Genomic DNA, 129,424 nt, shown 5'->3' with positions numbered 1-129,424 from the left:
CTCAGTTGGGGGAATTAACTGCAATGGGATACTGTATCTGCAAATGGTAAGTAGTATGATAACCTAGTTGACTGGTAAGGAATCCAGTCTCAGCCTATACCTTTAGATCAGTGTTTACATTATTATAAGTTTATAAATTCACTTATCAATAAATTTTGCACAATTATTTATGATTTTTTTGCTTAGAAGATTGTGTGCCCTATGAGTATACATAGATTTATTTTTTCCTTTCCATTTTGAATCACATTCACTATTTTTTTCTGATTGATCTGCCACTACTTCCATTACAATGTTGACATCATTGGTCTTTTCCTTGTTCCTAATGTTAAGGTAAATGATTTTAGTTTTCCACTTGTGAGCATGATGATAGCTTGGTAAAATTCAGCCATGGAGAATTGTGCTTACCTGCAATTCCAGCACTTAAGTAGCAGAGGATCTTGAATCCCAAGCCAGCCTGGGCTACCTAGAGAGGGCCTGTCTCAAAATAAGATCTGAAATTTTCAACAGTGAAACCAGTTGGGTCCCAGTTTGTCTTTGCTGCAGGGTCTCTGACTACTGATTCAGTCTCCTTATATCTAGATGTATATAGATATGTGTATCTAGATGCTGGGTTTCTTCTGCTGCTGCTGCATTTCCAGAAACTTACTCATTTAAATGAGTAATATTAATAAAGGTTATCTAAAATTGAGGGTACAGGCTACAGTGAATTGTAGTACTGACTCTCCTTTAACCGATGTTATTTCTGTAATATCAGTAATAATATCTTGAATTTTAATTTTGGTACTTTTTTCTCAATATTCTCAGTCTTTAGAGAAATACATTTGGCATTTACTATTTCTGATGTTTTACTATTATCCATCTTATCTAACAGTACTCTAATGTTTATTATTTTCTTCTTCTTGCTAGCCTTCGTTTTAGTTTGATTTTATATTCAGAATTTCTTGAAGTTCATTGTTAGGCTGTTTTGAAAATCTTCCTGCTTTTAAATAATGGCATATACTGCTATAATCTTTCCACTAATATTTCCCCACTGCATCTTAGAATTTTAGTATGTTGTATTTTCAATTTCATCCATCTCTAATTGTCTAAGTTAATTTCCATTGCTGTGATAACACACCATGAGCAAAGCAACTTAGAGAAGAGTTTATTTGGGGCTCAGAGTTTCAGAGGGTTAGAGTCCAAGACCATCATAGTGGGGAACAAGAAAGCATACAGGCAAGCATGATTCTGGAGCAGTGACTGAGAGTTCATCTTAATCCACAAGCAGGATGCAGGGGATGCTAACTGGGAACTGCAGGAGCTTTTGAAAACTTCAAAGCCCGCCCCAGGAATTCACCTCCTCCAACAAGGTCCTATCTTCTAATCCTTCCCAAACAATTTCACCAGCTGAGGACCAAGTATAAAAATAGATGAACCTATAGGAGTCATTCTCATTCAAACCACCACATAAATAATTTCTCATTTTTATTGTGATTTCCATTTTTGACCTCTTGTCTATTTAAGAGTTTAAATTCTATGTATTGGCAAAAATTTCAGTTTCCTTCTCATTATTGATATCCAGCTTCATTCTACTATACTTAGAAAAGATACCACATACAGTTCTAATATTTGTAAACTTACTAAGGCTTATTTAATGACCTAGAGGTGATCCCAGAAAATGTTTCATATATCTAAAGTGTAATTTGATTTTTAATTCTGTTAAAGTCGCCAGGCGGTGGTGGCGCACGCCTTTAATCCAGCACTCGGGAGGCAGAGGCAGGCAGATCTCTGTGAGTTCGAGGCCGGGCTGGACCGACAGCCTCCAAAACAATACAGAGAAACCCTGTCTCGCAAAACCAAAAAAAAATTCTGTTCAAGTCTTCTGTTTGTGTGTATATCTACTATTGAAAACAGAGTACTTAAATCATAAGCACTTATTGCATCACTGTCTATTTCTTTCATGTATTCTGTCAGTTACTTTTCAGGGACTTTTTGATTGGTGAATATAGGTTTCTGATAGTTTTATCTCCTTGATGAATTAATCACTTTATTATCACATGAAATTCTTGTTTCCTGTAAATTACTTTAGCTTAAATATTTTCTCTGATATTAGCATGGTGATTCAACTCTTTTTCTTTGTGTCTTTTTTTAAAGTTTGTTTTTCATTTTTTATTGTATCTGTGTATGTCTGTGTGTATGTGCATGGAGATCATTGGATCCAGGGGGGCTGGAGTTATATACAGATAGTAATGATTGTATGGATACTGGAAACTGAACTCCAGTGCTCTGAAAGGATAGTAAATGCTCTTAATTGCTGAGCTATCTCTCCTGCCCAAAGTGGCTTCTTTAATTTTTTAAAAATTATCCTTTATTTAGCGTGGGGGGCATATATGTGCCATGGCATGACTGTGGAAGCCGGAGAACAATTTTCATGGTTTGGTTCCCTCCTTTGATGTGGTTCTATCGATTAGAATCTGGTTAACGGGCTTGATATCTGGACCCTTCACGTTATAAGTCACCTTGATGGCCCCTGTGTGTCATATACACTTTTGTTCATAATTTCTGCTATAAATGCTTTCTTTAGGGTTTGTGTTTTATGTGTGTGCTACTTTGAGCCCCTTTTCATTTCCTTTGTGTATATTATTCAGTTACTTCCTTTGTGGTTCTCAGAATAACTCCAACTTGGCTTAAATAACACATAACCTCCCTTCTTATATAGTGTAATTTGTAGCCTCATTAACTATTACTCATATGTGTCTGATTATGTATGATTTGCCTTTCTATGTATGGTGTACTTGACATAATAGTCTCCAATTTCATCCATGTTCTCACAAATTATGGAATGCCATCTTTTTATGCTGGAAACTATTCTTTTGTGTATATGTACTACATTTCATTGTCCATTCATTATTCCTTATCAGTTGATAGGCACTTAGGCTTTTGGCTATAGTAACTAAAGCTGCAATAAACATAGGAGTGTAGATGTGCATTTTACTTTATTTTTCATTAAATTTCTTCTTATATGACTTTATACATGTACACCGTGCATACAGACTGACTATTCTCATTCCCTACTTCCCCATCATACCTGTCAACCATCCTCCACAAATCACTCTCACACATTCAAGAATATATATATTTGTTGGGTTTTTGTTCCACTGAACTTAATCAGGGCTGTCTTTGTTACCATGGGTTTGGAGCTATCCACTGCAGCCTGATGAGCAGTGGGGACAAATAAATTGTCAGTAACTTTTATTTTTATGTGATAAAACACCACGACAAAAAGTGATCTATAGGAGAAAGAGTTTATTTTTATTTGTGGTTCTGGGGGAATAAGAATCCATGAGGGTATGGCAGCAGAATCAGGAAACTGAGAAATCACATCTAAAACAAAAGCATGAGGCAAAGAGAACGAATTGGAGGTGTGGCAAGGCTTTAAATTCTCAATGGCCATCCCCAGTGACATACTTCTTCCAACAAGGCCACACCTCCTAAACCTCTACAAATAGAGCCACCAATGTGCAGCAAGGTTAGCCAGACTCAAAATCTATACATTTCCGTGAACTTTTATATGGCTGGAATTATAATTCTGAAGTTGTTGAATTTTGCTATCAATTACACTTCCAATATTAGTAGCATTTTATGGACTTATCCAGCCACCATAAAAAAAAGCCGTGACAGAGTTAAAACTGTATACAATTAACTTTCTATCCTGTTTCACAACTCTTATGTCCTTTACCTGCATGCTGTCCTTCCTCATCACATAATAGTTATCCTTTCTTGTTCTCCTTTCTACATTCATATACACTGTACCCACATGTACATTTGTTTACAAACATACATATATATGTAATATATAATATGTTATATATCATATATGTAATATATATATAAGACATATATGCTATAAGCTATGATTTGCGTATAAGGAAGAATATACAGGTTTTTTTGAAGATTTTGTGACCTTAATATTATACATTTAAAATACATTCATTTCCCTGAAAATTTTACATTTAATTTATTTATAGCTGAATACTATTCCATTTTATATATGTGCCAGATTTTCATTGTTTATTGTCTGCTGATGGACAACTAAGTTGGTTTCATTTCTTTGTTATAGTGAAACAATCAGCAATAAACATAAAGGTGAAAATATCATGACCAGGAGTGCAATATTTGGGTCATATGGTAATTCTATTTTAAGTTTTTGGGAGGAGCCTCCAAACTCATTCTATAATGACTTTTTCAATTTGATCTACCATTAGCAGTGAATAATGGGTTTATCTTTCCCTACAGTCTCTCCAGCATTTTTGTCAGATTTCTCTTTTAAATTATTATGTCTAATTTTATTTACACTTTTCTATTTTTTATTTCTCTTAAAATTCTTTATTATCCTTACTTGTATATATAATATAAACTGCCAATCAGCAAATGAGGCAATGAGTTGAATACACAGTTAAAAAAAACACAAATGGCCAATATTTTAAAGTGTTCAGTATCCCTAGCCATCAGGGAAATGTAAATTAAAACTACTTTCCAATAATACTTCACCCCATTCAGAATGGCTGTCATTAAGAAATCTAGTTAAGGTCCCAAGGGGTAGGGGGAAGAAGAAGTCCTAGAGAGCATTAGATAAATACAACCTTGGGGCTAGGCCCTCCCCCAAATGATGTGACAGACTTTGATGATCCCCCATGAAAGGCCTCACTATCCTTGTGGAGCAGGTTGGAGGTGGGTAGGGGGGGTTGGTAAGGGGCACGGGAGAATGGGAGAGAGAGGGAAGGGGGGATTGATAAGTAAAATGAGATTGTTTCTAAATAAAAAAATACAACCTTGAGCTACAGAAATTGCTTAGCGGGTAAGAAGAGCACAGGCTATTCATCTAGAGGACCCACGTTCAATTCTCAACACTCGCATCACTGCTTACAACCATTTGTTGTAACATGTCTTTCTCTGTCCCACCAGCCAGTTCCTAAATAATGCACAGAGACTTCTTATTGATTAAGAAAGCTTGGTTTTTAGCTTAGGCTTGTTTTTAACTAGTTCTTGTAACATAAATTAACCCATATTTTCCTTAATCTGCATTTTGTCACATGGCATTACCTTTCTTCAGTCTTGTACCTCCTGTTTACTCTCTGTGTCTCCTGGCATCTCCACTGTGCCTAGATTCCCCTCCTCTTCCTCTCCCTGGAAATCTTGCCTATATCTCCTGCCTAGCTATTGACTGTTCAGCTTTTTATTACACCCATCACAGCAATATATCTTCACATATCATACAGATATCCCACAACAATCAGTAGCTCCAGTTCCAGAGGATCCAATATCATCTCCTGACCTCCACGGGCATCAGACATATCCATGGTGCACAGACATACATTGAGTCAAAACACTCACAACACATAAAATAAAATTAAGAAATGAAAATTTATAAATACAGTCATTTAGTCCATTTAGTGCTGCTTGTATTTATATATTTTTAAGGCTGGCCATTTGGTGTTGGATAACTGGTTAGAGGCTCATCCCTGGGGAAGACTGATTCTTTCTTTTTCAGCAGTGTTGTGTATAGCTCTTCATCTAGGGATGGGGCCTTGTAAGATTTTCCTTCCATACTGGCATGTCAACTGATGATTTCACTGCCTGGGTCTTATATGAACAGACATAAAATAACACAATTCTTATGTTTTATTCAAACATCCTTAGTGTTTTTTATCCCCATCTCCACCTTTGTCAGAGTCTCTTATGAAGACAAAATGCTGACTGTCTGCTTCTGCTTCATGTGTTGATGTGTGCATTTCCAGAGATAAGAGTGAGCCAGGAAATGGGGAGGTCTGAGGGGGGGCTTGTACCACCTTCATCTCTCCCTAGCATAAGAGGTGGCAATTTCCATGCAGACCCCATTTAATCAGGCCTCCAGCTGCCAAGTGCAAACTCTTGTCAATGCTTATAGCAAAGAGGGCATGAGCATCTGGTGCCTGTCAGGGACATCACTGCCCCCTGCCTTTTAGTTGTCAGGGAGAAAGAAACAGCAATAAGCACTCGGTGCAATGATTGAAAGGACTGTTTGCTCTAGGGCCTTCTTTCCGCTCCTGTGACTTTCCAAGTCCCTGATGAGGCTACAAAAGTCCCATCCATAGGAAAAACCCCCAATAATGTAAATAAATGGAAAGTCGAGCTTCCAAACACACTCTGCTGAGGTGGGTGATAAGAATGAAGCTACCCACAGGATATATTTGAATCACCTTTTCACGTGCTTTGTCATTTGACTTAATAGGAACTTAACTCTGCATAGCTTGGTAAATGTACTGTATGCATAAACCCAAACTGTTAAATATGTACTTAGTTCGTGCCATGGAAATGAGTTAATAAAAAGGGGAAAAATAAACATGGAGACTCAAACCCACACACCCTGATAGGGCTGTCTTCTCCCTGTGGGTTCAGCTTCCTCAGACTCTCACTTCCCCTGAATCCACAAAATGGCCTCGTGTATATTCTTATCATTCAATTTTGATTTGCCAAGTGGTTTTGGATGTACCTATTTATATATTTTATTGATATTATAATATCCACATAGCATAGCTTATCCTAAGATTCTGGCACCATTTTTATCATTTTATCAATGCTTATCAATCGTAAACACCCTTTGCATTGCTGTATTCTCCTTGACCATCTCAATATTTCCTCTACACACATCTGGAAAACATCAGCTAGCATTGTAAGTTTTGTTTCAACTATTAAACACAACAGAGATAATTCAAGAAGAGGAGTCTGTTGGTTTATTCATGTTTCTGTTGATTGTGCTCATAGTTTCTTTCCTTCCTTTTTAAAGAGTGTTGTTTTGTTCCTTGTTTTATCACTTCTTTTGTGTGTGACAAACTTCTTTCTACCATGCCTTTAAATTTTTTAACGCGCGCGCGCGCGCGTGTGTGTGTGTGCTTGTTCCATATATGTGGAGGTCAGACAAAATTTCCCGGAGTCAATTATCCCTTTCAACTACGTGCCTGAACTCAGGTCTTCAGGCTTAGTGGCAAATGCTTCTACTCATTGAGGCACATTGCAGACCATTGGCCATTTTTTTAGCGTGTAGGTGTCAGTGAATAATTTTCTTAGTTTTCTTTCATCTAATACTTCCCTTTCTGAAAAAATTTGTGTTAGATCTGAGATATGGGTTTATGAATTTGCAATGTGTTTCTCTTGAGCTTTGAAAATGGTCCAGCATTTCTTTATTACTTCTGTGTCTTTAGTGGAAAACAGCTGCTCTCCTTGAACCAGCTTTTCCATATAGGTCACATTTTATTTCCTTCTCAGTGATCTCAACATATTTTTGTCTAGTTTTCAGATATTTGACTAGGATATGTCTTGACTATAATCCTTTGGGTTTATTTTCATATGGAATTATTATCGAATACAGGGGCTTATGACCTCTCTCAAACTTGAGGAATGACAGGAATTGCTTTTTTCAAATACATTCAAGCTCCATTCTCTTTCTATTTTATGGTCCTCCAGTTTTCCAAAGATTTATTTTCATGTTCAGTCATTTTAACCTCTTTTGTTCAGACTAATTTCTATTAATTTACCCCAATTTAAAGAAATCTTTCTCCTCTCTCCATCCTCCTTTTATAATGCTTTATTCTACTTCTAACTTCAGCTTATTATATTTTACACCTTTCCTTTGCTGGAGAGAATGGATCCATTGTTTTTCAGCGATGTTTGTCTTAAGAAAAGCAATTGCTATCTAAAAGTATTATGTTAGCCCTTCCTTTTCCAGGTTCTTTGGATAAATGTTCTACAAGCTCTAAGGCGCCCTCACAGGTGCAAGTCCAGACTATTATACCGAGCAATACTATCAATCACATTAGGAGAAAGAAAAACATTTCATGATTTAAAAAATGTAAGTCTTCTGCTGAGTTCTCCCAAACAAGCACCATCTTAATTTGAGTATCAAACATTCATCACAGTAGGGTACTGAGATGCCCAAAGAGCCAGGCCCTGAGAGGGAGAGGAGAGGGAGAGTGCCTACTTTGGGCCTGGGGTCCTCTTCCTCTAGGTTATTCATCCCCTGGATACCTTCTCCCCACCTCTTGCAACCAGAGATAGAAGAGAGAGGTCCACTGCCCTGGGAGATAAGTCACACTGTCCACATTCTTCTTTAGGTCTGGTAGCCCATCTAGGTCAAATGAAAAGAAATAGCATGGTTTGCAAGAGAACTACTATCAGAAAATCACTTGGTGGGAGTATATACAGACAATTCAAGTTTGGTTTGAAATTTCATAAGCTTGATATGTTTTAAGATGTTTAACTTCTCAGGTTTGTCTCTTGGGGAAAAACCATATAGGATATGATGTTTTATAGTCTGAAATGGTTTACATGAGGCATGTGATACATAAAATATCGCTACTTTAAAATGTTTCCTTAAGGAAGATTGTATTGGCTATGAACTTTAAGTTCACACAGACTGAACTAAACCTCTAAGTCTCGCCCAGCCTAAAGTGTGAGGTGCTGAAACCAGAGCATCAGTCACTGAACAGAGATTTGCTTTCTTTCCTAACTGGGATGTAGTGTGCTGCTGTGGGTGACTAAGCGCTCTTTAAAAGCTGCTGTTAACGCAAGCCAACAAAGTTGAACCACTGACTAGAGCCAAGTGTTGTTGAAAAATCCAACTAGTGTTCACTCTGGGCAAAGGGTGCCTAGCTATAAACTATGCAGAACCCAACAAACGGAATGACTTTTAACCATTGTTTTGGTCGTAAGTTCCTCATATGATTACTATATATGAGTACATAGCTGCTTGGCATAGTCTTTCTTTGGAAATTTGAGATTTTAAAAGACAATTGTCTTTCCAATTCGCAGGTTCTTGTGGAGTTGAGTTTGTGAGTTAGTATGCAAGTGTTCCCTCTCCCTCCATGCTGTCATTTGTAAATTTTGGATGAATCCTTGGGATTAAAGTCCTGCTTACAAATTATTTAACTTGAAAGTTTTTTTCATTGAAAATTCATACATGACAGCTTGGTACTAAGACCATACTCTTATTGGAAGCCATACTTATACTTTCTTACAGACTGTTTTTTAATTAATGAAATATTAACATATTTGTATAATAGTCAAAAGGGATATAAATTACACCCATGAAAAGGCATGGAAAAAAAGAGAAATGAAGACAGCACAAGTAAAAAAATATTCAGACTAAAGCTATAAGGTATCAGTAATTGCAATTAAATTAAATAGAAGTGGAAAATATACTACAAATAAGACAAGTGTTATTTGAGAATAGATAGCAATTAATGATACAAAAATTATTATCTGCAGAATGGATGGCAATACATGTCACCAAAATGTGCTATTTTAAAAAACAGCCATTAAATTAAAGGACATAGGGGCTGATGAGATAGTTCAGTGGATGAAGCCACTTGCCACCTAACAACATGAATGAAATCCTTAAGACCCCCTGTGATGACAGTAAGAGAAGCAAACCCTGTAAGCTGTCCTTTTAACTTCACACACACACTTCAGCACTGAAGGCTGAGAGCGCTGGCAGCAAACACGACTCTTCAGTTTCACATGGCCACTGACAGAGAAGGACTGTGCTCCCAAAGGTATGCTTCAGAGAATATACCTAGACCTCTAACCATATCTCACGTTCATGACTTAGATGACACAATTTGGCACATTAGAGCTAAATGGATTTTGAACATTAAGTTGATAATGTCATGGGAAAAAAGAATCTGAGGACTTTAAAAGAAGATGCCTTGTAATTTCCATTTTCTGTGGATGTGAATTTATGAGGCTAAGAAGAAGCTGCCCTACGAGGTTTCCATTCTCTGATTACTCAATAAGACACTAATATAAGTATTCCTGGGCAGACTTGTACAGATGCAATTTAATACCTGAGTCAGTTGACCTTAAGATTACTCAGAAATGTGTGACCAAACCAGGAGAGCCATTTCTAAGTAGTTTCATTGTCTTAGCAGCAGAAAAGTAGGTGAAAGAAATGCAACACATGAGAATTGATTCAAAGCATTCTGGTTTGAAGATGGAGAGACCCAAGCACAGAAAATACAAAGAAGTCACTCAGAATTAGAGACCTCGGGCCACCAGATAGAGGAGAAAATTCCCAGTCCTACTATATAATGGGCAATATTCCAACTGAGTTACAGTTTGCTCTGTGGTTAGTGGGCTAGTATGATCATTAATTCTCTTTGTCAACTATTTTGGGTTTAAAAAAATGCTAAGACATTAGTGAGGCATACATTTGGATGTGTCTGTGAGGGAGTTTCTAGGGAGAATTAACTAAAGCAAAACAGCACAACTTGAATGTGTGATTCACCATCTCATGGGACAGGGCTGGGGAGCTGGACTGAATTAAAAGGAAGGCAGGAGGAAGCCAAGTAAGGATTAGCACCCCCGCTTTCTCTGTGCCCTTCCTTTTTCCAGAAGTGATGAATCCATGAGGAGATGTGGAGTCCCAACAGCATACCTTCCTAGCAGTGACCAAAATCAGCCCTTCCTCCTACAAAACCCTTTTTGTCAGATAGATTTTCCCAGCAATGAGGAAAGTAACATAGCTTTTTGATCTACCAAATGTGGATCCTGTCTACTATAAAAGTGGGTTGAATGTCTTGTAATAATAATACCTTGGACCTCTTGATTCAAAAGCATAACTTACTCAACTCAAAGGGAATAAGTTTATGCTAGAGCCAAATATGAATCTGGGAACATAGATTCATATTATTCCAAATGCCATAATCCAATGTGGTAATATTTTCATCAAGTTTTTTCTTATGGTAACATAATGAAGTTGTGCCTCAAGACAGTTGAAGCTCATTGGCACATCAGATAGACAGTTTTGAGCTCACTGTAGGTCTCAGATGGTATCTGGTAACATTCTTAGCTTTTGTATAGTTGGAAGCTAGTGGTTTGCTCAGAATATATCTTGAAGTTTTGATAATCACAAAGGTGCTAGGTCAGACATGGAGTGGGCAATAAACAGCTTTCAAAGAAGCTAAAAGTAGCTCAAAATAATTTGGTTCTGCTCTGCAATATTTTCACTGTCCATCATCATATTGTCATGAAATTCAGTCATTTAACGTTGTGAATCTCTAACACGGGTGCAGCTCTTATGGGTTTTGTTTTTTCTGGGAATTTCAGTTCAGTTCCCAGTGCTGGCACACACACAAAGGTCACCAGGCCTCTTATCACATGCACAGATTGGTGTGCTTTCTCCCACGTACCTGACAGTGTTACACTGAATAACTGCATGGGCTTGGGGACATGCAGCAATATCCAATCCTGTGACTGACAGGGGCTGAAACTGAGTAGCAGAGCTATTTCCATGTCTATAACTGAGACAAAGTCTTCTAGTTTGTCTTCAGGACCACAGACAGATGTGTCTCCTGGTAGGCTCCTGCATGAGAAGTTCCACTTTCAGACCACAGTCAAGATATTTGATTCCTATGTCAAAGTTTATGGAGGCACTAAGGTCAGAAGGTCAGCCTGTGGAGTTTACTGATTAGTGTGGCCATCTCTGGGTTCCTATGTGGGCAAGTATGTCAAACAACAATTTTAATACTGATAATGTCTGCCCCATGGACCAAGACATTTCTCCTAGCCTGAACTTTAAATAGGCAGAATGTTCTGAGACCATGCTTGAGAAGGATTTGGGGTGATGAGAATATTTCATATCTGTTGTGGTATTGAGGTTACCAAGTATATTAGTCACTTGTCAGTTGCTGTGATGAAATACCATGACCAAGGCAAGTTATAGAATAAAGAAGTTATTTGGGCTTATGGTTCCAGAGGCCTAGAGTCTATGCTACAGAGCTGAGACAGCAGGCTACAGGCATGGTAGCCAGAGCAGAAGCTACGACCTTGCAACTGAAACCATAAGCAGGAAGCAGAGACAGAGCACTGGGAATGTGTGGTGCTTTAAACCAGCAGTTCTCAAGCTGTGGATCCCATCCCTTTTGAGGTTGCATATCAGATATCTACATTACTATTCATAATAGTATCAAAATGACAGTTTGAAGCAGCAATGAAGTAATTTTATTGTTGGGGGTCACCACAACATGAGCAACTGTATTAAAGTGTCACAGCATTAGGAAGGTTGAGAAGCACTGCTTTAAACTCTCAAATCCCATGTCTGGTGACATACTTCCTCCCACAAGTTCATACTTCCTAAACATTCCAAAGAGTCATGGAGTAGGGACCAAGTATTTAAATGTCCAAGACTATGGTGATCTCACTCAAACCACCAGTTTTAGTTACTTTTCTATTGCTGTGACAAAATACTATGATAAAGCCTACTTATAAAAGAAGCCTATTTGGTTTACAGTTTCAGAGGGTTAGAGTCTGTGATTGTGGGGTAAAGGCATGATGGCAGAAACTGCTAAGAGTTCACATCTTGACCTGCGAATAGGAGGCAGTGGGGAGGTCACCTTCGAAAACTGGGGAACAGCATGAGTCTTTTGAAACCTTAAGGCCCATCCCAGTGACACACCTCCCCCAACAATGACATGTCTAAACAGCTCCACCAACTTGTTGCAAAATAGTCAAATATATTAGCCTATGGAGGCTATTCTCAGTCAAGCAACACTACCACCGCAAGCATATTCCAGGGACAGGTAGTTGAAACTACCAGAAGCCTCCTGCACATGCAGGATTGCTCTTAGTGTACAAGTCAGAGGAACTGGAGCCCAGATTTGGGCCATTTTGGAGCTTCTGTGGCACTTAGGTTGTCAGACCTTTCCTGGTAATGCATGTATATCCCCTTTTGGTACTTTGTGCAAACAAAACTGATCTTAAATTACAGACCAGCAAGCTAGATATGAGTTAAAAGGCAATTCCAAAATATATGGCCAACACTAACTACATTGGGGCTGCCTCCTGAAGCGTTAATGTATGAGACTTCTCCAAGGTTTCTTAGCAGTCAGTGTGGGGAGTCGAAGCAAAATCAGTGAGAATTATAGGTCACTCCTCAGGCAAAAAGGACATGTGTGTGCTTAGATCTGGTAACACATTCCATAAGTCTGCCACTTAATAAGTCAAGGTAACATCTCTGAAAGATTCTTTTTGCTCTTGCCAGTCATTATTTTAAACTACCTATTCATAAGAACACTCACAACATACATTTACAAAGAACATATTATAAGCCATAAATCAGTCTCAATACTTTTAAAAAGAATTTCAACCATAAGCCATGCTATCTGGTGATAATGAAATCAAACTAAGAGTAAAAAATGGGAAAAGGACAAAAAAGGCTGGAGATACAAGTTGAATTCATTGAAAGTTTGCCATATATGCATGAGAATTGAGGTTAAATTCTCAGTGCTCCCAAAGGAAAAGAAAAAAATGACAGGAAAATATTTAGCAACTTAGACATTAAACAATACCTTTCCAAGTAACCCACTGATAAAAATGAAGTATTGCTGGGCAGTGGTGGCTCATGCCTTTAATCCTAGCACTGGGAGGCAGAGGCAGGCAGATATCTGTGAGTCCGAGACCAGCCTGGTCTACAAGAGCTAGTTCCAGAACAGCCTCCTAAGTCACAGGGAAACCCTGTCTCAAAAAACGAAAACAAAAAAAAAATGAAGTATCAAAGAAAAAAATATTATAGTGTTTAAAATGTAGACCCTCAGTCGATAACAGAAAGGAAAAACTTGATAAAGAATGGATCAGAAACTGCTAAGATTAAAAATAAAATATCAAAGAATAACAAAAGAGTAAGAGACCAGTTTTTAGAAAGATCATGAAATGGATAAACATCTAACAAAACTCAGGAGAGATTAAAGGGGGAGGAATGGAAGGAGAGAAAATATGGTATCAAGTATGAAACAAGGCATTCTATTATAGACCTATTTCTACCACTGTGATAAAATACCTTTACAACAGGCAATTTAGAGAAGGGGTTTAGCTCACTCCAGGTTGAGGTCCATTACTGAGGGAAGTCATGGCAGCAGAAATATGAGAGAACTAGTCATATCACATTCATAGTCAAGAGCAGAGAGAAATGAATGCACGCATACTCATATGCTCGCCTGACTCAGATCAGTTTCTTCACGTTTACACAATTCAGCACCCCTGCCTAGGGAACAATGCTGTCTAAAGTAGTATGGGTCTTGATACATCTGTTACATTAACTAAGACAGTCTTCTAGAATAATGAAACAGGAAGGGTTAAATTGGAGTGGGGGAGAGGAGAGCAAGTTAGAGGAAGAAATATGGGGAGGAATATGTAACACAAAGACCTTTCAAAAAAGTCATATGAAAACCAGCCGGGCAGTGGTGATGCATGCCTTTAATCCCAGCACTTAGAAGGCAAAGGCAGGTGTACCTCAGTGAGTTCAAGGCCAGTCTGACCTACAGTGAGTTCTAGGACAGCCAGGGCTACATAGAAAAACCCTGTCTTGAAAAAACAAAAATAAGAAAGCCTACTACTGTAGAATCTTTCTTTTAAAAAAGAGAAGAGCGCACCAAGTAACATTATAGACTGAGCAAGTTGTATTTGTGAATATAATATACATATATGCATACAATAACAATAGACTAGAATTTGAGGGAGAGAAGGATGAGGTATATGGGAAGGTTTAGAGGGAGGAAAGGAAAGGGGAAAATTATATAATCATACTGTAATCTTTTAACAATTAATGAATTAATTAAAATCAAAGAATTGGGCAAACATTTCTAATGCTAGCCCTAGAGCTATTGGCAAGTAATGGCTGCTAGAAGAGGGAAAGTTAGTTTTCTCTAATAGTGTAACCCTGATAAGTGTCCCACACTCCAATGGAAAGCTACACATTCAAGAATATTTGGGCAGCACAAATATGGGAAAAGAAAACAGTTGGGTGGGTGTGGATGGTGGGGTGGATCCTGAAAGAGTTTGGGGAGAATGAATATGACCAAAACACGTTGTATGAAACTCTCACAGAACTAACAGACAACCTTTTGCTTATAGAGTTGCCCACAGGCCAAGCCAATTTAAACAATCCATCACTAAGACTCTCTTTGCAGGTGTCATTTTGACAATAAAAAGGTAAAGATTACAAAACCCCACTAATATGGAAAAAACAAGGCAACACTGTAAAGCAACATTATCCTCAGACATTTGACAATACAGCATCACCCAGTAAGTCCATTGATGTGTTAGTTTGACAGGAGAGTTGCAGTATTGTATTGCTTAAGAAGAAAAACACAGCAGTTTTCTGATCATCCACCTAATTGTTGCTCATGTGTCAGATGAGTGTGAATGATTACTATGTGGTATTCCTAGTAGTAGGCCCTCATACTTTCAAGTCCTTTTGCAAGAACTGCCTACAGAACACAAAGACTAGATTCACCTTACCCCACATTGTCAGCATAAACCAAGGACTCCAATAGCCAAGTTTCAAATTTGATCTAGCAGCTATGGGAGAACCCTCTCCTCTTGTACTAATCCTTCCCAAAATGGATCAAAGGAAACTGGGTTCCTATTAGGGTGGTTACTCATATCCTTGTCCAGAGTTCCTTTCAAGATGTAACAGTTTTGTTAGGTGCTACGTGCAAGTTTCAGTCCTCATAAAACTTAGGCTCCAAAAAGAAATGTATCTGGATGCACTGACTATAACAACTATGCTCCAAAGCTATTTGAACTAATAAAGGCATTGACATAGTAGAAGCCATATCAATGTAAATTGAAATAATATGTGTAAACCAGGCATGATGGTGTACACTGTGATCCCAGTGTTCAGGAGGCTGAGGCAGGAATATTTCCAGTTTGAGATCAACTTGGGCTACATAGGAAGATTTTTTACTAAACAAAACATACAACAACCATGAAAAGCTAAAATTCAAACAGCAACTGAAAAAGCCCTTTACTTAATGTACTAATTGAACCCACATTATCTTAGCTCATCACAAATATAAATTAACAAGCACCTTCATAACGTAACTACTGTGTATGTTACCACAGGGACAATCCCAGGCTAATTAACATTGTCTACCACTCTGTTTTCTACCAAATACCACTGTTTCAAGCAGGGTATGTACCATACACTAGTCCTTACATGTCTGAACCTACCCTGCCTGCTGACTGAATCTAATCAAAACAGCTTGGAGGATCTCAGGGAAAGATAAGATTTAGTTTGTGCTACATTGTGTGCACATTATTGTTTGGTTATTCTGTTTTAATGTATCTCATCCATCTATGGCTAGGCCTTTCATTCCACTGCTTTGAGCAATATGAAATACAGGGCATGGTGTTAACGGTGGCACACATCTTTAACCCAGCAAAGATAGGAGGCTCTCTATGAGTTCAAGACTACTCTGGTTTGCATAACAAATTCCAGGTCAACCATGACTACAGAAAGAGATTGTGTCCTACCCACACACACACACACACAGAGAGAGAGAGAGAGAGAGAGAGAGAGAGAGAGAGAGAGAGAGAGAGAGAGAGAGAGAGAGAGAAGAGTAAATGAGGAAAGAAATGACAGACAGCCATGTAGGAAGTGTGTGTCTAGGAACCAATAGTTATTTGCACTGAGCTGAGGTCTGAATGCTAAGGCTCCAGAAGTATCAAGAAGGCAGCACAGACCATTTCTACACTATGTAAAACAAGCAAGGCAGAGGAGCACAGGAATCTTTACTTTTTCTAATGACAATGGCTCTTTGGTGATTTGGGTCACATATTCAGTTTCATGAAGAGAAATAGTACACATAACATGTTTAGTTAATAGTTCAACTTAACACTTATGTAGTTAAACTTAACACTTTTCATGGATACACACTGGTCCTGGCACTCAGGACTCCCCATACCTGATGCGTGGTCATGGAAAGAAACTGACAGCTATAAAAACTTGCCTCCCACTAATGGGCATCCCAGGGTTTATTGTCTTTTTGTTCAAATGAATTTGAGGCATCACAACATGTCCCTAAACAAGGACTGCAGGGAATGTTAGAGTTGACTCTCTTTAGTTTTGTTGGTGGTGGTGGTGTTTGTTTTTCTGTGTAGTCCTGGCTGTCCTGGAACCCACTCTTGTAGACCAGGGTGACCCTGAACTCACAAAGTTCCACCTGCCTCTGCCTCACGAGTTCTGGGATTAAAGGCGTGTGCCTCCACCCCTGGCTTCTTTAAGATATCCTTGTAAGGCATAGACATTCATTCATTTAGAGACTAACAAGGGAGAGGTATAGATTCAGAATTTTGATCTCAACGACCATATTAGGCCATTTTTCTTTTAATTTCTCATGTTCTCTTAACATTTGCTCAAACTGTCATTTATTATTCCAAATTCTTGGATCTGCTTAACCAAATGAGATTGTTTCATTTCTTCCTGCCTCTCTCTATCATGCATATGTGTGTATTTTAGCACAGGAATAGTGTTTTCTTAATATCTGTATATCTAATTTCAATGAGCTTATAACTTGGCAGATCTCACTATTTCTCAAAACCTTTCCCCACTGAAACACTCCTCAAACACCATAAATGATCTCAAATAGGAATGCTCACATGATATGACATTTAACTCTTCTATTTTCATATACAATTACAGTGCCATTAGACTACTGGGTAGTAAGGAGGGCCAAAAATTAGTTCTGCATAGCCTGACTAAGCACAAGTCTGTATAAGGAAGAAAAGACTATTCCACAGAGTGGATGATTTTCAGAAACCCACAGTGGAAACGTTAAGGTATCCAGTGAATGCAGAGAAAAGAATAGACAACCCAGTAAGGTAAACAGAATGCAGGTTCAGCTGGGCTACTCACCAAATGGGAGAAAGGAAGCATATGCTCTGAGAGGTGAAGCAGGTGACGCTGATGCGAATCCATTAGTAGGACCATGCTTGAAGCAAGTTCACAGAACTCAGGAGTCGTGTTGAGAGTTTGGGTGACACAGCGTTTCCTCCAGCAGATGAGTTAGCAATGGAGAGAGATCTCATTTTGCCAATCTGTATGACAGTGCTGAGATACCATCTTAAGAAAGAATCTGTCATTTAAGAGTGAGCTTCTTACCTCCCCCTTGGGGGGAGGGAGACTGTGAACATGGAGCAACCACAAGCCAGGGAACTCCATGACATGATACAACCCTGAGAGGTAGTTGTGGGAAGTGGGAGACAGGGCCCAGTATTACCAAATAGACGTGCTTGCTGCAGATGGTTCAGATTAGGCAGTGAAGTGTGTAACCTAGCCCCCAGTGGCCTGGAGCAAATCTCATAAACTGAAGAAAACAGTGACATTTGGTAGCCCTGAGTCTGAGGTCAGCAAGTGCATCATCTTCTTGAGTCATCTTTCTACTTTTCACTGATACAGAGCCTGACAACTCTGAAGAGCCTACTGCCGCAAGGTATTTGCACTTAGGAGATACTGAATTATAAAGACATGTCCCCAGCCCAAATGCATCTCAGTGCTGTGGTTGCTTTTTCATATTCTCAACACTCCTGGGAGACAGTTCCCAGATGGAACATTAGCCACACCAGAAGATAGGATCTAGGGAGCTTTGAGACGGTCAGAGAACCTGCCTGGCCCACACACTGCAGAGCTAAATATGGTCCCTGGTATGTAAAGAAGGGAAGCTATATAAGATGTAGATAGCTCTAGCGGACATCCTACACATGTTCAATACAGTCTCAACCCCAGCAAAATTCACAGCAAAGACCAAAGCTGACACGTTCAACTGACCCTCCTACCTTGGCCATAAAATTGACAGTAGACAAGTTTTGAGGTTTGAGAAAGAAGTTTCTCCAACACTTTTTGTTTGCTTTTTTTCCTATTTTACCCATGTATTTCTCCAATTGTTGGTTTTTAATAGTTCATAGTGCATTTTCTTTTTTCATATTTTTATTTAACTTTTTATACATGTCACTCTCAGTTCCCTCTCCCTCCCCTCCTCCCCCACCCCCCAATCCTGCCAACCTCTCACCCCCACTCTATCCCCCCTCTGCTCCCCAGGGAGGGCAAGGGCTTCCATGAGGGATTTTCAGAGTCTGTCACTTCATCCCAGGAAGGGCCCAGGTTCTTCCCCATATATGGGTTTTTTTTTTCCCGATTTTTCGAGACAGAGTTTCTCTGTGGCTTCGGAGGCTGTCCTGGAAATAGCTCTTGTAGACCATGCTGGCCTCGAACTCACAGAGATTCGCCTGCCTCTGCCTCCTAAGTGTTGGGTTTAAAGGCATGCACCACCACTGCCCAGCCACACAGGGTATATTTTAAGCCAAATGATATTATTGATGTGTAGTGTGTATTATGTGTTGCTATTCTTCATTCATTATACATAAAATACAGTTAAGTAGAATCAGAAGATATACTCTACTTAAGGTGTACATCTTGAAAAATGATTATGTTAGTGATAGAACTGCTGAAACAGTGTTATTCGGTATCCATAATTAATGACTTAGTTCTCAATGCATGTTATTTCAGGGCTGACTGGTTAAAGGACTCATCCCTGGGGAAGACTGATTCTCCCTGTCTTAGCAGTCGTTAGTTGTTTGTAGTTTTTTGTCTAGGGGTGAAGGCCTGTGAGATTTACACTTTAGCATGTCTACTGGTATTGTCCTTGTTCAGGTCTTGGTTAGGCTCCTATATTGTTAAGGTAGCAGGAGTAGAAAGGAAAGGTGGGAAATGATGTAATTGTATTTTAATTTTATAAATTAAAAATTATCAATAAAAAAATAGCCAGTTAGAACTGCTTTGGGAAATCATCTCATCCCAGTCAGAAGGCCTCGAGAAAACAAAGGACAACAAATGTTAATGTGGATGTGGAAAAAAGAGGAAGTAAAGAAGAAAAGAGGAGTGTAAAGGTTTTTTAATAGTTAGGAATTAGAAGCTGGAGACATGGCTCAGCAATTAAGAGCGCTAGCTGCTCTTTCAGAGGACCCACTTTCAATCCCAAGCCTCCACATGGCAGCTCTCAACTGTCTGTAACTCCAGTTCCAGGAGATCTGATATCCTCTTCTGGTCTCTAATATACTTACAAGCAAAACACCCATACTCATAAAATAAAAAATATTCTTCAGGAACCTAGCAATAAAACTATTGGCTATACTACACCTGTGCATATATCGAAGAATATTTTCATATCCATTTTTGTCACTCGATAATAGTTAAAAAAATTAACCATTCTTGGTGTCTAGCCATTGTTCTATGATTAAAGAAAATGTAGTATATGAATCTAGTAGAAAATGTTTCAGCTGTAAAGAAAAATTGAATCATGGCATTTTCGGGAATAAGGGCAAAATTAGAAATCATTATATTGAGTGAAATATGCCAGTCTCAAAAAGAAAGATACTACATATTTATCTCATATTACACCACCAAGGTTGCAAGTTTTGCATGGGGACATGGAGGTAAAAATGGACCATATAAGGGTAAGGGAAATTAAATGCATATAACATGAAAGGAGAAGGGAAGGGAGTACTATTTGGGGGAAAGAAGAGGACCACTGACCATGGAGAACGAAAATGGAAGAAGACAGTGAGGAAACAGAGTGAATAAGAACAAAGTATAATAACATCTTGTGAAAATGCCATACAAAGCCTGTGCAAAGTTTATAACTGAAAAGTTTAGGAAAGTACAAGGTGGTGGTGGTGGTGGTGGTACAAGTGAATCTCCATGAGGTTGAGGCCAGCTTGGTCTACAAAGTGAGATTCAGGACATCCAGGGCTACGCAGAGAAACTCTGTCTCCAAAAACCAAAGATAAAACAAAACAAAAAATTAAGCAAAGTATACTAATTTATTTTTTTAAACCTGTCTTTTCTGAAGGGAAGCAAGAGCAGTGGATCTTGGGAAAGAAGGGAGGTTTGGGAGACAGCAACTGGGAGGAATAAATAGAGAAGAGACTGTGGTCAAGATGTATTGCATGAGAGAAGAATAAATAAAAAGAAAACATATATATGAAATAATAAAATGGCATTAAATCTTTAGTTGAATGTTCCCCTTATAGTATATCATAGTTTATTCAATTACTCATAAATATTATTCCACTTTTTATATGCAACATTTTACATTGTATGTTTACTTGCAACTGAGTAGATGTCAGGTATTTTGTCTGTACTTGCCTGTCGTATTACTAGCTGACTTTGAAACTCATTATGCATGAACTGGATATCTTTTGCTTTTTTTATTTTTTATGTTTTTCGAGACAGGGTTTCTCTGTGGCTTTGGAGGCTGTCCTGGAAATAGCTCTTGTAGACCATGCTGGCCTCGAACTCACAGAGATTCGCCTGCCTCTGCCTCCCGAGTGCTGGGATTAACGGCATGTGCCACCAACGCCCAGCCCATCTTTTGCTTTTTTAAAAATAGAAATTGATTGAAAAGAATTCACTGTAGTCCCTACCTTCATGAGACATATATGCGTACTTTATTGCACATACTCACATATGAATTTTCATTGTTTGTATATCTCAGTTTTCAATAACTAAAAATTATCAAGAGATATTATGCAATTCTTTTTATATAAAGCAACCAAAAGACAGTAGCCAACAGATGCAAAATTAGAGATTTCAGAAAATGCATTTAATAGTATATTTTTGTAGGTTTATGACATTTTATGGTAGCTTTTAGCCAGCAATTTTTATTTATACATTTATGCATACATATTACATATATATGTAATGAAAATAAAGAAAAGAGTCCATCACTTTGAGAGGGGGTGAGGAAAAGGACATGGAAGTGACTAGAGGGAAGGGATGTGGGAAGGGTTAAAGGGAGAAAGGGGGAGAGGGAAGTGATGTAATTATATTTTAATCAATATTTTTTGAGACAGGGTCTCACTATGTAGCTCTGGCTGTCCTGGAACTCCCTATGTAGACCAGGGTGGCCTCAAACACAGGGATCCTCCTGCCTTCTGCCTCCCAGTGCTGGGATTAAAGGTGTGTGTCACCATGTCCAGCTCAATTTTTTTAATGAAAAAGTAAAGTGTTATAATAAGTTTCATTGTGAATAAAAATTAACTGATGCATATAATTTTGTATTTAAACTTTCATACTTCTTTCTTAAAGCAGTATCTCCAAGTTGTATAAGCTTCAGGCTTACTTTCTCAGAGTCTGCTGAGGTGTGGTGTTTGAATGGTATGTATAGAGGTAGTATACAACTTTCTCTTCTATGCTTTTAATTTGCAAAGACTTTGTGAGAATCTATTTTGCATATATATTCATGTGTAAATGTGTGTATGTGCATGTGATTATGTGTATTTTCTGTGTATACGAATGCAGGGGTATAACCTAAAGTATTGAGAGGAATGAAGTCTCCAGGTATAAGACAAAATCAATAGATTTTGCTGTATTTCAGACAATACTAATTACTAGGAAATAAAACACATAGTTTAGAATGAACTTATTTGATTAATATATTCAATGCACAGACAATAAATAATCCTTGTAGTTAGTTTCCTAGTCATTGGCAGGACATCTTTATCTGAGAACAGCATTCCAAATTTTAGTAAGACTTAAGGTTTCCATTATTTCAGATTCTTGAAAGAATTTATGTATTTTTCCTATTTGGTTTGGACTAATTTTAGTTCAATATGTATATTCTGCTCATCTTCTAACTTATCTTCTCATGTATCCTAGGCTGACTTTGAAACTGCTATATAGCTGAAGATGACCTTGAACTTCTGATCCTCCTGCCTCTACTCTTAGTGATGATATTACAGGCATGGCCACCACAACCATTTTTTCATTATTGTTGTCATTTTTGTTGTGTAATATGTTGCTGGGGATCAAACCTAGAGCTTTGTGCACGTTATTCTACAACTTGGGTATATCCCAGACTCATTTTTAATATTTTAGCAAATTTAATGTTTTATTGGTGCGTATTCATTGTATGCAGCATTGAGTTTCATGAAATGATTTTCTTTTTGTATGACTGAGTGCATTTCTGTGGTGTCTACACATGAGGGTAAGGGTGAGTACCCATAAATGCAAGATGGGAAGCCAGAGAAAGACCTTGATATCTTCCTCATATTTTAAGACAGGGTCTCTCACTGAACCAGAAGCATTCAATTTCATCTAAGGTGGTTCACTAGCAAGCTCTTGGAACCCACCTGTTTCTTCTCAATGCTGGGGTTACAGGTGCAACAGCCATGCCTGGATTTTTACATGATATTAGAACTCAGGTACTCATGATTTCAGAAAAAGTGTTCTTACACACTCCACATTCACTCAGCTCCATAAGGACATTTTCATATAAGTATACAATGCACTTGTTTAAACTATTTTTATTAATTCTTTGAGAATTTCATGCCATGTATTTGTATCCCATCCCTTCCCACTTAATTTTGAGTCTCCTCCTCCTCCTCATTGTCTCCTTCTTCTTCTTCTTCTTCTTCTTCTTCTTCTTCTTCTTCTTCTTCTTCTTCTTCTTCTTCTTCTTCTTCTTCCTCTTCCTCTTCTTCTTCTCCTCCTCCTTCTTCTTCTTCTTCCTCTTCTTCTCCTTCTCCTTCTCCATCTTCTTCTTCTTCTTCTCCTTCTTCTTCTTCTTCCTCTTCTTCTCCTTCTCCTTCTCCTTCTCCATCTTCTCCTTCTTCTTCTTCTTCTTCTCCTTCTTCTTCTTCTTCTTCTTCTTCTTCTTCTTCTTCTTCTTCTTCTTCTTCTTCTTCTTCTTCTTCTTCTTCTTCTGTCGTCGTCGTCGTCGTCTTCTTCTTCTTCTTCATCTTCTTCGTCTTCTTCCTCCTTCTCCTCCTCCTCCTCTGAATTCAGTTTGTGTTGCCCAGCTAGTCTCAGGAGTGGGGTCTGAACTGGTGTGTAGCCCACCACGAGTCACATCATTAAAGAAAACTGACTCTCTCTCCACTTAGCTAGTGGTGGAATTTTGTGCCCACCTTCCCATCTTTGTCCTGGATTTTATCTGACTGGAGCTTGTGCAGGTTGCCACAATTGCTGGAGTCCTTATGTACAATTTCTCTGTTGCATCTGGAAAAGTTTCTTGATGTTATCGACCATCTCTGCCTCTTACACTGACTCCTTCACTGCTTCCACAAAGATCCCTGATCCGTGTGTGTGTGTGTGTGTGTGTGTGTGTGTGTGTGTGTGTGTGATATGTATGCCCCATTTAGTGCTTAGCACCACAAGGTCTCTTATTCTCTGCACGTTGACCAGCTGGGAGACTGTGTGTTAACTGACATCTACTGTGAGGAGAAGCTTCTCTAATGAGGGTTGAGAGAAGCTCTGGTCTATTGGGCATAGCTTAAAAAGTCACTAGGAATTGTTTTAATAGTGTGTCCATTTAGCAGAATAATAGTATGGTATTCTCCCCTAGGACCTATGACCTTTCTAGCCACAGGCTTTAGACCCCTTTGATAGTGTCAGGTATGGATTCCATCTCACGTAGCAGGCCCCAGATCCCATCAGAAAGTGGCTAGTTACTGTCATAACATGTGTGCCACCATCCCACCAGAGGGCATATCTGGTTATACCAGTCCTAGTAGGTTGCAGTATTCACAGATGGGTGGTACTGTGGGTTATTTTTCTCTTCTGGCAGTATGCATAGTACCTTCCAGTGCCATAAAAGCCAGCCAATAGGGACAAATGTTCCAGGTGAGTACCACCTTGATTTCTCCATGTTTTGTGATTCAAATATGCAATGTCTGTAACAATCCAGTCTTAATCATCAAGTTCTGGAGGGTAGTCAAGAATACTGCCAATGGTCAGTTATTCTTAAGGGGGTGGTCTATGTGACCCCCATTGGCCAATAACTCAAAAGGTGAAACCTATTCCTGGTGGTAGTGGTTTTGTTTGTTAACATGAGATGTCTATTTGGGGTATTGTACCTTAGTTGCAGGATAATTCCAACAAAACTTTATATATGCATATGTATATATGTTATGATGCTTCTGTCATAATAAGTTTCCATGTGGCTTTTTCACAAGGCATTTAATGTTATTTATTCCTCCTCATATTCTATTCTTTACCCTCCCCTGCCATGTTCCATTCCATTCTTTCATTGACAACATAGTAATACCCTTTTGTCCTGGAAGTTCTTACATTAAGTACTGATATAGAATTTTTTTCAATCAATACACTTCTAGTACAGATCTTATCTTTCACTTCACTAGAGAGCTCTGGAAAGTAGGCCAATCAATAGTGTTATTTCTTTGATCATTCTCAATAATTCTACCTCATGTTAGTCATATTCTATAAATTTCTCTCCGTTTTGAAAAATGCTTGACCTAGTGACTTGATCTAATGTCAAAACATAATAAGGTGCCATTTCCAAGATTAGTGTATTACTGTGACTTCTGCCATGATCAGACTTCTGACCCCCCCCCATTTGCTCATTCCAATGAAGTACTTTGTCATACTGTGTCCTATAGAGAGGTCCACATCTTCATGAAGAAATGTAAGTATCTTCTAGACAAAAATTGGCAAATAACAAAAGTTCTAGCAGGTTACAACAAATTGAATCTTTCTAAAAACTTTATGCTTTACTATCTTATCATTAATTTACTAGTATCTGATAAAGTTTTGATGAAGAGGAACCCACTAAAGCTTGCCTGAATGCCTGATTCAAATTAAATGAGGTAATAAATATGCATTGCTTTAAGTTGCTAAGCTTGTTACATAGCTACAAATAATTAATATAAAGATATACTCCTTCACAGGAATTAGGTATCCCCATGCCACTTTAATCACATTCTTTTTTTGCAAATCCACAATTAAAAATGACATTTATAGCCGGGCGTTGGTGGCGCACGCCTTTAATCCCAGCACTTGGGAGGCAGAGGCAGGCGGATCTCTGTGAGTTCGAGGCCAGCCTGGTCTACAAGAGCTAGTTCCAGGACAGCCTCCAAAGCCACAGAGAAACCCTGTCTTGAAAAACCAAAAAAAATGACATTTATGAGTACAGCACTATGCTTTGAAACATGCATTGTTTCACACATGTATAATAAAATGACTAGCTCTAAGTAATTATTTGTTACCTCCTATGTTTAGTGCTTCTGTAGTAGGAACACTTGGCATCCACTGTCTTGGTATTTTCAAGAACATAATGTGTTGTTAACTATTGTCACTGTATAGCACAATTGATCTGGTGAACTTATTCACCCTAGTTAAATACTGAAACTTTGAATCCATTGACTAACCTCGCCCAACCATTCAACAATGTAATCTCTTCATAACCACTCTCCTACTCCCAACTTCTATATGATCAACTATTTTAGGTTGTACATATGTATGATATTGTATGACATTTATCTTGTGCCTGGCCTTTTTTAGTTGTTGTTTTTCTAGACAGGGTTTCTCTGTGTAGCCCTGGCTGTCGTGAAACTCACTCTGTAGACCAGGCTGGCCTTGAACTCACAGAAATCCACCTGTCTCTGCCTCCCCAATGCTGAGATTAAATGCATGCACCACCACTACCCAGCTTTGACTTATTTTCTTTATCCACTCATCCACTGAATATTTAAATATTTCACATCTTGTTTATTATGAATAAGTCATCTACTTTCCCTACTGTGTCCTTCCCTATCATGTAAATTATAGATTAATTCATACAGAAGTTATACATCACAGAAAATTGTCTTCAGCTCATTTATATTTAATCTTCTTCGAGGCCATCCCCTTTCAACGAGATAATTAACTGATCCTAAGCTACTTGCCTTATTGCTTAATCATTCATCAGTATCTAAGGCTATGGAAATAGCTCTTATATACTAGCACTTTTCACAATGCTGTGACACAGTCCCCATGCAGACTCTCTCGTAGTTTTCACATGGTACAGTTATGAGCTCAAGTCTTGCTGCTTCAGCTGAACATTCTCACCAATATTTCATGCTCTAAGAATCATTGTTTCTGAGTGGATAGGATCAATATACAATGTTTAAGTGTATAAGCTTTTTCTAGAATAGAAACCATTTATTGTTATGCAGACAAACAAGCATGCTTCAACCAAGTCAGTTTTCAAATTCTATTATTTTTTCACCGATGAAAACCCAGGAAGAAGACAAAATACCACTCCAGGTAATCTTAAATGATTTCTTTTTTTAAAAACAGATAAATTTCTACCTTTTATACCTTGCTAATCCCAGAGACACTTTCGAGGAATATTTCCTATGTGATTACAAAACACTTGCTTTCTTTTATTATGAAGAACTAACCTCAAACTGTGTCTCCAAGAATCTAATTTATGTTTTCTCCAAAATTTTCCTAGCATGTGACCTGTTATTTTAATGTACAGCAACCTGTATTCTAAATTTCCAAGCTGATGTATTTTTACCTTCCCTTTTTAATGGCATTAATGACTGCAACTGTATCCTCTATGATGTTAGTGTTGATTGTCAGCTTGACAGTATCTGGAACCAACTAAGAGACAAGGCTCTGAGCAGGCCTGTGAGGGAATGCTGTGATTAGTTAATGGAGGTGAGAAGAACCACCCACATCATGATGGCACCATTCCCTGACCTTGTGTCCTGAATCGAGCAAGAAGGGAAGAGGCAGCTGCACACCAGAGCCCACCAGTCTCTGCTTCATGATTGCATGTGTCATGTGGGGACAAGGCCCTGCCCCCAGCTTTCCTGCCACGGGGGGGGGGGGACTGTCCCCTCAGTGTTTGCCAAAATAAACACGTTGTCCCTGGAGTTGCTTTTGTCAGGGTGTTTTATCAGAGCAACAAGAAAAGGAACTAAGACATCCTCCTAGGCTGATGCTTTCTTTGTGCTTATTTTCTCAATAAACTGCATGTCTTCATACCATTCTTCCCTGAATCGTCTTTGCCCTTGACCCTGTCAATCCTCCTAGAAGCAGACAGTAATACCCACCCTGCTGCCGCTGTTTTGCAGCTTTCTCCAACAGATAAATTAGTCTGTCAATTTCAAGTTCAGTTTCCCACAAAATTTCTGAAATGGGATGAGATGAGATGCCTCAATAGAACATGAGTGGCCTGCAGAACAATTTCTGTCAGATTGCTCATCTTTGTCTGAAATCTCATCAGCCTGACTGTTATCGGTCAGCATTCTGATCCATTGAGCCATCACCAGAATCACTCCCTGAAAACACTTGCAATATTCTAGGCTTTCTTGAGTTTGCTTGGTCAAAGTTTTCCAAACTCTTCCTGCAAAACGATTACCAATGCTTTTCCACAATGTTTCAGGGCCAGCAACAGCTGTCTTCTTTCTTACTTTTTTTCCCACGAATAAAATATACTTTCTATTTCCAAATATTTCATCAACTTTGTTCTTTAATAATTGTACAAATGTCCATAATACATACTGGCCACCCTTGGTATCTACCCTCTTCTCTTCTTACGATTCCACCATGTCCAATTTTAATTCACTCATTCCATTAAAATCTCCCATCATCATGTAAGGCAAAGAATGATGGTCTTTTTTCTTCATGTAAATTTTTTGTTTATTTTTGAGATAATACTTTAATTACAACACTTTTCCCTTCCCTTTCCTCCCTCCAAACTCTCTCATGTGTCCCTCCCCAATGTCCTTCAAATTCACCAAGTTTTGTCAAATTCACAAAGGTTTGGTACGTTGCATTTACAACCATAAGTCTTGCTGCTTCAGCTGAACATTCTCACCAATTTTTCATGCTCCTAGAATCATCATTTTTTTAGTTTAATCTGTTCTTTTAGAAGCTTTTAACTACCTCCTCAGACATTCTTCATTTCCTACTTGAAAGAGCGAAAAGCCTTTCCCAGTGTGTATAAGATGCACAGATAAAGATGTATCAATGACGGGCGTTGGTGGCGCATGCCTTTAATCCTAGCACTCGGGAGGCAGAGGCAGGTGGATCTCTGTGAGTTCAAGGTCAGCGAGTTCCAGGACAGCCTCCAAAACAATACAGAGAAACCCTGTCTTGAAAAACAAAACAAAACAAAAAACCAACCAAACAAAAAAAGATGTATCCATATTTTGGAATATAAAATGAAACATATCAGTTCACATCAGAGTCAAATTGAATGTAAATATAATGCATATGACAAATTGAATATGAAAATAACTACTATAATTCTGTTTAAACTATTTTCCTTGAATGGTTTCTACATTCTGATTCTAGAGAGTTATTAGATTTATTAGAGAACTGCATAAGACTACTAACTTGGCCAAATAATAATTTAGTAAACAAAATTGAGACAAGGTCTCATCTACCTCAGGCTAACCTTAAACTTGCTATGTAGATGAGGGTGACTTTGAACTTGTGATCCCCTGCCTCTCCACCTTCTGACTTAAGATAATATCATGCCCAGTTTACATGGTATTAAAAATTGGGAGTCAGTGGGTACTCACCAAGATGGACACTGGAGGAGGATGTAGAAAGTCTGGGTGTGGAGCAGGGTAGTGGAGGCAGCATATAGAGTCCTGTGTGGGAACCTAGATGTTGGCTACAGCATGGAGGAAGGGATGGGACTAACACAGGACTCTGGGTTTGGGACCCCGTGGAAGCCTAGATGTCACTACTGCAAAGCACAGGTGGCTAGACTCGGTGAAATAACCAACATGTCAGAGAAGAAATGAGGAAGAAAAGTAGAAAATACTGAGATGAATAAAAATACACTACACTAACTTGCTACAGAAAGAGTGGAAAGGGGAAATTTATACCATAAACTCTTGCCTTAACAAAAGAGAAAACAAGACAATACACTTTACTAAAACTAAAAGCACACTAAAGAAAAGAATCAGCTTTCTGGGAAAATAATTATTATGAGAATGAAAACAAAGATTAACGTAGAGATAGTTGAAAAGAAAAGTAGGAACAGCAAAGGAAAAACTGAAAACAAAGGTTAGTTGAAAAGATTGAGAGCTGGAGACATGGCCCAATGGTTAAGAGCACTGACTACTCTTTTAGAGGACCTGGGTTCAATTCCCAGCACCCACATGGCGGCTCACAACTGTCTGTACCTCCAGTTCCAGAGGACCTGACACCCATGGCTAAAGTACCAATGCACATAAAATAAAAATTAATAAATTTTAAAAAAGAAATTCCTTTTTAAAAAAAAGAAAATATCAACAAAATGATTAAACAAGGTTTTCTAAGAATTAAAGAAATTTCCATTTTAGCATAAGCAGAGAGTAGACACTGAATTACAGTCAACACAACTCCAAGTAAACTAAGCAGATACTTTGAAGAAGAAGGTGTTAATGGCCAGTAACTGCATGAAAAATTACTACTGTAGCTAGTCAACAGGGAGATGCAATGGAAGCTACATTAAGATTGTATCTCACCCCAGTCAGAAATCAAATACCAAAACATTCTGGTGAGTGGGTGGTGGTGGCTCAGTGATTAAGAACACTGGCTTCTCTTGATGAGGACCTGGGTTTGCTTCCCAGCACCCACATCATGCAGATGGTAGAACAGTTCTGAGTTCCCCTCATCAAATTACAGTACTGAGTCTAGAAGACCTTGCTTGAAGCATGCCATGTTGCCCAAGAATTTCCTGAAGGACTGATCATTATTTCAGCTAATCTTATCTTAGATGGAGAGATGCAATAGACGATGCATGGAACAGCAACAGAGAAATAGTCATTTGTAGACAAAGGTAAAACTATAACTAAAGTGTAGGATAAAATTCTGCAAGAGTTAACACAAATTTAAAAGAACATGCAGGCCCGCACACGCGCACGCGCGCACACACACACACACACAAACACTGAGCACTGAAAGAAATTTTTTAAAAAACATAAAATAAGAATTCTGAAATCACTGAAAATGGCCCTTTTATAATAAGCGAGAAATCAATATTTTCGGATAAACAAAAGCTAGGGAAGTTAATTGTTGCAAGGGCTCCCCTGAAGAAAGGTTAAAGGAGACGTTAACAATGAAATGAAAGGCTGTTTCGTTGTAATCCAAATCTACTTGAAGGTTAAGAATGCTTTTGATAAATGTAAATATGGAAGCAAACATATAAATTGGTCATATGTAATGCTGGTTTTTAACTTGACTTCTTATTTCCCATTGCACTGAAAACACATAAAAGTAATTATAAATCTTTGTTACTGGATAATATACAGCTTGCCAAGAAATGGGTCACAGATTGTGAGTGGAAACATACAGCCTATATCAATAATGGGAAATACATGGTACATCCATAAAGAAGCTGAGATATAATACAAATGAAATTGAGATGGAATTATTTAAAATTTGGCTATGATAACTTTAGGATATTAAATGCAATTCCTGTGCTAACAACAAAGGAAATATCTATGGAACTGAAGAGATAGCTCAGTTGTTAAAGTGCTTGTCATGGAAACATGAGGACCTGAGACTTTGGATTCACAGAAACCCATACACTAATGTGCCTCTAACCCCAGCCCTTGGGGAGAGGGGAAGGAGGGAGACAAACAGATTTCTAAAGTCAGTGTAATATAATGCATCTAGCTGAGGCAGAGTTCTTAGGGTGATAATAACCAAAAGGAAATATCTTTGTTTTTTTCTTTTTATTATATTAATTTTAAATAGCTTATTTTACATGTCAATCCCAGTTCCCTCTCTCCCCTCCTCCTGCACCCCCCCACCATCCCCCCCCCCAGCCTCCCACCCTATCACGACTTACTTCCACATAGGGGATATCTAGAGTCTGTCATTTCACTCAGAGCAGGGTCCAGGCACTCCCCCTAAGAGTCCAGGCTGAGAGAGCATCCCTCTTTGTGTTATGGACACATGATGACTGTTTGTATTCCAGGGATAGACACTGATCCACAGCTCAGGGCCCCATAGGTTGCCCAGGCCTTCTCGCTGACACTCACATTTGGGGGGTCCAGATCAGTCCCATGCTGGCCTCCCCACTGTCAGTCTGGGGTCCAAGAGCTCTCCCCTGTTCAGATCAGCTGTCTCTACTGGTTTTGCCAGCCCATTCTTTGCCAATTTGCTCATCGCTCCTCTCTCTCTGTCACTGGGTTCCTTGGGTTCAGTTCAGTGCTTAATTGCGTGTGTTTGCCTCTGCTTCCATCAGTCACTGGATGAAGGCTCCCGGATGGTTATAGACATCAAGTTCATTATCAGGAATGGGCATTCAAGTTGGTCTCTCCACTATTGCTAAGCTAAAAGGAAATATCTAAGAGAGAGAATGGAGGAGAAGTTCGGAGGGAAGGCAAGAAAGATATATTATAAGGAATTAAATCACATAATCATAGAGAAAGATCAGTAATGAGTAAGCTGAAAACTCTAGAAAATGGGTGATTGCATAGATCCAGTTCAACTTTGAAGGCCTCCCTGGAAAGACCAATGTTCTAGCCTGAAGGAAGTAAGCCCAGAAGACAGATTCTCACTTGGCCTGCCACTGGTTTTATTCAGTGTAGTGTGTGAAGCCCACCCATACTGAGCAGTGCAATATGCTTTATTTATTCATTAATTCAAATATCAGTCTCACCCAGAAAGATGCTCAAAACTACATCCAGAATGAGGTTAACCAAATATATGGTCACCCTTTGGTCAGTCAAAATAATACACAAAATTAGTAATTATACCATCATATCAATAGAATGAAGAATCAAAGCCTTAATGTAGAAAACATTTTATAAAATTCAACACATTTTCACAACTAAATGCCAGTGAGAAGCTATTATTACACTTACATAGTAAAAGTCATATATGAAAAACCACAGATAATGAATGCAATACTCAGTGGCTAAAGGTGACAAGCTTTCCTTTGAAACATCAGAAACAAAGCAGGGATGTCTAGTCTCACCACTTGTGCTTAACATAATACTGGGAATCTGAACTGATTAGAAAACAGATAAATGAAAGAGAATTCCAATTGAAAAACAAAGTAAATGATATCTTTATAGATGACATGACTTTATATGTATAAAACTCTGAAGATTCCACAAAATACATGTTAGAATTAACACTGGAAAACAGCTAAGTAACAGGCAAAATATCAGCCTGCAAAAGCCACTTGCAGTTCTTTATCCATTGCTAACCCTGAAAGGACAAATCTCCATTTGCTAGCTGAGTATGGTAGTGCATGCCTACAATCACAGTACCAGGAGACTGGGGCATAAAAAATTATGAAATGAGATCAGCCAGAGTTACACAGTGACGTCTAGGCCAGCATGAGCTATACAGTGAGAGTGCCTCTAAGACAAACAAACAAAACCAATTTACAATATCATCAAAAACAATAAGATAACCTAAGAAGTCTTCTAAAGGAGATCAAAGAAATGTGCACAGTAGTAAGCAAACCAACTGTGTCTAAAAAATAATTAAGAACAAAAGTAAATGGAAAAGTTTCATCGTATTTTCATGGATTGGAAGACGCTTTATTACCCAAAGCAAATTACATATTCGTGGAATTATCACCAAGATCCTAAAAACATTTTAAAATATTCATCCTAAAATTTATATGGAACCACAAGTAATCTTGAAATATTAAATGAGACAAAATGGGAAGAAACACATTTCCTGGTTTAAATATACAGTCTAAAACTATAATAATCACAAGAGCAGATGAAGTAAGAGCATTATCAGCAAAATTGTCAGATTCTAGCCCTGATTCCCTCATCAAAACATCAATATAATTGATATCCATGAACAAAAATACCTATATGAGGACTCTAGACGCTAGATGAGATCTTACAGAGTTGCGAAGGACCAGAAAACTGAGTAAACACATTGAAAATGTATAAAATACAGGGTGGGAGAACGGCTCCACAGTTAAGAATACTGGTTATTCTTCCAGATGCACATTTGATGCCCAGCCCACATAGTAGCTCACACTTGTATGTGACTCCAGTCCCATAGAATCTGACATCCTTTTCTGGTCTCTGTGTCATCAGGCAGGCATATATGGTGTGCAGAAATAGATGTAGGTAAAACTATCATTCACACAAAATAAAATAACAACAAAAAAACTTGAAAAGAAAAAAGGGTAACTCTCATGCCTAATACTGGAAGTTTTGTTAGCTAGACTATGACTCTTGCGAGAGTATTATCAGTCCAAGTGACATAACTTCATTAAAAATATGTATTAATACATATATGTACATAACACATATATATATATTATTTGTAATTTTAGGTGAATAAAAGTAGGTAAATAAAAATAATGTGATTCCTTATGGCTTTTTCAAACACCCTTAATGGTATTTTTCTCTCCTCCCTCCTTCTTCTGTATTGATGTCCCCTTCCTGTCCCCAGTTACCTGCTCCCATTTTTTCATTTCCACTCAGAATGGCTGTTACCAACAAAAGAGATAACAACAAATGTTGTGAAGGATATGAGAAAAGAAGAACCCTTATCCACCAAAGTGTAAGCTAAAAAACTACTATGGAAATCAACCTGGAGATTTCTCAAAAGATTCAAAACAAAGCTTTTATTTGACCCAGCTATTCCACTCTGGATCATTTACCAGAAGGACCCTGCATCATTCTATAAAACATACCTACACAGTAATGCTTATTTTTGCTATATTCATGATAACAATGAAATGGTACCAGCTTAGATGCCCATAAACAGATGAGTGAACATATATGTGTGTATGTGTAACAGCTATATATATATTTATTTAGCTGTAAATAAAAAATGAAATAATAAATCTTTGCATAAAATGGATAGATCTCAAAAGTATTATATTAAACTAGACAACCAAGACTTAGAAAGGTGAAAATCCTATGTTGTCTGTCATACATGGATCCTAGAATATATTATCTCTATGGCTAGCAAAAGTGGGGTTGAGTGTGGATGTAGGCTATGAAACTAGTAAGGAGACTACAAGAGTAGGAAAGAGAGGATAATAATGGAGGTCAATAGGATGCATGTGCCATAAAAGCAGAAAGGAAGCTATGTGTTGGATGGGGTGGAAGTAAACTAAGGGAAAAAACTAATCAGTGGTCCTAACCAGCTGTTATGTCAAAAACAACAAAGGCAAGATATTCCCAGTTGTACAATAGTGGCACTTACATCTTGGTGGTAAGCAGTATCTATCTAATTGGATTAAGGTCCACTCAACAAGAAAAAAAAATGAAACCTGGTACTAAAAACCTAGCCAACTATCCAAGATTGGTTAGTTCATGGACTCTAAAGGAGAACCTACCATTGTCACTTTCCTAAACCAGTATAATTTCTAATGCATCCTAAATATTTTTTGAGGCAGGGATTCTCTGTGTAGCTTTGTAGATCAGGCTTGCCGGGAACTCCCAGAGTTCTACCTGCCTTTGCCTTCTGAGTGCTGGGATTAAAGGTATGTGCCACCATCACCCGGCTACCTAAATACTTCTTGTTATACACACAGATAAGTATAGTTCTCACCCCCCCATCAAAGAAGCTTCTATTTTGTTTTATCAAATGCAGACTACTACAGAGATCCACAGAGGGTCAGAACACAGAGAACACCTGACAGTAACATGCGCAATACCAATTGATGCTTTTCTAACACAGCACCTATAACTAACAATGTCACAGGAGACAGGTTAGATAGATTGTAAGAGCCAGAGGACCAGGGCATCTGTTGTGAGACAGTGTCTTCTAGACATGACATAGAAGCTACACACATGGAATCTCAACAATGTGATTTCGTACACAAGACCTGAGTATTGACACCACTGGATGAAATAACAACAGTGGGAGAAATCTTGCAAAGCACCAAGGCTGGACAAAGAACTACAAGCAATTAATGGCTAGGAAGAGAGGAATAATCAGTTTTCTCCAGGTACAAACCCCCTGATAAGTTTCCAAATTCCAAGTGGTCAGTCCAAAACACATAGGCATGATGAGCAACACTAAATGGACTCAGGAAGTTGTATTTACACACACATAGCAATCATAATAAAGAAGAGGTTGCAAATTTGAGAGTGAGTGTGGGAGACACAGAAGGAATTAGAGCCTGGAGAGGGGTGGAAATGATATAAATACAGTACTCGTGTATAAAATTTTCAAACGAAATAAAAATTGCAATTAAAAAATTAAGAATAAAAGGGCATACATTATAATAAATACTACAGAAATAAGGAAGGGCATAATGTACTATAATACACCGAAACATTGACATAAAAGACACAGATAACTAAAAACAATTTTGCATTACCAAACTTGAACAAACAAGAAACAGAAAACCTAACTACATTTAAAAAATGATGAGATTGAATCACTAATCAAAAAACTCCTCAGAACCCAGGATCAGATGACTTCATAGATTGATAACACAGTTGCCTAAACAAGTCTGAACAATGACGCCACCAGTTGACATGTCAAAAATAATGGGGAAAATCAGAAGACCTCATCCCTAGATGAACAGCTACTGGCAACTAATTGATGCTAAGAGGAGGATAATTTTTTTTTCTAGTGATAAGCTTCCTATAAGGTTATTAAATCCCAAATGGTCAGTCTGAAACTCATACATATAAAAGCAACATTATAGTGGGTGTATGTGTTTGTGTGCGTAACAACCACAAGAAGAAGAGATCATGAATTTAAAAGTGAGTGTGAGAACACAGGAGGATTTGTAAGTGGGAGAGACAGAGGTAGAAATATTGTAAATACAGTATTCATGTTGAAACTGTCAAATGAAATAAAAATAAGAATTTAAACTATTAGGAATAAGAGTAAAAAGTGCGGAGGAGGAGGGGAGTGAATGGGAGCTGGGATTGACATGTGAAGCAAGCTTATTTTTAATTTAAATAAAAAACAGAGTAAAAAGTGAACACAGAGAGAGGAGCAAGTAGGGTAAAAATAATTTGAAGGGTGAAATGGGGGTTGGGAGTAACCAGGAGAGCGGACGGAATCAACACAGAAGGAAAGTGAGGGAAATGGGTGAAATAATGGTAAGGATGTCTGAAGAAGATGTAAGGAATCATATTACCTATTTACCTAAAATTACATATAATACATATAAGTCTATGTATATACATATACTCATATCTCCATAGTTTAAATAAAAATTTTCTCCTAGACTGGCAATACTACCATAAAGAGCCATAGAACGTCTTAAAAGGGCGTATGAGACGCCCCCTTATGAGTTCCAAGGGACTCCCCAAACATTATAAGCTATTGTTACTGCCCTCGATTGCCTCCCCCAAGTGGAAGGTAAGTCCCTCTTGCTGAATACACCATGCACTTTGTTACCAAGCCCAGAGGCTCCTGAGCTGGAACTAACCTGTAAGCCTCTTCCCTGAGGACTACCTTTCATGAAACCAGATGATCCCATGTAAGATTCCAAGGGAGTCCTACCCCAATATAACACTCCTGAGTTAGTATTACTATGGTTGTGATGGAACACCATCACTAAAAACAACTTGGGAAGAAATGAGTTTGTTTGTGTTACATATTCTGAGTCACAGTCCATTGAGGGAAACTAAGATGGGAATTGAAACCGGGAGATGGTAGGTAGTTAGGTAGGTAGGTAGGTTGGATGGACAGATGGGGAGGCAGAGGGAGGGAGAAGTAGAGAGGAGGAAGAGAAGGGAAGAGGCAAGGGAGAGAGGACTGGAAGAGGGAAAGAGAGAAAAAGAGAGACTCACTCTCACAAAATAATGAGACTCAACAAAGTTACAGGCTAAAAAATCAATATGCAAATTTAGTCACATATATGTATTCATTAATGATGAACTAAAATTCATTATGATATTCAAAAATAAAAATACTTATTAATAAATCTAAGAAAGGGTATAAGAACCTGTGTACAGTGTATGCTTGCCTATAGCAGGATCCTTTGTAAGGAGCAGTTTTTCTTTTCACCTCGGTATGCACCTGTGTTTCCCATATACCACAGGCCAACTCAACTCAAGGGTCTTCTATTAAGAGGTCTTTTCTACTCTCCTCTCCTCCCCTCTTTTTCTTTATCTTTTCTTTTTTTCTTTTCTTTTTCTTTTTTTCTTTTTTTTTTGGTCTTTGGAGACATAGTTTCTGTCATGGAACCTGCTCTGTAAACCAGTCTGGCCTCGAACTCACAGAGATCCACATGCTTCTGCCTCGAGTTCTGGGATTAAAGTTAAAGGTGTGCTGCACTACTTGGCTGGGAGGCCTTTCTTTAGTCTTGCCCACGACAGTGAAGCTACTCCTTCTTCTAAGTCCCTGGACAGCAACACTCTGCACATGGGTTCTCTTAATGCTATACAACACTAGAAAGTCCATTTCATTTCTATTGGCAGGCTTAAAATTAGCCCCGCCTCCATGACATTTTCATTCATAGGCCAATTCTAATGCTTACGTCAGCAGTTTTGTCCTGTAGGAATGCCAGTTGAGACCTGCTTCTCGAAAGTTCGATTGGCGGTTGAAGGCGCTGGCAATAAAAGGTTTTACCTGCTAGTTCCAGTCATCTGCGCGGCTCTGGATATTAGAGTCATTTGTCTTCAGTATAGGTAGGCTTTTGGTGATAATTTCACACACCCATGGCCTCCTATCAATATTAGTATTTCTCTAGGAGTTTACGTGAATTTTTCACAATTTCTTTTTAGTTAACTCTCCCGAACGGTATTCAGTAATCCTACAAATATTGTATTTCTAATAGCAGCATAATATTCTTTAATGTGATTTGTTATTTATTTCACCAGTTTCTATCATTGTTTTCATATTCCAACGTATTAGTAAATGTGGCATAATGTTCCTATTCAAATCACTCGTCTCTATGCTGATATGTTAGTGCGTTTTTTTTTTTTTTTTTGGCTTCAACTAATGTCTCTCATGTTTTTTTAACGCTGTTACTTTTCTAGGATGCCCATCTATGAGCAAAAATTTGGTGAATCTTAAGGTACACCGATTACAATTTTTTATTGTTGTACATTTATGGGGGAACATGACATAGTGCGTGTGATATTCAGAGGACAACTTCTAGGAATCCGTTCTTTCCTTTCACCATTAGGTCCTAGAGATTGAACACACACACCAGGCTTACTGGCACACTGGCCCTATATTATAATTTTTAATAAGTGGTTGGGTTGACTCAGTTTACCTTCCCACAAGTAGATGAGAATTTTCCTTCTTGCCAAAGCTTGATGTAATTTCATTATTTTTGATTTGCCGAAATAAGTGTGTGAAATGGCATCATGAAAATTTCTGTCAGGTTACAGCCTCAGCCGCAACTCCATGAGTTCCTCTTTAATTCTATTTCCCTGTTTACATGAAATAAAATTATGTTTTTGGAGGGAGGGTTCGAGACTGGGTTTCTCTGTGGCTTTGGAGGCTGTCCTGGAACTAGCTCTTGTAGGAATTATTAATGTTCAAATTTAAATATGTAAGATACTGCTGTTTTGCAGTTTATAATTTCATTTAGATTAGTGTATGCCGTCTATATTGATTTGCATATTATTATTTAAAATAACTTCTTGCCAGGCAGTGGTGGCCCATGTCTTTAATCCCAGCATTTGGCAGAGGCAGGTGGAGCTCTGTGAGTTCGAGGCCATCATGGTCTACAAATCGAGTTCCAGGACAGCCAGAACTGTTACACAGAGAAACTCTGTCTTGGAAACAAAACAAAAATAAAAATATCTTTTGGAGTTAACCCATAACGAAATGCATAGCTTTTGCTTAAACTCTAACAGAGTAACAGAGTAGTCTATTATAATATTTATATTCAAATTTACATAGCCTTTTGTTTGCGGTGGCTGTCAGGTTGCTTACTTGCTGTTTTGTTTGTTTGTTTGTTTGTAGACCAGGTTGACCTTGAACTCACAAAGATCTGCTTGTCCCTGCCTCCAGAGTGCTGGGATCAAAGGCAAGTGTCACCTCTGTCCAGCTGTTTTTTATTTTACTGGTTTGTAGATTTTTTTCTTTTTTAGTCTCTCACACTTTAGTTTTGCTTATCCTCTAACTAAACATCTACTCAACTGGGTTCCAGACAAGCTTCTTTCAAAATTTGGTTCATATCAATGTTCTGCCTTTGCAACTTTTTTCCAGTAGTCTGCCTCCTCTAATCCAAACTAAGTTTCTTTCATTTTCTTTACAGGTTATGTTTGGGAAAACACACACACACACACACACACACACACACAGTAGGAACAATCGAAAGAGAGGCAAGGACCTTGAAAGAGAGCAAGGAGGGGTGAGTGGAAGGTGTTGGAGGGAGGAAGGGGAAAGGAGAAATGATGTGATTATATTATACTCTCAAAAATAAAAGAAAAAATGGGAGGGGACAAGTTAGTAGGTGCAGAAATAAATTAATAATAGCCTATGTAAAGCATAATACTCGAAGGTATGTATGAAAGTGTGGGCTATATTTGAAACTACAATTTCTACTACTTTCAGAATGACTGCTGTTGCCTATGTCATGTGTGATGTCACCCTTTTTGTTGTTGTTTAACTTGAGTTTCTTTGAATAATAGTGAGGTCTCTAGCATTTTGGTACATGGGTTTTCAGGGTTTTCTTTTCCTACAAATAGAGCTCGGTATGTGATTTGCCAGTTCTACTAAGTTGCTTGATGTTTTCTTATTGGTATGTCAGAGTCCCTTATGCAGCTTAGGTCACTTGTGCGTTCTTAAGTCCCTTATGTGTGCCTGAATCCCTTAGGTCATCCTGCTTGTGTCTCTTATAAATAAAGAGTGGCTTATTTCTACCCTTCATTTACATTTTGTGATGTCTGCAAGTTCTCATGATTTTATTTATTTGTTTGTTTGTTTGTTTATTTATTTATTTGTTTTTCTGGTTTTTCGAGACAGGATTTCTCTGTATTGTTTTAGAGGCTGTCCTGGAACTCTCTCTGTAGACCAGGCTGGTCTCGAACTCACAGAGATCTGCCTGCCTCTGCCTCCTGAGTGCTGGGTTTAAAGGTGCGCGCCACCAACGCCCAGCTCCCATGATTTTTTAAATTTTATGTAATCCAATTTCTGTCTATTTCTAAGAAGTCCTTTCTTACTCCAAGGATATTATGCATCTGTTTCTCTGTGTTTTAAGAATTCTAACTTTGCCTTTAATCCCAGCACTTGGGAGGCAGAAGCAGGCGGATCTCTGTGAGTTCGAGGCCAGCCTGGTCTGCAAGAGCTAGTTCCAGGACAGCCTCCAAAGCCACAGAGAAACCCTGTCTCGAAACCCTCCCCCCCCCCAAAAAAGAATTCTAACTTTGATTTTTTTTTACACTCTTATATTTATTGAGGCTCCACATTTTTTAGGCAGCAGGCATATATAATTGGAATAGATAAATGTCAGTCCTCATTGACATTGTCTGATGAACTTAAATAATAGTTTTATAGTACGCTAGGGAATAAATGCTAAGGAGACAGAGTGCTGATAATAGGGTTTATTTGTGTACTTGTGTTGTTCGCCTTTGCTCATTAATAACGGGCTTAGTTATATTCTAAGTATATAACAAGTCTTGGTCACTGATATAACAAATCACTTCACTCTGCTTTCTTTCTGTAACTTTAAGTATTTCCTTTTCCCTACAATATTGGGATTAACTTTAAAGGGTTTTGTTTCTATATCCCTGAAGTTTTTATTGAAATGTTTGATTTAGGAGGTGTAATGCAAAACCCTAAACTTTTTTTTAAATACTGAGTTTTGCAATATACAGTACATAGCCCCTCATTATTATAGGCAGCTTTTATACTTTTGATATACTTTCCTGTCTTTTGGTAGGAGGCATCATTGATATTAAATGTGCTTTGATTTTCAATGCAATTGCTCATTTGAAACTATAAATTCCTTCTGAATACCACTTTGTTGCATCTCACAAGTTTCGGAATACCATGCTTTATTTTGGAGCTTAGAATACGTTATCATTTTTAGTCTGAATTTTTTTCACTAATGAGAATTTTATTGGCATATTGGTTTTAATAATATATTTTTAGTTATCATGTATAAAGTATATGTATGAATGACTTTTAAGGTGATATTTTATGCAGCATGAGCTAACTGAATACAACCATTTTTTTTTTATCCACTCACTGTCTCCAATTCTTCCCAACTTTAGTTGGCCCTACTTTACATTTAGGTAAACAATTTGGGCTTCCATGTTTGAAAAGAGACATGTGACACTTACAATTCTTCATCTGGGCTTAACATAATGACCTCCAGTTCCCAACCACTCATTTTAATGAGAAGACTTTGAAGACTCTAAGCATGTTTTTTTCTTTGTTTTGATTGCATTTTATGGCTTTTTCAGGGTCAACATTTTTTTAAAGATTTATTTATTATGTATACAGTGTTCTGTCTGCATGTATCCCTGCAGGTCAGAAGCGGGCGCCAGATCTCATTACAGATGGTTGTGTGTCACCATGTGGTTGCTGGGAATTGAACTCAGGACCTCTGGGAGAGCAGTCAGTGCTCTTAACCTCTGAGCCATCTCTCCAGCCCCAGGGTCAACATTTTTAAAATTCCATTGTGACCTAGTTTGTGGCAAACTTTTGCAAATTCTTAACATTTTATTAAGTTCTTACTCTCTGCTTCTTGTCATGCTTTTCAATTGCATTCTACAAAGCTTCTCATTATTCTCTTTCATCATGTATACACTAGAGGGGGTTTTAATTTTGTCTAGTTTGTGCAAATGCCTGCTTGCAATTCTATCAGTTTTGCTTGGTATATTTTAACCTAGTTTTTACATGCACTCGGGGACATAGCTTATTGTTTTCTTTACTATTGTGGAGTAAATGCAGACATACATTTATTTTTATTTCTGTGACTTGTATGTGCCTGCATGTGTTTCTGTGTACCCCGTTCATGCCAAGTGCCTGTGGAGGCCAGACAATGTTGAATTCTCTGGAGCCACAGGTATAGGTGGTTGTGGCTGATGTAGGTGATAGGACTAGAACCTAAGTCCTCTAGAAGAGCAGTAAGCAAGTACACTTAATTACTTACCCATCTCTTCAGTCCTGGAACATTCTTTTTATTACTGATATGGTTTACGTTTTATTGTATTTCCCTGATAATATTGCTACATGTCCTTTTTCTGTTTTGGTAAAGCTTTTTGGAGGGGGCTTTTCAAGACAGGCTCTTTCTATGTAGTCCTGGCTATCCTAGAACTTACTGTGTAGACCAGGCTGTCCTCAAACCCACAAAGATCTGCCTGCCTCTGCCTGGGATTAAAGGCATGTACCACCACCACCTGGCTGGTATAGCTTTCTAGTTTTTTCATTAATTGCTGTTACCTACATATATGTATTTTTAAAGGTAGGGCATGATTGAGATACTAATAGTGACCTCTAACTTCTGAGCACATGCTCTTATACATGCATGTACACACACACACACACACATATACATACACAAACACATACCTATAAGAACACATCTTATCTTTCAATGTTTTGCTGTTTTTTAAGGGTAGTTTTAATTGCCTGCAACTCGATTCCAAAATGTTTTTAGATGCAGTTGTGGTCTCTGCTGTGGCCTAGTGTTAGATGTGCAGGCTCCATGGTAGCTTCAGAGCCCCTGCTTTGGCCTTCTTCGGGGAGGGGGGGGCGGTGACCCTGAACACAGCTTTCAGCCTGCGCCAGCCTGCCCAAGGACCCCAGACCCGGTGTGAGGCCTACACCACCAGCCTCAGCAGGAGTGGACTGATGGTCCTGTTTGCCTGCAGCCTGGCAGCACCACAGATCATGCTGGTACCAAGTTTGACATAAATAACACCGCTTTCACTTCTGAGGCAAGAGAATGTAAGATGGATGCGTGTGGCCAGGGTTCCTCCTGGTAGTGGGACTGCCACCTGATGCTTACAAGCCATGCCCTACTACATCGTGAAGATGTACAAACACCTGAAATATGGAAATGATTCACATGTCAACATAGAAAGGAAAGACACCAATGATTGCCTGCCTGCCTGCCTGTCTGTCTGTCAACTTTGACAGTATGGCATGATCCATTTGATGGTTACAGAAATCTACAAATTAGAAAAATTACTGGCTGGGCAGTGATGGTGGCATGGCACATGGCTTTAGCCTTTAATCCCAGCACACGAGAAGCAGAGGAAGGCAGATCTGAGTTGTTGTCCAGCCTGGTCTACAGCATGAGTTCCAGGACAGCCAGGGCTACACAGAGAAACTGTGTCTCAAGAAACAAACAAAAATTAAAAAAAAGAAAGAAAGAAAGACAAAAACGTAAAGAAAAATTACAGACTATGTTCTTTTGACAACAGTTAGTTTGGATAGCAACTGAGCTGACACTTTACCTAAAGGCTTCATTCTTGGAGGGGAAGCTGACGCTTTATCCTTAACTCCAGTGGAGTTCAATTGAGAATAAAACCATGTGAATGTCTTTCATCCCTTAGATGTGACTTAGTCACCTGGAAATGTAGGTCCTAGTCCCCACAGCTCGGTCACTACAAGTCTTGTGGTCTTCAAGGACGGACACTTATGCTGACTGCTGTGCAGGTGACAGTAGGTAAATTAGCTGATAGACCACGAAGCAGTAATTCAATCCCAGTTTTTCAGCACACTGGCTTTACTCTTGAGCCCCTAGCAGGATTACCTCGAGTAGCATCAATCACATGATTAACTCAAGCACTCTGCTCAGGTTGTTTAATTGAAATGCAAATTTTATTTGTGATAGGATGTCTGAAGCTTGAAAAAATAGCAGAAAAACCCCCACCCACAGCCGCACCCCCCACCGTCCCCCACCCCCCCACCCCTCCCTACCCGTGTGCATCCGGTTTTTCCAAGGTGACTGAGAGCTGTAGTGGTAAGTGACAAGACTTTTATTAGGTTAGGGCCTCTATATCCCTTCTGTGCTAGAAGAAAGTAGAATTTTAGGGGAAAAAAACAGGAAAAATTAGCTCTTAGTTCTTATTAAATAGCATAATCAAGGTCCACATTAACATATCAAGGACTGAAAAAACAGCTTATCAGTAGGTTTGCTGCCTAGTGTGATATATATGTTCATAGAAAAGAGAAAGAAAACAAACAAAAAACCTCAAGAACACTCATCAGAAAACATAGAAGATGTAATTAACGATAAAAACTTTATTCTGTGTCAAGGAATCTGAAGTCATATTTGGGGCACATTATAGACTAGAAATGATTCCTATATGGCCAAAGCAAAATTCAATTGTAGAGTTGCTCTTAGTATGAGGTACTCCAAACTTCAATGCTTAAGTGAAAGTAAAACATGATTTGCCACACTAAAAAGCTAATGTGAAACATCTAAGAATTGAAAGCATATAGAAACAGAACTGACCAGTGAAAATCTCTGACTTTAAACACATCTCCCCTGAATTCCAAGCAGTTCAGAGTTTTTTTTTAAGCGATTTAAATTCATTATATGAAAAACTATGAATTCTAGATGAATTGAGTTGTTAAAGGGGGCACTTTTGAGCTAAAACTACAAAACAAACTCGTTTTATGGAAGTTTTAGGAAAAGAGCCTGTGGTAATCTTGTTTTTACTCAGTGGGGTTAATTGTTCCTATTATTTTGTTTACTGATATATTTTTCACTCATTTATATTATTTATTTTCTGTTTAACATCTTCTTTCTTGGCTTCTTAGTCACCCTCTTCTGCTTTGGATGTTATAAATGACATTTATATTCTTGTTATTTTGAACTTATTATATATAGATATATAAGTAAATAAATACCAAACTATAAAAATTTCTACCAAAGCCTTCAGTAATTCTGTCCTATTAACTATTGAAGAGACCTCAGTAGCCTTGAAGTGCCTATTTAATTCTTTATTATTTTTGGATATTTTTATATGTTTTTGTTCTGAGCACAAAGTATTAAACTTAATTTATTAGTTCTCTGTTTTTAATCTGTTTTCTCTGTCTTCATGTCCTTATGGCCAAATATTATTGTATATCTTTGCATGTAGTGGTGGTCTCTAACAAACCTCTAACAGTGTCTTTCTTTTGTCTCCACACTTGACTAATTCAAAAAGTACAAAGATCAAAGTTATTTTATTTCAATATTTAAAATATTTCTAACATCCATTGTTACCTACCCCAGTCTGATTAATGGTACTTTAAAAGAAAGGTTTTCTAACTGTCAACTGGCTCTTAAGATTGTTTTTATTGTTAGTTGTTATTACTATCTAATTCTTTGCACATAAGACACAAGTAATCTTTAGCAATAAAAGTTAGAAATGAACTGCAAGAATGAGTGAACACAGACTACAAAGAGGATAAGAAAATCCTCTATGGTTAGGCAGATGTTTGAAAAGTTATTCTGGGTGGTTTTAAGGTATATGTGTCCATTTGTCAAAATCAATGAAACTGAGTATGTACATTCCATGCACTGCCTGTATTATCTCCTCTTTTAAATGTGTGAGGTGACCATACTACTTTGTAGAGAGTATCCTGCACAGAGGTCTCAGCGTTTTCTGTGTAGAGTCAATTATTGAAGCATCTTACTTTAGAAATGTCTTAATAGAGTCCATATGAACTATTGGGAAAATTCTCCAAAGGAAAAAATATTGGTATGTGCATGTTCTCCAAATTACATGGCAAGTTTGCATCAAACAGGGCTACAATCTCCAGTGTCAATCATTGCATTGTAAAATAAACCAGTAGCTTTATGCAAGCACTCTGGCTTTATCAATTAAAGTCTTAACATAAGTAATTACTCTGCTCCTGCCACAGCCTTAGCATCACTATCTACTTTTGTTTCACTGCTGCAGAGTAGGCTTAATTATCTTCTCTTTAGTTAGGTATATTTCTCTGATGGCAGTGTAAAAAATATTTGTTCGCCATTATGATGTAGTTCATTTGAAACAATCGTATAAATATTGAGAGAAGTTTATTTTAGATAAATGACTTGTCAGGAGTAGAATGTGTCTGGGTTCTCAGAAATTCTGATGATCGACACACCCCCACCAGCCCTTCCCGCTATTTCTTTCTTTTCTGCTATGAGGCTTTTTTTCACTGTGCCTAGGAGTTAGTAGATGTTTTATGCTGCTCATTTAAATACGAAAGTGTATGCCACTATTTAAATCTAGAGAATTATCAGTAATTTCTTTTTCGTTATTCATTCTTCATCATTCACCTTACACTTCTCTCAATATTATTTTAGATGAATGTTACATGATCTCAGTGTAGCCTCCATTTCTCTTGGCAGTGCTTTTAGATTGTTATGATTCCTGCTAGATGTTGACTGAGTCCATGAGTACTGGTATTTCCAGTTCATTGACCTCTTCTTCTATGGCCATGACATTTCGTCTACCTATTGAAAAAATGTTACATTTATTGTATGTGTATTGTGCACACACTAGTGTGCACATTCATGCACCACATTGTACATGTGGAGGTCAGACTATAACTCCTTCATGCATTCCCTGGGAACCCAAAGGCCACTCATGTGAGGGGGGCAGGTAGGCTAAGTGCAGACCTTCACTTCTCCCTCTGCTCCTCTAAATCAATCCCCCCCAGCCCCAGCCCTTCAGCAGAACACCTGCTGCAGGCTCCCTTCCCCCCTCTTCCCCATCTCCAGTCTATCATACAAATCTTCCCCTGCTAACCTCCCTCCCCCCCAATCAATGCTTATCCCAGCCCCCAACTCCAACAGGCACTCCCTGGAAACACACAGGCCACTCCTGCCAGGGAAGCGGGTAGGCTAACTGCAGGCCTTCACCTCTCCCCGCTCTCCTCCAAATCCAGTCCCCCAGTCTCATCCCTAGCTCTACAGCAGACCACCTGCTGAGGCCTCCCTGCCTTCCCCTGCCCCCATCTCCATTGGATGACACAGATCGACCCCTCCTAATCTCCCTCCCCCACTCATTGCTTTATCGCAGACCCCAACCCGAGCAAGCAGTCCCTGGAAACCCGAAGGCCACTCCTGCCAGAGAAGCAGGTAGGCTGACTGCATATCTCTACCTCTCCCTCTGCTCCCCAAATTCCAATCCCCATCCTCATCCCCAGCTGTGGAGCAGATCACCTGCTGCAGCCTCCCTCCCCCTCTGCCCCTATCTCCAGTGGACCCCCCAGATATCTCCCTCCTGCTCTCTGTCTCTCTCCCCCTGCTCATTTCTGTATCCCAGCATCCAATTCCAGCTGGCACTCCCTGGGAACCCACAGCCACTCCTGCAGGAGAAACAGGTACGCTAACTGCAGACCTTCGCCTCCCCTCTGCTCCTCCAAGTCCAGCCCCCCAGCCTCATCCCCAGCCCTGCAGGAGAACACCTGCTGCAGCCTCCCTTCCCCCCTCTACCCCCATCTCCAGTGATAACACAAATCGTCCCCTCCCACTCTCTCTCCCTCCCCTCATTGCTTTGCCCCAGCCCCCAACACCTGCAGGTACTCCCTGGGAACCCACGGGTCACTCTGACCAGGGAAGCAAGAAAGCTGCCTTGCAGATCCTCACTTCTCCCTCCATTGCTCTAAGTCCATCCCCCAGTCACTTCCCCAGCTCTCTAGCAGACCTTTTGTTGTGATCTCTCCTCACTCTCTACCCCCATTCTTAGGGGACTAAGCAGATCCTGTTGTAAAACTCTGCTAATCTCCCTCCTGTGGACCCCCTCACCATTCCTGCATGTCAGTTCCCAATACCAAGAAACACATTTTAATTGGAAACCCCAGTGGGTGGCCAAAACTATCAGGCGACTAGATGAATTTCCTACAAGGCAACACACAGCCACCACACTCTTCTAAGAAACGGAGAGGAAACAGAAATCAAGGAACAAAACATCCACCTAACAAAGACAAGACCAGATATCAGCACCTAAAATCACAATCTTCCCAAACCCAGATGCCAAGACACCAGCATAAAAACACAGTAACAGCCAGGACAGTATGTCTTCACTAGAGCCCAGCAAATTTACCGTATCAGGTCCTGAATATTCCAACATAGCTGAAGCACAAGAAAAAGACCTTAAAACAGACTTTATGAATATTGTAGCAGTCCTTAAAGAGGAAATGAACAAATTCCTTTTTAAAATCTGTTTAAACACAGACAGTGGAAGGAAATGATTAAAACAATTGTTCAAGACCTGAAAGGGAAAAAAGAATCTAAAAGGAAAACCCAAACTGAAGGGAATCTGGAAATGAAAAATTTAGGAACACGAACACAGGCAAGTCTCACCAACAGAATACAAGAAATGGAAGAGAGACTCTCAGGCATTGAAGACATGATAAAAATAAATTGGTACCTTGGTCAAAGAAAAAGTTGTATCTAAGAAACTTCTGGCACAAAACATCCAGAAAATCAGAGACACTATGAAAAGACCAAATCTAAGAATAATAGAAATAGAGGAAAGGCAAGAAGCCCAGCTCAAAGACCCAGAAAATATTTTCAACAGAATCACAGAAAATTTCCCTAGCATTTGGAAATGTCTACCAAAGCACAAGAAGCATAAAGAACACCGAATACACTGGACCAGAACAGAATGTCTCCTTAACACATACTCAAAGCATTAAATGTAAAGAAAACAAAGAAAGAATATTAAAAGCTGCAAGAGAAAGAGACCAAGTAACATACAACCTGTTAGAATTGCAACTGGCTTCTCAATGGAGACTCTAAAAGCCAGAAGTTTTAGCTAGAGCAAAACGACAACTGAAGCAGATCAAGGGGACACAAATGGAAAGGAAGAAGTGAAAGCATCTTTATTTGTGAATGATATGATAGCATACATAGGTGACCCTAAGAATTCCATCTGGAAATGCCTCCTGCTGAAAAACACATTTTAGCAAAGTAGCTGTATACAAAAATCAGTGGCCCTCCTATATACAAATGACAAATGGACTGATAAAGAAATCAGGGAAGCAACACCTTCCAAAATAGCCTCAAATAATATAAAAAAACTTGGATGATGAAAACTTCAAGTCATTGAAGAAGGAAATTGAAAAGATACCAGAAGATGGAAAGATCTCTCATGCTTATGGATCAGTAGGATTAACATAGTAAAAATATCCACCCTATCAAAAGCAATCTACAGATTCAATGCAGTCCCCATCAGAATGCCAATACAATTCTTCACAAACCTGAAAGGACAATCTTCAGTTTCATATGGAAACAACTACAAAACAGAATAGTTAAAACAATCCTGTACAATAAAAGAACTTCTGGAGCTGTCACCATCCCTGATTTCAAGTTGTACTACAGAACTAAAGTAATAAAACCAGCATGGTATTGACCCAAAAGAAAAGACATGTCAATCAGTGGAATCAAATGGAAGACCCAGACATAAATCTACACACCTATGGACACCTGATTTTTTAAATAAAGAAGCCAGAAACACACGCTGGAAAAAAATGTATCCCTTCTTTTTTTTTTTTTTTTTTTTTGGTTTTTCTCGAGACAGGGTTTCTCTGTGCGACTTTGGAGCCTGTCCTGGAACTCGCTGTGTAGACCAGGCTGGCCTCGAACTCACAGAGATCCACCTACCTCTGCCTCCCAAGTACCACCAATGCCCGTCAAAAAAAAATGTATCTTTAACAGATGGTTCTGATCAAATTGGATAGCTCTATGTAGAAGAATGCAAAAAGAGCCATACTTACCACCCTGCACAAAACTCAACTCCAAATGCATCAGGGACCTTAACTTAAATCCAGTCACATTGAACCTGATAGAAGAGAAAGTGGGGAATAGCCTTGAACTCTTTGACACAGCAGATGACTTTCTGAACAGAACACCATTATCACAAGTACTAAGATCGACAACTAATAAATAGAACCTCATGGAACTGAAAAGCTTCAACACAGCCAAGGACACCATCAGTCAAAGTGGCAGCCTACAGAATAGTAAAGGATTTTTACCAACTACACATTTGGTAGAGGGCCAGTTTCTAAAATGTATAAAGAAGTCAAAAAACTAGATACCAAGAAAACCAACAACCCAATTTAAAAATGGGGTACAGATCCAAAAACAGTTCTCAAAAGAAGAAAGCCAAATGGCTGAGAAACAAATAAATGTTCAACATGCTTAGTTATCAGAGAAATGCAAATCAAAACTACTTTAAGATGTCATCGTACACCCTTTAGAAATGCTAAGATCAACAAATCAAGTGAAAGCTCATTCTGGTAATGATGTGGAATAAGAGGAACACTCCTCCATTGCTGTTGGTTCTGCAACTTGTACAGTAACTGTGGAAATCAGGGTGGTGGTTCCTCAGGAAGTTGTGAATTGATTTACCTCAAAATCCAGCCATATCACTCTAGGGCATATGCCCAAAGGATGCTTCATCCTACCACAAAGGCACTTGCTCAGCCATGTTCATTGCTGCTCTGTTCATAATAGGCAGAAATTGGAAACAATCTAGATGTCTCTCAACAGAAGAATGGATAAAGAAAATGTGGTACATTTTACTCAGCCATTTAAAAATGAAATTAACAGGTAAATGGGTAGAACTAGAAAAAAAATCAACCTGAGTGAGGATTTCAGACCCAGTAAAAGAAATATGGTGTGTATTCACATATATGCAAATATTAACTGTTTAATCAATGATGTTCAAGCTGCAATCTATAGAACACAGAGGGTGTGTATCACGTAAGGGTCTTTAGGGATCAGATGGATCTCATTATGAAAGGCAAATAGAATAGTCATGGATGGACTGGAATGGGAGGATCAAGTGAGAAGCAGTGAGGGAGATGAGGGAGGGAACATGGGAAGAGACAACTAAAATTAAGAGCCATATGAGGGTTAGTATGGTAACCTAATGCAGTAGAAACTTCCTAAAATATATGTGTGTGTGTGTGTGTGTGTGTGTGTGTGTGTGTGTGTGTGTGTGTGTGTGATGAAATAAACAAATAATGGGGGAGGCAGAGACCCAACTGGCCATCTTTTGTCACCAAATGAAGCTTGCCAAGAATATAGGTTGCTCTCCACAAACTGGCAGTAAGGTGCCATTCCTAAACACCTACACAACTCATTGAACATGAAGAAGTCAAGCTGGTGCCTACATAGGGCCTTCTACCCTATGTTCCAGCATCTTTGGTACAGGAAAGTACTCTGAGGACTACAAGACCAGAAATGTAAACACCAAACTAGCCACAAACCATTTGGTCTACAATGGTGTCCTGCTCACAAGATATGCTAAAGCAATGGTGACACAAAGCTTGTGTGGGTGTGGGGGAGATAACTCCTTCAACATTGTGGGTCTTGGGAATTGAATTTGGGTCAGCAGACTCAGCATCGGGTACTTTGCCCACTGAACTATCTCACTGAGTCATTTCTGACATTTTTAATGACTTACTTCAAACATATATATGTGTGTGTGTTCCTTTCTACACATATATTTTAATATATCCAATTTTCAAATATCTTAAGTAGATGGCTTAATAGTAGCATGATTTTGAGAATGTATGCATTATATAGTTGCTAAGTTTTCTTTTTAACATATCTTGTGTATTTTGTGATGAGTTTTCAGTCTAATTTTAATTAAAATTTGATTTTTATATTCTTCTATACCTTTACTTTATGCGCCTTGTGAGGATTAATCTTGATAACTTTATTCAGAAGCAACTGAGAGATTAGTACTGTGCACTGGGTATTCTGTGAAAGCGTTTCCAGAAGAGATTAAGTATGGGGACTTCATCTTTTAGGTGATACCATCCCATCACATAGGCTTGCAATGAAAATGGAATAAGGAGGGAGAAGGGAGAAAGATAGTGGAGTCCAGGCTCAAGCTCCCACTCTGTTTCTGTGGAACAGTCAGTGGTATTTCCCTCCAACCCCCCCTCTTCTCTCCTTCCTGACTTTTGGTACCAGTTTTTGAGAGGAACATTTATAAGTTGGTGATACGAGCTAGAGAAAATGTAAAACACTGTAAAGTGAGTATAATCTGTGGCAGAAGTGGGTTCCTAGATCAGGGTGCTTATATACATAGAGTCAGTGAAGACTATGCTTTTGAGGCTTTAGATAACAACAAGCACTGTATTGGGAACTAGACTAGAGGACATTCAGTCTGGCAAAGAAGTTATGTGCATTTGTGGAAGACTGGGTTAAAAGACAATGGGCTAATATGGTAGAGAAAATTTAATGGTATCCCAGCATTGAGCTTTGGAAAAGTTGGACAAACTTGCTGTTTGCCTAGAAGAGAGGCCTATTGAAGCTAAGGGAATTGTGGCTGCTTTAAGGATTAAGACTATTAAATGAACTCAAGTACTTTGCATCTTGGCAATAAGAAAGATGTCTTGAGGGAATCTGAGAAATTGGCCAGACCCCACCCATTTCCACATCAAGAATGCAAAGGATTTTTTAGTACTGTTTTGAAGAGAGAATTGGTAGAACAGGGCTCACCTGTGGAAGTATTCCCGGAGTTCAGCTACTCAGGCACAAAGATTTGTTTTGGAGGCTGTTGGGGCCATAATAAGTCTTTCTCCAAGTTGTTCTGCACATGTGCTCTGCCTTAGTGACCAAGGTCTAACCATACTCCATTTCCTTCTAAAACAGTCTTGGTTGCTCCCTGCTGGCACTCCAGCTTTCAGCACACTCCTAGATGTCAGGATGAGGACTCTGGGTCACTGCCACACTCTGGATTTTTGATTCCTGCTTAGTATTCGAAAGGTCAGTAAGTCAATGGCTTCAGTTCTGCTCATCAGTTTTGTAAAGTTTCTGGTATAATGAGGGTTTTTTTTCATTATATTTGAGATTTATTGTCGTGTGTGCTATATCTCTTTCTCTGTAACTTTATTCCTTATATATTTTAAGCAAACAAGGGGTTTACCAACTATGTGAAAGCACTCTGCCAATTTGGGCTGGCTACTATATATGTAGACATTTAATATATGTAGGCTGTTGTGAATTGCCCTCTTGAGAATGACAAAAAGCAGATGGTGTGGTGTGATCTATGTACTAGACCTAAGAGCCCCACACTTCTCTATGTACTCACTATATTTTTTTTTACATGTCATTTAGTACCTATTACAAAATAAACTCTTGCACTGGGCTACATGAAATTTGCCCCTGGTGTTAGTCATCTAGATAAGCTTTTCATTTGATTTAATTTTGGTTTTATTTCACAGAATCTCCTTTGCTTATCCATAAAGGTGACATCATACCTTTTAAAAAGAGGCAATAACATAAAGGAGTTACTAGCCTTCGGCCTGTCTTATAACTGAAAAGGCATTACAAATAAGTTAGTCCATAATTTCAGGACTTTCAAAGTGTTGGAATAAAATAAATCAAAATTTTTGTCTGAGGCTTTTGAACTCATAATGCAGAGTTCAAAGAACCTTCAAAATTAAACATCAAAATCAGTTCTCAAGAATGTCAAAATGTTCTCATATAGTCCTTTAAAAAAACATTCATGATTAGGAGCCTATATTTCAGACTGGAGAGATGGCTCAGTGGTTAAAAACACGTGCTGCTCTTTCAGAGGACCCAAATTTGCTTCCCAGCATCCCTGTAGAGAAGTTTATAGCCACCTGCAACTACAGTTCCAGGGGCTCCAACAGCTTCTTCTAGCCTCCACAGGCACCTACACACATGTGCACTTACATGCATACACACACGTACACAGAAATAAGTAATAAAATGAATTTTTAAAATATTTTTAAAGTATACATTTTTCTTTTCAAGAGAATAACATAAATGAGATCTTATATTTATGGAACTTCATATGTCAAACATTAAAATTAGGTATTGACATACACTATAAATTAACTTACATTATTTCATTTGATATCAGTGACCATTTAGGGTAAGTTTTCTTTCTTTTTTTCTTGTTTTTTTTGTCATTGTTGTTTTTTGAGACAGGGTTTTTCTTTGCAGCCCTGGCTGTCCTCAACTTGTTTTATAAACCAGGCTGGCCTCGAACTCACAGATCTGCCTGCCTCTGCCTCCTGAGTGCTGGGATTAAAGGTGTGCATCACCACTACCCAGCAGGGTGAATTTCTTATTATGCTTCTTTCATAGATGAGGAAATTTAGTATGGCATGGCAGAGATAAGTTGATGAATACAAGGACAATAATTTATTCTCAATGCCTACTACAATTTGTTACATCCATGGCTTCAAACATAACTATAATATGTTAAAAATTGATTCTGTTTTGCATTTTTTTCATTTGCTTATTTATTTATTTTTATGTGGGGGAGAGATGTTCAGAGCACATGACAACTTCACAGAGTCAATTCTTTCCTTCCATCATGTAAATCTCAGGGATCAGACTAACGTCATTGAGCATAAAGGCTCGTGTCTTTACCAACTGAGCCATCTCACCAGCCCCAAATGCTGTCAATTTTGATATATGGGTATTAACTTCAATCTGATTACTAGAAAGAGAAACCAATGAAAATAATAAATTTTTGTACAAGCTATTTTGTGTCCAGTGGTTTTTGTACACTGAGGGCAACTTGTTACTCTTTGGGTCTCCCTTACTACTTAACATTATTTGCATTTGAATAGCTCATAAACCAGATGTTTGAACTATTTTAAATCACTTTTTTCTTGGCCATCTAAACATTGGTTATCAATTTGATGAACTGACTATACTAAAAGCTCTAAACTGTAATTGCAATTTAATGTGGTTTTTTTGGAAACAAGTTAAACCAATTGAGTAGCATATTAAGTCTACACAAATACAACAATTAAAAATACATCATATAAGCCGGGCGTTGGTGGCGCATGCCTTTAATCCCAGCACTCAGGAGGCAGAGGCAGGCGGATCTCTGTGAGTTTGAGACCAGCCTGGTCTACAGAGCGAGTTCCAGGACAGCCTCCAAAGCCACAGAGAAACCCTGTCTCGAAAAACCAAAAAAAAAAAAAACACATCATATACTTCCTCTTAGCCTATTATAAGGTAAAAAGACAGGTTAATTTACTGCTCCCTATTCCTGCCCTTGTACTTTTCCTCCTTCGTTTAATGTTATACTTGTTTTATTTTTATGTCTTTTCAGGATTTTACTACTTTTGAATTGGATTAACTTTATCCAACTACATAGAAGACACATCCCAGACTTCCCAAGGTAAAAGAATAAGACTGATTTTCCGGGTTCACAAATATTGAACTGCGTGTGGTGGGGTGGGAATCTTTTAATACAGCATTTCATTTGTTATTTCTTAGAGCTGTTTCTTTGTAACTTGTTTTTATCAAAACTGAAACACTCTTTAATTTATGCATGTTTTGTAATCGCCATTATCCTGACCTCTTACCATGTACCTAGTCTTTTAGCATTATTCAGATTTATTATTCATTATTGGCATTTCCTTATCATTTGAATAAATTTGTAGGTAAGGGATTGGGTCTTTTTTATTATTCTCTTCTTTAAAATACATTTTCATCTATTGGAATTTTCTACCTGATTATTATGGGTACTCATCAGTGTTTCTCATTCTTAGAAGTTCTTAGTTATGTGTGAATTAGAAACTCTACAAGTGTGTGGTTTCTGATACATAAATGACTCTTCTGCATGAATCAGAAAGAGGCAGCTCCTAGCCGGGCGGTGGTGGCGCACGCCTTTAATCCCAGCACTCAAGAGTCAGAGGCAGGCGGATCTCTGTGAGTTTGAGGCTAGCCTGGTCTACAGAGAAAGTTCCAGGACAGCCTCCAAAACAATACAGAGAAACCCTGTCTCGAAAAACCATAAAAAAGAGGCAGGTCCTGCAGAATGACATAGCCCCAGACCTTGGCACCTGATTTTGAAAACAAAGATTGGACATATTTTCCTGTTCTGTTCTTGGGCACCCTTGAACTTTACACAATTTATATATTAATGCATAGCAACCATTGATATGGTGCTTGTTTTTTCTAAAATAATTTATGATTAACTCATTGATTTTTTTTAATCTTCTTTCCTGGTTGACTAATAAATATTCATGCATTGCTGTATAAAGCAACAAATCTTAAATACCACGAAGTATTTGTTTTTCTCATAAGTTTTGAGTATATCATCATATACTTACACTTTTACTAGCTAAAGATAAAATTTCGTTATGGAAGCCCGGTGAAGGTGGTTTTCCATTCTTTTAATGCTACCTCTGACATTATCGAAACAATTCCGGAGCTTTGTAACAGCAAAAGGATTTTTTCATGACCTAAAACATCTGCTATCTCCTTTACTAGTCCTTGGGTGAGAAGCAGTATCAGTGCAAAGGGGTGCTTTGGAAAATGAAAGGAGCTGAGTGTGGTGGCTCATACCTTTGATCCCAGCAGAGACAGGCTAATGAGATGTCCTAGTGGGTAACCACACTTGCTGCCAAGTCTGATGACCTGAGTTAGAAGCGAAGGAGAGAAGTAACTCCTGCAAATTGTCCTCTGACCTCCATTTCCATGCTTTAGCATGTGCACATGTGTTTCTCTCTCTCTCTCTCTCTCTCTCTCTCTCTCTCTCTCTCTCTCTCTCTCTCTCTTTCACACGCACACACACACATGTGTGCACGCATGCATGAGAAGACACAGTAATGAACTGGTTTTATTAAACATTCTAAGAATTGCCCTCAATTCTCTAAAGATGTCAGAGACCTTCTGTAACAGTAGAGCTTGCCTTTAAAGAATAATGGATTCCTGAAAGCTCAAATGTTGCCAGGATGTCTAGAATTGTCACAATCTAAATATTTCAGGTTCTATCCCATGCTTTCTCTAGGCCGTTGCCCCACTGTAAAAGGGATCCATTTATATGGAGATTAAAGCAACATTTCTTCAGTCTTAAAAGATCAATAGGGGCCCAGCAAAACAACTTAGTGGATAAAGGTGTTTTCTATGCAAATACCATAACTTGAGATGGATCCCTGGAATGAAGGCGAGAATCAACTCCACAAAGTTTTCCTCTGACCTCTATGGGCACAATGGCAAGAATGCCCTATTTCTCTCTCTCTCTCTCTCTCTCTCTCTCTCTCTCTCTCTCTCTCTCTCTCTCTCTCTCTCTCTCTCTCTGTGTGTGTGTGTATGTGTGTATGTCTGTCTGTCTGTCTCTCTCACACACAATAAATAAAATTTAAAAAATGAATAGGCATTAGCTAGACCAAGGTACTTGGGTATATAGAGCATTCTATAAAGACATTCTTGATCAAAGGGACACAGGAAAAGATATGGTGAAACGCCTAGCAGGTTAGTGTTTCTGACACATGAATTATGAAGCAATGATGCTAAAATGATAACTATGTTGTAGGATACAGAAACAATAGAGATTAATATAGTGAGTAAAGGCACATGCTCTGCATTCTTTGAAAGTCAGCTTCACCATTATCAAGCTGTGTGATTTACTCTTACAAGTTTTTACTGAGTAAGGGGAGAAAGATTGCTTATTTCATAGAGTATATTTTGGCATAGAGTTAAATCATGTAACATACAGCATTCAATAAATATTGATAGTTCATACTATCATCGTTACTAATTCTTATATTGGTGCAATAGAAAAGTCATTCTGGGGGCTGGAGAGATGGCTCAGAGGTTACGAGCACTAACTGCTCTTCCAGAGGTCCTGAGTTCAATTCCCAGCAACCACATGGTGGCTCCCAACCATCTACAATTCAATCTGGTGCCCTCTTCTGGTATGTAGGCAGAACACTGTATATGTAATAAATAAGTAAATCTTTAAAAAAAGTCATTCTAGATTTTTTTATGATTTTTTTTATTCTTTTTTTTAAATTTAGATAAGAAACAAGGTTGCTTCACAAGTCAGTTCCAGGTCCCTCTCCTTTTCCCTCCCCTCCTCCCGTGCCCTCCCCCCATCCCCCCCCAACCCCCCGTTATCCCCTCATTCCCCCAGGGAGGGTGAGGCCCTCCATGGGGGTGTCCATAGTCTGTCATTTCATATAGGGCAGGGCCTAGACCCTTCCCCAAGAGTTCAGGGTGAGAGTGCACCTCACATTGTTCTATGGGAGTCCAAAGTCCGTGTGTCATTCTAGATTCTTGTATGAACAATATTTTCTCACTAACTAGTGTCAGAAAATAAGAAAGCATAGAAAGTTAGTGCTCTGTAGTAGTTGCCATGGTCATTTGTTGGAACCTTTGTTTTGTTGTTGTTGTTTTGGTTTTTTATTCTTAATTTTTTTTTATTTTTACTTTTTTGGTTTTTTCGAGACAGGGTTTCTCTGTGGCTTTGGAGGCTGTCCTGGAACTTACTTGGTAGTCTAGGCTGGTCTTGAACTCACAGAGATCCGCCTGCCTCTGCCTCTCGAGTGCTGGGATTAAAGGCGTGCGCCACCAACGCCCGGCCGTTGTTTTGGTTTTTTGAGACAGGGTTTCTCTGTGACATTGGAGGCTGCCTGGAACCAGCTCTTGTAGACCAGGCTGGTCTTGAACTCACAGAGATCTGCCTGCCTCTGCCCCCCCCCAAGTGCTGGGATTAAAGGCTTGTGCCACCACCGCCTGGCTTGTGACATAGTCCTATATAACAGTTTTAGTGGAATCATATACTTTATAGGTTTTTTTTTGGTTTTACGAGACAGGGTTTCTCTTTATTGTTTTGGAGGCTGTTGGGCCAGCCGACCTGCCTGCCTCTGCCTCGAGAGTGCTGGGATTAAAGGCGTGCGCCACCACTGCCAGGCTCTTTATAGGTTTTCTGGGACTGGCTAAATAGCACCTTCCTGATTTTTCTTCTTGCAAATTTCCTTAACTTGAAATTTCCTTAACTCAAACCTACATGAAAGGCAAGTTCTCACATGATGTAACAAACATTTGATGGTGCAGTGTTTAAAGTATAGCTTAGAAGCCTAGCCTAGGAAGACAAGCTGGAGAAGTAGAAGTGAGCTGATTCTCAGAAGAAGACTGAAAATAGCATGAGTGTGAGTCTAGGGCAGTCATCTCGTAGGTTCAGTTATATTCTACAACTCAGTTTTGTGCCTATTTTACATAATACATTGAATGAGATCAGCAGGCCATGCTATTGTGAAAGGCTAAGAAAGGACTATGGATCCAGCTGTCTTATATTTATCTAGGTATACAGTTCCAAATATTCTATAAATGTCAGTTCCCCTATCTGTGACATAAGGTTAATGATATGCACCCTGTTATCTTACAGAGCTATCAAATCACCTTTTGTGATCAATAGTGAGAAAACACTTGGAAAATTTGGTTTGCATTTTTTCCTGCTAAAATGATCTTCTCAGTTACTGTTTTGAGCTGTGCTCCACAAAGCTGAGGCTTCTCTGAGCCAGACTTCTGATCAGTGAAGTAGTGTCCTTGTTCAAGCACTTCCAGCAGCCCTACGGATAGAGTGCACTACAGCTTGGTTTAAATAGTGCCCTAGCCAAAAAAAAAAGGTTTACAAAGTGCCAGAGTGACTTTTATCAGTGTGGAAGTTTTTCTTCGTCTCTCTCTTTCAAGTAAAGATGGATGTAAAGCTAAAAGATCGGGACTTCTGGTACAGTCTTCATGGTCAAGTCCCGGGGATGCTAGAATGGGACATGGGGAATGAATTTTTCCTGCCTTGTACCACAGATCAGTGCCCTTTGGCTGAGCAAAGCCTTGCCAAATACAAAATTCAGCTACTAAAGCCACCAGCACTGTCTCAGGAGAGGAAAGCCAGTACTGATGAAGAAGACCCTCTCATTGAACCCAGCTTGTGGATGTGGGTGAATCCCAACATTGTGTGCCCCATCAGCAGCAAAGAGGCTCCAAATCCCAGTGACAACGTTCAGCCAAGTGCACCAGTCCCAAAGACGGATGAGTCTGCCTTCTTAGGGCCTCAGAGAGTGATGCAATCCCTGTCTGTTCTCCAAACTGAGCATTTTCAGCCACAAAAGATGTTCTCCAGTGACCCTGATTTCATAGACGAGGAGACTGAGGGACAGGGATGCACATCGTCTAACAAACACCCCAAGAAGCATACAATGTACCATGGCCCACACCAGGACAGGAAGTCCTGGCCACGCCCTCCTCTCAGCTACAGCCATCTAGTTGCTCTGGCATTAAAAAGCAGCCCTTCCTGTGGCCTCAATGTGCAGCAGATCTACAATTTTACTCGACAACATTTCCCCTATTTCCGGACAGCACCAGAAGGCTGGAAAAACACCATTCGCCACAATCTCTGCTCCCTGACCTGCTTTGAAAAGGTGCCAGTCGACGTGGAGGAACACCTGGATGACAAGCCTCGCTCTTTCATCTGGAAGCTCACTGATGAGGGACACCGCTTCTTTCAGGAGGATACCCGTGTCTTGGCCTGTGTTCGAAAGGAGAGCATCAAGAAGTGCATGCGCCAACCAGAGCTGATAGACCTCCTCTTCCAACTTTAATGTTTTCTTCGTGTGTGTGTGTGTGTGTGTGTGTGTGTGTGTGTGTGTGTGTGTGTGTGTGGTATATGGAAATGTGTGTGTGCATGCTTTGTGTGTGGGGGCACATGTGTGTGAAAGCCCAAGGTTAACATTAAGAATTTTCCTCCATTGCTCTTTCACCTTATTCTTCGTGGCAGGGTCTTTCAGTCAAACCCAGAGCTTATAGATACTGTTAGTCTTACTAGCCAGCTTGCTAGGATCCCATCTCTGCTTTCTAAGGCTGAGATTGTAGACAGCTCCTCATGCCCACTCAGTTTGGCTCTGGGGATCTGAACACAGGCCCTCTTGCTTGCATGGCAAGCACTTTTAACTGCTAGGCCATCTCCCCAGCCTCCTTTTTCATTTTTGAAGTCCAATTGCTCACTTTCTGGAACACTGCCCTGCTTACTGTACCGGACTAACCTTTACTCATTTGTAACCCTACCCTGTTTGATTAGTTCCAAGTCTGTCTCTAGCCACTGTTAAGTAGTCAGAGGTGACTGCAGACAAGGCAGAGCTGAAATCCCGATGTAGAATGGTGGAAAGTTCCACGACAGCTGCAATTGCTCTACACTTTGAGCAGAGACAGAAAGTCAAGCTAAGGATAGAAGAGCATGCTATGTTTATTGGAGTAAACTGTGAAATGTAAAAGACAAATACAAAATAAACCCAGGCTATGGGAACCTTGGGTGCCATCTGAAGATATATGTGCATAAAGAGAACTAGACTTGGTGTTTGAAGTGTGGAGACTTAAATGTCCCCCTCTGCCATTCATCTATTGTATCTTCTTCTTGTGGAGTGACCTATTTTATCCATCCGAGCTTCACTTCTCTCATTCTAGTCCTAGACTTAACAGCTTTGTTCTCTTGACCTCCAGCTCCGGTAGTGACAAGTGCAGGCAGCTGTTGTTTTTTTGAATATTGACAGTCCTTAAATTGCTTCTGTATTAACTTAAGCTTTTTGATGACGATGTATGGGTGCTCATTTGTGCTTTTTGTCAAGCTTCATTTGAGGAAATGTAAGATCCATCTTAGGTGTTAAAGATAAAAAGCAAACACATATTTGTGAGGCCTAGATAATTTATGTGTAATTAAATAGAGGTGCGAAGTTGCCATGGAAACAGGGAGACATCCTTCCTGGAAACAGGAAAGCATTAAAAATGAAGTGCCTTTTGAGTTAGTTTTGAAGAATAAACGGAAATTTGCTGAGCACATATACTGAAGAAGAAGAATATTATAGGGACAACAATGTAAATAGCTTTAACCAGGTGTTTGTTTGGCAAATTCTAAGAACATAGATACACTACCATCTGGAGCCACTGTATTTAAGGGAACCAAACAGCTTATAAGTTGTACTTTGATGTGTAAGGCTCTACAAAACTAAGGATATAATTTGTACATTGCTAAAAAGCACAAACAAAATATCAACATAACAAATATTTCATTCTTTGGCTTTCTAATTTTAAAACTCATTTTTGTAGGTACTAAGTTCATGAAACTCAGTTGTTTTGACCTTTGTGTTAATGAATTTTTAAGTATATGCCAGCATCTATAAAAACAGCTTTAAAATATGCATTTCATTGTCAAGTATTTGAAGAGAATATAAAAGTGTCTATACAATACAAAAGCAGCTAATTTAACATGACTATCAGAAGGGAGACTTTACATTTTAATGACTTACTACAGTAGACACAAAACTGTTTAGGTTTAATTGGAAAGGCTGCATAATCAAACAAAATTATTTCTGAAGGTAATTGTATCATAGCTACTTTGAAAATGTTGACAGAACACTCTGGAATTAATAAAAAATTTCTAACTAAAGGAGTTGATGTTTGTTTCTTGGTTTCCACAAAATTAATACTTCCAAGTGAAAGATGCTGGACTCAGAAGCCTTTTCCTTGTAAGTGTGGTCCTAATGCAGCTATTCTGTACTTTTCACAGATGACGTTCATTTAGGTCTTTAAAACGGCCTGGTCTCATGAAATTAAATGACTTTAGTTCTCAAATATGATGTAGCAGTTGAAACCTTGACAATGTAACAACTGTCCAATTATATCCAGGTAACAATGAGGAGAGACTCTTGTTGCCTTTTCGTATACCAATAGTTACCTGACCATTTGCATAATTATATTCAGTAAGCATTTCCAAATTCTGGAGGAGTGAGACAAACAAATTTAACGGTTTTAACTTTGAAAACCAAGATGGATGAATTACAATACTCAGTTGACTTCTCCCTCCATAAAGAGAAAAAGATCAATAGCTGCATTTTGAGATGAATGACTATGGCAAAAGTGAACAAGAGGATGGTATGACTTCTAGTATTCATAGATCTAAGATCATAGAAAGAAAAACAACACATCCTTGTATATGTTACTCTAGCTTCGCAGCTGTAGGAAGTGGATTCTTCCCTTTGCAGGGAAGAGGTGGACTCCCAGTTAACTCCCCAGTGTGGATGCTGGTGATTCAAACTACTAGAATGTGTCACAGTCCACCTTTATAAATAATGTGAAAAATACACAGTAACCTTGCTTTGGGAAAGGAACTTACATCATCTCCCAGTGAACCACCAGGGTGCTGGAGCCAGAAGTTATCTCAACAAGGGGCTATTGTGTGAACTGGCTATTTAATGGGTCAGAAATTCCTGCATTCTCCCCCTCTGTGGGAACCCATAGAACCTATTGCACTGGTTAGGGGATTAACTGCCTAAACCCAATCTGTCAATTAGAGTGCCTCTGAACCAAGCCCATTTAGCGCCCCTGCATTGTAGGATACATGTGATGTAACACAGCAGGCATTGCACATATCACCTTCTTAAACCAGGAGATCAGGTTTGCCCTGTAACACCAGGGCATGTAGACCCATGCAATGGCCAGGTTGCTTTTTTGTAATTACTTGAGAAGTAGCATTTGGGTTGCTTTGTTTTGTTAATTTGAGCATTTTCTTCTTAATGTAGGCATTTTTCCCTTTTTGAGGGGGAGGGGTTCGAGACAGAGTTTCTCAATGTAGCCTTGGCTGTCCTGGAACTCACTCTGTAGACCAGGCTGGTCTTGAACACCCACACCGGAGTGTTCAGCGCTTACAGATATGTAAAATCACTCCCCACAGAGATCTCTCTGTCCAGTGGCATTTTTCCTATAAACATCATTTTGTTTTTTCCTGTAATTTCTTCTTTGTTCACTGGATATTCATGAGTACATTGTTTAATTTTCATACATTTATGGATTTTTACAACCTTCATTCTGTTCATTTCTGGTGTCATATCAGTGGTCAGAAAAGAAACAATACAATCACAATCTTCTCTAAATTTCTTATATCTTGTGACATAATATAACTCTATCCTGGAGCAATTTTCCAAGTCGAGTTGAGAAAATATCTATTGTGCTATTTTGTGAAATACTCTAGATATATTTATCAAGTCCATTTGGTAGAAAGTGTATTTCAAGTCTTACTTATTTTGTTTGGATGATCTGTTTGTTTTGTAAAGTGTGGTATTGAAATTCCATTTTAATGTACTACAGCCTGTCTTTTGCCTTAGAGTCATTAATATTTGTTTCATCTATCTGAGTAATACTGTGTTGGATACATGTGATCTTAAAACTGTTGTATATTCTTTAGGAGTTGACACCTCTATTATGATACAATGACCATTATGTCTCAGACTTCAAGTTCAGTTTACCCGATACTAGTATAGCACTATTCTGTTTGCCTACTAAACTTAAATAGGAAATTGATTAGTCTTCTATTCTTCAAATATTTGTGTAAGTTGCTTTTCTATTTATTTGATAAAATACAAGGATCAAGACACCTTAGAGAAAGAAGAGTTGATTTGGTTTAATGTTCTAGGGGATAAGACTTCATTATAGCAAGGAATCGTGATAGCAAACAGCAGGCTTGATGACTGGAGAAGGATGCTGAGAGCTCACATCTTGAACCACAAGCATGAGGCAGAGAAAGGAACTGGAAATGGTTCAGGTTTTTAAACTCTCAAAGGCTGCTCCCAGTGACATTCTTCCTTCAACAAGGCCATGGCTCCTCAGATTTCCCAAAAAAACCACCAATTGGGGAACAAATGCATGAGCCTATGGGGGACAATGTTATTCAAACCATCACACTATTTCACTTAAAAGCAATCCCAATTTAACTCTTTTCCCACTAGGCCTTTTTACAAAACCAAATCTGTGAATTATTTACATTGTTCCTTATCCACACCAGCTGCTTTGGGCGTGGCTAGAAGTACAGATATCTAAGATCTCTTCCTACAAGCATCCACTGAATATATGAAGATGAGTGTTTCTAGCTTCCTGGACTCAGCCTTCAAAAGCCCTGGAAGAAGGTTCAGAGATCACACACAGTTCTGCCTTATAAACATCTCCACTAAGGTTGTTGATTACATCTAGAGCAAAAATCACCCCCTAAAACTAATCTATTTATGAGGGTCATAATATCTTCCTATTTCCAACCTTAATTGTTCTTCCAATACTGAACAGAAATCCTTGTGCCATGTTTCTTTATGTTGTTCATTCACTTATTCCTCAAATGGTTAACATCTAATTTCCGTAAGTCTCATCTGCATTCATTTTCAGAAAATGACCTTGCTTCTACAACACTGTTAATGGACTACAACAGAAAGGAGGTTCCTCATATATATGACCTGTCACCAATTTTTTTTTCAGTTTGATTGATGTCCATGCCTATTGTTGTCTCCTTTAATACTTGGATTCATAGTTTTGTCTTCTATCTATAGAGAATTTTCCTAGCTTTGCTCTGACTTCCTCTCCTTTGCCCCTCCAAAAATTTTGTGACAATTATTTCCTCCTTTTTCATTGGCTTTACTCCCTAAAAATGATTACGCATTCTCATCCTCAAAACACGTGAAGGTATTTTGGGTGCTAAAGAACTGATTATCTGTCATACCTTTTCCTACTTTCTGTTACTAACCAGATTTTTTTCATTTTAATATATTTGTTCCCAGCTTTATAAAAAGTACTCAGTGAATACCAAGTATATACCCACATTCTGGTCTGTGAACCTAGTATATAGCAGAACATTTTTTTAAAGCAAGTGCTTGTCTCCATAGAATTTCAATAGAAATTCTGTACTCACAGGCAATAAAAAAGATTATTAATATGCCAAGAGATTCTGGGCAACTAAGGAATGTTCTAATACCAAATGGTCAGCTCTGAAATCATACATATAAATGAGATTATACAAGCTGAGCAGGTAATATTTAGGAATATATGTGTGCATATAAAAACAATAAGTGAAAAAGGAAGTCATGAATTTGAAAGAGCATGGAGGGTTATATGAGAGGGTTTGGAGGGAGGGAAGGGAAAGGAGAAATGATGTAATTATAGTATAATCTCAACAGTAAAAGAAAAAAGAAATATTATGAAGTAAAGGGCATATGATAGAAAGTAACTACTAGAGGTACAAAGGATTATCCTGCTCTAATAGGATGTGGGTCCAGAAGACCTCAAGAGGACATTACCTGTGAGCTGAGATAGCTGAGGCCATTGCAAAAGCAGAGGGAATGGCATTCCAAACTGAGACTGGCAAATTCCATCTTTTAAAGGAACATCAACTTACGTAGCTCCTTTTTCTAGCCTGTTTCCTCGAGGTGACATTTAAGGTTGTTCAAAGGATAAGAAACTCTTAGGCCACTGAGGCTGGAACTTGCTGACCTAGACCTGAGGAGAAGAGATGACAGAGATGATTGACAATTCACTTACGATAGGCCAGAAATGAGAAGGCATTAAAAAGTGTTTAGCCAAAGAGTAGCAGGATCTGTTTAACCTTTAAAAAGATAACTTTTGGACTTTTGGCACAGGATGGGGGTAAGTGATGGCTCAGCAGGCATAGGTGCTTTTGGTTAAGCCCGAAGACCTGAGTTCAATCCATGTGAGAGTACTAACATCTAAAAGTTGTTCTCTGACTTCCAGAGGCACACATGCCGCCCCCAGAAAAAGAAAAAAAATTAAAAATCAATTTTCTGCATGATACCCTTTATAATGAGTGCAAAATGTCAGAAATACAGACAAATACATTTGTGTTTTTCATAATTTATTGAACAGCAATACATTTATAAGGTTTCAGTGGCAGCAGTGGCAGATAATCCTTCCTATTCTGGAAATCTGGCTTAGGTAAATGTAAGATCCTTTTTGTTTTCCCAAACTTAATTAGTAAGATTCATTCTCTGTCACAAAGCACACATTAAATACATCTGTATATCTATATGTATATATGGTTTACAGAATGAATACAAGGCATAAAGGCTGTAGTGGAGCTCAAAAGCTTTCATAAGTAGATTGGGATAGTGACTTCCTTAATAACATAATAATATAGACCTGTACCAGAGGGACCTGCTGCTGGAGATGCTGGAATCAGGGCTGGAGAACAAGGATACGGACTCTACCTGTGAAGTAAAAGGCCATGTTAGAGTCTATAAACAGGAAAAGTGAATTTCTGTTCTGAGGGGCAGACAAACAGTTGGACAGATAGATGACAGTAGAGTAAGCTATATCAATAGCAGCATTCCAAACAGTTTCGACTCCTGATACAGTTGTGGAATCCTCAGTCCTCCACTTACTGATCCTAGATGCACTCACATGTATCAGATAATAGGCTGGTGTGTGACTGTGCCATCACAGTGTTAGGTGTCCACTCTATGTGGTCCATGAGCGGAAATCATAGCCATATGGTCTGATATGTCTGATGAGTTCTTGGGCATGATTTCTCTGATAGGATTTTATTTATTTATTATGTTTACAGTATTTTGCCTGCATGTATGCCTGCATGCCACATGAGGGCACCAGATCTCATTATAGATGGTTGTGAGCCACCATGTGGTTGCTGGGAATTGAACTCAGGACCTCTGGAAGAGCAGCCAGTGCTCTTAACCTCTGAGCAATATCTCCAACCCCCTGATAGGATTTTATGATCTCAGTTTACCCCAATAAATTTATAGGGTACCTCCTTTTCTAGTCCCAGGAATAAGTTATTTATTAGTCTGAGTTCAATGAGTAGTGCCTAACTGATGGTATACATTGTAAATATACATAGGACAGCTGCTTGGAAAACCATTATTGTATGCAAGACAGAGTAACTTAAAGTGGGACATATAGCCTGGTATCAATACTCTACAAAAGGGCAAGGACAGAAACTAAATCAAGTACCAACAAATATATTACTCAGCTGGGCATGGTGACACATCTCTCTAGTTCCAGCTACTTGGAGGGCAGAGGCAGGAAGGTGGCTTCAAAATCAGCTTGGACAATACAATGAGACCCTGTATCAAAAACAAAAACAGCCCAGTTAATTTTAACGTGTTAATTTTAACACTAGAAAAACTAAGGACAATATAATACAACAGGTGGAAGAACAGCTAATAAGAAATATATTCCACCACATTTCAAGTGGAAGTTAAAAGTTATTTTCTAATAAGTAGTTATTTAATAAACACAGGTTTACATGTAAAACGCTATTAAGATTACACTAGAGGTAAAACTGAAAAAGCAACAAGATTATCAAAGGGATAACCTAAATTCACATACACACACAATACAAGCAAAGAAGAAAACAAAAGGAAAAGGTATGCCACAGGTATTTTTTTAAAAACTGACACTAGCAAAGGCAAAAATATAGTAAGAGAGTGAAGCAAAAAAAAATGCCTATCAAATGTATTAAACCTGCTGTCTGGAACAATGTGTTACGTGTATATAATAGACATTCAGAAAACATGCACTGACTTAATTAGTAATGTAGCAAAACTGAAAACTAAAGGACAGAATCAACTACCAAGGAAATGCCAATCAGCATAAAACAAGAACATCTCCTTGGACCAGTGTCTGTTCAAGAATATGCTGTTTACTTTCCATAATTTTAAATACATTCCAGTGTTTCCTCTGACATTTATTTATAATATTATTACATTGTGATCAGAAAAGCTTCTTAATGATTTTTTAAAAGAATCTTTTGTAGGACATAGTCAAACAGTCAAACATATAGTCTACCTTTGGTCACATGTTCTAGTCAAGTAAGAAAATGAACACTTCTGTCTTTGTTGGGTAGAATATGCTGCATAGTTTTGTTAGGCCCAAGTGGTCTACGGTTTCTCTCAAGTTCATTTTCTTATACACCTTCTACATGATTGCTTAATCTGCTTTTAAAACAAAGTATTTAAGTCTATAATTGCTATTTATTTGGACTTTCATAGCTTGAATTCAAAGTTTGAGTTTTAGGTTTGATTTAATGTCATTTTAATCAGCTATTAGTGTGGTCATCGCAGCTTAGTTTTGGCTATTTACATGGAATATGTTTTACTATCTATATTCCTTTGATCTACATGTATTTTTATGTCTAAAGGGAGTTGTAGATGGCATACAGTTATATCCTATTTGTTTGTTTGTTTGTTTGTTTTGGTCATTGCTGGGTCCCGATTTTGACAGCTGATGTTTGATAGCTGATGTTTGATGGGAGGAGGCAGTCAATTTGCTAGTGAAGACAGGGTAATCACAATAGAGTTATTTTCATGAGGCATGGAAGTTGTGGAGAGAAGGGACCATACAGGACCTCAGCTAGGGTTGGTGGGAGCAGACAACACTTTTGCTTCCTTGTCTTCCTTCCTTCCTTTCTTCTTTTGGATTTTAATTTTTTCTTTCTTTCTTCCCTCCTTTCTTTCTTTCTTTTTCGAGACAGGGTTTCTCTTCGAGACAGGGTTTCTCTGTGTAGTTTTGTAAACAAGGCTGGCCTCGCACAGAGATCCACCTGCTTCTGTCTCCAAGTGTTGGGATTAAAGGAGTCCTTTAATGTCTGGCTTATTTCTTTGTTTCCTTTTCTTATCAAACTAATGTGTACATGCATACAATGCATATGTGTTATATATAATTTGTATATAATGCATAAGGGTTTAAAGATGAAAAAAACTAACAATCCCTTAATGTCACATCTTACTCTCTTCTCTCAGTTCTCCAAAGTTATCCTTTGGATTCTTTTTGTTTTGTTGAGACAGGGTTTACCCTGCATAGCTTTGGAGCTTGTTCTGTTCTTGAATTTACAGAGATCCACCTGCCTCTGCTTCCCAAGTGCTGGGATTAAAGGCATGTGCCACCACTGCCCAGCAAGTCTTGGGGTTCTTAAAGGCATCTTGTTTCTGGCAGTCTCTGTACTCGAATATAGTAAGCATGGTCCATTAATAGTTTTATACTTTCCTAACTTCTTATGAGAATATAGTCTCTTATGAGAATTTTTCCACACCAAATTCTGTATGAACAAACATTACACATTAATCAGAAATTTTAAAAATACATTTGCAAAATTTTTAATGCATTCATGTTTTGCTTGCATGTATGTCTGTGTGAGAGTGTCAGATCCTCTGGACCTGGAGTTACAGTTGTGAACTGCTATGTGGGTGCTGGGAATTGAACCTCGGTCCTCTGGAAGAGCAGACAGTGCTTTTAACCACTGACCCATCTCTCCAGCCTCACATTTGCACATTTTTTAAAAATTAAGTGGTGAATGTGTTAAACCCTTTGTGTTTCTGGTCCTGGCAATAACAAACTTATTGAGAGTTTTGTATGTGAAAAACAGTTTAAAGCACTTTAGAGGTAGTAATTTTTTTTAAATTATAAGAACTGCCATAAGGGATAACGGGAGGAAAAGTTACCACAACAGCCTTTTCTGCACACACCCCTAAGCATAAGCAGCAGTGAGAACAGGTAGCTTGCAGGTACTGAAATTGCAACCTTCTCCTTTAACGGGGAGCAGCGGGTGGGCGGGGCCACGTCTGCCAGCCTCCAGTTTCCCAGTGCCTGCGGGGCGCCTTAAGGGCCTATGGCGCGGAAATGAGAGCTCGGGCCACGTGACTGCGGGCGGCACTCTGGCTTTCCTAGAGCAGTCTCTATGGTATTCTTCCCGGCTTCCCCCCCCCCCTTCAGCCCCCCAGGGTAGCTGCACGTGACAGGCTGGGACTACGGCAGGTTCCCACGTGATCCTGGCCTGCAGTAGCGTGGCTGCAGTGAGGCTCCTGCGCTCCTGAAGGGCGGGCGAGGAAGTAAAGACGGCCTCAGGCGGATTCTTCCAGGCGGCGACCGCTTTGCTTCTGCAGCTCGGGTCAGCTCATTCCGTTACCCCAGCCTCGGCGGGCTGCAGAGAGGAGGACCAAATTATCTCTGGGTCTTGAGACCTTGGGGAGCGGGGGCCCAAACTCGGGACCAACTCCTCATCCACCTTGCCCTCCCTCTCCTGCATCTTTTCCTTTGCACGCACCGAATCGCCTGTGCCTCTGGGCTGGCCTGCGCGGCCGTGCCTGGAGACTTAAGTTCGGGTCGGCAAAGGTAACTGTGGGAAAAGCGGCCCCCCAGTGGACAAAGGCGGAGGCAGGGATAGAGCAGGCCCCGCGGGCTGCGGGCGGTGTGCATAGGCAGTTGAGGAGGTGAGCCAGAAGAAAAGAGTACTGCGGATTTAGAAGGCACCGCGAAGGACTTGTTGCGCGATGGAAGAATCTGACTCCGAGAAAAAGACGGAGAAAGAGAATCTGGGCCCCACAGTGGAGGCTCCACTCGGGGAACCGGAAGGATCGCTTGGGTGGGTGAAGGGTATTATGCAGTACCTAGGAGGGAGGGTGTGCTAATTGTAAAGAGTATTGTGAAATGCAACAACCCCTAATCTCCAGTGATGAATTGCTTTAATTTACCAGGGTGGTTGATTTGTAGCATGCCCTTGATGATAGAAAACAAAAACAGAACAGAAACAGCCCTTTGCCTGAGCTGAGATTTCTGGTTTGTGCGTAGTGTTCTAATTGAGATACTTCTGAGTTGTTTTTGCGTTTTCTATAAAGATGATTTGGTGATATCACCGTGTTAGTGATAAAAAGACGGAGAGGGCAGACATTTACTGACCAATGGCGTATACTCCAATATGCCTGTTTCAGAACTGCGTTATATGTACTTGGTGCCTTTAATGAATGAAATGCAGCCTGGAAGGACGATTGAAGGTCCAAAGATGCTTCCAGATTTGAAAAATAAGGAGCTGAATTTTAAAAAATAGTACTCTAATATGAAAATATTCTGAATTATAAAAATGCTCAGGGTAACGCGTTATTTTTATGACAAAATATCAAATCTTGAATTTAAGTGGTTTATATTCCTAAATATGTCTTCCTGAGAAGCATCTCCCGAGCTCGCGAAGGAAGCAGGGAACATAAACCCAGTTTTATAATTTATGAAAATGAAGACTTCTGAAACGAGGTCTCATACGTAGTTAGCTGTTTTAAACAGTAATGTTCTCTTTCTCTCCGTTTACTTTTTTTTTTCTAAAGCAATTAGATCATGGAAACACTGTCTTTTGGTTTATATCTACAGGTGGACAATGCCAAATGCAGCCATGAAGAAAAAGGTAAGATGTGTTAGGTACATTAGAAACATGAAGAAAAAGGTAAGAAGTTACAGTTCAGGAAATCTGTCCTTTTCTGAACTATGGCAATAACCTATATGGCCTTTCAGACTCTCATCCCTTTATTTAATGGCAGATTCACTTTGTCTAAAATTAGTTTCATGGAGTCAAGCCATATACAAATATTACACAGACCTCTCTGCTCACATTGATTCTTGAACCCAAATAAAATGTTACATGGGTTGTGCTAGCTGGAGTTTGATGTTCTTTGCTTTGTACTTTTATGGGGACTTAGTGTCCCTAAGATATAGCTCTGAAGCAAATTTCCTGACTTTTGTGGGATTTAGCATCATTTGAAAAGTAGTTATAACCCTCATAAGACTATTAGGAACGTAACGTGAGGGAACTAACTCTAACCCTAATCCTAACCCTAACCTAACCCTGTACAGCTCAAACATAATTATCCTTGCCTTTTTATGAAAAGGTCTAATATTCTTAGCCTGACTTCATCCAAAATATAATTCTGTGCCTTAAGTTTGCTAGGAGGATGTTTTTGATGAAATATTTGAAGTCACTATCAACAAGGATGCCTAAAAATGCCAAAAATCTCTACATGATTAGGAACAAAAATTAGATACAATGAAAAACTTAAAGAACTGTGAAAAGAGAAAAAGGACAAACATTCACTTGATTTAATCATTCCGCAATGTACATGCATTAAAGAATCAGTTTGTATCCCCAGAAATATATATTGTTTTCAGTTAAATTTTTTTGCAAAGGACAGGAAAGCTTCCATATTAATTTTACACTAGCTAATCAGTTACATTTTCTTCGTGGGGTAAAGCTGTATAAATTGTTGGATTGAATAAATCCATGTACAGTATGTTTTCATTAATGCTCCTTATGTTTTTAATCAGACATTTCAATAAAATACATTGGGATTGGAGGTAGAATGGGGATTAGGTATCCCTTTCATTTGAAACGGAGGGGTTTTCAGAATTGTATTTCATAAACTTTGTGTTTAAAAGGACTCTTTGAAAGTCATTTAATGCAAGAATATATGGTGTTGTTCACAGGTGTCTTATGTTAAATCCTCACACAAGAAAGATGACTGTAATGTCTTGCTTTCAGACAGTTATCACTGCATTTTGGTTTTAATGGCTTGTTCATTCTTTTGATGAACATACTTCAAGCTTTTGTTACATATTAGGCACTGGAGATACAAAGGATACAAAGATACTCCCTCTGCCCTTCAACAGTCTTGTGAGAGAGTTCCCAAAACAAGGGACTGCAGAGCTTTGTGGATTGCAATGGTATAGTATGACCACTAGAGGGCAGGCAAGATACCTAAGTCAGCGGTTCTCAACCTTCCTAATGCAGCCACCCTAATGCAACTTCCTAATGCAGTCATGTTGTGCTGACCCCAACCATAAAATTATTTTCGTTGCTACTTCATAACTGTGATTTTGCTAGTTATGAATCATAATGTAAAATCTGTTTTCCAATGGTTTTAGGCAACCTCTGAAAAAGTCCTTTGACCACCCCCATAGGGGTCACGACCCACAGGTTCAAAACCACTGGTCTAAGGCATTTGGATCAGAGAAACTATGGGGAGGATATTGGGGATTAAACCCAGGATTTCACTTATATTAGGTAAATACTCTAGTACTGAGCTACATCCCCAGCTCCAGAGAAAATTCTGAAGATGATTGTTGAACCAAGTGTTGAAGAATAAGTAGGACTTAGTTGAAAGAAGAATAAAGGATCTGGGCAGTGGTGAACTCCTTTATTGCCAGCACTCGGGAGGCAGAGGCAGAGGCAGAGGCAGGTGGATCTCTGTAAGTTCAAGGCCAGCCTTGTCTACAGAGCCAGTTCCAGGACAGGCTCCAGAGCTACACAGAGAAACCCTGTCTTGAAAAACAGAAGAGGAGGAGAAGGAGGAGGAAATGGTAGAGAATGCAGACATAGAGTCAGGACTCCCTAGAGGGCTGGAAGCAGAGACTATGTCAGATACTAAAAGTTCCAGGCTGGGAGAAGCAGAGGTAAAGACAGAAATAGATAGCTAAACCAAGAATGGTCTTATGTGTAATTTAAGTGGGCAGTTTTGTAGGACATAGGAAAGTTAAAAGGAACTGACAGAAACTGATGAAAGAAAGACATAGAATTATGTGAAAGCAATGACATCATGGGCTGAAATGAAAACAGCTGATCTTGAGCAGAGAAGTAGGAGGAGCTTTTCAGTTATTATGAAATCTGATAGTTGGGTCAGTGCATATATAACCTTGCATCATAGGAGAAATAGGTTGGTTTCTTATTAAAATGGTAGCTTTCTTTTTTAATTAAAATTTTCAAGATTTATTTTTATGCATTGGTGTTTTACCTGTCTGTCTGCGTGAGGATGGCAGATCCCTTGGAATTGGAGTTGTTAGCTGCCATGTAGGTACTGGGAATTGAACCTAGGTCCTCTAAAGAGCAGCCAGTACTTTTACCCACTGAGCCTTCTCTCCAGCATCATGGTATTTTTTTTGGAGACAGAGTTTCTCTGTATAACAGCCTTAACTGTCTTGGAACTAGCTCTTTAGACCAGGCTGGCCTCGAACTCACAAAGATCTGCCTGCCTCTTCCTCCCAAGTTCTGGGATTCAAGGCATATGCAAGATGATATTTTTCTAACATAGTTCTAAATAAATATTATGTATAATAACAAGGGGCTGCAGGGATGGCTCAGTGGTTAGGATTACATACTGCTATTCCCAGCACCCACATCAGGTGGCTTATGCCTGCTTGTCATTACAACTCCTAGGAGACCTCACATCTCTGGCACTTGTATTCATGTGCACATACCTCCCCACACACACACATAATTAAAATGGTAAAAATAAAATATGTATAATAACAAACTCGCTGCTGTTGAATTCCTAAAATGATGTGTAACTTGTAGCAGGTAAGTGCTTGGCATTTGGAATGTTTTTTTTTTGGGAAGAGCTTAATTAATTACAGGTATCCATAGTGGTCATTGGTACTTCCACTTCAGTAATATGCCAACTACAGAGGAGAAATGGATCCCTTTATACTAGATTTGTTCTAGATTGCTAACTTTTTCCCTTTGTTCTTAGGTGCTGTTGATGGGTAAAAGTGGATCTGGTAAGACCAGCATGAGGTCTATTATCTTTGCAAATTATATTGCCAGAGACACACGTCGCCTTGGTGCAACAAGTAAGATGTTTCATCTAATTGTAAAGTGAGGTGACCTTGGCTGTTAATAATACGCATAACACACTTGATTGCAGCAGCTTGGGAATGCACAGGTTGATGAATTTGCTTTGGAGCATGCTTTCCCTTTTTGCATTTCTCCTCAGAATGCGCGGCCTAATTCTGGTTATTATTGCTCACTATCCTTGGGAGCTGCTTTCCTTTCTAGGTTGCTTGCAAAGCGGGATGCTCTTAGCTAACTTCTTGTGTATCCTGCTGTTTGTTAGGCAAGAATAGGGACCCTTTGCCTGTTTATTTTGGGGAAGAATGCTTGTTTATTACAACCTTTTATACAAAGGGGAAAATCGTAGGCATTAAATTAGCATACAATAAAACCTAAGATGTTTCTAATACAGGAGGTAGTCCTTATCCTTATTAAAAGGAAAACTTGGGGATAATAAGGAGTTTTGCACTCTGCTGTTTCTCTCTTTATACACCTAGATCTTCTCTTTGGAACATTTACTGTGAGTTGGGAAATACCTTATTAAACCTTAATAGCTAGAATGTTAGTATAGACTTCAGGGCTGGGCTGGAGGGATGACTCAGCTGCTAAAGGCTAGGCTCACAACCAAAAGTAGACTTCTGGGCTATCATGGCTACCAGACAATGAATCAAAAATCCTGGGAGTGCCTTACTCCAAGGCAAATTGTTATTTCTTTCTGAAGCATCTAAGCATTTCTGAAGTCTTCCTTTGTTCTTGGCTTCTGGGTGAGTAAGGCATTGTTCTGTCTAGCCTTCAGAGATTCCAATCTGGGTTTCTGGCATCTTTAGTACTTTTAGCGACAAGTTAACATTGTTCTATAAGGTGCTCCAATCTGGTTTCAAGAATAATAAACATCTTTCAAGCACATTATGCTCCAGACTTTGAGATACAAAGGAGAAGGGACTTTATTTCTGTTTCAGGCTTGCCATATAGTGTAGACCTCCATAACTTGAGTAGAACCTTGATGATTAAAAAGCTATTTTCTAGATAGAGTCCCAAGTCTATTTTTCTTTCTATTCTGTTCTCTACAAATATTTGAGAATACTCAATATCTCAATTTATCTTACTTATCTCCTAAATTTCGTTAACCTTACCTTAAACATTTCTGGTTCCTCATTTGACATAGTTTTTAATGTTTTAAGGACTTGTTCAAACTTGTCTGTATTTTTCTTGTAAGACATGAAAACAGATGCGGTCTAATTAGAACAAGGCAGGCCTACTACATCTCTTATTCTGGGCATTACTTTGCTGTTAGCACGTTGAAGGCCCACCTTCTTGTTTTGGAGCAGCCTTCCTTTTACTGAATCATAATAAAAGCTCCAATTAGTCTTTACATATATTTTAATTAAAGGATGCACGTACTTTGGTTTTTATACAGTTAATTATTTAAACTTTAAATTCTTACATTAAATGCCTCATTTTTCTTTATTTTGGAATCCAAGTCAGTGAGTTGCAGTTTTCTTATGCATAATAAAAAGGGAGTTCCTATTTTCATTTTAGCTACTTACTCTCTTTCCTCTAATATGTTTGCCATCCTTCATAGTTACATACAGTTTTATATTTGATAAGTATCTAAATTACTGTCAAAAGTCTTGGTCAAGATAATTTCCTATGGCTTGTCACACTTGTAGAGTTGGCATCTAGCCTTTAGAATGTGTACTTGTCCAAATATTTTTCTGTGTCTTTTGATGTATTTAACTTTTTTTGTTCCAGATTAAATATACAGACCTAGTATGTGTGCTTTTTTAGTAGAGATGCTTATTGAAGTACTATAGCATTTATTCCTGCTCTCATTTACTTTAGTTTTCATATTACCTTTATTCTAATAGATACTGCAAGTATAACTTAATCACATTGAACTAGTAAGTGTCAAAGTTGGGATATTAGTCTGGGCTCTTCTGTTTATTATGACACAGCCTGTCTATATTTTAAATTCTGTATACTTTGTTGAAACATCTTTTCTTAGTATCACTGATATTTCAATTTCTAACTGATCAGCAGAGTTGGTTTTAATAAACTGGATCCAATGAACAGTCTCACAGCAAGATTTTCAGAATTATTGAAACTGCTGAAAATAGTTTTGACATAATCCAGCAGCATCATTATAAGCATAATGTTGCAAATTATATATTCCTATTCATTAAAATAGGCCATTTATTCAACAAGTTTATATATCTAGAAGTGTCTCTTGCCAGATACTGTCAGTGGGATGGGGCTTTTCCCCCTAAGAATATGTCAAGTAGTAAATTGATTGATTGATAATACTTGTTAGTATTTCCTGAATTTCCTTAAAGTTAGTAAAAATATAATGAAAAATGTTGGTATTAATGTTTTAGCATATCACTAATGAAGAAAAGGTCTGTGTTTGTTGCTAAATATGTAGACTAGTTCAGATTATATGTAGTACATTGCCTTTTATTTGTTAATCCCTTTTGATGCAGTTACTGCTTTTTAAAAAGAGTACTACTTTTAAAATATTGTTTGACTTTAATGTGTTAGTGTTTTCCTGGTTTGTCGTTCCTGAAAAAAGTTTGATTGTTAAGTTTAAAGCTTCCTGTAGTTTGAAATTTGAAGTAAAAAATTTATTAGGTAGATGTTCAAATGTGTTTATTGGGATGGTAAATTTGCCGCTAAAATGATTATGAAATATTTTAGTATCAAACACTGTTGACGACTCCAAGATTTCCTATCTTCTCAAAATTCTATTCTCTTGGTTTTTTATTTAATGCTTTATTGCCCTGATTTCTCTCCTTTATCTTTAACTACCGCTCCTTGCTTTTAAAATAGATAATCTTTATCATAATGTTTCCTTCTTTCTGCCCTTAAGTGTATATGATTCCCCAAAGCTCTGTTCTTTATGGTTTTCAGTTGCTGTCAGGATAACAGAGCAGAAAGGTTATATGAGAACCGAAGGGACACACAAGGAACATAGCATGTAACAGGGAAGCAGAAAATGGGATTTATGTGTAAAATGTCTTATAAGCCAAGAAAGATAGTCAACCTATAAGAGAATTTTAAACAATAAAAAAGTAACATGAAAAAAAGTAACACGATCAGAGCTACGTTTTTAATTTAAAATAATACTTGTGAAAGCTTCACACATTATTCAAGTATAAAACGTCTATTTTGTTCTATATTGTGAAGCCAATTTCCTAGAGACACCACCATTAGTACTTCTGAGGTTACCATTCTGGCCCTCTTCTCAGTGTATATAATTATGTGTGCACAGACATGGTTTTTTTAAGAATGGTATAGAATGCAGCAATTTGGAGGCATCACTATACCTTTAATGTGGACAACATATTGGAGTGATGCAAGGGTAGAAGCAGGTATCATCTATAAACCAGAGCACTGGTTTTCACTAGATTCCTACTCTGCTGCTGGCCTGATCTCAGAATTTTCAGATGTTTGGAACTATAAGAAGTAAATTTCTAATTGTAAAGTACTTTAAGAGATGACGGGCTTGATTTGGACTAGGGTAGTGGTAGTAGATATGGGCGAAGCTACTGGGTCGGGGATATGCCTCGGTGGCAGAGTCAATAGGACTTTCTGGGAAACTTTGAGAGAATTGTGAGGGGAGGGAAGAAGACTGGAGGATGAACAGTTTTAGATTAGGCAGCTGGTTAAATTCACCAAGATGGAGAAAGCTGAAAGGGGAGCAGTTTTGTTGGAATGAAAGGAGGTATAAGTTAAATTGGATATATTCCATTTGGGATACTTACAGTACAGACATATATGAGTCAGGAAAATAGAGAAATCTGTACTAGTATTACCTAGTTAGTATCCAAATGATAAATATAATATGACAGTTATCTTGCCTTGAGGAAAAAAATGATGAGAAGGTGGCCACTGTTGAGTACCAATGAATCCTAGCACTTAAGGGACAGAAAGAAGCATAGGAGCCCATGAGGGAGGATCTTCCAGAGGAGTTTGTAGATGTGATGCCAGAGACCAAGAGAAGAGAATTATTTTGAGGAGAAGAGAGTCAACAGTGTCATGCTGCAGAAAGTAAACAAGGACTAAAAGAATTCCACTGGATTTGGCAGTGGGGCCATTGGCCACTTGGTGAGAACTGTTGCTGTGATATGGGAATAGAAATATGATTTCTATCCCATATACTCCGTATCTAAAAAGTCATTGAATCCTGTCACTTCTTTTGTTATTGTCTTTCCCTTTCTCAGTAGCACTTCTTTCCATTTTTTTTTAGTACTAGACCGTATACATAGTCTTCAAATTAATAGCAGTTTGAGCACCTACTCTCTCGTAGACTCTGTTGGAAATACAAAGACATGTAAGATATGATTCTTTTTCCAAGGAGGGGGAAGTAAAGGGGAAAAGGGAAGTAGTTTGAGCACCTACTATGTGCCAGGCACTTGATGTACATAGCTCTTTGAATCCTCACAGCAGTCCTGTGAGTTCAATACCATGTTCCTTCCTTCTTTTTCACAGAAGTTGAAGCTAATTCTAAAAGCTTTCATGACTTGGACAAAGTCATACAGAGATAGAATTGCCATATAAACTAAATTCTGTTTGACTTTAAAATCTGTATGATTTACTTTATCATGGGTGGTTTGTGTCTATATATTATAAGAAGATAAAATTGTACAAATGTAGATAGCAGTTAGTTTAGGTAACTGCTTAGGGATAGATACAGGAAATATTACAATGTAATTGAGTTAGCTAGCACATAAATTATATGGAACAAAATAACTAGAATTTGAGAAATATTCATTGTAAAATCTTAAATTTTCCCTTCTTGATGTTTTTAGTGCCTGGCAGAGAGTAGTTGCTTACTAAATGTTTGAATGAGTTCATACAGAGAGATAATGGTAAATGGGATTTTTGTCAGGCAAGGACTTTTGGAGGAGGTGGGAACTAGTCTGGGTTTTAGGATTACCTTTGAAAGGAAGAAGGGGTGGTGCTTTGTAGCAAAGGATGGAAAAGGCAATGGATTGTGGGAGGGAGCAATTAAACAGAGGTCGCAAACAGACAGCCTGTATGCTGGATAAGTCCCATAGATGTGCTTTCTTTGGCCTGCACAATGTTTTAGAAAAATTGGAAGTAGTAATCTCTTGTAAAAGTTTTCATAAAATCCAAGTTACTATTTAAAATGTTAAAGATCTAGTAAACCTGAACCAGTAATTTTTCATGGCAATTGAGCAAGATTTCAGTAACTATCAACTTCTGTTAGCCGGTTGGTAGATGTTTACACTGACATTTAGGCAGCTTTAATGGTATAGGTTTGCTCACATGGCTTGATTTAGCAAGTTTGCGACCCCTGAAGGTAAAATATGTTGGGTTGGGGAGGTAGTAGGGTTGGGAGGACTATAAATAAAACAATTGTGTTGAAGTGAGAGGATTTGTTATTATAAATTGCTGGGGATTAAAAAGATAGACTGGAAGCCAAAAGTGTGAAGGACCTTGAGTGCACCCTCATTAAACATGGAGGAGCCATTGAAAGTGTTTTGAATGGGGAGTGATATGTTCAAAGTAGTGTTAAGAAGATGAACCTTCCAGTAGCCTAGTGGATAATGTAAAGGAAGTAAGGCTTTCTTGTAGAATAGGCATGAGGTAATAAGGGCCCTCCTTGATGTTGGGTAATGAATTATAAAAATAAAGAATGGATTTAAAAGATACTAAAAAGAACTCAAAGGAGAAGTGAACATGGTCAGGGGAATCCAAAAATAGAAGAACCAATGGAGTCATTAACTGAAGAGGAAGTCAGTACAGGAGTTAGTTTGTTTTTGTTTTATGTTTGTTTTGTGTTTGTTTTCTGTCTTTAATTTTTGTGGGGAAGCTGGTGAAATAAGGTGGGGTGAGAAGATCTATTAAATGGTGTATGTAACTGTCTTGCGTGTTAAAATTTAACATTAATATTATAATTGGAGATTGTTTCTGCTTTGGGTACTAAACTACTGAATTTTAAAAATGACTGACACAAGCCAATTCCTTAGCTTAGGGTAGTATAGGTGCCTACCTTGCCACTAAACCACATAACTAAACTGAAAATCACCTTCTTGTTATGGCTTTGAGCATTTCACTCCACTTTGGTCCTTCTAAACACCATGGGCTAGTGTTTTTCTTATCTTAATGTTCTTTACTACAAATGCTAGATTTGTAACATTTATCTTCCAGTTGATGTAGAACATTCTCATGTTCGATTTCTGGGAAACCTGGTTTTGAACCTGTGGGATTGTGGTGGGTAAGTACCATGTGCCTACTTGTTGGTGAAACTGATGGCAGTAACAATGTCATCTAGTATAATCAGCATAACAAATAACACCTAAAATGACTACATTTGCATTGATGCATTGCTTAAAAACTATTTCTGAATCGTCAGTTGATGAAAGATCTGTGTTTTGTACACTTTTTAAAATGCCCTCTACATAAGACAATAGTTAAGTAGTTCCAATATAAGCTCCATCTAAGTATGTATACTATGGGATAGATTACCCCTCTTTTGCAGTGACATAAATTAAATTTCTCAGGTTGACTGACACCAGTATTGAGTTCTTAGTTATTATTTGTTGTACTAGACTGGCCATAGTCATTTTAGTAATTACTTCTAGACAGTCTTATCACTGTAGATTGGATTCTGAGCATATATTATCTGGCCAAGTTACCTACTGTTGGAAGAGTAGCAAAGCATTTCCTTTCATAATCAAGGCAATCATCAAAAATTCCAGCACAAATGTATACTTACTATGCCTCTGAGCTGATGTTGTTGCCTGCTTTAAGGTCAAATACTCTCTGTGCTGAAGCACAGAGAGTGTAATGCACAGTGATTATGACCATAGGTTCTTGCCGGGCGTTGGTGGTGCACGCCTTTAATCCCAGCACTTGGGAGGCAGAGGCAGGCGGATCTCTGTGAGTTCGAGGCCAGCCTGGTCTACAAGAGCTAGTTCCAGGACAGCCTCCAAAGCCACAGAAGAAACACTGTCTCAAAAAACCAAAAAAAAAAAAAAGACCATAGGTTCTTTGTCTGGTATATATTATTCAAACTCTGTACTGTAGCTTCACCTGTACAATAGAACAAAATAACCAACTCATAGGTTTATTATGATGAGTTAACAGGTTAAAATATATAAAATATACATTGTAGTATCTTACAAAATAGATATTATTGTCCGGTGGGTATTTCCCAGCTCCAAACATACAAAAGATGCTCAGTGAGTATTTTGACAGAATAATGTAAGAACTAAAAACTCTTAAGACAGTAACTCTTAGCCAGGCGGTGGTGTAGGCAGAGGCAGACAGATCTCTATGAGTTTGAGGCCAGCCTGGTCTACAGAGTTAGTTCCAGGACAGCCAGGGTTGTTATACAGAGATACCCTGTCTCAAAAAAAAAGTAACTCTTTTCTTGTTAGCAACTGGATTAACACCTTAGAATATAAATCTTCCCTCACTGTAATTGCTCCCAATTCTCTAATCTATGTCAACAGACTTACCCAAGTTCTTTGGGTTTAGGTACTAAAATAAGGAATTCAGTTTTGTAGATCAAGTGTCTGTAATTTAGGGAAATTATGATTCTTCCAGTGTTACACAGCTATAATTAGCAAGGTGCAGGGTTAGAAATTTGTAAACACCTCCCCATATACACCACTAAATGGCACTACTGTTTTATTGCTGTCCAGCTTTTAAGATCTTTCTGGAAAGTGGCATCCAACCTAGGAACAGATAGTAACATTCTGCTGAAAAGTCACCATTGGAATCATTTTCATATAATTTAGAATATTTGACTGTGAAGTTATTCAGCAAATGTTCATTAAGCTTTTAAAAGCTTTGAGACAGTGGGAGATAATATCTAAGATGATCCTTGTCTGGTTGTATAGGGAATTGAACACTATTAATTAAAAACTCACCCAAATAAGTACAGTGTTGCACTGGTGTAAGTGTTTTAAATAAGAAAGGTGTGTTGGTAAAGAGCCTACAGTGAGTGAGCTGACTCAAGATAGGGATGGTTTCTATGAGGACGTATGAATTGGATTGAAATCTTAAAGAAGAAGGCAGAATCAGTTACATGAAGGAGACAAGCAGTGTGTGAAAGAGTGATCAGTATGTATAAAAGATTCATGAGTTGAGCCATCAGCCACTCAAAGAATGAGCAGAAGGTAAGTGTGTTTAAACTGAAATGGCAGAAGCTAGACATGAGTTTGAGGCCGGCCTGTTGTTCTACATAATGAATTCCAGTCCAGGCAGCAATACATATTGAGACCCTGTCTCAAAAACAGCAACAACAAAACAAAACATTTTACAGGATTGCAAGTTAAAACTCTGAAGTAGAGTAAGGTAGAGCTCAACATGTTTAGCTGTTACTTGCTCTTTGAATCGAAGATTGTGTTTCTTTTGATCAAGCTAAAAAATTTCAAGGAGGAGTGGTTGAATAGAGGATCTGTTTACTATCTAGATTTTCTTTCCTACCAGACAAGACACCTTCATGGAAAATTATTTCACTAGCCAGCGTGACAACATCTTTCGAAATGTGGAGGTTCTTATTTATGTCTTTGATGTGGAGAGCCGTGAACTTGAGAAGGACATGCACTACTATCAGTCGTGTCTTGAGGCCATTCTGCAGAATTCTCCAGAAGCCAAAATCTTTTGCTTGGTACACAAAATGGATTTGGTACAGGAGGATCAGCGAGACTTGGTAAGAAACTGAAAAGGTGCTATGCCAAATGGTTAGCATGCTTGACTTCCTTTATAAAAGTGTAGGTCAATTTGTAGCATTCTGTATTTCAGAACTAGGTAAGATCTGACTATGTACTTTCACTAACCTTTGTCATTTAAAAAATAGTTTTCTCCCCCCATTGTCACAGCTAAAAGACCCACCAGGGGTAAGATGTGGAGAGGTGTCTGCTATCATTGGACTAATTTAGGAAACTGGTAGGTACCAGTTCGAGTACCTGCCACACTGTGTCAGATGCTAATCACAGTCCCTCACAATTGTACTGGCATAAATGAATTTGTATGACTCAAAGATGACCAAGGATGGTGGAGTAGGAAATATCAACCTTCATCTTAACAAAAACACATAAAATTAATGACCTATAATTCAGAGAGGACTCAATGAGATCTGGGTCTGGTAAAACATAGACACAGTCTTACCTTCAGTTTGCTCAGGGTAAAATAAGCACGTTAGATAGTAAGAAATAGGACAAAAAAGAAAATCCTTCTCTATGTCATAGAGAAGTACTAAGTAAAGCAGTTTTAGATTATACAAGAATATAGTTTCTCCTTGGCTTGGAGAATATCTTTTTTTTTTGAGCAAAAATTTTTTATTTATTCATTTCTTGCACTTGAAGTACTCCTCTATGACATCCTTGGCCTGAGATTCTTTGCCATAGTCCTTAACCACTACACAACTGCAACCTTCCACTTTCCGTGGTTTCCCCTCTCGATCAATTTTACAGAGGCCTACCCATTCCCCTAGTTTCTTGTTGTCATCAACCTTAATTAGGTTGATCAGGTGCTCGGCACAAAGGGCCTCCACCAACTTGACATACATGGGCTCATCATAATTTGATGCAAGCACACAGAGATGGGTTTGGCGCTTGTCTAAGGCTTTGGCAGCTTCGCGGATGCCACGTGCGAGGCCATCGTGGATGAGAGCGGTCTTCAGCACCTCCTGAAGTGCAGTATTGACGTCCATTACGCCTCCAGCAGCAATGCCTTCCTCGGCCATGGTGGTGGATTACGGGTGAGGCCGAATGTTGAACACACTGAAAAACAGAACCAACAGAAAAATGCTCCCGTTACACTCCAGGCAACTCTTAATTCCGACACTAAGACATACACAAGAGGGAGACCGCCTTGGAGGATATCTTAAGGAGTGCCTCATACTAAAGAATTTTTTGGTAATAGCTCTAGTAAGGAAACCATATTATGTAAGCCACAGAGGGAGTCAGATACCCTGGAGCAGGAATTACAATTGGTTGTATGCCACCTGATATGTGTGCTGGGAACCATGAACTGACCTTGAGCCCTCTGCAGGATCAGCAAATGCTCTAGCTCCTTATTCAGTTATTTTAAAAGTAATTTCAAGAGCTGGGGTTGTAACTTAGTGATAGAGTGCTGTCTGGCCTATTTGATACCTTGAATCAAATCCCCAGTACACCACATTTTTTAAAAAAATATTTTTTAGTCAAAATTGCAATAAAAAGCTGGAACATTTAAACAAATGAGCTCCTTTTCAATGTTTCATTCACTTGCAATTTCTCTTACTGTTTTTTAAATGCTTATATATTCTCAAATATATATTAATAGTCTTTAAGAGATTCTTGGTTTTTTTTTTTTTTTTGGTTTTGCGAGACAGGGTTTCTCTGTATTGTATTGTTTTAGAGGCTGTCCTGAAGAGATTCCTGAAGAGATTCTTAACTTAGTTGTGACAATCATTAATTTCATTAAATATTAGACTGAAAAGATTAAAATAAAAATTACTATAAGTGCTTCTCAAAATAGCAATTTTAGCTAATATAAATATTTGTATGTATGTTTGAATTTTCCAGAGAAACAGACCCAATCAGATGTGTTTGTGTATAGAAAAACCAAGACACAAAGGAATGGGAGAGTATTTCATTTAAGGAATTAGCTCAACTCATTCTGGAAGCCTTCTCTGGAAGTAATCTGAACCCTGGGGAGCAGGGAAGATAGGCTAGAGAACTGAAAGGAAGAATATGCAGGAGAGGAAGAAGTAAAAGTAGCCTTAGTTTTAGATGATATGTGTTTCTGTACATAAAAGACCCTAAATATTCCACCAGAAAACTCCCAAGCTATAAGCACATTCAGCCAAGTAGTAGGATACAAAATTAACAAGTCAATAGCCTTCTTAAATACAAAGGGGAAATTTGATTCCTATGCCAATAGAAGAGTTGATATTTTAACTACATCTGGTCCAGTAGTTGTACTTGCAGTCAGAAACTTCTTAAGCATATGATACTCACTTTATAAGAGCCATGTCTTCTATAGAAACTGAATAGTCAAACTGAGGAGTTGTGTCAGCACCTTTTTTCTTTTTTTTTGTTTTTTTTGAGACAGGGTTTCTCTGTATTGTTTTGGAGTCTGTCCTGGAACTCTCTCGGTAGACCAGGCTGGACTTGAACTCAGAGATTTGCCTGCCTCTGCCTCCCGAGTGCTGGGATTAAAGGCGTGGGCCACCACTGCCTAGCCAGCACCTTTTCTTAAATTGACCCAACCTCTGCTTTCATTCAAGGGATTCTAGATTCATAAAGTGACACAAATCTGGATGCCAGTTGAGAAGCTATGACATTTTACAATTTGTGCTGGATATTTGATCATTTGACCTAAATTATTTCATTTGTATAGATCATATAAGAATGTGGTACGGGCGGTGGTGGCGCACGCCTTTAATCCCAGAACTCGGGAGGCAGAGGCAGGCGGATCTCTGTGAGTTCGAGACCAAGCCTGTTCTACCGAGCGAGTTCCAGGACAGGCTCCTAAACAATACAGAGAAACCCTGTCTCGAAAAACCAAAAAAAAAAAAAAAAAAGAATGTGGTAGATACCCCTTCTAAATTATTTATAGGAGCACTATGATGCGTTAGCCAAAACTATAGGTTTCTGTGAATTGGTACTTTGGCTCTTCTGTCCAATCAAATAAGGGTACTCTCCTTGTATTTGATGATAAAATGTTTCCACATTGCTCTTGCTACTGTAGTACTCACTTCCCCTTTGTATTTAGGTTTCCCAATTAAGTGGTAGCAATTACCACTGTAAATTTTGGCCTACAGATGAAAGTGGTAAGAGAACTGGGGAAGGAAGTTGGGGTTTCTCTTACAAATGTGTTTCTCATTGTCATTTGTTCTGGAACCTCCCATTATTGGTGAATAGGTGATCAATGACAAACCTTGAACATTGTGAACTCCCTAAGCTGTTAGATTCCTTCCTGTGTAGCATATTAGTGCAGGTCTGACATTTTAACCTTAATATAGGTTATGTTTTGATTCATGTCTTAGGCAGGAACTAAACAAGCAAAACACTTTCTTAACTTTTCACCTATAAATCTTCTGCTTATTAGATCCATGTCAATAAATTTGGTCTGAGTGAATGTTGTGTTCCTTCTACCATATTCCTACACCTTTAATATCTGTTCATATAGTTATCCTCATATTTTGGTCTATATTTACTGGAGAAATCATATAGTTCTTTTAGAGGGTAGAATAATTCCTCATGGTCCGTGCTTTGTATCTCACCTTTAAGAATCTTTTGATACTTGAATGTGTATAGAGCTAGAAGCAAAGAGGTATGGAAGGAATGAATCAGCACTCTCTTATAGCTACCTCTGAGGAGTCCATTTCAGCTTCTTCAGGAAAAGTTGGATTATTCTTAAATAAGGATGTAGTGACTGCTTCCTTGGGCAGAGTGGGCATCCCTAACATCCTCAAGATCAGTTCCACTCTCCATAATCATGTTCTGTCATAGCCAGTAGTGCCCATGCTTTCCAATAAGATACCTCATAGAATTTTGCATTTAATTTTCACTGTAATTGATCTGCTTACAGGATGAAATTCCAAGTTTACTTCGCAGCAATCTCAGGGAAACATATCTGAATATACATGTTTTTTATAGCTATTTTCTCTGTATGTGTGGGGATGTATACATAGGAAAAAACCCTAGCTGGCTAGAGCTTAGTTGTTTTTGTGGGTTATATATGTGTTTGCAAATTAAGTATACGATACATATAAGTATATATATGTTTGCATATATGTATATAATATATGTTATTAAGGGGTATTTCTATAATGCTAGAGAACTAAAACATGTTTAGATTTGCAAAATTTTAATATAGGTATTACCATAATAAAATAACCTAGATTTGGTAGAATGGAGTGTACATATATTTTAAGACACCTCTGTATGATAAATTTTGTTTTCTCCCAGTGCTTCATATGAATATTCAGCAAAAGCAGGATAAGCCTAAAGAAATCTAACAGCCAGTAACATGTTTAACCTCTTGTTTGGGAAATAATACTCAAGGTTCTTATGAAGACAGAGTAAAAGGTCCTTGTCAAAATATGATAAATTAATTAACCTCTGATTTTGCAGTGAAGGAGAGCTGTTACATGCTGATCCACTTGTTGAATTTTTTAATTCAGATTTTTAAAGAACGAGAAGAAGACTTAAGACGTTTATCTCGTCCATTAGAATGTTCTTGTTTCCGAACATCTATCTGGGATGAAACTCTGTATAAGGTGTGTATGTTTCCTCTATTTCCTACTTTAAGAGCATGAATAAAAGTTAGAAGGATATTAACAAAACTAAAATATTTAAAACTATTTCATAGCCATCTAGATGTGTTGTACTAAAATGAAAATAATCTTTAACAAATTGTTCAAAGAACATCAAATTTAACATCAAAAGAGTTTTGTTTTAATCTTAGATTGGGTTGACATTGTCACCAAGTTTGCTTGTTTGGATATGATTAATCTGCCACTGTTCTTTGTCATAGGAAGTGTTGCTTAACATCCATCATCCATTTTGACCCATTGTGGTCTCAGTGATTATTGTAGTGGTTGAAGTTACCTTTGTGGTACATAGGCTCCTGCTTCTTCCATTTTTCTTGCTTACTAATGGTTTAAAGATTAACTCCTTCTGTGTCCTCATGTGGTCAGACCTTTCCTTCAGACTGCTTCTGGTATACATTGACAAGTGTGATGCTGCATAGCAAAGGATCCTTCTCTATCACTGGTAGCCAGAGCTTCAGTTTCAACTCATCTGACAAGTGTCTACAACCAGATACACAGAAACCTGACTTGCCAAGGAGAAAAGCCATTGGACTTTTAAAAACAGCAATGAATTTTTAAAAACTAATTCATTTCCCCCCAGTATTATGTTGACCCAGGCTCACTCTGATAACAACATTTTGAGATACCTGTCTAGAAAGTACTGTTCTAGCTTAATATGGGCTGAATTTCTCTCAAAGCCTTATTCCCAAAGAACAGGTAACCGTGAATAAGGATGGACATGACGCACATGACGCACTGATAAGAACCAGCTGCGGTGTGAAGGATGGCAATAGATAACACGACCAAAGACAATTGACTAATCACAACACTGCTGTGAGTGACAATGTCTCTGCTGTGGTTAGCTTTGGTGCCTTCTCCAAGGTAAATTCAGCAGTGACATTAACACCGACCTGGGAACTTTGAACACTATGCCTAAGTAGTAAAACGAATTGGAATAGAGACATGTCACTACTATCTCTTACATCAATATTGCATAGAACTGACTTAAACTTTTATATTTTATTCAACAAGCATTCATTATCTATTGGATGCTGCTACATATGCAAATGACTAAGATAGGTTTCTGACGTCTTGTAGGAGACAGAAGAACAAAGTACACCTAACAAGAAAATTCGGAGTGACAGTAAAGGAAGTGTTATACCAGAAATATGAATATAAGCACCTTAATAGAATACTAGGAGGATGAAAGTAATCTCATCTGCATGCATTAGTCATACTCATGGATGAAGTCAGTTTATAATGACATTTTATATCTTTGAAGGAAGGGGCCACTTGTCATTGTGGCTCTGATATTTTCACAAAATTGACTCTTGGATGTATGCTGAATATAGCATTATTTCTTTTTAAAGCTGTGTATAATGTTGGACTTCAGTATTTGTTGGATATCTGGATTAGGTTTTTAGCATAATAGATCATACTTTGCAACTTTTTTCCTAAAACTACACGATGGCATTTAATTGCCTGTTTACTCATGGAAAGAAATTTCTCCAGTGTTTGAACTCTTAAAAATTCAACTCAAGAATACAAATCAAGTATTAGATTTATTTTCTTGTTTAATTTTTTGTTATGTTGAACATCCATATTTGTTTTGGACTCTATTGTCAATTTGTTTTACAGTCTGTCTTGTAGGGAACTCACTCATTTCAAAGACCTGGAACTGGCTACCTGTTAGTAATAGTTGATTGTGCTTCTGTCCTTGTAGGCTTGGTCCAGCATTGTTTATCAGCTGATTCCCAATGTTCAACAACTGGAAATGAACCTGCGCAATTTTGCTGAAATTATTGAAGCTGACGAAGTACTTCTGTTTGAGAGAGCTACCTTTCTGGTAAGGACACTGTGCTCTACACTTGTATTTCAGACTTTCTTCTTCTATTCAGAGAACAGGATGTTACTGCTCATAGGAATATCCACCCCCCACTTACATAAGCATATATGGTCTTATTTATAAAGCAATATTGTCTGAAAGTGGTATGGAAAAAGTCCTTTGGTAAGTAACCTTTTAATACTTAGTAAAATTTAGATTTTTGCAGGTATGCCTAGTTAGAGAATTCAGATTAGTTTTAGTAATATAATTCAATACAATAAAGGAATATTATTACCTACTGAGATTTATTAAGAAATATAGAGAATTTTTCTTTTAAGAAAACTCTTCCTCCACCCGTCTATCAAAAAGATTGATACACCATGAAAACTTCAAACATGTAAAAGTCTTGGAGAAGTAAAAGACATGTCGATAGTTCTAGTTTTCTTATAAATGGAATTTAGCAACAATATCAAAGTCTGCTGTATAGACATGAGTCAGTGATGCAAAAATCTGTATTTTATATACATATTTTTCTTCAGTTTCTTTGAAGTCATATTTTTATTGCTATGTATTAATTTTACAAACAAATGAGATGCAATATAATATTTTTCAGGTATATACAGTATGTACTGGCCGGGCGGTGGTGGCACACGCCTTTAATCCCAGCACTCGGGAGGCAGAGGCAGGTGGATCTCTGTGAGTTCGAGGCCAGGCTGGACCGACAGCCTCCAAAACAATACAGAGAAACCCTGTCTCGTAAAACCAAAAAAAAAAAATACAGTATGTACTGATGAAATTCAGCTTCCTAGGCTCAGATGTAGAGGTCCTGGATTCAACATCCAGTACTGCGAAAGAAGAAATTCAACCTCCCTTTATCTGTCATCGCCAAACTATGATAACCACTGTTTTTCATTCATATCAACATTTTTTGTATTTTTCTCTTTGTTAATTTATTTTTTACATTCCAATCACAGTTCCCCCTCGCTCCTTCCCCCACCACGCCACTCTCTCCAATCCCCCCTCCTCCATCTGCTCTTCAGAGAGGGTAAGGCCTCCCTTAGGAAGTCTACTAAGTCTGTCCCATCATCTAGTTGAGGCAGGACCAAGGCACCTCTCTACCCCCACAGCCCTATATCTAGAGTGGGCAAGGTATCTCTCCATATAGAATGGGCTCCACTAAGTCAGTTTGTGCATTAGTGTTAGGTCTTAGACCCACTGACAGTGGTCTCATATGTTGTCCCAGTCACATCACTGTCACCTATATTAGGGGGTCTGGTTTGGTCTTATGCAGGTTCCCATTTGTCAGACCTGAGTCTCACTAGCTGGGGTCAGCTGATTCTGTGGATTTTCCCATCATGGTCTCTGACTCCTTTGTTCATATTATCACTTCTCCCTCACTTCGATTGTACTCCAGGAACTCGGCCCATTGGTTAGTTGTGGATTTCTGCGTCTGCTTCCGTGTGTTTCTGGAAGAGGGTTTAAGCTTCTCTGGGGTTATGGATTATAGGCTGGGTGTCTTTTGCTTTATGTCTGGTATCCACTTGTGAGTGAGTACATACTATATTTGTCTTTCTGGTTTTGAGTTACCTCACATAGGATAGTTTCTTCTAGTTCTGCCCATTTGCCTGCTAATTTTAGGATGCTGTTGTTTCTTACTGCTGAGTAGTACTCCATTGTGTATATGTACCACATTTTCTCTATCCACTCTTCAGTTGATGGGCATCTAGGCTGTTTCCAAGATCTGGCTATTACAATTAGTGTTGCTATGCACATAGTTGAGCAAGTGTCCTTGTAGTATGAATGTGCCTCCTTCAGGTATATGCCCAACAGTGGTACTGCAGGGTCTTGAGGTAGGTTGATCCCTAATTTTTTGAGAAATCTTCATACTGATTTCCACAGCAGTTGGGCAAGTTTGCACTCCCACCAGCAATGGAGGAGTGTTAACCCTTTCTCCAATCTTCTCCAGTATAGACTGTCATTGATGATTTTGATTTTAGCCATTCTTTTTTTTATTTTTTTATTTTAGCCATTCTTATCAGTGTAAGATGGAATCTCAGAGTGGTTTTGATTTGCATTTCCCCGATGACTAAGGATGTTGAGCAATTAAGTGTCATTCTGCCATTTGAGATTGTTCTGTTGAGAATTCTCTATTTAGATCTGTACCCCATTTTTTAATTGGATTATTTGGTAATTTGATTTCTAGTTTCTTGAGTTCTTTGTAAACTTTGGAAGTCAGCCCTCTGTCAGATGTGGGGTTGGTAAAGACCTTTCCCCATTCTGTGGGCTGCCGTTTTGTCTTGTTGACTGTGTCCTTTGCTTTACAGAAGCTTCTCAGTTTTAAGAGGTACCACTTATTAATTGTTGCTCTCAGAGTCTGTGCTACTGGTGTTCTATTTAGGAAGTGGTCTCCTGTGCCAATGTGTTCAAACATATTTCCCACTTAATCTTCTATGAGATTCAGTGTGGATGGATTTATATTGAGGTTTTTGATCCATTTAGATTTGTGTTTTGTGCATGGCAATAGACACCAGCACCATTTGTTGAATATATTTTCTTTTTTCCATTTGATACTTTTAGCTCATTTGTCAAAAATTAGGTGTTCATAGGTGTGTGGGTTGATATCGGGGGTCTTTGATTTGATTCCATTGATCTACCTGTCTGTTTTTATGCAATACTAAGCTGTTTTCATTTTTATAGCTCTATAGTAGAGCTTGAAGTCTGGAATGGTGATGCCTTTATCCTTTATTGTACAGAACAGCTGTGGCTATTCTGGGTTTTTGTTTTTTCATATGAAGTTGAATATTGCTCTTTCAAGGTCTGTGAAGAATTGTGCTGGGATTTTGATGGGAATTACATTGAATCTGTAGATTACTTTTGGTAGGATTACCATTTTTACTATGTTGATTCTACCTATCCAAGAGCATGAGAGATTATTCCATTTTCTTTTTTCTTTTGTTTTTTTGTTTTGAGAGAGGGTTTCTCTGTAAATTTTTGGAGGCTATCCTGGAACTCGCTCTGTAGACCAGGATGGCCTCGAACTCACAGAGATCCGCCTGCCTCTGCCTCCCAAGAGCTGGGATTAAAGGCATGCGCTACTAATGCCCAGCCAGATCTTTCCATTTTCTGATAACTTCTTTTAATTTCTTTCTTTAAAGACTTGAAGTTCTTGCCATAGAGGCACTTCGTTTGTTTGGTTAGAATTACCCGAAGATATTTTATGTTATTTGTCGCCATTGTGAAGGGTGATATTTCTCTGATTTCCTTCTCAGCCCATTTTTCATATGTATATAGGAAGGCTACTGATTTTTTTTGAGTAAATCTTATATCTTGCTGTATTACTAAAGGTGTCTATGAGTTGTAGGAGTTCTCTTGTAGAATTTTTGGGATCACTTATGTATACTATCATATCAGCAAATAGTTACACTTTGACTTCTTTTCCAATTTGTATCCCTTTGTTGTCTTATTGCTATAGCTACAATTTCAAGTACTATGTTGAACAGATATGGAGAAACTGGACAGCTTTGTCTTGTTCCTGATTTCAGTGGCATTGCTTTGAGTTTCTCTCCATTTAGTTTGATGTTGGCTGTTGGGTTACTGTTTGTTGACTTTATTATGTTTAGATATGCTCCTTGTATCCCTATTCTCTCCAAGACCTTTATCATGAAGGGCTGTTGAATTTTGTTGAAGGCTTTTTCAGCATCTAGCTAGATGATAATGTGGTTATTTTCTTTCAGTTTGTTTATATGGTGGATTACATTGACAGATTTTGTTTATACATATTTTTAAATATTTATTTGTATGTGTGTGTGTGTGTGTGTGTGTGTGTGTGTGTGTGTGTGTGTGTGTGTGTGTTGCTACTTGTGTGGTAGATGTGTGGAGGCCAGAGGAAGATATTCAGATTTCTTGGAGCTGGATTTACAGGCAGTTATGAACTGCCTGACATCAGTGTGTGGAACCAAACTTGTGTCTTCTGGACACTAAGAAGCATGCCTAAGGCATTTCTCCAGTGCAGTGAATACATTTGAAATGTATTGGGAAAAGCTGCTGAGAGGTGGTAGCACACACCTTTAGTCCCATTCTGAGGAGGCATAGCAGTAGACTAGATCTTTGAGTCTGCTTTGTATTCAGAGTGAGTACCAGGACAGCAAAGACAATACAGAGAAACCCCGTCTCGAAAAAACAACAACAAAAAAGTAGTAATTAAAGCTACTTTGTCAGAACACATTGCATAAATAATTGGTAATAGGATCATTTAATGTCCCTCTAAAAACAGCTCCCAGTGAAGAATTTAGTGTCTGATCTTTACCAGTGCTAGGTGAATTTAGACAAATATCTTAGTTATTCTGTGCTTTTTTTTCTCTTCTGCAAAACCCGAGTAATAATGCTTATATCATAGATTTATTGTGTGCATTAAAATGGGACAGTGTAAGGTAAGCAGCCGGCATAAACCTTGGCATGTAATTAGCATCGGAGGATAGAGAATATATGTGTGTAGTTCTATCTTTGTTACAAGAATTATATTTTAAATATTTAGCATCATGTCAGAATTTCCATGTAAATTTTCTTCTGGTAAATGATGTGGATTTTCTTCTGCTAGGAATTTACAACTCATTTTCAGACTTTAGAGTACTTGTAGTTTTATTAAAATTAGAAGGCGCTATTAAAATATTTTTATCTGGTGTGGGTGTTTGTCCCAAATACATTAATTTATTATAGTTAGTACTTTGGATCATCTAGTAAAGGTTTTTAGTATGATTCCGACAGATAGTTTGTTATAGATATCTTTTTTGTTGTTGTTTTTTTGGGGTTATTTTTCTGTATTGCTATGAGGTTGTCCTGGAACTCCCTCTGTAGACCAGGGTGGCCTCGAACTCACAGAGATCCACCTGCTTCTGCCTCCCGAGTGCTGGGATTAAAGTTATGAGCCACCAACGCCCAGCATCATCTTCAAAATTATATGTTAGGCACTACTCAAGAGCAGTGAAATATTTTTATTTATTTGTACAATTTTAAGTCAAAGACCATCTTACCATCTTGTAAAATGTTAATAAGATAAAATTTAGTAATTAAGGTAATTGAAACAAATTTTCCTTGACTAGGATAGGGTATACTTTAATAAATTCTTAACTTGAATACCTACCAAGCACCATACCTCAGCAATGCAAGTACTCCAGAAATGATCAGTTCTTTACTTTTGTAATTGAGACTTTATCTTCGTAAACTGGGACTTATGAATCATTATTGCTGTTAAGTATCACAAGAGAGTATTGTACAATATATTCCAAGTACAATATATGTATAGTATGTTCCAAGCCTGGCAAAATTCAAAATATGGTTTCTACTGAATGTGTATTGCTTACTCACCACTGTAAGTCAAAAGCCATTTATAGAGAATATACAAGTCATCTAATAGAGTTGTAACCAAATGATCCTGTGCAGATTATCTAAATGAATATAGGAATTGTTGGCAAGGATATGGGACAGAAGGCAAGAAACAGGATGCCAAGTTGCATCTTAGTTCTTAAAATCAAGATGATCAAAGGCTTTCATAGATGTCTTTTTTTGTAACAGTGATGTGAGTTTTTGCATGGATTCAAAGGATAACATCCCTCTTTCCAGGTCATTTCTCATTATCAGTGTAAAGAACAGCGGGACTCGCACAGATTTGAGAAAATCAGCAACATTATAAAGCAGTTCAAGCTGAGCTGTAGGTAAGAGACTTTCTAAATGGTAACTTAATTTCTGCGTAACATCATCATTCTTGAAATTTAAAGAAAGTAGTTGAATGTACATTTATGCTTGCAGTAGTTTGTTTAGTCAGATAAAAAGGTGAGTTCTAAGAGAGCCCACAAGTGACTGAGGTGCAGTCCATTGTCTTAATATTATAAGCATAATAATCTTACATTTTGAACATGAAAAGTAATTGAGCAAGGATATTATGTTAAAGAGTAAGTTACTAAATTCAGGAATTTTAAAGAAAAAATAATTAAAATCCATGGATTATGTGAGCCAAACTGGTACAGAAGCATATAAAAACTACTCATCAGTGGTGGTGGCACACATCTTTAATCCCAGCACTCAGGAGGCAGAGGCAGGTAGATCTCTGAGTTTGAGGCCAGCCTGGTCTACAGAGTGAGTTCCAGGATAGCTAGGGCTACACAGAGAAACCCTGTCTCGAAGAAATGAAACAAAAAACCCTCAAATCAAGTATCCTTTTGAGATGTTTGATACCATTTAAGTAATCAAAATAGAATATTATTAAGAAAGGTTTTGAAAAGGAAGGGGGAACTTGTGACCTGGTGAAGGAGAAAAGCCTGGATTTTTAAAAAGGAAACACTGTCACTAAGAAGGAAAGAGTGTAAGACCATCAGCAACATACAGTAGAATAGCTGAAAAGTGTTGGCATGGGAGAAATGAGAGGTATAGAAAAGAAGCTGAGTTGATATTGGAACAACTTGACAGGTGTTTACCACACTGCCTCCACTGGGCTCACAGGCACTGATAATACCAGGGAGAAGCTGTCCCATCCTGAGCATGGGTGTCATAGGAACAGTTATCTGGAGATAGACAAGCTATAGAGACACAGCTAGGAGCTGGATCTATCATGAGCATTCAGATTATCAAGGGATACCAGGATAGAAATGCAACAAGGGAATATGGAGCAAGAGCCCCTGTGACAAGCCTGAAGAATAAATGGAAAGCACTACCATTAGCATTGTTGCACAAGGAACAACTTGGTAACACAAAGGAATTATGTATGGATCATTAGCAAATAAACCGCAGTGGTCTGGGTTCGAAGACAACATCCTATGACAGAAGTAAATACAAGTCTAGACCCTCCTTCCACATTCCCCCAGAGCCTCTGACTCAAAAGCTCCTCATGGAAACTGATTGTCAATAATCTAAGAGAAGACAGTGTCCAACGGATGGATTGTTTCAGACTGGTGAGCCGAGAAAGTAGTACAACACAGAGACACCTTGCAACAGGGAAGACATACCCATCTAAGGTGGTTAAATTAAAGAGACTAACAGCTGTCTCATTACCTACAGAAACAGCTAAAGGAGACAGCCAAAGTGGAGAGGAACTATATTCATCCCTAAGGAAGAAATACTAACATTGCAATAATTGTCTCATTTTAGTTATTTTTTAATTGTTTAATAGTTTTGTTTTAATTTGTATCTTAGAATAAGCTCTTATTACTCTTTACTTTTTCTGCACCTATTTTTTGTTTGCTCTATTGTTTCTCATACCTGTAGCCCTGTACTTTGCTTTTATTATATTCTTTCCTTTCCCTTTTCCATACCCTTTCCTCTTTTTCCTTTTTAATTATTAATAACCTTAGCCATAAACGACGAAGATATATTTCACCACAGTACCTTAGTCCCTCTGTCTAGAACCTTAGGGACATAAGTGAAGTACACAGGGTCTTTTCTAGCATATTGACATCAGGACTTCTGTCAAACCATTGTTTTGGTACTGGGGTGGTATCACCTATCATGAGAAAGAATACTACACACAGCAGAAAGACAGTCTCAATCATGAGATCATAGGTAAGACTAAACTGCATGAGGAAAAAAATTCAGAAAAGAGAGCTGAATTTTTATTTAACACAATAAAATAGCCCATAGGAAATAGTAAGCCTTAAATGCAAGTGTCCTCAGTTCCTCATTTAACTGCTGCATACAATAAACTCACTTCACTGGCAAAGAAATCTATGGATACATAGCTAAAGAATGGAAGTCAACTCCTCAAGCAAATGGAAGCATAAAATAAGCTAGCACAGCTATTCTAATGCCTGATAAAATATACTTCAAATGAAAATTAGTCAGAAGAGATAAATTGGGTACTACATAGTAATATAAGGAACAACTTTTTAAGAATTTATAAGTTGTAAATGTATGTGCACCAAGTGTTATGACACCAAATTTCATAAAACAAATATATAAGCATGAAAACTCAGATGGATCCTTAATGCAGAAATATTGAACTACACAAAAGAGGATATCCTAGGATATTTATTGAAAGAGAAATCACTTACTTGCACACTAAGAAATCCGAGAACCAAAGGTCACGGCTGCTCTCCAGATCAAAACCAAAACTCAAAGAGAGTCCCCTCCCCCTACCTCTATTTACCATCATACATTTTACGTACCTGTGAACACACCCACACAGTAGGCTTACGGATACATAAAATAACTCCTTACAGATCCTGATACTGCCAATTTTAATACTCTTATTTACATAGGTCATCTGAAGTGAAAATTAGCAAAGAAATGTTAGAGCTATATCATACTAAAGGCTAGATTAAATGGATTTTGTAGAATATTCCATCTGACATCCATGGAATACACATTCTATTCAGCAGTTCATGGGACAGTCTTTGAATTTGATCACATAAGCTACCAAATAAACCTTAACAAAAGAATTAAAATAATTCTTTTTATTTTGTCAGATTATAGTGGGACTAAAGCTAGAACAACAACAGAAACAAAAAATTGTAGAAAAATAGCATGCTTAAATAAACAATGAGTGATAGACTAAATCAAAGAGGAAGTTTAAAAATTCCTAAAATCAAGTGAAATTGATTGTGCAATTTACCATATTCTGTGGTATGCAGCTAAAGCAGTTCTAAGAGAAAAATTTATAAGCAATGAGTGTTTACATTAAACATCAGAGACATCTCGGATAGCAATGATGCACCTTGAGGTCTTAGAAAAAAACAAGAACAAGCCAAACCTTAAAGCAGTAGGGGGCAACAAATAATATGAATCAGGACAGAAGTTAATAAAATGGAGACTGAAGGACAAATACATAAAATCGGACAAGAAGATGCTTCCTTCTAAAGACTAAACATGATTGGTGAACCAGTAGCTAAACTAAACAAAAGAAGAAGAGAAAACATTAAATTAATGGAATCAGGGATGTAAATTGGATGTTGCAACGTATTCTAATGAAATCCAGGAGATTAGGGAACACATTGAATACTTCTACTCAAATATAAAACCCTGAAAAATCTGGAAGACATGGATAAATTCCTAAATACTTATAACCTACTTTAAATTAAATAAAAAGGTAAAAATACTTCAGACCTATATCATGTAGTTAGATTGAAGCACTAATTAAACATCTCTCCACGGGGCTGGTTGCTCTTCCATAGGTCCTGAGTTTAATTCCCAGCAACCACATGATGGCTCACAACCATCTGTAATGAGATCTGGTGCCCTCTTCTGGCCTTCAGGGATAAATGCAGGCAGAACACTGTATTCACAATAAATAAAAGACTCTTTAAAAAAATCTCTTGACAAAGAGGAATAGTACCAAATGGATTTACTGATAATTATCATCAAACACTTAAAAAACAACTAAATCTAATACTTCTCAACAGTCTTAGACAGAAAGGGAAGGAATATCACCCAGCACTCAGGAGGCAGAGGCAGACGGATCTCTGTGAGTTCCAGACCAGCCTGGTCTACAAGAGCTAGTTCCTGGACAGACTCCAAAGCCACAGAGAAACCCTGTCTCGAAAAACCAAAAAAAATTATGCTATTACCATAATCTGATAAGGATACACCAAAAATAACCTAGACCAATTTTCCTGATGAACATAGATGCAAAAACTGTCAACAGAGTACTTGAAAAGTAAATTATAGAACACACTAAGATTATATACCATGACCAAGTTGCTTTTGTCCCATAGATGGTTGGTTCAATGTTTGTTAATAAGTATAATATAGTATATCAATGAACACAGGGACAGAACTCACATAATTATATAGTAGATGCAGGAACAACTTTTGACAAAGTTTAGCAACTTCCCATGATAAAACCTGAAAAAAACTAGAAATAAAAGTAATGTGTCTTGCCAAGTGGTTATAGTGCATGCCTTTAATCCCAGCACTTGAGAGGCAAAAGCTGATGGATATCTGAGTTTTGAGGCCAGCCTGGTCTACAGAGTGAGTCCCAGAACAGGCAGGACTGTTGCACAGAAAAACCCTGTCTCAAAAAACAGAGAGAAAAAAGGTATCTCAACATAATAAAGGCTATGCATCTCAAACCTGTAGCCAACATTATACGAAATGAGGAAAAATTGAAGGATTTCCTCTAAAATGAGGAATTAGAAAATTCCTACCCCCTCCATTGTATTCAATATAATCCTCAAAACCAGAGTAACAAAAGAAAGAAATTAAAGGAATGTAGGAAAGAAAGAAATAGAATTATCTCTATTTGCAAATAATATCTTCAACTGGATAATTCTTTAATCAACATATTAAACAGATTAACAAGATACTAAATAAACATTGAAAAGGAGTAGTCATCATATAAATTAAGCAGGTTGAATTTTTATTTTTAGTAATACACACACATAAGCAAAGGTGATGTGTAGATCAACAGAATAATATAGACAATCCAGAAATAAATCCATACTATTACCACAGGCCCTAACTTTGGCAAAGATGTCAGAAATACACGCTAGGAAAAGAAGATTGACTATTCCATAATTGGTTCTGGGAAAAACCATCTGGATATTCACATGTAGAGGAATGAAACTAGACCCCTATCTCCTGCCCTGCAAAAAATTGATCCAAGACGTTATTCTAAGACCTGAAGCTCTAAAACAGCTAGATAAAAATGTATGCAAAATACTTCAAGACATAGGAAAGGACTTTCTCTAAACAACTTCAGGTGCTCAAGAAATCCAAGAATTGTCAAGTGGAATTACATGAAATTAAAAAGCTTCTACATAACAAAGAAAACAAACATCAGATTGAAAAATCTTTACAAAATCTGTCAGATTAGATTATGAATACCTAGACTCTATTAAGAACTTTAAAAGTTAAAAAAAGTCTTCCGGGGCTAGAGAGATGGCTTAGAGGTTAAGAGCACTGACTGCTCTTCCAGGGGTCCTGAGTTCAATTCCCAGCAACCACATGGCGGCTCACAACCATTTGTAATGAGATCTGGTGCCCTCTTCTGGCCTGTGGACATACATACAGACAGAACACTATATACATAATAAATAAAAGTTTTCTAATCAATAAATGGCAAATTAGATAGTTGTCAGAAAAAAGTTTATGGCCAATAATTGTTTGTATAAGTGTTCAACATCCTTATCCATGAGGGGAAATGCTAGTTAAAACTTCCTCAATATCATATTTCAGCCCTGTCAGTCTGGCTTTCTTACAGAAACAAAGATAACAAATTCTGAAGCACATTAGAAGGAGGACTGAGTCCTAGTATACTGCATAAGGTGTAAACTTGTGCAGCCACCTTGAAGCCAGCATGTAAATTTAACAAAAAACTAAAAGTAGAGCTACTATATGACTCAGCTAAAATAATCCTGGCATATACTCAAAGGACTCTATATCTACAGAGATACTTGCCGACCCATGCTATTGCTGATCTATTAACAGCATCTTCAAAATAGATCTAGCTTTAGGTACCCATCAAGAGATTCATGGATAAAGAAAATTTTTTGCATATGCAGTATGGAATATTATTCATCATAAGGGAAAGGAAAATTATGACATTTGTTGGAAAATAAATGGAACTGGTAATACTATATTAAATGAAATAGGCTACTCAAACAAATACCATGTTTTCTCTCATATGAGGAATCTAGATTTAAATTTGTATCTTTGTATGCAGGTCATAAAAATAAGAAACAGGACCATGAGAGAATAGGAATGTATCTTAAGTTTGATTAGAGAGAAGGGAGGGAAATATGATGCATGTGAAATGAAAACAGGTGCCCAATTTGGGGGCAGTAAGGAAACTAGCAGTAGTGAGGGGAGAGGGATTGAGGAGAATGGGGGCCGCAAGTAACAAAGTGAGAGAGAGAATGTGTTTATAAAATGGCATAATGAAACATATTGCTTTGTATGCTAATTATAAGAACTATTAGAAAATCTAGATTTAAGCCCATTTTCAATTCTTACTCTATATCAATCCATATCCTACTTCCCCGTCCATTTACCCTCTAAGCATGTTAAGGTCATCAGTACAGTTTCTTTGGAAACTTAAAAAGTGGTGAATTGAGATAAAGTACTATAAAATTTTCTAATATAATAAAGAAGAACTTATTTTAGTCTTTAACCACCATTTTCCTTTCTCCCATAGCAAGCTGGCTGCCTCTTTCCAGAGTATGGAAGTGAGGAACTCTAACTTTGCTGCTTTCATTGACATATTCACATCCAACACTTACGTCATGGTCGTGATGTCTGATCCATCCATTCGTAAGTTTAAACTTGGCTGACATAGTTTCAAAGTCTCATAATTTTTAAGCAAAGGCTGAAGAAGTAGTACTTTATTAGATATTTAAAATTATGTTGTAATGAAGGTGGTTGTATAATAACATGAAGGTACTTACTCTCACTGAACTGTACACTAAAATGATAAGCTTAGTAAATCTTAACTACTATACATATATAATGTATAATATATGTATATAAAGCTACAGTTAAAGAAATTAGTAGTAGTGGTAGTAGTAATGGTGTTATAATTTTATTTAATAGGCTTATATTTTAGAGCTGGAATAATTTTTCTCAAATACTGTATTTTTCTTCATGAGAACTTGAGAAAGCAGGTGCCTTAGAGTTTCTATTGCTGTGAAGAGACACCATGACCATGGCAACTCTTACAAAGAAAACGTTTATTTGTGGTGGTGGCTTACAGTTTTAGTTCAGTCCATTATCATCATGAAGGGGAGGAGCATGGCAGTGTGCAGATAGACATGGAGCTGGCTACATCTTGACCAGAAGACAGAAGGAAGTTGTCTAACTCACTGGGCTGTATCCTGAGCATAGGAAACCTCAAAGTCCCTCCTCCCCTATGACACATAACCACTCCAACAAAGCTGCATCACCTAATAGTAACACAATCTATGAGCTTATGGGGGCCAAATACATTCGAACTACCACATTTCACTCCCTGGCCCCCATAAACCTTTAACAGTATCATAGTGCAAAATGCATTTAATCCAACTTCAAAAGTCCTCATAGTCTATCACAGTCTCAACAATGTTTAAAAGTACAAAGTCTCTTCTGAGATTCATGTAATACAAAGTCTCTTCTAAGATTCATGTCATCTCCTAACTATAATCTCATGTAAAATCAAATCAAAAAGCAGATCACATACTTCCATCATATAACGGTAAAGGATATACATTATGATTCCGAAATATAGGGAAGGGAGCATAATGAGGAAATGCTGGACCAAAGCAAGACCGAAAACCAGCTGGGCAAACTACAAACTCTTCGTCTCCATGTCTGATGTCAAAATGCTCTCCACATCTCTGATTCCATTCAGCTTTGTTGACTGTTGGGCTGTTTCCACTTCCTGTTAGCAGCTCTCTTTGGCAGGTATCCCAGGCTGCAACTTCACGGCTTCACATAATGGCTTCACATAATGGCCTCTCTATTAGGCCTCCATTTAGGGACACCTCTGACACATGCCTGGTCTCAGTGACTGTCGTAGGTAGGCATGGAGGAACTTCTATAATTGGTTTCTTCTATCCTTAACTCTAAAGCCAGAACCATGTGGCCAAAGCTGCCAAGTTTTGTTGCTTACTGGGGCTGGAACATGGCCCCCTTGTTTAATTACATCTTCATCAGCTTTCTGTTTTCCTTTACTGCCTAAGCTTGGCTGTCCTTGAACTTGATCTTTAGACCAAGCTGGCCTCAAACTCAGAGATCTGCCAACTTCTGCCTTCCCAGTGCTGGAATTAAAGGAGTGTACCACCACACCCAGCTGTAAACTTTTTTAAAATTGCTTTCCACAGGCTGGGTGGGATCTTGCCCTGAGGTCACCACTCCCTTTAATCCATTTATCTCCTTGAACAGAGGATTTAGCTCCATTCCACTTTTTGGTGCCCCCTTTTTCCTCAAATATTTTTCCTTGCTCAGGTTGCTCCTTTCATTATATATCTTCATTAGAGTTACCACCACAAATATCTACACGACCAAGTCTATACTTAATTGTTTTGGGATTTCTTCTGCCAACAGAATTAACCCAAAACTCTTTGCTTTAACTTCAGGCGGACTCTTCGAACAAGGGCAAAAGGCACTAAAATATCACAAGAATGATTTGTAGGCAGCATACTAAAATTCTTCTATGAAACCTCTTGAGCTAGCCCCTGACATTTCAAATCATTATCAACACAATTGTCTTCTATGCTCCTACTAGTATAGCCCATTAAGCAGTGCTTAAAGTGCCTGACTGCTTTCCTAACCCAAAATACCAAAGTCCATATTACTCCAAACAAAAACATGGTCAGGCCTATCACAATACCCCAGTCTCTGGTACCAACTTCTGTCTTACTTTGGGGTTTCTATTGCTGTTAAGAGACACCATAACCATGGCAACTCTTACAAAGAAATCATTTAATTGAGGTGGTGGCTAACAGTTTCAGAGGTTCGATCTATTATCATCATGAAAGGGAGCATGGCAGTATGCAGGCAGACATGGAACTGGCTACATCTTGACCAGAAGACAGCAGGAAGTTGTCTAACACTAGGCAGTAGTATCTCAAACATAAGAAACCTCTGCCACAATGACACGGTTGCTCCAACAATGCCATACCTACTCCAACAAAGCCACACTCCTAATAGTGCTACTCCCTATGAGCTTATGGGGGCCAAATACATTCAAACTACCACAGCAGGTTACTAAATTGAGGATTTTTAAAGAAAAGAGAACCCAGATCCTTGAACTTTTAAGAAACTTGCCATGTAACCTCTAAGTTACTAAAAGCTGAACCATGTCATAGATTACTACATGTTCTAAAGCTGCATATTTCTGTTCTGAGCAATAAGGGGTAATATTTGTTATTTCTATACCATGAAAGCCATATCTGCTACAACCTATTAGACTAAAGATTCTCACAGTGCTTCTAGAATATTCCCATGTGTTTAAATTATCTGTCTTCTGGTTTTAACTACTTGAGGTTAATATTTAAAGGTAACAAAAGATATTGAGGTTTGTTCTAGTAGTCTCAAACCAAAAGACTGTGAAATTTTATGTTTAGCATATGTGTAAATTTGCTTCAGAAATATCAAACCTTGATAACTTGAGGCTTCCTGCTCCTGTATATTCTCTGGCATACACTGAAGGATTTGGATCTTTTAATTTATTTGCTTTTGCTAGAGAGACATTCCTTTGACTGCTCTTCTTACTCTGTTGGGTGTCTCCCCACCCCCACCCTCAGCTTCTGCAGCTACTCTGATCAACATCCGCAATGCCAGGAAACACTTTGAAAAGCTGGAGAGAGTGGATGGACCAAAACAGTGTCTTCTCATGCGCTAAACATTGCCGAATATTGTTTCACGCAAAAAATGGAAACACTGTTTCTTTATTGTTGTATTCGTATATGTAGACTCTAAAATGCTGTGATGCTTACCACTTCTGTATTTCTTCTCTACTCCCCAGTCTTACCGTTTAACTTTGAATGCTATTTATTCAAATAGCCAGTGAGGAGTTACAAGACCGGGTGTCCATGAAGTTGGTGTAACGTATACGTAGGTGATATATGTAAGTGTTCTGATAACATGATTCTAATAGTGTTTGTGTTCTAATAACCTGCTTCCAGTAGTTGTGTATGCCAAAGTCCTTCCCAGCATCCTCTTGTATTCATTATCAAATATATACTTGTAGGTTTGAAGTATTACTGTTTTCTCAGCATGAACTAAAAATATTCCGTAACTCAGCTAGGCATGGTAGCTCATGCTTATAATCCTAGCATTTGGGAAGCAGAGGCAAGAGGATTGCTGCAAGTTTGAGGCCAGCCTGTCTGCATAGGGAAGTCCAGGCCAGCCAGGAATATAAATCAAGATCTTGTCTCAAAATACATATATATGTGTGTGTATGTATATATGTGTATATATGTGTATACATACACACACATATATATGTATTCCTTAACTTTGATTGTAAATAAATGTTTGCTGTTAGGGATTTCAGTGTGTGTGTTTCTTTTTCTTATATCTTGAACTTTGCACTAAGGGTTAAAAGTTTCATTTATTCTAGAGAAGAGAACTTGCTTACTGGAAAATAGTATAAGTAAAGTTAGCTGAAGAATGGAGCCAGATTTTAGCCCCGGAACAACTTCAAATGTCTGATATCTGTGATGTCTGAATTTGTTAGTTAAAAGGAAAACACAAGAAGCTACTGAGCAGAACAATTATATGAAATCAATGTTTAAAAAGTAACTTGTCTATTCTGTATGGACTGGCAGCAGTTCGAGAAAGTATATTAGTAATCCAGGCCTGATCTGGATTGAAAGTCTCCAGTACTGGTAAGATAGCTCAGTGAGTAAAAGCCCTGACTGCCAGGCCAGGTGAGCTGAAGTCCTTTTCCAAAAAGTATATGGTGGAAGGTGAAGACAGATTCCTGCAAGTTCTCTTGTGATCTCTACATGCATGCCCACGTGTATAAATGCATATACAGAGAGACACACTGAATAAATAAAAATTTTTAAAAATTAAAAAGTTCAAAGAAGTAATTAGAGAATGAATGAATAAAATCTTGATGGAAAGTAAGGTCCAGCAGTGGTTACTATTATCTATATGTTCCGTGACACCAAATGCACCATAAAATATTAACTAGAATTACTATACCCTGTAACCTTTTAAGTTTCATTAACATGACAACAAAATACATCGACACACATTTAGGAAATACACAGCCCCATGGACTCATCTCATTGCTCCTGTACTTGATGGAATAAAATGTCGTCCAGTGCAAGATGTGCTGTGGTATGCCTTTGGGCTACATAGAGAAATCCGATCTTAAAAAGTGAAAAGAGGGGCCTGGAGAGATGGCTCATAGGTAAAAAGCACTGACTGTTCTTCCAGAGGTCCTGAGTTCAATTCCCAGCAACCACATGGTGGCTCACAGCCATCTATAATGAGATCTGGTGCCCTCTTCTGGCCTGTGGACACACATGCAGACAGAATACTGTACACAGTATTTAAAATAAATCTTTTTTAAAAAGTGAAAAGAAAGAAACGTCTTCCAGCATCAGCCTTCCCCATCTTAATTTATTATCCCCAGTTGGGAAATAAGTAGTTTTTATTAAGTAGCAAATAGTATGTTTTTCAGTAGCCTATGTTGCATAGACTCAAAAGAACTTCATGGGGATTATTTTCAGGTGTATCTTCTAGATTCTTTATCCTATTAGCATGTAGGAAAAATGAAAATACCAAATGAATAGAGTTCTGTTCTATAACTAATGAAAGTCATGGTTTGAACTGTTCTTATCTTTAGTGTTTAGGATGGAATTTTGAAGGAAATATTTGACAGGTTTCTTTAAGTAGGTAGACAATGAAAACATGTATTTAGAAATAGGTGGATAAAATTTTAAAAAATAGAGATGTGAAACTGACACTATGAAGTGATGCTTTTTATACTATCATGTGAGTAGGATGGGATAGTTGTTCTCAAACTTTAGCATATATCATAATCACTTAGAGATAGCTTGTTAAAAAGCATTTGTGGCTCAGGAGTTAAGAGCACCTGTTGGTTCCAGTACCCATGTGATGATTTGCAACCATCCATAAATCAAGTGCAAGGGGATCCAGCACCCCTTTCTTGACCTCTGCAGTCACCAAGCACGCATGTGGTACATATACACACATGCAGGCAAAACACTCATTCACATAAAATAAGTCTAAAATAAAAATTTCAAAACATAGATTGCTGTCTCAGACCCACCTTGAAAGTTCATTCAATAAGTCTTGGATGGGCCTCATGAATCTACAGTTCTAACTGGGCATGGTGGTGCAAGCCTTTAATCCCAGCAGTTGGGAGGCAGAGGCTGGGGGATCTTGAAGTTGAGGCCAGCCTGGTCTACTAAGAGAGTTCCAGGACAACCAGGGCTCTGTTATACAGAAGAGCCCTGTCTCAAAAAAAAACTACAGTTCTAATAGGTTTGCAAATGGTGCTGAAGCTGGGCCTACTCATCTAGGGACTATATTTTGCTTTAGGGAAAAGAAGAAATGTAGATGTGGGAACAGTTGTGACAAAACATTAGATTTGATGCTAAGACAAAATGTTTTAAATCACTGCTCCTCAAAATGATCATCAAGTTTGAGATCAAACAGCACTGTTTTAGATTAAAAAAAACAGTGAGTTGGAAGCTTTTATGTCATAGATAATACATTGCAAATGAAAACTCATTAGCCTAAGGTGAGTGTGGTCAGCCAGGTTGCCAAACGAGAAACAGTACTACTTAAGTACTTGAATCTGAAGTTGTATGTTATAAAGATTGTCTCATTTTAATCTTCATGATCACCCTATGAGATAAGTACTCTTATGACTGTTGCCATTTTGCAAGTTAGAAAACTGTTTAAGAAGCTAAGAAACTTAAGCACAGTCTTATACTATTGGAGAAGCCAAGGTTTGAACTCTAGTAGTCTAATCCACAACTATTCACATACCTGAAGTTATATAGCCTTCCTGAACTTCACTACAACTTAATGATGGAAAGTATGAGTTATATCCTCATGTATGTAACATGTCTATTAGACTCTGTATTCTGTAAAAATAGTAAAGCAAACCCTTGCAAATCCACCTCACTCCATTTTTCCTGGGGCTTGACTGCATGGATTAAAAAACTCCCACATGCCAGGTGGTTGTGGCGCACACCTTTTATCTCAGCACTCGGGAGGCAGAGACAAGCGGATCTTCATGAGTTCGAGACCAGCCTGGTCTACAAATTGAGTTCCAGGACAGCCAGGGCTGTTACACAGAGAAATCCTGTCTTGAAAAACCAAAAAAAAAAAAAAAAGAGAAAGAAAGAAACAAAAGAAAACAGAAACTTCCATGCAAAACAGGAAACCAAAAGGAAAAATTTTAGAGCTTCAAGGATTTCAGTCACACCTAAGCAATTTTGCAATAGTTAAGTTTTCCCTTCACTGCTACTGTGGAGGATTATAGCCCTTTTAAAAGAGGGGGCACACAATGTGTAACTGTTTTAGATCTCGAAAAACAGTGCTTTGCAAAACAAAGGTTATGATTTTGTACTTAAATTCCTGGCTTCTCTTTAAAGCATGAATACTACTTCCTCACTAACAAAGTCACAGACCTTATTATTTTAGTCAGAAGTCCACAATCTATTATGGCTCAAAAAATATCTTAAGAGCCTGAGACACAGGAATGAATGAAACGAACTCCTTGAGCTCATGGACTGTTATATTTAAATACGGGAGATGGACAGTAACCAATTATGTATATGAGGAGACAAGAGTACTATGAAGAAAGTTAAAAGTGTTGGAGGAAGGCATTGAGCTAGGCACAATAGTTACCAGCTCCGTATTCCTTGGATTCGTCAACAAGGAGAAATTAAAGTTACACACATAATTCAAGCTACTGATCAGCTGTCCTTAAAGAGGTAAGATTTTCTTAACATGATCCATGTGGCACAGCATAAAAGGGCCCTTTAAATTTGTACAAGGAAGGCAGAACAATCAGTATCAAGAGTGACTGAAGAGCCAGGCGGTGGTGGCGCACGCCTTTAATCCCAGCACTCGGGAGGCAGAGGCAGGTAGATCTCTGTGAGTTCGAGGCCGGGCTGGACCGACAGCCTCCAAAACAATACAGAGAAACCCTGTCTCGTAAAACCAAAAAAAAAAGTGACTGAAGAAAGACTAAAATCACTGTTGTGGACTATAAAATGGAAGCAATTAGCCATAACTCAATATTGTGGAGCCACTAGGGGATGAAGTGTCTTCTCCCCAGCTGCCTTAAGGAAATACCCCCATTAACACCTGGAGTTCAACCCTGTGAAACACATCCTTCTGACCTCCAGAACTGTAATACATTTCTATTATTTTCAAGCTACCAAATTCCTGGTAATCTGTTAAAGCAATACATGAAAACATGTCTTGCTTTCTCAAGAGAAAAGAGGTACAGGGTGTGTGTGTGTGTGTGTGTGTGTGTGTGTGTGTGTGTGTGTGTGTGTGTGTAATAAAAGGGGTTCTTATGTCATGGAGGTCTGAGAAGTCCCAGGTGTCTGTAGTTGGTAAGCAGGAGACACATTGAGCAGCCAGCCAGTCATGTCTCAGTCTGAGTTCACATGTCACTAGGATCTTGATCTCCCTGGTCCTGTGATCTCTATCAAAAGAATTCAGATGACACTACAATGGCCAAGAAGACCAGAGCCTTGATATGCAGTTTAGGCAGGCTGAATATTATTATCTAAGGGATCTATTAAGAAGCTATTAAGGGATCTATTAAGAAGCTATTTCTGAGGGACTTTGTGCTGTCCAGGTAACTGATAGACCTGTTTGAGTTGTTTATTAGTTACTTTTCCATTGTTGTGATAAAATACCATGACCAAGGCAACTTACCGAAGGAAGCATTTACTTTACCTTATGGCTTTAGAAGGCTACAGACTATCATGGCGAGACAGCATGGGCAGCAAACAACAGACATGTTTATTGGAGCAGGGCCTGAGAGCTCATGTTTTTATTAGATGCCAGGAAGCAGAGGGTATGGGGGTGGAGTGAACAGGGACTTGTGAAGCCTCAAAGCTCCTCCTCGCCTTTCCCAAACAATTCCACCAACTGGGGACCAAATATTCAAGCCTATGAGCCTATAAGGACCATTCTCATTCAAACCACCACAGCTTATGTCCTACAAGCGAGGAACGGAAACATCCTTCTTTATCAGTCATCACATAAGGTTGAGGGGTCCTACTTCCATGCAGCCAAGGATGTTATGTTTCCTCCAAGGGCCTGAGATATGATTCAGGCCCAATTTTTCTGACAACTGTTAAAATCCTGATAATCAATTTTTCTGGATTGTTTTTATTTTCCAAGTCAGTCAGGCAGTCTCTTGCTGCCAGGATCATGCCTTATTTTCTGTTCATCTTCATTGGATGAGGCTCACCCACATTAGAGAGCCAATCCCCTTTATTCGGTGTACCAATTCAAATGTTATTTTAATACAAAACCAGGGTCATGGACATGCTGTATTTGTACACCTTATGGTTCATTGAAGTTGACAGAAACTAATAACGGGTTCATTTTGTTAGGCAAAGCAGAGATAATGTTACCTCCCATGATGAAATGATCTTTGAACAAAGACATGAATAAAATTAATGAGCCATGTGCTTTAGGGGAACATTGTCCAGGCTGAAGAAATAAATATAAGGTCTGGTTTGGTTACAGGAGTAGCAGCCAAGTGTAGTGAGAAATAGAGGTGGTATGGAGAGTTTGTTTTTAAATTGGGGGCAAACAAGATGGCCTGGCACATAAAAGCACTTACCCAATAAGCCTGGCAACCTGAGTTCAATCCCTGGATGCCATGTGAAAGGACAGGGAGCAAACTGACTCTACAAAGTTGTCCTCTGACCTCCGTGTGTGTACCATAGTGTGTGTCCATAAACATACATGATAAAAATTAAAAGTAGGTTCTTTAGGTGACTGAGGAATTTATGTCCATTCCAGTGAGAAACCACTAGAGAGTTTCTTGGCTGAGAACTGATATTATACTTGCAAAAAATGATTGCCGCTAGAAAATGGACTGGAAATATGAGGAAATGAAATGTAGGCATTTATAATAAATTAGATGTTGGGATTTTAGGCCAGAAAAAAATTTTAAAAAAGGATTCTGGCTAGTTTCTTAGAGCCAAAAGGAGTTCTTAATGAGGTGTGCCCAACCTGAATTCCATAAAAGCCGAGTTCTCCGCTTGAGCAACTAAATGGAGGTGTCTGAGACTGAGTAACTGCAGGAGAATCCAGCTTGAAAAAGGTGTTGGGAACTGTGCTGTGCTGTCAGGCATGAACAGAGACACACTGCGCATTCCAGTATACCAGTCTTAACTCAGGAGGAATAGAGCCTACACATTCACACTTAGTGTTGATACTGTATGAACCATCTAAACACTGAATATAGATAACATGAATTAGGAAGATATTTAGAATATCTCCATTGCAAAACAGAAATGAATTCTCGTGGGCTTTATAATAGATGGTTGAAGGATCTTAGTGTGACTCTTAGAAGGGAAATACGCAGGCAAAGAGGAAGCTTCTGTCTTCCACGTCATAGACTGCCAGAGGCATGGCCCAGATTAAAGGTGGATTTTCCTACCTCAGAAGATCTGAATTGAAAGTGGGTCTTGCCACTTTAAATTATTTCATTAAGAAAAAATACCACTGTGGAGTGGTGGCGCACACCTTTAGTCGCAACACTAGGGAGAAGAAGTAGGCATATCTCTGAGTTCGAGGACAGCCTGATCTGCAGAGCAAGTTTCAGGACAGCCAGATCTACACAAAGAAACCTTGTCTCAAAAAAAAATGGAGAGGGGAAGGAATCCCTCACAGGTGAACCCAGCCACTTTGGTTTTAATTAATTCCAGACCAATTTAAGTTGACAACCAAGAATAGCCATCAAAGTACATCCCTTTGTCAACTTGATACACAACCACATCTCCTTATGCCATGCTTTATTTCCAAATGAAAACATTATCCAGGTCATAATTACACCTAGCATGATGAAACTATCCCACATACAATTGTAAACACATTATGTATTTAACCAGGTTATAATTATGCCTAGCATTATATGACTATCCCTCATGCACCTGCAAATGAATTATGAATTTTAGGGTAGGTAACAATGTTCCTTGAGGGACATTCTTTTAGTATATCAAACTTAAATATGATAGCCACTGATACTCTCTTAATTGGTATCCGCAGAAGAGGTCATCCAATCCTCTGCTGAAGTCACCTTTTGATGAGCATGTACGTGGGACACAGCTATCTTCAAATCCGTCACCCATCTGCAGAGATCTATCCACATATTTCTTCCCAGATGTTTTTCTCACAAATTTTCTAATCATGCTCTTTTCAAGTCTGTGATCCTCCAGCCAATCCATTGGCTACAGCCCGTGAATCAGTGAACAGTCAGACATCTGGTCATTTCTCCTTCCAAACAAAATGTGTGATCATGTGTACTGTCTGAAGTTCTGTCCACTGTGAAGATTTCCCTTCACTGTTGTCTTTCAGGGTTGCCCCAGAAAGGGGTTATAATGCTGCAGCTGTCCACTTCTGGGTGGTGCCTGCATAATGTCCAGAGACATCAGTTAACCAGGTCTTCATCTTCTCTTCCTCAGTCAACTGATCCTAGGGAACATTCCATGAGGCTATAAGGTGCATGCTAGGTAGCAGGCAGCATTATAACAGGAGTAGAATCCACAGGCATTTGGGCCATCTTCATGTGACTTGTTTGTACCTTCAGGATATGCTCATGCCCAATCTCATACATATCACTTTCGTTTGATAATGGATTACTGCTGTGGAGTAATTCTACCTTATGGCGTGGTGGGTCAGATAACACCCAGCTCATGATGAGTAGCTCCGGTCGCACAGTAACTTGGTGACCCATTGTCAAACGTTCAGTTTCCAGTAAGGACAAATAGCAGGCCAAGAGCTGTCTCTCAAAGGGAGAGTAGCTGCCTGCAGATGATGGTAGAGCCTTGTTCCCAAATCCCAAAGGTCTCTTCTGTGATTCATGTATAGTGGCCTGCCAAAGGCTCCAAACAGCATCCCTTTCTGCTATTGACACCTCAAGTACCATTGGATCTGTTGGATCATATGGTCCAAGTGGTAGAGCAGCCTGCACAGCAGCCTGGACCTGTTGAGGAGCCTTCTTCTGTTACGGGCCCCCAACAAAGAGCAGCTTCTGAGTCACTTGATATATGGGCCAGAGTAACACCCCCAAGTGAGGAATGTGCTGCATCCAGAGTCCAAATAGGCCCACTAAAATGTGATTCTTTCTTGATGGCAGAGCCAGGTGCAGTAATTTAGTTTTCACCTTAGAAGGAATATCTCTGCATGCCCCATACCACTGCACTCCTAAGAATTTCACTGAGGTTGAAGGCCCTTGAATTTTGATTGGATTTATTTCCCATCCTCTGACGAGCCCATGTGTTATCAACAAGTCCAGAGTGGTTGCTACCTCCTGCTCACTTGGTTCAGTTGACACAATGTCGGCAATATAGTGAACCAATGTGATATTTTGTGGAAGAGACAATCAAGATCCCTTTGAACTAAGTTATGATTCAGAATTAGAGAGTTAATATATCCTTGAGGTAAAACTTTATAGTTTTATACTGTTGGCCTTGACAATGGAAAGCAAATTGTTTCTCGTGGTCTGTATGGACAGGAACTAAGGATAAAGCATTTGCTAGATCCATAACTGCATACCACATACCGAGTAAGGGCACCACATCTTGTATGGCAGCTGCTCAGTCACCACTTAAGTTTTCGAAAGTCAACTGTCATTCCCCACGATTCATCTGTCATCTGCACTGGTCAGATAGAAAAGTCAAAGGGAGATGTTGTGGCAACCACCATCCCTGCATCATAATTCCAGCACTCAGGAGGCAGAGACAGGCAGATCTCTGAGTTTGAGGCCAGCCTGGTCTACAGAATGTGTTCCAGGACAAAGTAATACAGAGAAAGCCTATCTCGAAAAACAACAGCAACAACAACTACAAAAAAAAATCAAGTCCTGGGTGGTGGCACTAATTTCTGCAGTTCCTCCAGCGATGCCATACTGTTTTTGATTCACTGTTTTCCCTGTCCGAAGCAATTCTAAAGGGTTCCCTTTATCCTTTCCAACCATAATAGGCCTCACTCTACAGGTCAGGGAACCAATGTGAGAATTTTGCCAACTTCTAAGTATATCTATCCTAGTTATACATTATAAGACTGAGAAGATAGCCACAGGATGAGTCCTGGAACCCATTGGACCTACTATGAGATTGACTTCAGCCAAATCTCCATCAATCACCTGACCTCCGTAAGCCCCTACTTTAACTGGAGGGTCACAATATTTCTTGAGATCTTCTGGAATCAGCATCAATTCAGAACCACTATCCAACAGATCTGGAAAGTCTGATGGTTTCCTTTCCCCCAGTGTACAGTAACCCGTGTAAAGGGCCATAGTTTCTTTAGGAAAGGACTGGGGAAAAAAAGTAAAACTCTTAGGCATTTTGTCAAGGTCCTTCCTAAGGGTGACCATCCTCCTTTCATTTAAGGGATTCTGGGTCTACAAACTGGCTGAAGCCTGGAAATTGAGTCACAGTCCAAGATTCCTTTTGCCACAATCCAATGAAGCCAGTTTTTCTCAGGCCTTGTATCTATTTCATTCCTGGAAACACCATGATTGGTTAGTCAGTACCAAGCAAAGGTACATATGGGTCACTCTACCATAAAAATCACTTTGTGCTGACCATTATAGGTCAGGCCATTATGGACATTGTGTTGTCTGTGCTGCCCTGATAACTATGATCACCTTGCCTTCGGTGATTCAGTGCTGCCATCTGGCCACTGTTACTTTGGGGCCCAGGTAAACTCTTTGCATTGAATTCATTCAACCGAGCAGCAGCGGCTCCAACCCTAAAGTCTGACAAAAGAAAAAGGACGACAATGAAGCTCTTCAGATTCTGGTGAGCCCTCACCATTTATAGTCATGTACAGTTTGTGAAGGACACGCCTTGTAGGCCTGCTTCCCATCGTAAAGGTTGTAGGCTGGGTGGTGACACCTTTAATCCCAGCACTTGGAGCACTTGGGAGGCAGAGGCAGGCAGATCTCTGTGAGTTTGAGGCCAGCCTGGACTACAGAGCCAGTTCCAGGACAGGCTCCAAAGCTACAGAAAAACTCTGTCTCAAAAAATAATACAAAAAGAACCTTTCATCACCATTAAACCGTGGGCTATCAGGCATCTCCAACTCTTTTCAGTAAGCCATCTTTTGACAAATGCTTCAGCCAAACAATTAAACGTTGACATCTTTTTTTTAATAGTTTAAGGTTCCATATTAGATCTAGATCAGTAGCCCCTTGTTAATAAACTCAGCCTGATCCAGTTTTATGTTCCTCCCACCGTTATCACATACCCTTAACATCTATTCTCACATACATTCCCCAAACTTCTGCTTGAATGAATTAGAAACTCATTAAGCTCTTTAGTAGTGTAGCTTTACCTCCTCATGGACTACACTTTCTATCTCCCCTCTAGAAGACTGCTTAGCCTTAAGTCTGGTTACAGCTCCAGAGATACCTATTGATGGGCCCTGAGGGACATCATATTATCTTGCCTGGTGTCTCCTTCAGAAAGTCACTGCTGGTTTAGCAGACAATAGAGGATTAATTTCCTCAATCAAAGTGGAAAAGGGGTGGGAGTATATCTTCTGAGGGCAGAGAGACTACTTCCTCAGGTGACATAAACCCTTGAGATTCTGAGGTTCAAAGTTCTCAGCTTCAGGGGGGTCCTCCCACACATCCTCATCCCAGGTTACAGGATTCCATTCTTTACCAATTAATGCCCTTATTTTAACCACTGACTCCGCTCTGAAGCTGGGATTTGAATTTTCACTGTAATTCAACAACCTCACACTGAGGGCTGCGGTTTGATTTTCCACAACTTGAGCTCTGGCTACTGGAGAGAAGATGCTCTTCCAGGACACACTTAGAAACCTTTAGACCGCTTATGAGCATCTGGAGCTGGTCAGTTTTATCATTGTGTTCATTGTTGTCCTTCACCGTATTCTCGGATGCTAGAAGTTGGTTAATTTTTATCATGGAGCTCATTTTTTATCCTTTGTCATTTATCCAGGGATGCTATGAGCAACCAACCGGCATCATTTCCGTAAATTGTCTAAAGTTTTATATACAGGGACACCAAATCTGTTGCCTCTCACAGTAAATAAGTATATTCAAATGCATTTGTCTCTTTAAATTTTTAAAATAGTTCACACATCTCTGTACTCTACCAGCTTCTAGGAGAGGCTTCAGTGGTTGACTGGTTGTCCTTGGCATATGCCCAGCACTGATTGTACGTCTGAGTGTGCGTCTCACTGTAATACCAGAACTTCTTCTGTGTGTCCTTGAGGAGCTGGTTGGACAGATATCAGCAAAAGGGACCTTTGTGACTATTGCTTTGTCATTACAGGATGGGCTCAGAGCTACTGCATTTTGCTTTTAGGAAGAGCTGATTCATAGTTAATTTACTATTGCTATGATAAAGACCATGGCCGAAAGTAACTTGAAGTGGAAAGGGTTTGTTTGGCCTTACAGTTAGTTCCACAGAGAGTTAGGATGCAAGAAGAAGCTGGGAGCTGATGCACAGATCATGGAGGAATGCTGTGCATGGATTTACTCAGTCTGCTTTCTTATGACACCTAGGACCACCAGCCCAGGGCTGGTACTGCCCCCATTGAACTGTGCGCTCCCACATCAATCATCAATTAAGAAAAGGCACCATCAGCTTACCCACAGGCCAATCTGGTAGAGACATTTTCTAAGTTAAAGTTCCCTTTTCCCATACTTCTCTGAAAAGCATCTTCAAAGGTTTTGAGCTACAAGATGAGACAACAAACTAGATCAAAGTGAAAAGAAAATACTAAAACGACACCATACCAATAACAATCACAAGGCTTTTGGTAAAGGATTGTTGTAAGCATTTTTTAACAGCAATTTTATGTTTACCTAAAAATTCCCATAAAGTACAGAGTTTCTATATATCTTGGACTCCTCTAGTTTTCACTGCCAACAACATTTTTCCAATGTGTGACACATTAGTTGCAATTGATGAGTTGACAGTGATAAATTAGGACTCACTGGTTTATACAATTTATGAGCTTTGACAAATATATAAGGACAGTATCATCCAGCATAGTGTCCTCTACACAACCCCTCCATCTGTTCATTCTTTCTTCCTTACCTCCTGCTCAATTCTCTGGCATCTACTGTACTTGAAAAATGTCATTTAGTTGATGTCATACTATAGAATAACATTTCTTTTTTGTGGGCCTACACAGATAAGGGTCTCCTTCTGAATAGCCACTGGTGTAAGAAAAGCCCCCCCCCCTTTAGCTGGGCGTTGGTGGCGCACGTCTTTAATCCCAGCACTGGGGAGGCAGAGGCAGGGGATCTCTGTGAGTTCAAGACCAGCCTGGTCTACCGAGCGAGTTCCAGGACAGGATCCAAAACAAAACAGAGAAACCCTGTCTTGAAAAAAAAATAAACAAAACAAAAAAGCCCCCCTTTCCCCTAGAGCACCTACTTAAATCTTTGCAATCTTTGGGTAAAAGATTCACTTAGATTCCATGTACTTCCCCCAAAGACTGTCTTGATTCTCTTCGTTTTATAGCCAAAATTTGTCAAGTTCCCATTCACTTTTTGGCCTATTCCAATCTGCCACCTGTCCTCACCATTACCAGAACAGCTCTTGTTACTATCACCAGTACAGAACATGTCAGAGAAACCAGGAGATGCACTCTGTTTTCATCTGCTTGACTATGAAGATGATACTTGGCTCATCTACTACCCCCCCCTTTTTTTTGGAACACTCCCTTCCTTTATCTCTCCTGATAGCAAACCATCCCTGCCTCTTTGGCCATTCTTTTCAGTGTCTAGTTTCTTCTCAAGTTGGCAAAAGCTACAGCCACTTGAGATGAGGAAACCACTACTGAGAATTAAGGTAGCCTGTGGGCAAGCCTGTGATGCATTTTCTTGATGAATGATTCATGTCGGAAGTACCACCCTGGGTTGATGGTCCCAGGTGCTATAAGAAAGCAGGTTTAGCAAGTCATGGGGAGCAAGCCAGTAAGCAGCATGCCTTCATGGCCTCTGCATCAGATCCTGCATCCGGGTTCCTGCCTTGATTTTCTACTCTGACTTCCTTCAATGATGGGCTGTGATATTGAAGTAAAAAGGAAGTAAACTCTTTCCTACTCAAGTTGCTTATGGTCATGGTGTTTTGTCACAACAATATAAACCCTAAGATTGTAAAAAAAAAAAAGCTTATTTTCTTCTCACTGTATAGTCAGCATAGACGAATTCAAAGGCTTTAAATCCCATTATATATGAAGCCTTCCAACATGCCTTTGTTATCTGCCTGTGTCATCAGTGCAGATGTTCACATGATATCTCTAGCGGGATTATCTACAAGCCCTTCAAATTTGCCAAATTTAAAAACAGGCACATGATCACCCCCCTAAGATCTAACGGTGAGGAACATACCGGTTTTTACACAAGATTCTGTGTTATGAAAAAGAATCTGGAAGAAAGTTAATTATGTCTGTGCAATGTTGAGTGAGATAGAGTATACAAGATGGCGTGTGGTGCAGTTATATTACTCTTGCTTTACATTGGCTGTCCTACCAGTCTTATTAGATGGAGCATGTGAAAGGTATTTAGAGTCTTACTGTACATAATTTTTCACAGTCTATTTAGTGGCAGCATTTTACTAAAAAGTTAAACGGAGAAATTTAGCCACCATCTAGGTTACTTTACTCCTGGGATGCTCTCCTAAATGCTCTGGGACCAAATATGGACTTTTTTTTTTTAATTAAAAGAAAGTAAAGAGCTAATGGAATTTCTAACTTTTGTCATTGTTATGACTAAAGTCCTGGCAAGATGCACCTTAAAGGTGGAAAGGTTTATTTTGGCTCATAGTCCAGGGGTTGCCATCCTGAGACAGGTATGACAGGAGGAACAGTTCCTGTCTTTGACAATGGAAGGCTGCCTGAACACATCCTGGTAAATGAGGAAGGAGATATAGGGTAATGCTGGAGCTCAGGGTAATGCTGAGGCTCAGTTGACTTTTCCTCTTCCCCTTTTATTGGGGTCAGGACTCCAGACCATGGATGCTGCCACACACATTCAGAGACAGTCTTCCTGCCTTTATTAATTTTCTCTGTAAAAACACTCACAGACACTGGAAGGTATGCTTTATTGATACCCCAGGTGTATAATTAGCTTGTCAGTTGAAATGAGCCATCATAATTTTTAAGTTTATGGGACTGGAAAATAATAGTGTTGGCCATCAACTAGATTGCATCTGTAATCAACTAAGAAATATGATGACTCTTGGTTGATCGAGGGTGGGTATCACTTTCTAGTAGCGACCCAGATATAAAATGGTCCCAGAGAAAAGTAGTACTGCTGTTTCTTGTTCGCCTTTGCTCCTTGCTGGTCAGTGCATCTACTGTGTTGCTGTTGCTGCTACCACTTTCACTGACATCAGAACCCGTCTTCTTCAGCCTTCTAACATAAACTGAAGACTAACACTCTCCAAGAGTCCTCCAGGCTTCAGCACCAAATTGGGACTGCAGAAGCACCCAGCCTTGTGGACTAAGCAACTACTGGATTCTTGATCTCTCCAGCATCCAGACAGCCATTGTGGGACAAACTGTCCCATATCATGTAAGCCAATCCCTTTTCACAAATCCTTACTAATAAAAGGAGTCATACCTGTCATATAATTATATAGTCCTTTATGGAACTGATTAAAATCTATCTCTTGCTGTGTATCTATATGTTCCAGAAGCACAAGAATCATCCCTTGTTGCTTACTATTATATCTTAGGATTAACACAGTGCATGGAATGTGGGAGGCTTTCAATAAATCTTTATTGTAAAAAATATCTGAATGAGTCATCTGTGTCTCCTGGTATGATACTATGCATTCATCTAGCTGGGTTTTTTCTTTACCTGAACATGTTTGCCCTCTTAAGTTGAAAAAGTGAAATTAGGCAAACCTGGCTTGATAGTAACACCAAGCATGTTTTCAGGCTTTTTTGTTAGGTATAAGAGATGTAGACAGAAACTTTTTTTTCCAAATGAACTATCTGTTACTTTATCTTTCTTTTAAAACAGTTTGTCATTCTTCATTTTGGTCTTCTCCTGGTCTTTTGCTCCATCAAATAATTTCAAATTTTTATGTATTTTAAAATTAGAACTAAAAACATAGTAGATTCAAGTGAAGTATTTGAATATGTAATGTTTGGAAGGCTACCAAAAGTGTCATATGGTGTGCTCATGGGAGACTTGGAAGGTGACTAGAACTGCATCACCTGTCAGGCAGACTCAACAATCAGAAAGGGGCTGTGACAGACTGCCTCCTTGTATCTCCTATAGAACATGAACTTAGTTAAAAAGAAAAAGTACCAGAATGTCTCCATTGTATCATTGTATCACCTAGAATTTCAAAGCATAATTAAGCTCTCAGGTCAATGACATGTGGCTCTCCATCTGCATTTTTTCCTTTTGGTTCGTGTGCTGTGCTGGTCACAGCCAACAAAGAAAAGTGCTTGTGATCCAAGGTCTTAGAAATTGTGAAGTCCTGGAATCTGACCAGATGCTTTGTGCTTCTATTGAGGATAATCACCACCGAACCACTTTCTGAGAAATAAACATAGGAAAACTGTATGGCCACTCAGTCACGTGGACAAAACACTTCTGTATCAGTTTGCAAACTCAGATGTATTCCACTGAGGCACAAGGAATCATGTGTTCGAATTGCAGCTCTGCTACTAATACAAGGTGGTGTGACAGCTGTTCTTACTTGTCAGCCTGACTCCATCTGGAATTAACTAAAATCCACGTGTCTGGATACACCTCCGAGAGATTTTGTCTTAATTAAATCATTTGAAATAGGAAGACCCACTTCTGGATCTTTTGAGGTGGCAAGACCCACCTTTAATCTGGGCCACACCGTCTGTTGAAAGCCTATATAAAGACATAGAAGAAGGAAGTTTTTGCTCTTTGTTTGCTTGCTCTTACCTTACTAGCAAGTTCATCCATTCACTGGCTTTACAGCCTACTTCTTTGGGATTCCAGCATATATTGATGAACAGCTGAGACATGCAGCTAACGTATTCTTGGCCCTCCCCTTGGTAGACAGCCATTGTTGGACTAGTTGGACCACAGCCTATAACTCACTCTAATAAATAACTTTTCTATACACAGATTATTTCTATCAATTCCATTCCTCTAGAGAACCCTGACTAACACAGGTGGGTTCTGCCTAACTCATTTGATTGCTCTGTAGTCAACTGCAATAATTTTATATAGTATAGAAATAGATTTTCTGGGTTTACAAAATCTATGTTTCTGTTGCCTTAAATACCTCTTCAGTGTTTTGGGAAGGGTAGATACATACATACATACATACATACATACATACATACATACATACATACATTCATTGTGTGTGTGTGTGTGTGTGTGAGAGAGAGAGAGAGAGAGAGAGAGAGAGAGAGAGAGAGAGAGAGAGAGAGAGAGAGAGAGAATAAGAATGTGTTTGTGAAAGAGGTCTAAAATCTTAGCAAATGCACACATACACATACATGATAATTATATTTCAGTAACAAAGTTACCAGAGTCAAGAGTTTTAGAACATTACCTTTTAATTGAATAGGTAAAAGACTTCTTCCATCACATTCCTCTAGAATGTCTTGCTGATAAACAGGAAGCACAGGAAAGCAAGGTAGGGTGTTAGCTGAGAGTGATGATCAGGAGACAGTGGGGCTTATAAGATTACCTGACCTTACTGCACCAACAGATGGGGTTTGAGGGGTTCCTCAGTGGTTAAGAACACTTTCTGTTCTTACAGAACACTCAAGTTCAGTTCTGGTTCACAACCACCTATATGTCCAGCTCCAGGGAATCCGATGCCCTTTTCTGGCCTCTGCAGTATGCACATCCGCACTCATGTGTACATAGCCCCACACAGACTCACACACATATTTTTTTTTGAGTCTTAAGAAATAAAACCAAAAGAGAAGGCAAAAAAGCGCACAGATGAAAAAGTTAAGGACAGTCACCCAGAGTCTATTTTCTAGTTGAGCTTAATGGCTCAAACCTATAACCCCAGCCTTTGAGAGGCTGATGTAAGATAACTGAGAGTCTGAGACAAGCCTGGTCTACCTATTAGTGAGTTCCAGGTTAGGCTAAAGAGGAAGATTGTTTCTCAAGAAGAAGCAAACAAAACAGACCAAATCACCACACACAATAAACAAAGAGGTAGTCTTCTTTCCTTGGGGGAAATGATGGTAAAGGAAAGGTATTTTGTGTTGATGTGTTTTTTTTTAGGGGAAGAAAATAAGACCAAGATGTTATTTCTGGGTTTCAAGATATGGGTAACAGAGTTAGTTATCTCCAGTTGACACTGTCTCAACCCCTCATTGTTTCTATAACTCAACCCATTCTGCTAGTTAGGATGGCCATATTAAGCTGTACATTAACAGACCATATGTCTCCTGCCACTTTAATATGTAAATATTCAGGTTGTTTAAAGATGTGTTTTGAGTTCCACAATATTACTAATTAATGAGCTATTAAATTTTAGCAAGCATTTTTCTTGTAGGCCACACTTTAACAATTGTTCCAGTGTAATAACATTTTTTCTTCTCAAACACATATTCTACACACTATGCCTTAGGTATGGACAATGGGAATGATAATCTTTTTTTTGTATTTTGAGGCAGGGTATTTACATTTTTGTTTGTGGTATCTCCTGACTGTCCTGGAACTCACTATGTGGACCAGACTAGCCTTAAACTCCCAGAGATCCTCCTGCCTGTGCCTCCCTATGGGAATGATAATGTTATCTGGCCACGGCCTGAATGCTCTGGGTAAAAAAATAAGACCCTTGTCTAGAATGCTTCTGAGCTACTTGATGAGTAGAGACATGGAAGGAAGTGCAGTAAAAACTAATATTTCATAACCAATTAGTGTGAGCTCATTTTGTCTCCCCACAATTCTATGATATATAGGCCTTAAAAATCTTCCATTATGCCAATAAAGAAATTAAAACTCAGAAAAAGTAAAGTAACTTGCCCAAGATCAGTCAAAAAGTGAAATTCCAAGCCATATCCTTCTAAATGTAAAATCTTTATTATTTCCATGATGTAGTTCTGAGATTAAAAGAGTTAACACAAGTTCTATTCCTAGACCATTTCCTGTTCTGTCTCAATGCTTTGGGTCCTCATTCTTTTGTTTTGTTTTGTTTTGTTTTGTTCATTCTTGGTTCTTACGTATGCCCTACAGACAGAGCAGGATTTAGTTAAAAGAAATTAAGTTCTTTCCATATGGCCTGCAATGGAACTTAAACTTTTATTTAACAGATGAACTTGTACAATTGGCTTTTCTAAAAAATATTGTCGCCGGGCGTTGGTGGCGCACGCCTTTAATCCCAGCACTCGGGAGGCAGAGGCAGGTGGATCTCTGTGAGTTCGAGGCCAGCCTGGTCTACAAAGTGAGTTCCAGGACAGCCTCCAAAGCTACAGAGAAACCCTGTCTCAAAAAACCAAAAAAAAATATTGTCAGACATATGACTCTTACCCTCTTTAGAAAAGTACTGATTGAGAATTTCATGTATGAATATAATATGTTTTGATTAAAACTACCTCCAACTCCCTCTCCAACTCCTATACTTGTCCACCACTTTTCCCTCCCAACTTCATGTACTCGTTTTGTTTTGTTGAAATAGTATTTCACTGTATAGCACTGTCAGGTCTGAAACTCACTGTGTAGATCTGGCTGACCTAGAACTCACAGTTATCTGCCTGTCTCTGCCTCCTGAGTACTGGTATTAAAGGTATGTACCACCACACCCAACCACGTATACTTTTTATTTTTTATATTCAATCTGAAACTATTCAAAGATTAAGTATTTATGAATACATGCAACAAAAGAAATGAAAAATCTCAACATCAAAAAAAGTGATCAGCCGGGCGTTGGTAGCACATGCCCTTAATTCCAGCACTCAGGAGGCAGAGGCAGGTGGATCTCTGTAAATTCCAAGCCAGCCTGATCTACAAAGCGAACTCCAGGACAGGCTTCAAAGCAATACAGAGAAACCTTGTATCGAAAAACCAAAAAAATAAAAAGAAAAAGGAAGAAAAAGGGATCACAGAAGATACTAGATGATAAAAAGATACTCTATGCTCCTAGATTGACAGAATTAATGTTGGGAAAATGACCATGATACCGAAATTAATTGACAGGCTTACTGCAATTACTTGTCAACATTCCTATGTCATATGTCACAGGTTCAGAAAAGAATAATGCAAGAATCCATATGGAATCAGCAAAGACCATGTATAACCAAGGAAATCCTGAAGAATAAGAACAATACTGGAGGTATTACAATAACCGACCTCAATTTATACTACAAAGCTATAGTGATACAGTCTGGTACTGATGTAAAATAGACAGGAACAAAGTGGAGTATAATAGAGGTTCTGGAAGTCAAAAGTAAACCTATGCCCACTTAATTTTTTAAAGGATACAAAAACATACATTAGAAAAAGATAGCCTATTCAGCAAATGGTGCAGGAAAACTATATTTCTATCCACAGAGGAATGAACTCATATTCTTATCTCTCACTTTGCACAAAAGTCAACTCAAAAAGGATCAAAAGCCTTAATTTAAAACTTGAAGCTTGGGACTGGAGAAATGACTCAGTGGTTAAGAGCACTGACTGCACTTCCAGAGGTCCTGAGTTCAATTCCCAGCACCCACATAGTGGTGCACACCTCCAGTTCCAAGGAACCTGACACCCTTACACATACATGCAGGCAAAACAGCAGTGCACATAACATAAAAATGAATGAATAAAAAAACAGTATGATCCTGTAATTCAGCAAGGTCATCTGTATCCATTTAATAAATAAATAAAAATTTAAAATGAGACTGAAACTCAATGTGTACCTTTCAAGACATCGAGGTAGGCAAGAACTTTTTGAACAGAGCACTGATAAGCTATAAACTAACCTAGTTCTAACTCTGTTACAAATTTTTTGGGTTTGTTGGTGGGTAACTGCCTAAAATATATCCAATAGGGAAACTATAAAATATTTGTATTCTTTTTAATCCACTGAGTTAGTTCTCTTAGTGCTTTCAGTATGTACATGGGTACATAGCCACCCACTGGAACATGGGTGGCCGCATAGCCAAAGAACACAACTCCTTCCCAAGGATGCTATCAATTGTCAACAGAATGTCAATTAATGCAGATACTCAGATATGCTCAAAGTGTGGAGAATATGAGACTCTGGAGTGCTTAGCCCTAAATGGGACATCTGTACTGCACCCTTTCTCCCCCGGGTTCTGGATGAACTCAGAAGGGTCAGAAAGACTAAGAACTAGAGATCGGAGAGGATTGATTGGCAATCAATTTCCTAACATGCCAGGGCTGTTGTGCACATTAACTCACAGTGACTGGACTGGATGAACAAGTCCTGCACAAGAGGATGGATGGGAATTATCAAAGAAGACATAAAGCTAACTGTTCTTCAATTCGAAATATTCCGGACTTTGGTGTTAATATTACTACACTCAGCTCCTTAGGAGAAGGGCTTTTTAGTGCTCTTGGGCTGTTGACATCTAAGGAGCAGTATGCTACACAGATAGTCTGAATATAAAACAACTTAATTTTTAAGGAATGCAAATAGAGCGGTTTTTGTTTGTTTGGTTGGTTTTTCAAGACAGTGTTACTCTGTGTAACCCTGGCTGTCTTGGAACTTGCTATGTAGACCAGGCTGGTCTCAAACTTAGAACTCAGAGATCTGTCTGCCTCTGCCTTCCAAGTGCTGGGATTAAAGGTGTTTGCCACTACTGCTTGCCTAGGACAGTTTTTAAATTCAAATAATTCACAAAAACAAAATACAAGTTACACACACACACACACACACACACACACACCAGTCTTCAGTATCCCTAGCCTTCTACCCATGAGTGATATTCATAACTAATACTGCTTTATATATCATTTTAGTAATGTTTTACAAGTCTTCGGCAGGTCATATTCTTATATACAAATTAGCATTCTACTAATATGTCTGCTTCCTACTTTATTCACTCAACTGTGTAACTTTTCAGTGGTTGTATATTAGTAAGTGTAAATCTTCAGTTTTACAGTACAGTATTATAATCATAGCTAGACAAGCTATATTTTGTTGCTTTCCTATTGACAACTTATTTAGGTTATTTCTTGTGTTTTGTTATTAAAAACATTACTGTTGGATCAGGATTGATCTAGGTGTCACAGAAATAAAAGAAAGAGTAAAGCAACCTTCAACAGGAGCAGATTATCTTTAATCAGAACAATGAGAGGTGGCAGTCTCTCTGTGGGAATAGGGACCCATGGAGCTTGGGGGTTTACATGCAGAGAGAGTTCTTGATCTAGAAGTGTCCATCCTCAGGGCTGGCCCCATGGTCTCAGAGCTGTAATTACCAGCAGAGGTTTGTGTGGCCTTATCAGGAGGGGTAGATGTTCATCTTGTGGGGAAGAGAAATTGCTTAGTTAATGGGACCAGACCATCCTTTGGACTCCCTTGTCAGGAGCCTCCCAGATCCTAGAGGCCTGCAGATGCTATCAGCCTGGCCTTAGTGTAGGAGGCTCCACAGTTTCAGGGTTCCTTATCAGGGGCTTCCAGAAACCTGGCAGCCTGCAGATGTTAGTAGCTATCAACATTCCTGCCCTGGTTCCTTAACCAGCCTTAGGCTTTTGAGTCATTAGCCCTTTAACTATAAAACATATCTTTCCAGAATAACTGGAAAATTACAGAGTTGGACTCAGTGTCATGAGTGTCCTGTACCAGAAATATATATGGACATCTTTGCTTCTTTCTGAGATGTCAGGATTTGTTGAATAACAATTTCCGGCTATGTCAGTAGCTTTGTCAAGTAGTCCCAACTTCCCTTAAGGGCTGCCTGTTGGAAAATACGAGTTTTTTATTTAACTTTATTTACTAATATGAATTCTTAGATCACATCACACAAATTATTTCTGTATATATGCCTGTGTGTAAGTTGCAGATTGGACCACAAAGAGTTAACAAAGCCACAGGTGTGTTGGGAACTCAAAGAAAGCTTACTGGAAGCAGAAGGAGAGAGGTGGTATAGACTCAGAGTCTGGGAGAGGTTTCTTCGGTACATAGAGAATTTTGTTGCAGACACTGCAAAGTCGAGCCACAAGGTCACAGGATTGAGCCCAAACCTCGGGGCTGCCTTGAGGTGTAGGATAGCAACAGAACAGCAATTCCAGTAGGCCATGTCAGGAATGGAAACTGAACTGAGTTGCAGCCCTTTAGGCAATAGGATTCTCTGCCTGACCCTTGATGCACAAATCTCAGTGCTGCGTGTCTTCTTTTGTTGTACTGTATATTCATTGTACACAGTAATCTGTTGCCTAAGCATTTTCATTCAGGTGTATGTTACACACTGGGCACCATCCCTGCCTTCCCTCCTTCCCCTTCTCACCACCCCTCCTGCCAGTCTCCTTTGTCATACTGGAGAGTCTCACTTCTACCTTCATGTCATATACCCATACATACATATACATACATACATGTTTGTATGTCTCTATGCAAAATTGAGGAATAGTTTGTGAGAGAAAACATCAGCCACTTTGCTGCAAATGACGTGTTATTCTTTTTTATGGCTGGAAAAAATTTGATTGTGTATGTATGCCACATTTTCTTTATTAATTCCTCTGCTACTGGGCACAGAAGTTTTTTCCATGACATATCTATTGTGAATAACACTACCGTAAATACCAGTGCTGCAAACATTCCATTTAGTTGTTACTCTTGGCTCAGGATTGCCTTTGGCTAACTGGGTTCTTTTGTGCTTCCATATGAATTTTAAGATTGTCACAACTGGCCGGGCGTTGGTGGCGCACGCCTTTAATCCCAGCACTCGAGAGGCAGAGGCAGGCGGATCTCTGTGAGTTCAAGGCCAGCCTGGTCTACAAGAGCTAGTTCCAGGACAGGACCCAAAACAATTTAGAGAAACCCTGTCTCCAAAAACCAAAAAAAAAAGATTGTCACAACTGTTCTGGGAAGAATCTCATGGGAATGTTGATGAGCACTGCACTGAGTAAAGTCCTTTGGCAGTATAGCCAGTTTTCACTTACTGATTTTTCAACTCCATGAGCATGAAAGGTCTTTCTATCGTCTGATATTTTCTTCAGTTTCCTTCTTCAGTGTTTCCAAGTCTTCATCATGGAGGTCTTTGCCTTACATGTTTAGGCTCACTGCTAGGTATTTTTTGAGGAAAGTATGAATAGTATTGCTTCCCTCATTTCCTCCACGGATTGTTTGTCATTGGTGTGTGTGAAGGCACTACTAATTATATTAACTTTGTAT

The 129,424-nt window shown here is 38.6% G+C and overlaps 3 protein-coding genes and 1 long non-coding RNA gene across 6 annotated transcripts; 2 read left to right on the top strand and 2 right to left on the bottom strand.

Moving 5' to 3' along the window:
• Window positions 1-55,495: 55,495 nt before the first annotated feature.
• Foxr2 (forkhead box R2) lies at window positions 55,496-60,818 on the top strand. The gene is made up of 2 exons (XM_005086983.2): window positions 55,496-55,566; window positions 59,563-60,818. Exon 2 carries the CDS (start codon window positions 59,873-59,875, stop codon window positions 60,773-60,775), a length of 903 nt encoding a protein of 300 aa, XP_005087040.1. The 5' UTR covers window positions 55,496-55,566; window positions 59,563-59,872; the 3' UTR covers window positions 60,776-60,818.
• A 3,809-nt stretch (window positions 60,819-64,627) lies between these two features.
• LOC121139795 lies at window positions 64,628-67,722 on the bottom strand. The gene is made up of 3 exons (XR_005876677.1): window positions 67,137-67,722; window positions 66,281-66,479; window positions 64,628-64,871 (listed from the first exon to the last, which is right to left on the bottom strand). It is a non-coding gene; the product is annotated as an uncharacterized LOC121139795 (long non-coding RNA).
• A 3,000-nt stretch (window positions 67,723-70,722) lies between these two features.
• Window positions 70,723-120,911, top strand: Rragb (Ras related GTP binding B). 3 transcript variants are annotated; one of them, XM_040743971.1, is made up of 11 exons: window positions 70,723-71,373; window positions 72,150-72,183; window positions 75,296-75,395; window positions 79,622-79,705; window positions 81,550-81,616; window positions 83,839-84,061; window positions 88,526-88,621; window positions 90,378-90,500; window positions 96,099-96,190; window positions 102,598-102,713; window positions 120,528-120,911. In XM_040743971.1, exons 1-11 carry the CDS (start codon window positions 71,282-71,284, stop codon window positions 120,533-120,535), a joined length of 1,035 nt encoding a protein of 344 aa, XP_040599905.1. In that variant the 5' UTR covers window positions 70,723-71,281; the 3' UTR covers window positions 120,536-120,911. The 3 variants fall into 3 exon arrangements, with proteins under 3 accessions (XP_040599905.1, XP_040599904.1, XP_040599903.1); XM_040743969.1 differs by lacking the exon at window positions 120,528-120,911 and adding an exon at window positions 105,683-106,138 and having other exon boundaries at window positions 70,731-71,373; XM_040743970.1 differs by lacking the exons at window positions 79,622-79,705; window positions 120,528-120,911 and adding an exon at window positions 105,683-106,138 and having other exon boundaries at window positions 70,729-71,373.
• LOC121139939 (40S ribosomal protein S12-like) lies at window positions 84,695-85,130 on the bottom strand. The gene has a single exon (XM_040743972.1). The coding sequence runs from the start codon at window positions 85,094-85,096 to the stop codon at window positions 84,698-84,700; it is 399 nt and encodes a 132-aa protein (XP_040599906.1). The 5' UTR covers window positions 85,097-85,130; the 3' UTR covers window positions 84,695-84,697.
• Window positions 120,912-129,424: the final 8,513 nt, after the last annotated feature.

This window comes from Mesocricetus auratus, unplaced genomic scaffold, assembly GCF_017639785.1.
Source record: "Mesocricetus auratus isolate SY011 unplaced genomic scaffold, BCM_Maur_2.0 Super-Scaffold_100003, whole genome shotgun sequence".
Taxonomy (NCBI): Eukaryota; Metazoa; Chordata; class Mammalia; order Rodentia; family Cricetidae; genus Mesocricetus; species Mesocricetus auratus.
This window is presented reverse-complemented; position numbering and strand designations above follow the sequence as displayed.

Coding starts and splice junctions, on each gene's coding strand:
- Rragb (XM_040743969.1), top strand. CDS start 71,282: ATGGAAGAATCTGACTCCGAGAAAAAGACGGAGAAAGAGAATCTGGGC. Junction 72,184..75,295: donor ATGCAGCCATGAAGAAAAAG/GTAAGATGTGTT, acceptor CTTTGTTCTTAG/GTGCTGTTGATGGGTAAAAG. Junction 81,617..83,838: donor AACCTGTGGGATTGTGGTGG/GTAAGTACCATG, acceptor CTTTCCTACCAG/ACAAGACACCTTCATGGAAA.
- Foxr2 (XM_005086983.2), top strand. CDS start 59,873: ATGGATGTAAAGCTAAAAGATCGGGACTTCTGGTACAGTCTTCATGGT.
- LOC121139939 (XM_040743972.1), bottom strand. CDS start 85,096: ATGGCCGAGGAAGGCATTGCTGCTGGAGGCGTAATGGACGTCAATACT.